Source organism: Ailuropoda melanoleuca, chromosome X, assembly GCF_002007445.2.
Source record: "Ailuropoda melanoleuca isolate Jingjing chromosome X, ASM200744v2, whole genome shotgun sequence".
Lineage (NCBI taxonomy): Eukaryota > Metazoa > Chordata > Mammalia > Carnivora > Ursidae > Ailuropoda > Ailuropoda melanoleuca.
Genome location: NC_048238.1, coordinates 1,979,864 through 2,124,042, shown reverse-complemented (window position 1 = coordinate 2,124,042; position 144,179 = coordinate 1,979,864). Strand labels below are relative to the sequence as shown.

The window sequence follows — 144,179 nt, the reverse complement described above, 5'->3', positions numbered from 1 at the left end:
TCAAGTTTGCTTTGCAGACCCCGTGGGCTTCACAGTCTTTCGTAGTAAAAGGGAAACGCTCTGTCGTGCTTTCCTATAAGTTATTGTGTTGTCATGCATTCTGTTGGGCTTCCCTCAGCTCTTCCCTGGTCGACGCCTCTGTTAATTTAAAGTAAAAGTCATTACGTGTGTGTGTTAGTAGATGGGATTTTAAGCCTTTTGACACTCAGGGCGTCTTGTCCTCTGAGATGGTCCTTCAGCTCTGCAGAACGGTCGTAGCTTCCTTCTTCCTTGCGCTGTGCTACGGGCAGCCTGGCGGGGTGGCCCCGGGACGGCCGTGGGATGCCGCAGACACGAGACGGAGTGCCTTTGCAGGTGCGGTGCGCCCCGGCGAGCCCGCACTGGGATCCCTGTGGGATTGTCCCAGCTTCTCATGTGGAAAAAAAAAATAGTCTGTTGCTAATTCTTTCAATTCTTGCACAATGAAAATCACTGTGATTTGTATATATACCCTAGGAAAATTTTACTGCTGCCTAATTTATGTAAAAATACTATTCATTCCAGGTTTGTTTAATAAAACTTTGTCTCTTTTAAGACGTCTGATGCTGGTCTCCTTCTTTGGTTATGGGGTAAGCTTGTCTGTGTTTATCTAGTTCCGGGGTCAGCAGTGTCTCTTAATTTAATCTTTAATTTTTTTATCGAGGCATAATTGACATATGGTGTTATATTAGTTTTGGATGAACAACATAATGGTTTGCTATCTGTGTATATTGCAAAATGATAACCACCATGAGTGTAGTTAGTAATTCCCATCACCACACATAATTGTGAACTTATTTTTCTCGTGATGAGGACTTTAAATTCTTTCTTCTAAGCAAGTTTCAAGTATATGATAGAAGATCATTGTATCTTTTCTGCAGAATGCCAGATGGTAGATACTTTAATGTTGCCAGGATACACAGTGTCTGTCGGGAGCACAAAAGCTTCCCTAGACGATATGTAAATGAGCAGGCTGTGTTCCAATAAAGTTTTATTAAAACAAAAACACAGTTCAGGGGCCGGATTTTGTTGCTTGGGCCACGCGTTGCCAGATTCTAATCCAGTGCCTGAGGGTGACTTTGCACATTGCAAAAAACGTGCCGTCATCAGCACTATCCATAAATAAGTTACTCGATTGCACATTCTCTTTACTCACATAGCTTGACACCCGGCTTTCCAGGTCACCTGCTGCTTGCTACAAATATCCCGCCTTTATCACTCAGGTCAGCCCGTGTAATCGATAACACTGACAGCACGTGCTACAGCCGGGTAGCAGGAGTGCCAGCAGACTGAGGGTCACACAGGAGCCTGTTTACCTGGTGACCAAGCTTGTCCAGCTCTCCTCATGGAAACCCCTTGCAAGAGGGAATCCTCAGGGACAGGCAGGGCAACGTAGGGTCTGGCTCCAACCCTTCCAGATAGGGACGGCTCCAGAATTTCTGTAGAGTACATGCTTAGGTGGTGACACTCTGGTCTGGGAGAAGGAGTGGTGTGTGTGTGTGCACGCGTGCATATACATTTTAGGGGAAAACCAGAGGGTTCTTTCTTTCTTTATTTTTTAAAGGCATTATTTTTTTTTAAAAGATTTTATTTATTTATTTGACAGAGACAGCCAGCGAGAGAGGGAACACAAGCAGGGGGAGTGGGAGAGGAAGAAGCAGGCTCATAGCGGAGGAGCCTGATGTGGGGCTCAATCCCATAACGCCGGGATCACGCCCTGAGCCGAAGGCAGACGCTTAACCGCGGTGCCACCCAGGTGCCCCAAAACCAGAGGGTTCTTGAAGGACTGATAGAGATGATCGAGGGAGTGTGTCCTTGACTTTTTTTGGATGCCCTCATAGCTCATAGGGTTTTTTCCTTTTTCTTTCTTCCTTTTGTTTTAAACCACACATTCTGTTCATGCACGTCTCACTTGCCCCGGAAGCCATGGTCATTTTGCATTTTTGTTAAAAGGATCTGATAACCTTGTCCCCAAAACAGTAAGGAAAAGATTTGTATGTACGTCAACTCTTTTTTATCCACTCACTCATCGTTTCCGTTTCGTGGCTGTTGTAAATAACGCTGCAGTGACCATGGGAGTGCAGGGATCTCTTTGAAAGACAAATGGAAACCATAGTGAGGTGTCACGTCACCCTCGTTAGACTGGCTGTCATCGAAAACGCGATAACAAGCGTTGGTGAGGATGTTGAGAAACTGGAACCCTCGTGCACTGTTGGTGGGAATGCAAACTGGTGCGGCCACTGTGGAAAACAGTGTGGAGTTTCCTCAAGAAGTTAAATACAGAGCTACCCTTCAATAGAGCAGTCACAGTACTGGGTACCCATTATCATCTAATACTTCAGAATACTGCCAAGTGTAGGGTATCTGTCCACTTTAAAGGCAGCTGAATGGAGCCTGAGAAAGACTCAGGTACTGATTTGACATCCCACAGTTCATCCATCTCAGAGCTCAGATTTAAGTACCTTCTGGTTCCTGCTCATTCTGATGACCCACGTGACATTTCCATAATAAACTAACAAGACTTAAAGAAACTAAGAACCAGATTCTCTGCGTTCTTCTGATGAAAACACAAGATGCTGGATAAAACTCAGGCTCTGAAGACCGTCAATGACTGTATTCTTGGGAGAATTTGGGATTTGATGCTTTGCTTTAGGTAGGAAACTGATCTACTTACCCTCTCCTTAGCCAGCCGATCCGAGGTCTATTTTCACAGGCGAGTCACCTTCCAAAAGTCCATGCAAGAAACCATCTTATAAATGCTGTGAAGCTACAAGGTGAGATAAACTCTTTTTTCGTTGCCGTAAAGAACACAGCGTATGAAATCTGCCCTCAACGAAACGTTCAGTGCACTTTACAGTGTAGCTGACGGTAGGCACGGTGTGGACGACACATCTCTGAGACGTAGTCGTCATGCGGGACCCAGACTTCATGCCCGTCGAACAACAGCCCCCCATTTCTCTGTCTCTCCCCCAGCCAACAATTGGCCAAGGCGGGGACCTGCCCGCCTGGGTCTTGAATTTCACCCGAAACGATCTTTGTTCTCAAGGACATGATGGAGAAAAGACTTGGGCTTCAGTATCTCGTTCTAAGCCTCTGGCTTCAAGCCCGGTGCAAAACCAGCACTTACAGTGCCCTTGGGAGCAATGTCTCGGAAAGCCGCCGGCCGAAAAACAGTTCTTCATAATGAATCAGAATCTGTGTGCAGGCAGCTTCAAACAAGTGCCTTGGAAAAAGGGCGGGGGGGGCCCCACAAGAGGCAAAGGCTCAAAAGCAAGGTCAGACCAAGTAAGTGGGAAATGTGCAAAGGTCACCCGCCCCTCAGAAATGTGAGTTCTCGCGGTCATTCTGCATCGTGCTGAGTTTTGCCGAGGAAAATAATGACCCAAATGTCTGAAACGCCAGGATGGGCAAATCTGGCGTGATGATAGATGCGTTTTCTTTGTCTTGCGTTCCTTTGTCTCTCCAACCCGGCTCTGTACCATCCCTTGTCTTAAGGCGAGTGGCCCTGGCAGATTGAATTTGGGAAATCTGTGCTGCTTTCAGGATAATTTTTTTTTTTAAAGCTTACCTGAGGGACTCCTGGGTGGCTCAGTTGGTGAAGCGTCCGTCTTCAGCTCGGGTCATGATTTCAGGGTCCTGGGATCGAGCCCCACATTGGGCTTTCCTCTCAGTGTTGAGTCTGCTGTTTCCTCTCCCTCTGTGATCTGTCTAGCTTTCACTCTCTCTCAAATCCATCTTAAAAATTTTTTTTTTTAAATTTATTTGCATATAGTTGGCACGGAGTGTAACAGTACATTCAGGTGCACCATATGGTGACTCAGCTTCTCTACATGTTACCGCCATTATGCTCAACACAAGTGTGCCGCCATCTTGTCCCCGTACAACGCTATTACAGTACCTTTGACTACATTCCCTATGCGTTGCCGTTCGTCCCCGTGACTTACTCACTCTGTAACTGGAAGCCTGAATCTCCCACTCCCCTTCTCCCATTTTACCCATCTCCCCTTCTCCCCTTTTACCCATCTCCCCTTCTCCCCTTTTACCCATCTCCCCTTCTCCCCTTTTACCCATCTCCCCTTCTCCCATTTTACCCATCTCCCCTTCTCCCCTTTTACCCATCTCCCCTTCTCCCATTTTACCCATCTCCCCTTCTCCCATTTTATCCATCTCCCCTTCTCCCCTTTTACCCATCTCCCCTTCTCCCCTTTTACCCATCTCCCCTTCTCCCATTTTATCCATCTCCCCTTCTCCCATTTTATCCATGTCCCCCCGCCTTCCTCTCTGGCAGCCACCAGTGCGTTCTCTGCATTTATGGGTCTCTTTCTGCCTTTTTTTTAAAAATTCATTTGTTTAAGATTCCATATACGAGTGAAATCATGGTATTTGTCTTTCTTTTATTTATTTCACTTAATGTACGTGAAATGGATTGCTAGGTCCATGCACGTTCTCAAATGACAAGCTCTCATCCTTTTTGATGGTATATACATACCATATCTTCTTTCATCCGTTCATATTGATGGACGCTTGGGTTGGCCCTTGTACATAATTCTCCTGAACACATAGGAGTGCGTATATCTTTTTGAACTAGCGTTTTTGTTTTCTTTGGATAAATAGTAGTGGAATTACTGGATTATATGGTGATTTTACTTTTAACTTTCTAAGGAACCTCCGTACTGGAGTGACTGCACCAGTTTGCATGCCCACCAACAGTGCATAAGATTCCTTTTTCTCCACATCCTCACCAACTCTTGTTATTTCTTGTCTTTTTTTTTTAAATTTTAGTCACAGAATATAATCTTAAACATCACTGGGGCTTAACATGAGCTCCTTAAAGCTGTGATTTTCAAACCCTCACTGTGGCGTATTTGGCAGAACTCTCCAGAAGCCACCCACACAAACACACCTGAAACCAACGGTGAGAACACACACCTAACTTAGGATACTACTAATGTATGGTGTTCTCAAATATGGCTTTATTAATGTCTAAATAGAGCACCATTTTATTTCAGGTTACTATTTTTAGTACTAGTGGGGACCCCCCAAGTTGAATGCATGACCCACTCTTGCATCTTGCTTCGTGTAACAAAAACAGTTTTCTACGCAAACCCTAGTTGCCTGCTCCGAATCTCTTTACTTTTCCACGTTCAATCGGAGCTCAGTATTGGTGATTTAAGGAGGGATTGAAAGCCCGCTGGGGTCAAGAAGAAACCCGTTGCCACCTTTCCCATGACATCTGTGAATCAAAACTAGAATCCTTTTTTTTTTTTTTAATTTCCATTATCCCATGTGGGACCCGCCAGCCTTCTGGGCAATAACATGAGCATTTTACAGGGCAGGTAGTAATGGCCCTTCATTATGTAATATTTTCTTTTGCACAGCTCTTATTCCCAATCTCTAAATTTGTATTTTGACAGAAAGTTGGTCCAGCTTTTTTTGTTTTTGTTTTTTTGTTTTTTACAACGTGGGGTCAAAATTGCCATGGTCATTGGATATTGCTAGTACGTTTTACAGTCTGCTTGGGGAATCCAGTAGGATGGATTTCCTTTCCTAACAGTAGTGCAATATCTTTGTCAGCTCTTGGTGGCTGGTGACTCGGCAGCCCCTGCACGAATCTTCCATGATCCTTGCTGAGAATCTGCATGGGCATCTGGAGTTCTTGATACACGGATGTGTTCTCGTTTCCAAGGAGAAAGAGGTATTGGCGGGTTTCCTTGTGCTCGTGTTCACTATTTCGAAGCACAGATTTAGCTTTTGTGGCTGAAGAATCCAGCCCATGCTTGTCAGGATGGAGGACCCTGAAATACTATCCATCTCCTTGTGTCTGAACCCCATACTTTTATTTTCCTTCTTTGATCTCATTTGTCGATTCCTGTTTTCTGTGCATTGGTCTTCCCTGAAAGTTGGCTTCTGCACTTTAAAAATCATTCTCTAAGGGGCCCCTGGGTGGCTCAGATTGTTGACCACCTGACTCTTAATTTCGGCTCAAGTCATGATCTCAGGGTTGTGAGACTGAGCCCTGCGTCCGGCTCTGTGCTGAGCAGGGGGTCTGCGTGAGATGCTCCCTCTTTCTTTGCCCCTCCCGTTTCTCTAAAATAAATAAATAAATCTTAAAATTCTTTAAATAATGACAAATAAACCTCATGGTAGGGTTCCAATATAGTCGTAGATTTCGTTTCTAGCCCTGCAAGATGCATATGGATAACCCCACTTTTAAAAATCTTTCTATATTTTTTTTTAAGAGGCACTCAGTTCACTCCTCAAGCTGGTAATATTGAATATTTAAAATTAAGTATTTAAAAACAGCTTTAAGTATTATATAGATAGAATTATATTTAATTAATATTGTAAATATTATACTATTAAGGCCTAATAGGATAATTTTAAACAGTGCACCTACGTCTTTTTTTTTTTAATTTAATTTAATTTTTATCTATTTGATAGAGACAGCGAGAGAGGGAACACAAGCAAGGGGAGTGTGAGAGGGAGAAGCAGGCTTCCCGCTGAGCAGGGAGCCCCATGCGGGGCTCGATCCCAGAACCCAGGGATCGTGACCTGAGCCAAAGGCAGACGCTTAACGGCTGAGCCACCCAGGCGCCCCACCTACGTCTTAAGCATAGCACAGAAACAACCTGCTTACCACATAGAGATTCACACTGCTATCAGTATTTAGGTTGAGCGTTTTTTCATGTATCTGTGAGCCATTGGTATGTCTTCTGGCCATTTCTTGACTGGGTTTCTTGGAAAACCATGGTCTTAAAGAATATTTTGACGTTGGGGAGCATTTGAGGGTTGCTCAGAAAGAAAGCAAAGCAAAGAGAGAAACAAGCTTCATTTCAGCGTTTACAACAAGATTGATCTTACTGTCAGAGCAAGAGCTTGGATCGTCACACTGTGAAAGCCAGGACATGTCACGCTGACGCAGCAAACCGAGTGTGTGAGCTCGGCTTGTGCAGCCTTGCAGCTGGATGGAACTAGAGACACCGGGTAGAAAAATTGCAAACCAGTTCGAACGAGAGCTCCCAATGCCGAGCTAGACAGAGAGTGCCCCCAGGCAAGGAACTCAATAGGGGCGAAAAGAGGTGTTGAAGATGCCCGTGTGGCGTCTGCATTTTTCCGTGGGCATGCAAAGGGCATTTTCTGATGGATTCTGTTTCCTACCTCTGATTCTGTCCTGGACTTTTCTTCTAAATATCGCCAACGTTAGGTCTCTTGCAAAGCCGAAAGTATTTACAAGAGCAATGTGGGGAATCGTGAGCAGGAATCAGGCTGGGTTGTTGGTAGAACCCTGGACTGTTAGAGACCTGGGTTTGAGTCTAGGGTCTGTGTCTGCCTGGAGCCAAGACGGCGGCAGAGTTAGCTACCCTGAGCTGCCATCGACTCACTGGTGATGGCTGCTATTCCTGTGCATGTCTTTCTCCTCAAAACCCTGGAGTGCCTACCCATTGCATTCCAAGCAAAAGAGAGTAGCCTCACAATCCGTGGAGAACCGTCTGTAATCTGCCCTCCAGCCTATCAGACTCCCTCTGGTCTCCCCAGTTCCAGAGACCCTGGCCTCTTTGCTCATTTAGAACATTGCATGGCGACTCCTGCCACAGGATCTTTGCTCTGCCTCTTGTCTCCCTTCTCCATGCTTTTTCCTGAGTCTGTCTTTTCGCTGATTATAGAAGACGCCCTGCGTTCCACATTCCGGCTTCCCACCGTACCCGAGTCTGACTCCAGACTCTCTGTGTGCTTCTGTGAGTCTGTCTGCCAGCCCGATACTTAGCTTCTCTTTTCTTGAAAGATGTGCTGTCAAGTCGAGTCACGTCGTGGAGCCAGCGTTATAAAGAAATCATTATAAATCACCCTTCACCATTCCTTCCACTTCTGAACTTGGCCACTGCTCCCCTCGCGAGGGGCTTGCTTGTTAGTTTAGGTTACGAATGCCAAATAAAACTTTTATTAATTTCATTTTTCACTGGCGGCCACTTTGTGTTTTGAGTACAGTCTGTGTGTAGTGTTGGGAAGTGCCTTCGCCCGCGTGGGCCCAGCATATTTCTGTAACATTTGAAAGTAAATGAGCACAGGGGCGCCTGGGTGCCTCAGTTGGTGAAGCATCTGCCTTGGGCTCGGGTCATGATCCGTGGGTCCTGGGATCGAGTCCTGCGTGGGGCTCCCTGCTCAGCGGGGAGCCTGCTTCTCCCTCTCCCTCTGGCTCATGCTCTCCTGCTCTTTCTGAAATAAATAAATAAAATCTTAAAAAAAAAAAAAAGACCAACTTAGCAGATCTTCTGAAAACCGTTGTTGCCCTTCTTGGCAGTTGTTCTAACCCACAGGGAGGTTGCAGTGGGCTGAATTTCTGCATTGCAAATGTTCCTGTTTTCAGGTTTACCCGTCTGCTTTGTGTCTAAGCAGAAGCTGACGGCGGAAGGCATACGTCTCCTCCATGTGTGTTTACGCTGTTGGGTCTAATACGTAACTTTCGGAACGTCCTGGTAGCTCAGAATGTTTCCTAGAGGCGTTCCAGATTTCCGCTGCGTATTCATTTTTGCGCCTGTCACCCGCACCACCAGCATCCCGTTTGCACCGTGAACACCAGTTTGTGCCTTGCAGACACACCACCCTGCCATATGCTTTGCCTGAAGCTCTGTTGCAGATCGGTTTAGGTCTCCCACAGTGGTGTGCTGGTAAGCCAGTTCTTCCCTGGGAAAATAGTGCCCACGCTTGGAGCCATTGCCCATTTCCTTGGTGTAAAGACTCATTCCCGCCATAACGGATTGCAAGCTGCCAACAGTTTGGCTCACGCAATCCTGCAAGGTGGCACCATCCCATTTTGGAGATCTCGAACAAGCCAGCGCTGGAAGTAAAAGGAATGGAGGGAGCATGGGTCCTGGATGGGTTTAGTGCCCCCCTGGAGGGACAGGGAAGCATGGACAGTGCCTCTGCTCTTCCTCACCTCCTGGTGCATCTTGTAGCTCACAGGGCTTCATTCAGGGTCTGTGTGCTTTCCCTGTGGTACAGACAGTCCCACGTGCAAGGAAGAGGAGGAACGGCGGGGTCAGCGTGCACCCTGCACCCCCACGTGGCTTCCCCACCGTGCCTTGTCTCCCTGAGTCCAGGATTTTAACTTTAAGCATTCACACACGCATACAAAATAGAGAAATGCCCACCCCTTCTCCACGTCGTCCTCCAGACGTCCTCCTTACAAGATAGCTGTCCAATTCTAGCCAGGATGAACCTCCAGAAAATATTCCTTTTGTCTCCACTCAGTGAATCGTTTAAAAAAAGTTTTCCCCGCACTGTGATAGAATATTATACTTAAAATTTTTTGTTGCCAATTGGGTAGGCAAACACTATTTCATCTTGATTTGTGGCTTTAAAAAAAAAAAAAAACGGTGGCATTTTTAAATGAACCAAGTTCACCCTCTCTGATATGTTACTTTCTGCATGTTGCTTTTAAGTGTGTGAAATGTTTGTGTGTGTCATCTGTCCCTCCTATGGGTTATCTTTTCTTACTGATTTTTGTTTGCAAGGCAAACGTGATAAAGAGACAATGTCCATACGTTTGAGTTTTCTGGCTGTGGGCATGCATCCGTTACTGAAACAAAAGGGCAACAGAAATTTCTCTGTGGCGGGATTATCGGATCCTTTGGTTAGTTTTACTGTTCTCTCTGAAAACCACTAAGAAAGTAACCAGAACAAGAATACAGCGGCTTCAGAAATAACCATCAAATTAGGGGAATATTTGAAAAGAAACCACAGGCATCCAGTGTACAGAGTAAGCTATAGTAGTTAAAAAAGGAGGAGGAGAGGAAGAAGACGGAGGAGAAGGAGGAGGAGGAGAAGAAGAAACAAGAACAAAATGGAAAGACCTCCTTTTTGGGTCAGGGGAAGATATTTCTACGACACACCGACATGTGAAAGAGTGGCTCGCCCAATTCCGAGTACAGCGTGCCTGCTTTTGGGGTAAAGAGGGCGCACGCGTAGGAACTCGCATTTTTCCGCGTGCGTCTGTGGGACCCACATCCATAGACAAGGTCTGGAAACACACACTGAGCAGGTGACAGTGGAGGGAAATTGAGGCAGGCTGTCGAGGAAAACTTCGAACGGAGTCTCGGTGACTGCTCTGTCCTTTGGGCTTTGACAGCAAAACGCCAGTTCAATACCGCCACCATCCGCTGATGTGCTCAGCCACCCGTGTCTGGGGCGTTTCTGGAGCGGCCTCTCACGCCCTGTGCATCCCTTGCCGTCATCAGTGTTGGCTCCCTCTGTAAATGTCATCACAGTTCACGTGTACTGTTCGCGCCTTCCACGAGCAAAGACTTAGATGGAATGCGCGACTTCTGGCAGCCATGCTGTCCCCTGAGGGGCAGGTGCAGGCGTATGGAAGGCATGAGAATCACGCGCAGCGAAGGAGACCATCAGGGAACACTCCTTAGAAACACGTACAGGAGTCTCCTTATAACAGAATAATTGCAGAATTACAGTTATGCAAACACTCCGTCCACGTAAGTATGCATCCCACGTGTGCATTATGCAACGTTTTTTTTTTTTTTTCTACCAACCAGGTAATGACAAGTTACGGGGATCCATGTACCTCTCCATTTTGGCTCATTAAAAGGAGAACAGCTATTACTTGTGTATGTTTTCGTGGTTTCTGTGTTTAAGAGGGCTTATCAGATCTGAAGTCTCCTTATTTCATAAACGCCTCAAGCCACATCATTTCAGACTCTATTTTGGGGTTATAGGGTGATGCCCGTGGCATCTCACAAACTCCCGTATTTTATTACAGAAAGGTGCCAGGAGTGGAAGGCACCTTTTATTTCTAAAATATATTTGAGGTCGGGACGTCCTGGCTGTCTCATTCAGGAGATCATGTGACTCTTGGTCTCAGGGTCATGAGTTCAATCCCCACGCTGGACGCGGAGCCTGTTACAATTAAAAAATAATATAGATTTTTTAAAAATCCATTTCAGATCCAAGGCAAGTCTCCACGCATATGCTTGAAAGATGTGTTCTTACTTTTGTAGTATTTGGGCCACGCCACAGAGCCTGGAGGGAAAACTCGACACCGGTCCGGGCTTCAGAGTATGCAGCGTTACATACGTCCTCCAACGAAGGGCAACAGCCGTGCTCAAGCGTGAAAACACCACCTTCGACCCTGAGCTAATGTTCCCTGCCATGCAGGAATATACGTACATCTTCCATGGGGCCAGTGCATCTAGCATTAGGGGAGCTGGTCCACGTTTTTCATTTTATTTGTGAGCCAAGTCCCGCCGAACCTCTTCCCAGCTGGGAGACCATTCGCACAACTTCAGATGAATAATTTTTAGCCGCACGACATGGGAATAGGCTGAGCCCCGCTTGGGACAGTCCATGACGCCATCTTTGGTTCATCATCTCCAATGAGGTCAAACACGTTCATCAGGGACATTCTCTCCTCTGTGCAACGATCACGAATGGATGGGAAATAGTACAGACCAAAGCATAGACCAGAGCTGTGATTTTAGGAGGAACACCCTGTGTGTGTGTCGTCCGCACACAGACCTGCTCGGAAGAGGTCTTGGTGGTTGATGATGCTTGTGTTGGCTGTCGCCAAGGGACCATGGGGAGAAAAGAGTTCCCCCACCCTAGCTGCTAGGACAACATGATGTAAGTCAGTAATTGCAACATCAACGGTAGAAACTATAATTATGTATAGTGTCCTAAGTTTAACGGTGGCTTACCAATGCTTTTAAGGTCCATAAAGGCAGAAACCATATTTCTTCCATTAATGATGATTTTAGCAACTCACATGCACACAGTTACATAAAGACTATAAAGACGCATAAGCCTTGTGTCTCCTGTGTTATTCAAGGATCTGCTATTTCTCATTGGTTACACAGTTCCAGAAAGCTGGCCCTTCTAATGCCAAAAGCAATTTTTCACCACTTCTGTTGAGAGCCTTTTAGAAGTATCTTATTGCATTTCCTTGACCTACCACAGAAATACCCTGAAAAGTAATTTAACTTCTGTTTGGACCCAAGAAGGACATTGGGAACCAACGGATATAAGTCTTATTTTCTCCTGGCTTGTGTCCAGCTAACCTCTGGCCACTTTTGTTCTTTGGATACGGCCCCTCCTTGAATGGGCAGCAGTGCTGACCAGGCTCACTGGGGACAAGGTGACCTCCAAATCCCTCTCTCTCACGTCATCCTGCAGGAACCACTCAGGAAGGGGCGTTGTTGGGCATGTTTTCCAGATTGCATTCCCCTTGAGCTCAGGTCTACCCAGCTAGCTAGAATCCAGAATTTCTCCCAGCGTCCAGAGCCTCTGCAATGCCCAGAGTCCCAACGGCACTCCTTGCCTGTTTACACCCTCCCCAGTAACTGGCTTCCACTCTGCAAAACGCATGAGCTTTGAATGCTCATTAGGAGCCCAGAATTTCCAGAACTTTGATTCAATGAGAAACAGCAGATTCCTGAATCATCTAGGAGACATGACGCTTCTGTACTCTGCTTTGTATTTTTTTTGGAACAATGCCTGTGTGCAGCTCCTACAGCATTACCCTCTCCATAAATGCCTCGAGCTCCCATCATGGTGCTGGGAACCGGTCGAGTCCCTTTATCCCGTCGTAGAGAATGAAAGGCCACTTTCCCGATTTGAATCGGCGGGGATGAGACCGTGTTCGTTTTTAAGCTCTACCCGGTGAGTCTTCCGTGAGTGTATCTTTCGGGTGATGGAACACAGCGGTGCTCTGGGCCCGCTCTTGTCTGGGACCAGCTCAGACAAGCTTGGGCAGAAGTTGCCAGGGAATCCAAAGCAGGGAGGAGTTAGGAAACGAGGTATCAGGATTGTAGGGCTTGACCTAAGTACAAACACGTGGGACAGCCATTTGCTGCCTTAAGGGATTTTTTTTTTTTCCGGTCCTTTTTCTCTCTGTGGGCTTTATCCTGGAGAATTGCAATGGCTGACTGTGGTCATAATGCACAATGAGATGGTCACACGTTTGGTGACTGGCTTCGGCTTCTAATGCTGCAGACACCTGTGGGGCAAATTGTCCCTGATGGGCAGTGGCATATAGTTAAGACAACATCATGTCTGACTTCCAAAAGTGATTCAGAACAACAATGTTTAAATTGTTTCTCAACACCGAGATGGTATCATCTGCTACTTAAAAAAAAAAGAAAAGAAAAGAAAAAGAAAAGCTGTAGTTTCTGCTCATAAAGGTAGGTTTGCCAGATAAAATAGAGGAGGTTCCGTTAAATTTGAATTTTGGATAGGTCATGAATAATTTTTTAAGTGGAAATATGTCCCAACGTAAATTTGAATTTTGGGTAAGTCATGAATAATTTTAAAGTAAAAGTATGTATGTCCCCACATTTGCATGGGGCATATTTCTACTTTCAGAGTTATTCATTTAAAAAAATTTATTTACTCTTACTAGAAAATAGTAATTTTTTACATATATTGCAAATTTACATGAAACATACTGTTACTGTCAAAATTACTCATTTTTTCAAACTTTTACTTATACTTAAAAATCATTCATCGTTCTCCCCAAATTCTAATTTAACTGGTTAAGGTATTAGTGGTGAGGGTAAGTATGTCCCACGTAATATTTGGGATATACTGGTACTTGGCGGGCGTCCCGTATTCTTGTGCGCTCAACCGGCGGCAGCCATGCGCAAAGGGCATTGTTGCAAATTGTTTGTGACAGATGGACAATCATGCTGTGATCTCCATATGCTTTTACTCAGAGAGAAGTCTAAATAAGATCGACTTCAAGAAAACAAATCTTCACAAATACTATAAAACAGCCCAAAGAATGACACCATAAGTTAATCCTAACCCGGGATGCCCTCATAGTTCTTTTGCTAACAGTGCAAAATTTTTCGGGTTGGCTTTTATCCCAGATTTGGCAGAGCTCTTAATGTTGGAGAGAAAAAAATACGTTGGACTTCTGTGAGGACCGGTCATTCTCCACAAACATGTCCTACTGCCCACGAGGAACGCTAAATCATGCCGGCATTCCGTAGAGTAACGACCAGGCAAGGTATTCTGTGCGATTTCATAAATGTTTCATTAGATCCCTATCCATGCAGGTTCTCACGCTCGTCCTCCCAGCGCCGTGGATTTACATATTAATAGGTGAACGGTTCTTTGCTGGCCTTCTCGTGTTTATACAGGTGGGCTTTGTTTCTGTGGGCAAAGGAAAGCATTTTGAATTAATAAATTCAGAAGCTTTCCATTTGCTGTGACGTTTTGTTTTGGTACAACAGTGACCTAGAAGGCAAAAGTCTGTATTTAATCCGAGCACGGCCAACATGAGAAAGGCGCACCTGCTTTCAACGTCGTGGTTTTTGCTTGGACAAGCACCCAGTGTAGTTGCTGGGGACTCTGTAGGCGTGCACCAGCAGTGGCAGAAATCGCACATTATGCAGAAAGGGTGTGTAAAATGTGCTTTGCAGATGGAGTGTTTGCGGCAAATAACACTGTGTGCATCCACAGAGCATTGAGGACAACTGAGCTTTTACTGAGATTCTAGAAGAGAGAACAGACGAGCCCAGAGTATGTCTCTTCTCATGGTCACCATGGAGACGTCTGGATTGGATGGCTCCAATCCACAGACATGGTTTCCTTTAATAAAAGGAGTTTGGACCAGTAATAATGGTACAGATCCTTCTTTTGGTTACCTTACATTTATGCTGTTTCTGGACCAGAGGACACGGGGTTTTGGAGTGTTCACTTATGGCAGGTGGGGCCCTGAGCTGTAAGACGGAAGTGAGTTATGAGAAGTCTCAGCAATGTGGGTCAAGGAGGAAGGGAGGAAGGAAAGGAGGAGGGAGATGACAGGAAGGCTAAGAGGTGACCAGATGGTTTAGGATGCTAGAGACACAGAGAGCCATGTGTTGGCAACAGCTGTATACAGAAGATAGGAGGCGGAATCAGAAAATCCTGTGGAGGATGACGTGTGAGCTGTAGGCGTGGGAGGGGTCACCCACCCTAATTCTGTGGACTTTACCCTCTGCTCTGGCTTTTTTTTTTTTTTTTTCTGGTCTTAGCTGATGCCGTTGCAGCCTAGACCATGATTGAAAAACAAGCTACCCTAGACCTCTCTTGTGGGGGGAAGGTAATAGTAAGATTACATCTTTGTGCTTTTTTGAAATAGTGTAGGGCAGAGAACATGTCCTAGGTTCGTACGTTGGAGGAAAGTGTGGTATGATTTCAGAGTGATTTAAAAAAACCAAAGTCATGTTTAATGTGTATCTTAGTAACAATGCGTAGTTTGTGTATTTTGTGTGTGTGGGGGGATGTGGTGCTACGAAAGTATGAAAGGCTCCTCTGTATGAGAATATAACAGTTGAAGTCCAGCAAAGCCTCATTTCCAGAACCTCGGTGTCCATACAGGCATGTGGGAAGAACAAGGAGTGAGAATGGGTTGGCCCATCTGTGCACTTGGGTGACTTTAGCCGAGTTGTGAAGTCCTTGCTTAGAGGAGGAAGGCACGTCTTGCTGGAGAAGAAAGCGATGCTCAGGGAACTCTCACAGAACACATGGTTGTTGTTTGCAGTGCTTGATGATGTGGGGAATTTGTAGGAAAAAAGACCTCCCCCAACTCCCTTCTTGTCAGTCGGATGGTCTGTGCTGCATCCAGACCATCACCTGAGGGACCAGATGGGGTGGGGTGAGATGCAAGGAAGCCTTTAAAAGGAGGTAATACCTGACCTTGGCAGAAAGTGTACAACCCATGGCCGAAACCATTACATTCTGCGTGATGTTCCACCCCAAAGGGACCCATCATGGTGATGGGCAAACCGGTAATGCATCCTGACACTGATGCGTCCTCCTCGGCTTTGCCCCTTCTGTTCCTTGTATGTGCTCTCTTGGACCACATCCCACGACAACGTGCCCGCACATGGCTTTCATCTCATGCTCTCCTTTTGGGGCTCCCCCAAGTTACCGTAAAGAACAACATTCTTTCTCAAATTAATGTTTAATCCAAATGTGCTACCAACAAAGACACTGATTTTTGAGTGATTGTTGAACTAGTTTAAAGGATATTAAAAAAAAAAAAAACAAAAAACAAGCGCATCTGAAACGAGCCAAGTCCGTCGTGAGGGAAAAAGTGAAGAGTGGGGATTTGTCCCAGAAGTATGATATCCATAAATGCCAGAGCAGCACGAATGCGTTGGCATTGGTGGTGAGGGCAGCGAAAGAAAGATGGGGAGAAGGGGACTTCCTCCAAATCAGCTCCTTCTTGAAATGTCCCTTTAATGCTTGAGAAGTAGGACCTTGTGCATGAGTCAGGAAAGGGGAGAATTGTTGGAAAGATGGTGTTGGAGAAGCTGGTTCACTATATAAAGGAAGACGAAACCGGATCCCCGCCTTCCCCGTGCCTGCAAAGATGACCTCTAGGGGGATTAAACACTTAGATACTGATGCTTAAACAGGTAAAAGGAAATAAAGGAGGATGTCCTTTGGCCTTAGAGTGGACAAAGATGTCTTAAACAGGATCCCGAAAACAAAAATCATAAGAGGAATTTTACTCCGTCGAGATGAAGGCGTTGTGTCAAGGGCATCATGGGGGAAGTTTAAAGTATGGTTGAAAGGATGGAAGAAATTATTTGTAATATCCAAATATAAAAAACGAAGGAAGTCTTATCTAGATTATAGGTAGGACTCCTGAAAATGAACCAGAAAAAAAAAAAAAAATTCGGGATTGCAAACTACGTAAAACAACAATACACCTCGTTGCCTCCAGAGGATGAGAAAATGGAACCTTTCCTGCCCTGACAGTGATGATTGGCGTCGGGGTTGACGTTCTGAAGAGCATTCCGGCCAGATTGTAGATTTTTGCTAAGTAAGTAAATATCTCATGACCCAGCAGCATCCCTTGTTGGGTATATATCCCGGAGACATTCCGACGGAAGCATGTGAGTGACACATCCAGCGTATTACACATGATTTACGAAATCAGGGGCGGCTTAGGTAACCGTCGGCACATAAAGTTCAGAAAACACGGTCAGCGCATGCCTCCTGGAGATGTACAGCACACTAGTCGGAAATTTGGCAACGTGACGAGGTCTTAAAAACATCTTGTTGAGTGTCTCAGAAACAGAATGAGATTTATAGCGCAGTGCTATTTATATAAATGAAAAACACATACTTTCAGGGCAATGCAATGCGGCATACTTTACAAGCCACAGGCATAGTTAAGGGCAGATGTCAGACAGATTGCACGGGGTGGGGGTCGGGGGATGTGGGATGCTGGGCTGGGAGCGGGGATGTGGGGGGAGGGGAAGACACATCAGTAAGGGGAGATCTTGCTGCGGGTGGTGGGGGCAGTAAGACCGATGATTAACTCACCTCTTGGTATGGAGGTCTGAGTAAGAGTATCAACAACAAAACTATGTAAATAACTAGAATGCAGGCAGGAAAACACACAGGAATGGGGGAAACGTGGAAGAACCAAAGAGATGTTGGCGGTTGAGACACCGTGATGGCTTTAGGTCAGGGTTTCCTCATCTTGGCACAACATTCGGGACTGGATCACTCTTCATGGGAGGACGTCCTGTGTGCCGTACGGTGTGGAGCAGTGTGCCTTGTGTCGACCCAACAGGTGCCAAGAGCATCCCCAGTTGTGCTGTTCAAAAATCATCTCGAGGCTTTGTCCCTTATCCTCTGCAAGAGGGGGTCACAGTCACTCCCGTTGAGGATGGCTTATGGAAGGGAAGGCAAGATGGTGTACGACAGGAGATGGCCCAAGAGGAGACTTGGGTCGTGAATGGCTTACAAAATACCTGGGATCATCTCGAAGCCATCTGCAGAGTCCAAGAAGGGAATCCATCAGATAGGTCTTGGAAAGTCTCATGGAGATGCTTCAAGCTCCCCAAATGTTGGATGTCACCCTTCCCTTGGAAGCCCAACTGAAAGAACTTTAGCAATCCCATTACAGCAAGCGTCCTTGCTGCTCTTCCCTGTTACTCTGAGGATATCTGGAGGCGCAGGGGGGGCGGCGATGGTGGTTACACACTCCAGGTTATGTCTTCTCGAGATTCCTCCACTTGGTGCCACCCCACTGTCCTTTCTGCTTCATATTAGCAGTGGACAGAGTCCCCCGTCACCATGTCTGTCCTTCCTCATCGTGCTTCCCGCGTCAGAGCTGTGTGTGCTCTAGGCATCGCGCTCGTGAGTGACACAGAGAGAGGAGGAGACAGCTCTCAACACTGGGCGTTGGACTCACGGTAAAAACCCTCAGCCCTGTGTACCAACCGGAACCTCTCCCTGGCGCATCGTCCCTGACACCGGGGATAGTGTGGGATTCCCCGTCTCCCTATTGTGGCTTCTTCCCCGTTGACCCTCCCCTTTCCAGGACCGCTACCATCTCACCTAGCCGGGCGCCAGTGCCCAAATTCTGCAGAGTGTCTTAGACCCTTCCCCGTGCATTTCCTAACATAAGCACCGGGGCACAAATCCTGGGTTTATCTTTGCTCCCTTCCCTACTTGCTCTCCTGGCCCTGGGCTTACCAGTTCAGGTGACAGAGGGAGATCCAAACAGAGGAAACCAAGGGGGAGAGAGAAGACATAGGTCACACAGACAACAGAAGAACAAAGGCAGGGTGAGGGGTCCAGTTGGGGGGGGAGGCTTAGCATCCGCCAAATTTGAGGAGACAGGTGGGTAGGTTGGGGGTTACGATCCAGTTGTGATGTGGGACAAACAGGACTTTCCAGGCTGTGTATGTGGTCTCCAGAGCATTTAACTTTGAATTGACTGACAGATTTTGGATTATAGAAATGACGATTATGCATTACAATTGTATATTACTATTTTATATTATATTATTAGTGTATTACAAGTTGTGATATAATATACATTGTAAATTATAAGATGGCGCCTGCAGCCAGCATCTGAGCACAAAGACTCTCATTTGCAACCTATTCAGTGTGATTTAGAGACAATAGCAGGTCTTAACATTCACACCCATGTCTCTGTACCGCCACCTGCCTCAGTCACCAACTTGCCCAACTGGACCCAACGGGCATTCTAGTGTGCAGACTCTCAGGGATTCCCATGCACCATCCAGGTTTTACTGATTCAGGCTTGTACGTTAGGGTGTACCTTACTATTTTGTACGTGTATTTTTTATTTTATTTATTTTTATTAGTTTATAATTTTAGCTATATTTTGCCTATGGCCTTTTCATTGTGGTTTCTTTTGTCATTTGGATTAAGGTTCGGGATTAATGGAGTGTCTGATTTCTTGAAATACAGTGAAATTCTTTCATCTGTTGACTCAGGTCTTTTGTGTCAACTCAGGAAAGTTGTTTTTCAACCTTCTGTGATTTCTTTTGGTTGGACAGGCTTGTGTTCTTGGACGCGATAAATCTTCTATGGCTTAGCTGGATCTCTCGTCTATATTAGAACAAAACAACCACCGCAGCCCATTTTCCCGGCCTTCAGCGTTTGCTCTGAGATTTGCCCTTGATGCTCCACTCCGAGAGTCAACCCCAAGGTGGCAGCCCGCGCCTGTGCCCGGTCCTTGCATCCGCCTTTCCCGCATCACCTCCATGTAACCTTTCTCTGCCAAATCCCCAGCACTCTAAATTCTTCAGCATTTTGGTAAAGTTCTTGCATTCCGTCCAGCGCTGTCGTTGGAGGACCTGTGGACTTAGCAACCCAATGTCATGGGTCCATTTTAACTAGATCTTGACCACCATTTCTTTACGAATGTCACCTTGTATATATTATAAATGGTGTCACCTTCCGTCCTTCCATGTATTCCACACCGTGTCCACACTATGGTAAGACTCAATAATTATCTGTCTCCAAATGCAACTTAGGAAAGGCAACTTTCTTCAATAATCATAAACCACAGAGAAAACAAATAGAGGCTACTCCCCTTTATCCTTGTACTAAAACACAACATGTTTTTGATGAGATCCTTCTGGGTGAAAGTCGCTGACGCTCATGAAAACAAGAAGTAAAATTACATCGGCAAAGACAGTTGGCTAAGGAAAGAGGAAAAGCAAAGACAGTGTTTTTCGAAAGGGTGTTCTGTGTTTTCCTCCAACTGGCTCCATCACATATGTGAATTTGGATGTCGAATTCGGGGACCTGTGTGGGCTGGGGTATTGAAATGAAGACTGGCCCCTCCCCTTGAGAAAATCCGCGGCAGGGCCAGAGCCCTCGGAAAAGGATCACGGACGTGTCCGTAACCGCACACAGCTGTCTCTTGCAAACCGCTGGACGGTGGTCGTTACTCTGCAATCTTAGGTGTGGCTCGTCCAGAAAAAGCCCTCATGCTGACTTCATTGTAAACTAGTCTCGGGAAAGGACAAAGGCCATCTGGAAAGAGAAAGACCCAGTCTCTGACGCCGATTTCAAGTATTTGCCCCACTTCGCTTGTGGGTTGCAGGGACGTGGTTCCTGAGGGCTCCTTGACTCACACCATCTGCTCCCCCATTGGCAGCAGCATGAGGGCGTGAAGCCCGCGGGGATGTTCGTCCGATGCCGCAGGAAACGTGAGTGGATTCGCGTCCCTGGGACGTGTGGGTGCTCCCCTGCAGAGAGGCGCGTGCACGGCTAGATGCGGCGTGCGTGCAAAGTAACATTCCCTAACACGTCCCAAGAGGCCGTTTGTAGTGGGGTGTGATGAGCTCGTTACCGAGAACGCGTGCTTCAGAGACGGGAAACCCTAGTGGCTTTTCAATGGCTCTGCATCGCTCAGTTCTTTCAAGGACGGAGCATTTGCCGAAGACTTTTGATTAGTCGATATTTTAACGATTAAAAATCTAGTTTTAAAAAGCAAATATGAATGGGGGTTTTGCCCATCTAATCTACAAGGCATGCCTTTGGGGCTGATGGTAACCTGATCGGTCTACCCAAACAAATCGGGAGGGCGTGTGTTTCCAAAGGGACGGTTGACCAGAACAGGGCTTTATATAGGTGGAAGGGGGAGATTTGTTTCGCATAGCATTGCTTTCCGTTAGCATTTCCACGATCGCCCAGTTCTGGTGTGTGGTGTGCTGAACCCTCTTGCTCTGGTGCTTGAGGTCCTAACAGACGAGAGTCATTACATTAAGGCCGGTAGAAATCAGAACCACAGCACAGCCGTGCCGAGAACGCACGTTCTCAGCTCACGGACAACACCCACTGCCGTTTCTGCACAACCCAAGGCAGGCAACACCCATCCGTCACAAGGTGAGCAGCCCGCGTTTCTAGCTCTGCATGCATTGACTCATAAACCCGCAAATCTGGAAGGCAGTTGTGCAGACACACGGGCTAGCCTCTTGCAAGGGTTATAGAGTAGCAACTTCCGCTTGACCTCGCCATGGGTTCCAGTTGTGACTTTGCAAGTGGGCCTGCCCTAAAACGATAGAATCGAATGCATTTGCGTAGCTTTAGAGAACCACCAATAGAACCAAGAAGAACCTCGGCAAAAGGAAACTTCTCCCTAAACCTGTCCAGGAATATAGGCATGGATCCTATAATGCTTGGAACTTCACAGTGTCCTAACGATCACGTTTACCTGCAGCTTTGCATGTGGACGTGGATGTGTCATCAGTCACGCCATGCCTCCTTCACACGGTGTTTCGTGCGTCCAGAATGATCGGCGCAAGACAAAGCAAGGGCCCATCTACTATATGTTAACATCCAGCATGGAATTAATAGTTAAAAACATGCGAAGTGCCAGAAACACTGGAAAGAGATGAACTTTTTGGATGTTCGCAAGGTCACATTAAGGTTTCAGTTGATAGCGCTTTGATGGCTTCTGTTTTCAACAGACCCGAGCACGTACCTCTTAGTCTTAGTGACAAAGACCTTACAAATGGGTCCCTTCTTACAGGAATTATACTTGTCATTACTGACTGATTGTTCCAGTAACCTACCCTCTGCAACACCCAAATTAAAAGGTTTGCTCTTCTGTGCACCTGCCGCATGCCTTGGTTGGTTCACAACATGAATTCATGCATACTGTGGGTTCTCCATGTCTTTGTGGACCAGTAAAACCCAATTTTCAGCACCAAGCCTCATTGGATGCCTCCCATAGGCATTTCTTGGGTTCTCTTTCCAGGAAACCCTCTCTTAGACACCGTTGTGTGTCCCGCGTCTTGCCTAGCAGCTTGGAGCAGCCCTTCTGCCTGCTTCCCCATAGACTGCGAACGCTGCGTACGTACGAGGAACAGGACAGCCCCTCAATGACACCAACTGAAACCGTTTACCACATAACCCCTATCTAAGAACATTCTTGTAGACTCTTGGTGTCCAGATGCGTCCGTCCCTTGCACTTCCATTTTTAAGATTTGCTTCCACTGCAAAAATTTACTCTCACACGGTGGAAGCTTATGGAGAGCCTGTTTATAGCCTACAACACGGGTCCAACTATGGACAGAGATGACCTAATTCAGCAAACATACACACATACCCCCAGCACATGAGCCCGGACAGGGAATGTCGTGTGTGGCAGCTGCTGGGTCCCACCCTGCCAGTGGAGGCTCTTTCCTGGACTGCCTCACCTTGAGCCTCCTGGAGGGAAATCCCTGTTTTATGTCTACAAAATACAAAATATCCCTTCTCTTTTCTCTTTCAAGAACCTGTGGGGTTTTTTGTTAGGTTTTATTATGGGATTTTTCTCCCTGTTTGTGGCATAATGCATGTAAGAGTCAAGAAAAAGATTTCCCGAAGAATACAGTAAAACCTAGACGAGAATGTGTGTGAGTGTGTGTGTCTTGAGCAAAATCTAATTCTTCGTGGCGAACCACCGTGCCTGCATACTCGTGACAATTGTAAATTTAAAAGAGTTGGTGTGATCAGAGCTGTCTAAATTTTCCACTGCAGGCTCAATTGTTACTTTAGTGCACCTTCCTCCGGAGAGCTTCCCAGGCAGGGCTAGAAGCCTCCTTTGGTTTTTTTTTTTTTCCAGAAACTCCTGCCTTTCTGATAAAACCTTTCCCCCACAACACTCTGTTGCTCTCCCTTTCTTCTCTCCCTGGTTATTCTGCCCCTTTGCTTTTTGTTGTAGGTAGAATGATGGGTCTCCCCAGCAAAGGTGCCCATGTCCTAATTCCCAGGACACGTGAATATTTTTGGTTACAGGGCAAAAGGGGGATTAAAATTGCGGATGGGATTAAGGTTTTTCATCCACTGACCCCTCACGTCGGGAGAGGATCCTGGGTTATCGAGGTGGGTCCAATGTGACCACAAGGATTTTTAAACATCGAAATCGGCAACGGAGGTCAGACTAACTCTGTCTGAGAAGGACCTCATGCACCGTTGCTGGTTTGAGGATGGACGGAGGGGCCATGAGCCAAGGGACGCAGGCACCGTCCAGGAGCAAGGGAGTGGATTTTATATCGGAGCCTCCGTGACGAACACACCCCTGGGCACACCATGATGTTAGCACGGAACGATCTTCCCCAGACTCCTAACCTCTGCAATTGAAAGAGAGTCATTGGTTTTGGCAGCCCTAAGAAATGACTACAGCTTGCTCTGTGGGTGACGGCAGGCCAGTTACTTAAATCTGCAGAGCACCAGCTTGCTCACGTAACGGTGGCACCTTCTACACTCATGGCCGCTGGACTGAGTCCCCTGGGCAGAAGCCAAGAATGCTGCTAAAAAATCGTCTAATGCACGTGGCAGCCTCTGATGACAGAGAATTTTCTGACGCCAGATGTCAAGAGGACTCAGGTCAAAAAGCCCTGCCTTCTCCAAAGCTGAGATTATTAGGCACATCTTCATCTTTTTCAAAGTTCCTGCAGGCTAATGTTGTGGTCTTTCTTTACCACGTACCACAGGTGATCATTTCTTTGTCTGGCTTCCAGGAGCCATTTCAGTAGTATTTTCCAAGCTCGATGCACCACTCGGTTTCAAAGCCAATACAGATGTTTTTTAGCTCTGGTTATAGGAGCAGCCTTCCCCTAGGTCACACTTTCTGGACCAGTTACAGCTACATGTAAAATCAACTTTTAAGTTTGATGCTTCACTAAAACAAACACTGTATTTGCTCATAATTCTTTTTTTTTTTAAAGATTTATTTATTTATTGAGAGAGAGCATGAGCAGGGGAAGAGTCAGAGGGACAGAGTCCTCAAGTAGACTCCGCCCTGAGCACGGAGCCCCATGTTGGGCTCGAACTAGGACCCTGAGATCATGACCTGAGCCGAAATCAAGGGTCAGACGCTTAACCGACTGAGCCACCCAGGCGCCCCTGCTAATAATTCTATGAATCAGCCACTTGTGCTGGTCTCCGTTGGGAAGTCCTTCTGTTGGTCTTGTCTGGGGTCACTCATGCAGATGCCATCATCAGAATGGTTTTGATGAGACTGGATGGTCTCAAGCCAATTGATTCCCATGCCTACTGGCCATTAACCTAGAGCCCTGAGACCCCCATGTGAGGAAGCCAAAGTTCATCTTTGAGATGAGCAACCGTGAGAGAGATACTGAGGAGACAGCAGCACCACGAGCCAGGCATGTGCGTGGGTCCCGGCTGGGCTCGTCCATCCACCCTCGGTGAAGCTACCAGCTGACTTCTGCCACATGACGAACTCTAGACTAGACCCGCAGAAGGACCACCCAGTGGAGCCCAGGCCAAATTGCTCACCCACAGAAACGTGAGCAAACAAGATGGCGGGTGTTTTTAGCAACTAAATATTGGAGTCGTTTGTTACCCAGCAATACATAACTGACGTGGGTCCTTAACAAGCAAACAGCTTACTTCCTGGAGACATAGAAGCTTTCGTGTCTATTTTATGATGAATTCTAACACGGCGGAGAAGTTGATCATTGGTTCCGTGGGGCTGGAAGGGACATGATGTAATGGGGAGCCTGTGGGCAGGTGGTGGCTGGTTTTAGCTGCAGTGTGCTCTTGGCGGGTGTATTCTTCCTACATGGCTTAACGTTGTGGTCGTGGGCCAAGGTCAGCTTGGGTTTCCAAGGGAAATTCCCTTAGAATAGGGGAAGTTGGACACAGTGGGCGCAGTTTATCTGCTTTAGACAGGATTTTGCTTGCTGGTCAGTTGACTTGGATATAGTGTAGTGTCTTCACTGCCTAATCCATAACCCGTTCCATTCAACCGTTGCCCCTTCTTTACAATTTCCAACAAAGCCCTGAAAACGTACGTGGTCAGGATTCCTCCTTGTATGCAGACATGATGTCATTATTTGCACGGAACGTTTTGACTTTAGTTGGGAGTATTAGTAGCGACTCTGACCTACAATGGAGATCTTTAAATGTTTCTGTTTGGGTAATTGATATTTTTTTCATTGATCGGTTTTTATCCCTCATCTTCTTAATGCTTCGGTGTTTGTGTAATCTAAGGGAGAATCGGCCTGTTTCTGATTTATTTTATATTAACTCAGTGAATATTTTTTATATGAACAAGAAGTCTTCTGAGAGTATTTAATATACTATTTTGATCTTTCTGTGCTGAAAGCATGAAGCCATATTTTTTTTTCCCCTGAGGGTAGAAATCTGGAAGAGATTTAAATTATGATCAAAACAGCAAACTCATGAAGTTTGAATGGTTTCTAAACTTGGAAAAAAGAATTTTTCGGACCTCTATCCTTTTAGAAGAAAATCAGTTTTCAACTCCCTGGCATTGCACAAAATGCCCTATTTTTTTTTTTTTTTGGTCAATGTAAGTAAGAATCAATTGTATGTGATGCATAGATTTTCATACCAATCCTATTATCATATCTTAATGTATATAAGAATCAATTGTATGTGATGCATTGATTTTCCTGCCAATCCTATCTATCATCATATTTCAAGTCATTGAAACATTGCAAAAACAGCTAAATAATCAATTGACCATGTTAACCTTCTTCTTGGCATTAGGAGGAGGTATTGGAAGACATACATGATTTAAACGTGGTGATGATTTTTCAGGAACATGTAGTCACGTTGCTTTGGGTAAGAAGGTAGGAAGCGAACAGATGAAGGAGAGCACAGGGTGGTTTACACACGGTTCTTTCTCCATACGTCAGTGTGGGGAGCTGCTGGACGAGAGACACAGCACGGTTCGCCCTGCCACCTGCAAATATCAGGAAACTCTCCCGGGGTGCCCGGCTGTCTGCAGATGTGCGCCATGCAGGATCCGACCGAAGTCCATTTAACTTCCCTTGCGCTGAAACAGAACCAGATGCATTGGGACCGCGGTGGGAGAAAGGCTGGCCGCACAACTCTCCAGGATATCAGTTTTATTGCACATGATTCGAAAGGAGATGTCAGGAATAAGTCGCCTCTCACCGTGTCCTTGCGGCTGCTTTCTGGAGCTGGACACAGACTCCTCTCCTATTGTTTATTGGATCTCTGGAGTTAAAAATCAGCACTCAGAGTTGTAGAATTCTTTCCATGGGCCATAAGAGAAACTGAGTCATCCATTCAGTTGCTGACCTATGTGTATCGCGTGGTCCTGATTCCAGCGCAGGTGAGGGATGGGGATAAATGGAGCGAGGAGGGCCTCTGGATGGCCGTGGTGTGTGCATGTGTGTGTGTGCATGGGATAGACAACCGACCAGCGATCGCAGGGGACATGATAACCCTTAGGAGCTGGCTAGGGCGCGGACAGGGGCTCTGTGCTGCTGGGGATGCAGAGCTGGGTGGAGGGCGCAAGGCAGGCTGTCCCCACAAATGACCCCTACGTGTGCTTCGATGTGAAGAGTCAGTACACAGGGAATCGGGCCCATCACTGAATACTAATTCCTGGAGAGACAGCAATTTCTGTATTTACCAAGGTACCCATTTTATCCCCTAAAAGTGTTTCGTTTTAAATGCTTGTGTATTTATAAATATCTGTCTACCTATTTGTCTATCATCTCTGTATCTATTGTATATATATAATAAGTAGATAAGAATAAATAGAATGGACTGTAATATAAAATATGAATGAGATTAGAATAGACAAATGGTAGCTGGGTAGACAGATACAGATACATAGGTAGGTGATACATATCAGCTAGCTAAATGATAGATAATAGATACATAGATATAGGTAGATAAAAATAGTTAGATGGATTTATAGATGATGGGTGGGTGGGTGGATGGTAGATAAAGAATAGATGATGGATAGATAAGGATGGATGGATGGATGGATAGGTAGGTAGATAGATGATAGATATAGATAGATAAAAAGATGGATGGATGTATAGATATGGATGATGGATAGATGATAGATGGTAGATAGATAGATGATAGATCAAGATAGATGGTGGATAGATAAGGATGATGGATGGATAGGTAGGTAGATAGGTGATAGATATAGATAGATAAAAAATGGATGGATGGATGTATAGATATGGATGATGGACAGATGATAGATAGATGATAGATAAAGATAGATGATGGATAGATAAGGATGATGGATGGATGGGCGGATGGATAGATGGGTGTGTGGATGGATGGATAGATAGATAAATGGTTTCAACAGGTTTCAAAGTTTTCAGCAAGTACTTGGTTGACCATTTTTACTGTTAAGTTTATGGCAATTCATATTACACTGGATGGTTTGAGCATCTTCTGAAGATTCCTTGGCTGGTTTTTACTATTTTCCTAACGGCTGTCTAAGGAATGTCCCATTTGTCTGGACCCCAGCTCGGAGCTGTTAACAGGGGAGCTGTTATAAGCACTTTCTGTCACAGGGAAGGCGAACAGACAGGTGAGTTAGCACGTGGCCCAGCCTACAACCCTGGCTTCCCTGGGGCCCCTAAGGACATGTTTTTGGTAAATCAGTAAAATGGACCATTTCTAGGATTTGATCCCCTGGTGAATTGGCTTTTGGAGAACCGACCTAAAGTCAGGTATGATGGGATGAGGACCTGAGGTTAGTCAAAGGCAGTGTAAAGTGGAGAGACAGTGCCAGATGGTCCCCTGGGCTGGGATCCATGGCAGACCCCAGGCTGTGGCTGATGAGACAGACAGAGGGGGTCTTGGCGAGAAGTTCCAAGTCTCTTCTGGAATGTGATGGGGGACCTCCCATGAGCCAACGTGCCTCATTATGATATTTTTCCAAGAACGGACCTGCTTCTTGGTGTGCACCATGACTGAACTTCCCTAAAATTCCAAGTGGGCCACCCAGCTGTGGTGACAAAGCTCTCATTATTCCCATGAAGTGGCCAACTCCCGCTTTTTAAAAAAAAAGATGCAATATAATTGACGGACAACGTTGTCCAGGTTTCAGGGGTGCAGTGTGTTGATGGGATACATGTCTATCACATGTGGCTGCCCTTCTCGCCCGAGCTAGCGTCTCCATCACGTCACAGAATTGCCATGTCCTGCCTATGGCGGGAATAATTGGGATCTAGTGTCTTAGCAGGTGTGCTGCTGAGAATCTAAAATTGTTGTCTGGAGTCACTGTCGTATGCATTGGATCTCCAGGACGGACTTACCTACCAGCTGCAAGTTTGTACCCTTCAACCAACATCTGTCCTACCCTCCTGCCCTCAGCCCGTGGTAACCACTCTGTTTTCACAAGTTCAGCTTTGTTTAGATGCCACGTATAAGTGAGATCATACGGTATTTGTGTTTCTCTGAGTTTTCCCACTAAGCCTAATGCCGTCGAGGTCCATCCACACTGGGGCAAATGGCAGGGCGGCTTTCTTTCTAATATCACCTTGTACGTATACACCGTACCTTCTTTGCTTTTTCCCCTGGTGAAGCCACTTTCTTTAATTTTCATGTGTTTATTTTTATTTTTAAATTCCAGTTAGTTAACATACAATACAATATTAGTTTCAGGTGTCCAATACAGTGATTCAGCACTTTCATGTGACACCCAGAGCTCATCACAGCAGGTGCCCTCCTTCACCCCCAGCACCTGGTTCCCCCATCCCCCCACCCACCTGCCTTCTGGTCACCATCAGTGTGTTCTCTGGAGTTAAGAGTCTGTTTTTTGTTTGTCTCTTTTTTTTTACTTTGTTCATTTGTTTTGTTAAATTCCTCGTATGAGTGAAATCATATGGTATTTGTCTTTGTCTGACTGACTTATTTCACTTAGCGTTACACCTTCTAGCTCCATCCACATTGTTGCAAATGCCAAGATTTCATTCTCTTTATGCCTGAATAATATATATGTCTTTGTGTATACATACGTCTTCCATATGTGTGTGTGTGTATATATATATACACATATATCTTCCTTCTATATATAAAGTCTTCTTTATATATGTATGTCTTCTTTATGTATGTATGTTCTTTATCCATTCATCAGTAGATGGACCCTTGGGCTGCTTCCATATCTTGCCTTTGTAGATAACGCGCCTGTAAACATAGGAATGCACCCACTCTTCAGGACCCTGTTCTTGTTACCTTTGGATACCGAACTCCCACTTTGAATTCTCCAGAGTTCAGATGCATTTGCAGGGAAATCTGAGCTCTCCTTCTGAGCATGACATGCACTTGAGAAAACAAGGAAGGTTTTAAAGCTGGTTCTGTTCACATCCTTTGCATGTAACACCAGTACTCCAGTTAGTTATTTGCCTGTATTCTTTAGTTGAGCATTCGTCCGTGATGGCGCAGCTGGCATTTTGGACCTGGTCAACTCTCTGAACGGGGGAGGTGTCCTGTGCACGGTAGGGTGTGGAGCTGCGTCTCTGGTCTCCAGCCACCACATGCCAAGAACACTCCCTACACCTCCATTTCAACAACCAGAAATGTCTCCAGACATTGCCGAGTGTCCCCTGGTGAGCAAAAGCACCCTTTGTGCAAACCGCTTCTCTGTACGATATGAGTAAGGGAGTATTGCGTTCTCTCCCTCCATATATATGTGAAGAATGTAGTTGTGACTAACACAATTAATACAGATGGGCGAGGGCTGCCATTGAGGATGCCCTCGGGGTTTTGGTTAGGTTTCTCACAGACACAGAAAGCGTGGTAGAGATGACCTAAAACTCAAGATCTTTGGTGGTCTTTTCATGAGATTTCCAAACCGCCAAGTTTTGAGACACTAGGAAGAAAAATGAGTTCTAGATTTGGTGCCCAGCATCGTGCCTAGAGTCAAGACTAAAACGTCACACAATTAAAAATGTGTGAGGAGGGTAGATTTCATGTTCAGTGTGCTCACCTGCATAAAATGTTTTTTTAAAGCGAGCCAAGACGTTCTCCTACACCGCGCAAGGAAGGGGGAGTCTGTGCTTGCCTGTCTGCTGGGGCGGCTCTAGCCGCGTTATCAACAGAGGGACATTATCTTATCTGTGTAGGAATCTGCTACAGCTTTCCTTAGGTTTTACAGGGAGAGAACACACACACGCAAGCCCGTCACCGGGGCCAGGGCCACCGCGGGTGACACACCTGGCGTTTGCTCCACGTCTGCTTTCCAGTAAGTGACAAACACCAATAAACCACAACGTAACTGGCTTTTTACCTCCACTCTGACAATCCAGAGATGGGCTGACGCTCTTTCCTGCATGAGGGACTCGTTCCCATAACACGCTCATCCACCCTCATCCCTAAAACCATTACTGTTCAGGTTAACGGAGTTACTGGTTTTCTTCGCATCTGGCTGGCATCTCATCCTAGATGCAGCCGTGAAGAGAAGTCCATGCCATTTGCTTGGTCGTGTTGGACATCTTTGTTTCACTGAAACTCGGTTCGTGTTCTTCTAAATAAGATAAATTTGCATGCAATCAAAATGAAAAGCATGTGAGAAGACCTGCGTTTGTGCGTCGCTACGCAAGATCGTATGGAAGAACGGGGATACGATGCCATGTCCAGGCACCTGCCGTGAAACCGTTCCAGTTTCCTCCTGTTCTGGAGCTTCTCTCTGTATGTTCTAATAAACCCTTTGGCAGTCAGATAATCACTAGGGAAGGTAAGACATGAATGTGTGTTTCTCTTGTTTTCCTTTTCCCCTAACTTCATCGGACCGCAAGCAGGTTTTAAGATGATCGCTTGGGAGGCGTTCCTTCCAACATTCCACATCCCGGCACGATGGAACACAAAGTTAGGTTTCGTGGAGACTTTTCTTAGATCTGCTTCCCTCCGTTTCATAAGTTTTCGAGAGTCGTATAATTTATGATGTGGCAGGTCAGGGGAAAATATGCAGAGAGCGGATGGGTGTGTTTAACTTAAACGTGTAGGGTGTATTGAAACCAACTCATGTCAATTGATGTCCACCTTCGATCAAGCCATATGGGGGAGCGCAGCCACAGATGGGCGTGTGTGTACTCCTCCACAAGGCTCCCCAGCAAAACAACCAGAACCTCTTTTTCAATAAAGTTCTCTTCTCTGTTTCCACATGCATGAACTTCAAAAACATTAAGCTCAGTGAGAGAACCAGACACAAAGGGGCACGTCGTGTGTGACTCCGTGGATCTGAAACATTCCGGAACAGGCGAATTGGCAGAGAGGGAAAGCAGCTTGGTGGATGCCAGGGGCTGGGGAGGGGACAGGGAATGCCCGCTCATGGGGCCACAGCTTGCCTCTTTGTGGGGCATGGGAGTGGGGCAGAGACAGTATTTGTGCAACCTTCTGAATGTACTAAGTGCCTCTGAATGGTTTGTTTTAAAATGGTTACTCTTATGTTAACATGGCTTTTGTCTCAATTAAAAAGAAAACAAACAAAATGAAAACACTCCGCTCAATTGTGTCCTCAGTCGGGGTTTTGCAGGAAAGCGAAAGAGAAAGCGTTTTTGAACCCGATGAACTCACCGGCAAACAGATAGCAACTTTACAAAGAATTAAATTGTAAATTAAATTCCCACGTTCTTTCCATTTTGATTTCATGAAAATGTATCATCTTTTGGAGAAAATTAGCCAAGTTTCAGTGAAACAAAGATTTCCGACACGACAAGCCAAGAAGATGCTGAGACTCCAAGTCAGGCTTACTTATCCAGGGAGGTGGGTTTGACGTGAAAATCTCAGCAAATATCCAGACTGAATGCCTCAGCATCACTGGGAATTCAGGCCCCGGGGGGCTTTGGACTCAGAGACCAGCAGGACACTGTAGGAAATGGGATTGGGACCCAACGAGATGATTCTGGGTGAAAGCATGGATTCTAGGATGAGGGAGAGGGACAGAGAGCTTCTCCGAGGGCTCCCTGCGCCCTCCCTGTGTGAGGGAGACAGAACCAGCAGGATGTGTGCATACAGGTAGCAATAGGCAGGTGATGTACCAACATCTATCCATAACCAGTATCTATATCCATAGCCATCTGTCTATGTACCTATTTATCTTTCAAGATTTATTGTCAAAACTTGGCTCAAATGATTGTGCAGGTTTGGAGAGTCTGAAATTTGGTGGGTGGGCTGGCAGGCTGGAAACTCAAGGAAGCTTTGCAGTTCAAGGCCAAAGGCTGTCTGTTCCAGAAGTCCCTCTTCTTCAGGGGGAGGTCAGGCTTTGATCTCTCCAGTACTTCAACTGATTAGACGAGGCCCACCCACATAACCCCCCCCCCATAGGGAGGCAATCTGCTTTATTCAAAGTGTGCTGATTTGAATGTTAATCTCCTCCAAAGTCCACTCTCACAGAAATATCTAGAATAATGTTGAAACACATATCTGGGCACCAGCCCAGCCGACATGTGCAGTTAACCATCACGTACTAGTACAGGATGAATCACAAGTGCTAAGAAAATGAGGTGACAGTTCTGCGTCAGTGGTTCTCAACTGGGGGTGATTCTGCTCCTAGGGGACCCTTGGCAATGGAGATATCCTTTGGTGGTCGTTGTGGGGGTGAGGGGGTGCTCCTGGCACCTGGTAGGTGTAGACCAGGGACACAGCTCAACACCCTGCAGTGCCCAGGATGCCCCACTCCAGAGAATTATTTGGTTTAAATGTCAAATAGTATGAATATTGAGAAGCCCTGATGTATGGTAAATGACAAAGGTTAGAAGACTGTTGGTTTGAACGCTAGTTTCATGATAGTCCATTTTCCTTTGAAAATTAAGTAAATATTTTTCATGTTATTTGATATTTACTAATGCATTTTGATACTTTTCCATGATAGGAAAAGACATTTGCCTCTAACTGTATTATCTCTCTACCCATCCAGCTATCATATCTATCTATCCATCTATCTGTTTATCTGTCATCCATCTATCCATCCATCATGAATCTATCTATCTATCTATCTATCTATCTATCTATCTATTATCCATCTATCCATCCATCGTATCTATCTATCTACCTATCAGCCAACTCTTCAGCCATCCATCCACCCATCTGTCATGTCTGTCTGTCATCTTTCTGTCCATCCATCTGTTCATATCCATGCATCCATCCAGCCATCCATCCATCCGTTAAATCTGAACAGCTCTCTCAGCTCCTTGCACAGAAAGTGATTACACCACTCCTCTGCAGAAGAATGACTCAGAGCCAAAGTATTAATCTTCCCACAAAGGTCTAACAAACATTTTCTGAACTCATCCCAATTTTAGATCACCCTGAGGATTTCTGGAGAACTGACTCAGGCGGGCTTGGAAGGACAGAGAGCTTGCATATTCCATCTCGCTTTCACGTATAACACAGTTGGCTTTAAAATATGTTTTCACAGGAATATAGAGCCATTTTTTAACTCAGCATTTTCTTACTTATTTTCCCCAAGTGAAAGATTTCATGCTTTGATGACCTTGTCTAAATGTAAAAGCTTTAATCAAAATTGATACGACAGTGTGGAGGAAGAGGAACCCTTTTAACTGAAGGTCGAAATGCACACTGGTACAGCCACTCTGGAAAACAGCATGGAGGGTCCTCAAAAATTCAAAATAGAACTACCGTATGATCCAGTAATTCCACTTCTGGGAATACATCTAAAGGAAATAACACTAACTTGAAGAGCTATCTGTACACCTATGTTCAAAGCAACATTACTTATAACAGCCAAGACATGGAAACAACTTAAGCGTCTATCGATGGACGAATGGATAAAGAAGGTGTGGCATATATAAATCAAACCACAACATATATAAATCAAACCATTAGGCTATACACCTTAAACTTGCACAATGATACATGTCAGTTATTTCTCAAACTGGACAAAAAACTGATACCACTAGAGAACTTTTTGTGAATAAGACATAGATCATTTTATCAAAAACAGCACTGAAGCTCATTTTGTTTTTAGTAGGAAGGTGTACTTTAATAACCTGAATTTATCCATGGCTTCAGAGTTTCAACAGTGAGAACAGGAAATATATTCACTTTTAGAAGACGGGATTGAATGCTTCCATCCGATTGGTACGCCTTTGTGGTCTGTGGAGAAGAGGGGGTTTGACTGGATGATCTCTAAAGTCCCGTCGAGGTACGTATTTTAATATTCTCATTACAAAGAGCAAACGTAATGTCCTGTAGACAGAACGGGCAAGTTGGACGATCCACGAAAGGTGGAAATGCAGCATGTGGGCAGACCCTCGGTCCAAGTGTCTACGCAAGATGTGGCTGTTCCATGGGCTGAGTCATGCATGTGACTGGATGTTGTTCATTTGCATCTCAAGGGCATCTCCCAGGTGATCTGATGCAGCCGTTATGGGGGTGGCATGGAGGGGTGCCATAGATTGTGTGTGTCCCCCCAAATTCATATGTTTTTGATGCCTAAACCCCAGGTTGATTCTGTTCCACAGTGGGGCCTTTGGGAGGACGTGAAGTCATGAAGGTGGGACCCCCGTGAATCAGAATCGTGCCCTTAAAACAAGAGGTTGAAAGAAGTCGTTTTTCTCTCCCCGCTCTGTGAAGACACAGCAGTAAGACAGCGTGATGAACCAGAAGACAGTCCTCGCCAGCCACCAATCTTGCCCACACCTGGATGTTGGACTTCCAGCTTCCCAAAATGTGAGGAGTGCATTTCTTTTGTTGATAAACCACCCAGTTCATGGTGACTGTAAGCACCACGTTGTACGATAGATGTCTAGAATTTATTCATTTTGCATAATTGAACATATTTACCATTGATACACAACTGCCTATTGCCCTCTTGCCTAGGACCAGCAGAACCCTCCATCCTCCCTGTATGTGTGAGTTTGACTATTTCAGACACTTCTGATAAGTAGAATCATTCACTATGTGTGTTTCTGCACCAGGCTTATTTCACTGAGCTCCGCGCTCTCCAGGTTCAACTGCGTTGCACCAAATGGCAGGATTGCCTTCCTTCTTTTTCTTTTTCTTTTTTTTCTTTTTCTTTCTTTCTTTCTTTCTTTCTTTTTCTTTCTTTCTTTCTCTTTCTTTTTTCTTTTTAAACACTATGTCCCCCTCCCCTCTCTTCCAGTAATCCTCAGTTTGTTTCCTAAGATTCAGAGTCTCTTATGGTTTGTCTCCTTCTCTGGTTTCATCGTGTTTCATTTTTTCCTCTCTTCCCCTATGATCCTCTCTGCCTTGTTTCTTAAATCCCACACATCAGTGAGATCATATGATGATTTTCTTTCTCTGACTGACTTATTTCACTCAGCATAATACCCTCTAGTTCCATCCACATCGTTGCAAATGGCAAGATTTCATTCGTTTTGATGGCTGCATAATATTCCATTGTATATATGAACCACATTTTCTTTATGCGGTCATCTGTCGATGAACATCTGGGCTCTTTCCACAGTTTGGCTGTTGTGGACATTGGGGTGCAGGTGTCCCTTCGGATCACTACCTGTGTATCTTTGGGGTAAATAGCCAGTAGTGCAATTGCTGGATTGCAGGGTAGCTCCTTTTTCAACTTTTTGAGGAACCTCCATACTGGTTTCCAGAGTGGCTGTAGGAGGGTTCCCCTTTCTCCTCATCCTCGCCAACACCTGTTGTTTCCTGACTAGTTAATTTTGGCCACTCTGACAGGTGTGAGGTGCTATCTCATTGTGGTTTTGGTTTGTGTCTCCCTGACGCCGAGTGATGTTGAGCACATTTTTATGTGCCTGTTGGCCGTTCGTCTTTGCGGAAACGCCTGTTCATGTCTTCTGCCCATTGCTTGATTGGATTATTTGTTCTTTGGGTGTTGACTTTGATAAGTTCTTTATAGATTTTGGATTCTAGCCCCTTTATCTGATTCATCATTTGCAAATATCTTCTCCCATTCCGTGGGCTGTCTCTTAGTTTTTTTGACTGTTTCCTTGGCTGTGCAAAAGCTTTTTATCTTGATGAAGTCCCAGTAGTTCGTTTTTGCTTTCGTTTTCCTTGCCTTTGGAGACGTGTCTAGCAAGAAGTTGCTGAGGCTGAGGTCACAGGGGTTGCTGACTGGGTTCTCCTGTAGGATTTTGATGGATTCCTGTCTCACATTGAGGTCTTTCATCCATTTTGAGTCTGTTTTTGTGTATAGTTTAAGGAAATGGTCCAGTTTCATTCTTCTGCATGTGGCTTCTTTCTTAAGGCTGATTAGTACCTGTTGTCTGTATATCCACATCGTTTTGTCTGTATCTGCTCGTCCGTGCATGAACATTTAGGTTGTTTCTACGTCTTGCTTATTGTGAATAGTGCTGCAGTGCGCCTGGGGTGTGTATAGCTCTCCGAGATCCCAATTTGAAATTTTTGTCTGTACCCCCAGGGAGTGGCATTGTTGGATTACTTCCTGTGTCACACTTGAAAGCAATCAAAATACTCATCTTTTACTGAGCGTCCTGGTGACCCCGACTGGAATGCTTTTGCTCTGATTTCTTTCCCCGTTCTTGCTTTACACTCTTTTTCTTCAGTTTGTTAATCTGTTCTTCTTTTCAGACCAGTTAGACACGGGGTCACGGGAGGTCCTTCAGGGAGTACATTTAGATCCCGGGGTGGAATTGTCGGGGGTAAATGTTTGTGAAGGGTAAGAGGGAGCAGACCTGACCCCAGTGAAAGGGGAGAGGGACAGCAAGAGCGGGGGAGGGGTTTGGGGGGTGAGGGAGGGAGGGAGGGAACCAGAGCCTGGAGCACAGTGCTGAGGATGTCCTGGCCAGGCCTGTGAGGAGCCCCAGAGCAAAGCGGGAGTTCTGAGTCAGGCAGAAATGGCCCACACTGCTTCCTGCCCCGCCCTAACCCGCCCACCGCTCTCCATCAGCGTTTTCCAAAACTGTCCAAGGGGCCCAGGCAGTGCATTCACACAGCTGTACATTTGTACAAATCTGCCAAGAGTAAGATATGTTTGAATTCCTTTTCTTAAAGACAACCCCTCCACATTCTCTGAGCTTCCCCAGCTGCAAAACCTTCCCCTACACGCACGCAAACCATTCATTCCTGGTGGGGACGGTGGTGGCGAAGGTGGTGGCCATTTTCGATGTCTCAGGCAGGGAGGCCCTGGGGTTACCTGAAACTTTGGTTACTGTGCTGAGTTCAGTGCTGAGTGATCGAGTGAGCTCACTCCCTGTGAAGGGATTCACCCCGTGTACTTACCATCCCCCACTGCCCATCTCCCCGTTCATATGCTTTATTTTGTTGGCTCAACGGAAAGAATTAGGTTGAAGTTCTTTGACTAGGCTCAATGCGAGGATTGCAAAACTCCATGGGTCTTGGAAATATGGTTTCAGTTGCAGACAGACACAAGGCAGGAAGCACACATGAGCGTCCCCACACTGGCAATTTTGAGCACATTTTCTTTATTCTTTGTCTTTGAAGCCTTAATAGCTACTGCGATTCAAGTTTGCAATGCCAGTAATGACCTCTTATTTCCTAAAATAATATAGAATGAAGTTTTATCCATATTTTCCATATGAAAAAGTCGCTTGCTTTCCAGTGCAGACCTCTGGAGCTGTCCTGAGGAATAACCGTGCCTATTTAAAGGAAACTTTCAACTTTGGGAAAAACATGAGAAACAAGTCAGTAGAATAAATGCCGTCTGGGCCCTTCTGAGAAATGCACATTCTCAGGTCCCATTGCAAACCTGCTAAAATTCAGAAAATCTGGGGCGGGACTTAACAACTCTGTTTATCAGACCCTCTGGGTGATTGAGACAAACGAGGTCAAGTTGAGAACCAACCAAGTAGTTTCTGCCCCCTGACCACACATCAGAACCACCAGATTTCCAAAACCCGCCATGGTGGGACTCAACCCCAGTGATTCTGACTTAGTTGGTTTGGCGTGGGGTTTGGGCTCAGAGGGCAGGACACTTCTTAAAACCATAGTTCTCAAACTCGAGTGCATTTTGGGAATCACTTAATGACCTTCTAAAAACCTCGTTGCCCAGACCCAGCTGTTCGGTCTCCCCAGGTGGATTTGATGGGCCATCCAGGCCGAGAGCTACACGTGCCTTGGCATTCGGCTGTGCAGAAGATGTTGTGAATGCACGGTCTGCTTGTTCCCAGACTTTGACGTGCATTGAAATCACTAGGGATCTTGGTAAAATGAGGATTCCCATTCTGGAAGTCTGACCTGGAGAATCACTAAGAACCTGGCTGGTGGAGGTGCTGCTAGTTACGGAACGAGCACTGAGTTAGAGGCTCTCTGTGCTTCCTAGGGCATCTCGTCAAGCCTTTCATCTTTTGTATGACGTCTCCCTTTGCTTTCGTTGTCTGTTGGAGCTTCCAGGTGTGGATAATGAATGGAGTCTCTCCTGGTTGCATCAGCCTTACTCAGCCGCACTCAAGTGTCAACCACATGGGGTTAGATGACCCTCTGTGATTGGGCTATTCATGTGTTGTGGTGTGCTGAGCAACACCCCTGGTCTCCACCTGCTGTGTCCCAGGGGTGCCCCAAGCTGTGACAACCAGAATGTTTCTGGACATTGCCAAGTGTCCTCTGGGGATAAAGTCACCCTGGTTACAATAACTGCCACAGATGGAGGGATGGAGGGATGGATGGGTAGATGGAAATAGGGATGGAGGGATGGATGGGTAGATGGAAATAGGGATGATGAATGGATAGATGGATGGATGGATAGGTAGATGATATAGGGATGGATAAATGATGGGTGGATGGATACGTAGGTAGGTAGATAGATAGATATAGGGATGGATGGATGGATGGATGGTAGAATGGATAGACAGATTATAGATAAGTGTGTGCATGGATAGATAGATGATATAGGGAGGAATGACAATGGGTGGATGGGTAGTTAGGTAGGTAGATAGATATAGGGATGGATGGATGAATGGTAGAATGGATAGATAGATAGATTATAGATAGATAAGTGGATGGATGGATGGATGGATGGATAGGCAGGTAAGTAGATGATAGATGGATAGATGGATAGATAGATGAAAGATATCAGGATGGATAGATAGATACATAGATAGATATCGGGGTGGATGGATGAGTAGATAGGCAGGTAGGTAGATAGACAGACTTGCTAAGGCAGCTGGAGTGACCTCAGCAATAATGACATCTGGGACTCGATGGTCTCTGGGGTGGGGAGTCCTGTGTACTCTAGGGCAATGAGCATCCCTGGCGTGCACCCAGCAGATGCCAGTCACACCTGTCTCCCATGTTGTGAGAACCAAAATTATCTTCACACCTTGACAGGGGTTCCCCGGAGGTACAATTGTCATCCCTGTTGAGTACCTTGAGGTCCGATGAGCCCCGTGAGGACAATTTAGAATGTAATACATTTGCCTCTTCCCTTGTCACACCCTGGTCTATGAAGGGACAACGCCCAGCAGGAGCATGGTTTCTCCATGTCGAGCCTTCTGCACGGGCTTCTTCCCAACACTTTGGAAAGTCCCTGGCTCTCTGAGCTCAGAGCCTTCTGGCTGCATGAATTCAACAATTAAGGATTGCCACATTCTTTTTCAGTTCTGAAATCTGCTAGTGGGACCAGGAATGAAAAAGTGTCATCATGCAGAATAACGCAAGGAAAAACCCTGTGTCTCCTGTCTGTGGCCTCAGGGGTCTGCGCTTGTTAAGATATTTTCAACGGTTGTTAAACTTTGTAGAAATATTAGGCGTTATTCTGTTCTTGCTGGTGGATTACGTTACATGGTGAACCTGGCAGATCTTGCAAAACTCTTTAACAATAAGCCCAGATAGATTCAAACTGACAGAACTGACCATTGAAAAAAATTTGTTTTCATGGCCGCTTAATCTTTGGAAAGAGGAAGAAACAGTTGACTTTATAGTCACTTGAACTGTAAACCTATCCGTCAGTCGCGTATAGAATATTTGCCGATATTGCTGATTGTGGTTTTGTGGATGATGGAACGAGTATATAAATGGACAAGGAACATTTGCAGATGTGTTTGCCTTCTCTCTTTATGCTGGAAACAGCTCGTCTATAATACCCAAAAAGGTATTTTTTGTAATAGGGCAAGGGGATGTTTTTGTTCACATAGTCTCCATGAGAGGGCACTGGATACCACTTAAAAAGTCTTGCCCGGGCACTTGGGAGGTATTTTAATTTTTCCAGTAGATTCCTCTCATTCAGCTTCAAAATGAACTTCTTTGGGAAGTGAGTCTTCCTATTTACATATTATTATGGATTGAGTAGGACCTGTTTTATGGAATAAGGATAATTCACCCATGTTTTGGGCAGAGCTCATCTTCTCTCTCTTAACTAACCAGCCTGACTTTCTTCATCCACCATGTTGAATTTCTGGCTCTGACGAAAACACCAGTCCACTCTTTAAAAAAAAATGAAATGGGATAGACTGGTGATGGGTAGTAAGGAGGGCACGTATTGCATGGAGCACTGGGTGTTATATGCAGCTAATGAATCATCGAACTTTACATCGGAAACCAGGGATGCACTGTATGGTGACTAACATAATATAATAAAAAAACATTAAAAAAAAAATGAAATGGCCTAGAGTTCCTCTTTCAGGGAGGATAACCACGCACGGGGAGCTTGAACACCGAGATAGGTAGCACACTTCATGACACTTGATCCGTACTCCCCAACTTACAAATGCAATATTTATACAAAGAGCCCGATTCAGATACACCCTGCCCCCAGCGCATCTGACGAAGTAAGAAATAAAATCTTCTTTGTCTAAATAAGTAACCGTGCCCTGCAATGTCTGCGACACTAATTTCCCCGGGTGGAGAATTTCCATCGGCTCGCACGCTTCTTTGGGGTTCAGTGATCTGAAACTCTCACGGAGGGTGAGTGACTTAGAACCAGCAGGACGGAGTCTCTGCAAACCCCACCTTCTTCATCTTCCAAAGGAAAAGGCTTCGCGCTGCGGTCCCACACTCTAATCTGATCAGCTGCACTAATCAACGCTTTCATGCCATGACGGCTGGCGTGTGGTGGGTGCTGTGCATTTTGAACCCCACTCGCCGCTGGAAAAATATCCGTCGTTTCTGGCTTTGTGTGCAGATGCTCGTTGCTTTGAGTTAATGAGAGGGTATGGATGTCTAGATACTGAATAGGATGATTGTGTCCATGCATGCACGGCTAATGTGATTCACCGGCCAGTTAGAACCAGTTAGTGTCTTATCTGGTGAAGGTTGGCTCCTTGAGGAATACTGACACGCCTCCCTTTAAAGTTTGGTTTGCTTTGGATTTGTCTATGGTTCTCCAAGCCAGGACGTTTGAGCACAGATGAATTAGCTCTGAAATAAAAAGTACTTTATGTGCCATTATGCTCAGGGCTAGATTGCTGGGACCCAGAAAATGGCAGTGGGATCTGTGGGAACGTGCCATTAGGGCAGCACGTGGCCAAGCGTCTGCAAATCCTTTGGAAGGATAAAGAACCATCTGATGTGGCTGCTTGAAACATCCAGCTCCTGGTTCTGCCTGGTCCATGCAGACCCCGTGGCTAGCTAGCATCTCCTTTCCTTTGAGTTTGGAGGGTAAGGACAGCAACAATATTCGGAAAAGAAGTAAGTCTTCAACTTATAAAATTTTTCTTAAATAGAAATCTGAGAACCTTCCAGAATCGATGAAGCTGAAAATCAAAACATAATGCAAATAGATACCTGGTAACTGAACAAGAGCCATACCCAGAATTTTAGTTGTCCTCCGATATGAGCTCTGCCAGTCAGTGGTTGTGCTAATGTCTTCAACCAATGCACATATTGCTTTTTATTATCATTACTATTTTTGAGGAGGAAAGGATTAGGAAGGATTTTTTAGACCCTGCTTAGTTGTTTTTTTTTTAATAAGGTGTACAAAAGTTTATTTCAGTAAAATTAACAAGAGTGTATCTCTATTGATATCTGTATATCTGCCATGTTTCTATCAATATCCATCTATCCATCCATCCATACATCATATCTATCGATCCATACATGTGTCCTTCATCCATTTATCCCTCCCTACTTCTATCCCTACATCTATCTATCTATCTATGTCTATCTATCTATCTATCATCCATCCATCCATCATATCTATCTATCCATCCATCCATCCATCAGTCCATCCATTCATCCATCATGTCTGTCTATCTATCTATCTATCTATCTATCTATCTATCTATCTATCATCTATCCATCCATCCATCCATCCATCCATCCATCCATCCATCCATCCAGTCCATCTGTCTATCTATCCATCCATCCATCTGTCCATCCATCCATCTACCTACGTATCTATCTGTTTGGTATAAGAACATGAAAATGGTTATATTTAAGTGGTGATCTCAAGGCTTGTGTTACTTTATCCAGGATCTAGCTGTGGTCAGCATGTTATATTTTATATAAATAAAAAATATATGCTGTTTTAAAAATAATTTATTGAGGCAAAATTTACATAACAAAATTAACCATTTTAGAGTAAACAATTCAGTGGCATTTAGCACAGCCACAATGTTGAACAACAACCACTTCTTTTTTTTCTCTCTCATCATGACAAGTGCACTCCTTAATCCCCATCACTTATTTCCCCCATCCCACCTCCCACCTCCCTTCTGGTAACCGTCAGTGTGTTCTCCAGAGTTAGGAGTCTGTTTCTGTTTGCCTCTCTCTCTTTTTTCCCCCTTTGCCTATTTTGTTTCTTAAATTCCACATATGATTGAAATCATATGGTATTTATCTTTCTCTGACTTATTTTGCTTAGAATTATATCTCTAGCTCCATCCATGTCATTGCAAATGGCAAAATTTCACTATTCTTATGGCTGCATAATATTCCATTGTCTATATGTACCACATCTTCTTATCGATTCATCAATAGATGGACACTTGGGCTGTTTCCATACCCTGACTATTGTAGGTAATGCTGCTATTAACTTAGGGGTGCATGTATCCCTTTGAATTAGTATTTTTGTATTTTGGGGGTAAATACCCAGTAGCGCGATTGCTGGATCACAGGGTATTTTTATTTTTGAATTTTTGAGGACCCTCCGTACTGTGTTGCAGAGTGGCTGCCCCAGCGTGCATTCCCACCACCAGTGCACGAGGGCTCCCCTTTCTCTCGTCCTCGCCAACACCTGTTCCCTGTGTTGTTGATTTTAGCCATTCTGACAGGTGCGAGGGGGTATCTCTTTGTGGTTTTGATTTACATTTCCACGATGATGAGTGATGATGACCATCTTTTCACGTGTCTGTTGCCATCTATATGTCTTCTTTGGAGAAATGTTCATGTCTTCTGCCATTTTTAAATTGAATTATTTGTTTTTTGGGCAAAGGCAACAACCGATTCTATCTAGTCCCAGGACATTCTCATCCCCCCAAAAGGAGACCCTGAACCCCTCCCTATTTCCCACCTGCCAGCCCCAGCCAACCACTGATCTGCTTTCTGTCTCTATGGATTTGCCTATTTTAGACATTTCATACAAATCGAATCATAAAGCACGTGGCCTTCTGTATCTGACGTCTTTCGCTGAGCAACATCTTCTCAAGGTTTGTCCATCTATTAGCAGGTGCCAATGTTTCCTTCCTTCTCATGGCCGAGTAACCTTCCGCTGTCTGGGTGGACCACACTGGGTTCATCCATTCGTCTGTTGATGATCATTTGGGCCTTTACCACCTTTTGCCTCTTTTGATAAGTGCTCTCATTTTTAAAAGTGTATCCTCGCGAAATGCGTGGTTTTTCCACCTCTAAAGTGACACTTTTTGCATTATGGAACAGGAGACTGATTTCCATCATTAAAGCTTAAAATATAGACCTGGGAACCATATGCATGGCAGGAAAAACTCTTGGGCAGTGTCTGTAGACCGGTTTCTCATCTGACACCTAACTATCCCCTAATGTGCCATGAACTTCTGAACTTGAAAGCAATCCTCTCCATGGGAGCGTGCCAGTAAAGCCTTATCTTCTTGCTTAAGAACAGACAAAGCAGAAAAACACACTGATGTAAAGAGGCTTCTCCAGTTTCCGTCCTAGCATCGGGCACAGGATCCCAGAGTCCCTGCGGCCACAGGGTGCCTTCTGCCCAAAGGGGAAGAAGGAAAGGGAACACCTGCCCTTTCTCTCATTATGGATTCTCCTTCGGGGGCTCAGATAAAGGAATAATGACCTAAGCAAAGATTGATGACAGAATCTTGTTCCCCACTGAAATTTGGGGATTAGACAATAGCTTGGACGTTTTCTGGATGTAACCGAACTAATTAAACAACTAATGAGCTTTGGTGGGATTGAAAGGCACTATCGATACAACTATATGAACACACAGCTCTGTTAATGGATTATATTAGTTTCCTAGGCTTGCCGTAGCAAAGTACCACAAACAGTGGGTTTCAGGACTGCGTCTGTCCCCGTTTTCTTTCTCAGAAGATGGACTTACCGTCTACGTCTTGATGCGAATTTAAGGCTCCCTGGACCAAGTGCTTCTCCCAGTCTAGTCCCATGTGCACTTGTGTCTTTTTATCTCCTTGTCTCATCTTCCTTGAGGTCTTATCCCATCTATTAATTGCGTCTGGGTCAATCCCTCTAGTGCTGCTTGGGTAATTATAAAACTGGAAATGGGACTGTATCCTTCTCTGGAATCAAATCCGATATAGTGACTCCCCATCATTTCGAGTACGGGTGGGCCCCTCCTTACCTCCCTCGTTTCTTGTAATTCGTCAGGTCGTAATGATCTTTGGCTGTGCAGGTGGTCTGGTTTCCATGGCACCTGCCCAACTCTGCCACTGGTATCGCAAAAGCAGCCATAGAAAATATATGAATGTGCATGGCTGTGTGCCAATAAAACTTTATTTACAAAAACAGATGCTGGGCCATATTCGAACTACGGGTTGTAGTTTGCCGCCCTCTGATTTAGAGGATAAAATCCCAACATTTAAGCTATCAGGTACAAAGTTCATCATGACCTGAGTTTGCCCCCCTAAGTGATTCTTATGTCATGTCCCCTAATGCCGGCTAGTGGTGCCTACATTCCCGTTCTGCATAAAAAATATGCTGATCAGAAGCCAGCCACATATGCAGACCATTTTGTGAGGAAGGGATGTTGTTATAGGTTGAATTGTGCTCCCTCCAAATCTGTAGGTTGAAGTCTTGACCCCCCAGTATGCCAGGAAGTAAGCTCATTTGGAGATGAGGTCTTTAAAGAGGCGATTAAGGTAAAATGATGTCTGTAGGATGGACCCTGGTCCCATAGGACCGGTGTTCCCATCAGAAGAGAGGAGGACACAGACACACAGAGGGACGGCCACGTGAGGACACAGGGAGAAGATGGGGTCTACATGCCACGGAGAGAGGCCTCAGGAGGCACCTGCCTCGGCCCCGCCTGGATCTCAGACTCGCAGCGTCCAGGAGCTGGAGACGGTAAATGTCTGTAGAAGCCGCTCTGTCTAGGGTTGTCATGGTTCCCCGAGCACGCTAATACAGGCACCTACCTTCTCAGTACCCCAGAAATCACATTGCTTTGTTGTCGTAACGTATTTGCTGTCCTTGAAATGTCTTTCTGGAATCTGGTGCTTTTGGGTTGGAAAGGGACAACGTGTCAGAGACTCAAGGTAGTAAGTCACTTCATTCTGTCTCAAATGAGGACCAGGGGCTGACTCCCCTTGGAAATGCCTCTCCCCGACCCCATTTCTTTGCATTTGGGGAGCTGGCCTAGGAGAATGGCTTGGTTCTGATTTTTCCATTCCGCCTTAGTTCATGAGATGCTACAATGGATGTATTTTTCTTGGTGCAATAATCTTTCCTTGCTTGCTTTTTTTTTTTTATTCCATGCTGTTTCTCGTCTGGCTGAGGGAAGTGGAAAATTTTAGGCAATGGTCCCAGCATCTCAGACCACTTCCAAACTCTTGCTATTGAATAAAAATATTGTATGTTCTCCTTCTCTGCGATTGGCCCAAATGGACTTTCTGTTTTCATCACATTCTCCAGACGACTGACAACCCTCCCATTTGTTGTTGTTGCTGTTGTTGTTGTTGTTTTATTTCATCTCTACTGCCTTCGCTGCTTTGAAAGCGCGCTCTCAGTGTTCTCATTTTAGGTGACGTTTTACAAGCCTTTCACGGAATCAGTGTGTCTACATGTGTGCCGAGCCAACAAACACATTCTCGGAAGGGAAGGGGCATTTGGCTGCACCTGGCTCTTCTCTCACCTGAGACGTGCATGCACTTGGCTGAGATGTGTATGCATTTGACCGAGATGTGTAGACCTTACCAGAACCTTATTTTATTTGGATTCTGGATACAGGTATTGTCACCCCCGTTTCTCTGATGATGAGTAACATTGAGTGTCTTTGCATGTGTCTGTTGGCCATCTGTAGGTCTTCTTCATGTCATGGTGTCTCCTTTTTTTTTTTTTTTTTAAGATTTTATTTATTTACGTGACAGAGATAGAGACAGCCAGCGAGAGAGGGAACACAAGCAGGGGGAGTGGGAGAGGAAGAAGCAGGCTCATAGCAGAGGAGCCTGATGTGGGGCTCGATCCCGGAACGCTGGGATCACGCCCTGAGCCGAAGGCAGACGCTTAACGACTGTGCCACCCAGGCGCCCCGTCATGGTGTCTTCTGACTGTCTCACCAGACGTAAGCGCAGAGCAGTTGGAATTCCGCTCACAATTTAAACACTGGCTAATGACAATAATAAGGAGGAACAGAGAGAAATAAGTTTTCATGACACTCTGTGGGGTTTCACTGGGGACCCAGTCCCTACAAGTAATGGCGTCTCCACTTACTGCATGTGGAAACTTGGCTACATTTTCTTATCTCCCCGCACTGTCGTTCCCTGATGCTGACGTGAGAGATGGTCACAGTGCCCGTCCCAGGAGGATGGTCAGGTCGTGCGTGGGATGTCATGAGTCTGACGGGCTTACAAACGTGCCTGGGAAATACTGAAGCGGTCTAATGCCTGTTCTCTCTCTTTCCCTCTCGACTTCTATTGCCATTCTCTTGTCTGCATATGAAAATGAGATTTTTCTCATTATCAGTAGTTGGAGAAGGTCTTTTTAGATGTTAGTTGGTGACCCCAGAGGACAGAGTCTTCAGGGCTGAGTGTTGACTTCACAAACGTTGTCTCTGTGTCGAATGCCATCAAAGAGATTCTCACTAGCAGATGAAGTTTAGACCCACAGGCTAACCTGCATCTAAGCCATGTGCTTTTGGGGGATGATACAATCTGCAGCTTTGTTAAGCTTATGCTAAACTGTCGTTCAGCTAGGTGTGGCCATGTGACTGCATTCAGGGGATTTTACTCACCGTGTTATGGGCATCTAGGAAAGCTGCTGACAAAGAGCTATTTCCTCATTGCTTCCTCATCGTTGCTTCCAGGGACGCAGGTGGAAGCGATGGCTGGAGCTTCAGCATCCACCTTGAGCCACGAGTCAACCTTGAGGATGGAAGTCATGTGTTGGGGTGTGAGAGCAGATAGATAACAGGAGGGTTCCTGGGCATCTTGAAGCCACCACACAGGCCCTGATCCTTCCAAATATCGGAAGCTTTCAGGTTTGTTTTTAGTTTTGTCTGAGTCTGACGCTCATCTGCTACTAATTCTCTTAAGGAAAACTACCTGGTGAGTCTTGCAGAAACGTCTGGCTGTCACCGAGCACTGCTGACTTTCTAAACATCAGGATTTCAGTTTCCTACCACGGGCCTCCGGTTTGTTTGCTCTCGACGTCAAGCTACTCGCACAGGACTGTAAATTCTTTGAGGAAACCAAACATTCCTATAGTTGAATCCAGGACAGAATTCGGTAATTCGTCTGTTGTTCCCTCTGGCCAAGCCGGGAGCAGATGAACGCGAGTGAGCCGTGTCGAGGTCACAAATCTGTGTGTGCGCGTTAGCGGTGAGGACGGGAGGGGAGTAAAATGACAAGCACCCTCCTCCTCTTCCCCACTCTCTGAGCGCAGAGAGTGTGAGAAAATTAGCGCCTCCCCAACGTGTTCAAGAAAGTAAACTTGGATTTCCTCACTGGCGGTCCTTCCTTAGCCCAGTTCCCAGCGCAGGAAGAGCACACGGCACCTGGTCCACCACGGCCCCAGATGTTCGCTTCGTGACATCTGCTTTATGACATTAATTACTTGATGACATAAAGTCATTACTTGATAACATAAAGCTCGTTGGTGGAGGTCACACAACGAGCTGTGAAAACTCCACAAGTGCGTAAAGAATCCCCTTAAGAGCACAGCAACGGACTGGCGGTCAACTTGAGCTGTGAGTTTTAGCAAGGAGCACCCCCATAGGTGTCTGCGTGCTGGATGCAAGCCTCCAGAGGGCACTCGTTCCGAATTTGCTTGGAACTCAGGGCAGCCCTTCCCCACCAGCAGAATGGCAGTGAGGCTCTCCCTGCGGTGGTGTTCTCCCTACGTTCTGAACAAGAAACTTGCAAATTTTAGATCTCAGACTTTTTTTTTTTAATTACTAAACTACTCTATGACCCAGAGACCTTTGTGTGGTTTGATGGGGCATGAGGCAGGGGTTAAGATGTCCAGATGGAACAGTGACTGGAATGACAGGCACAGCTCACCGCAAGAAGGGGGAGTGCGAGGGGTCCCCAGCAGAACCCAGGAAGCACATGCCACAGATGGTCCAGTGACAGGACCTTATCCAAGGACGAGTGAAAGGTGGGGGCAGAGTCTGCCCACAGCAGGTCTGCCGACATCACTCCCCGAGGCTGTTTCCATTGTGGGGCAGAACGCGGGGAGGATGACAGGGACGCAGGAGGCTTTTGAGATGTAAGCTGCGGAGACAGGTCGGGGGGAACAAGGTGGCGGGTGGGAGACAGTGACAGGTTAAAGGGACCTGGTGGGGCGGAAGTGTGAAGTTGGAAGGGCCTGAGGGGACAGTGTGAGGTTGGAGGGACCTGGGGGGGACAGTGTGAGGTTGGAGGGACCTGAAGTAGGGACAGTGTGAGCTTGGAGGGGAGGGATCTAGGAGGGTCAGTGTGAGATTGGAGGGACCTGGGTGGGTTGTGGGGCTGGAGAGATGCAGGAAGACATGGTGTGTTTGGAGGGACCTGGCGAGGACAGGTGTGTTTGGTGGTCCCTTGGGGGGAGTGTGAGGCTGGGGGTTTGCAGCCTGTGGTGGGTGAGGTCCAGGACCCCTCGTCCCACCCTCAGATGTGTGTCAGTCCCTGAGTCCCGGCCGTGCTGGAGTCTGCCTGCAAGGGCTTCCTGGAGAATGGTCTGAAGCTTCAGTGTTTCGGGCACCAAGCAGAGCAGAAAAGGGAAATGCAAGCAGACATAATTCTATGGAAAATAACCAGTAGACACCAGAATGAAAGATTGGATTCGGTTTACACACGCACACACATGCCTCCCGTGACAAAGGAAAAAGCAACCCTTCCCATTGCTGGCAAAGAAAACTGAGTCGGGCTCCCTGGAGCCGTCACTTACATTTATGGCAGAGTCTGAAAATGTCAGCGTGCCCTGGGCACCACTGTGACATGGAGAGATTTGTGTTCATTCTCTTTCTCCTTCTGGAGTAGCTTTTCTCTCCTGGACGTGTGTCCGCTGACAGACACCTTTTCTGATCCCCAGGACGTTCTGACCAACCCCTTCATCCTTCCTCGCCAAGCTCATGACCACTGTTCTTAATCACGCACCCTGGGCAGAAATCCCTGGATTTGCTGAAAATCTTAGCAATAGAATGCCTTCAAGTTGGGGGTTTCAGTTACCCCAATAGGACCAGAGGGACAGTGTTTTTTATTGTCTACAGGGAGTTGGCTGCCGGGGGCAATGGCCTTATTTGTCCTTTTGCAATTTGCAACCCTTTCCTTGTTTTGCACCCAAATGGTCCTGTCCTGGTCCCTCACCTATCGAATGCTTGGACCTTGATGGTTTATCTCATCTCCGAATGCACTCTCCTGGGGAGCATGGGTGTATAAATTTTCAGGGGTATTAGACTTCAGCTGAGTCACGCCAGCGCCTCGGTCACAGCCTGGGATCTCAGATGCCCCACGGGTTTTAAACCAGGCAAGATGAGTCCCGTCTACTGCACGCTTTTCCTGGGATTGTGGCCTTCCATGTTCATTCCATGGGAGACATCTCACCGTAATTTAACACCTGTGAATGACGCGTGTGCCTCCCTTTCATCCCCAAACCGTCTTCCCTTCTCACCCCCATAGGTCTCGATAGACAGGAAGGCTGAAGCATTTCCTGCAGGGCAGCCCTGTGTTTGCGCTCTTGGAAATCACCGCACGCGTCCCGTGGTACGGTCCTGTCAAGACGTCTCCTTCTGCAGGACCTCATGCCACCAAGGGACAAATCCACCCTGCTCATGAGTTCCTACTTCTTCCCCCTGTGATTTCGTGAGCCCACGAAGACCCCAGATGAACCGAAATTCTGATATCCTGAAATGGGTGTGACATTGACTTAATCTCTGAGGGCGGGAACAGGGGTGGAATGAGTGAGGACCCTCCCTGCCCATCTGGAACACCTTTTAGGGAAGGAAAGTCTTTGCGTCATTCCCAGTAGGGAGGGCTGCTGAGGGACGCGAGAGATTTTAAGACCTGGCATTTGTTTGCTGTTCTCACATTTTGTAACAAGTTTTCACTTATGGTGTACTCTACCCACACACCTGCATTTGGGTCTTGCATATAACCAGGGAATATATATATACATAATATATATGCATATATACACAAAATATATACATTATATACACACATAATATACACAATATATATATATATACATGTATTTGATATATACATAATATATGCATATATACATATATAACACATTATATACATTATATATACATATACAGACAAAATATATACATATACATACATAATATATACATCACATATACACGTATATATGACATAAACTATATATAATATATAAATATATACATCATATATACAAATAATATATACAATATATGCATATATACATTTTATACATACATATACATAATATATACATTATATATCATGTACATATATACATGACATATAAGCTATATACACATCATATATACATCATATATATATTATATACACATATATCGCATACATACACATCATATATATATATATATGCACACATGTATATATATATCTGTACGTATGACTGCATGTCTGTGCTATTTAGTGATGTAATGACAGAGTTCCGGTAGGATAGCCCAGGAAAGGGAGTGACATTAACCAGCTTGGGGAATTCTAACCTGGGGCATCGTCACACCTTTAGTGACAATCACCCCAGTCTAGACGGGTCCTGACCACCTCTGGTTTGCAACACGAAGCATGTACGTGCTTGAAATATTCATCCTTATAGTACACATGGAGGACGCGAAGACTTTGTTTCTGCCCAGCCTTCCAGAACTGACATTTTCTTAGATCCCAAACAGATATTGAGTAAATCAAACTATGCCAGACGTCACCGGGGGAAGCATCACTGAGGGAACACAGAGGACATAGTCACCACCCGAACGTGGAGTTCTTCCGGGTCAAACTTGCTAAGTCGAAAGATTTTAATTCTCAGGTGCATAACCCTGCACGTACCTTCTTCCTCTATACATTGAACTGTGTGGACCAGCGTGCCTAATAACACTGACGGAGAAAGTAAATGTTCTCATTATCCATAACCGGAATCAAGTATGCACAGTTCAGATCAGCTGTAATTATCTGGGTCTCTGAAGCGAAACTCTTTCTTTCTTTCTTTCTTTCTTTCTTTCTTTCTTTCTTTCTTTCTTTCTTTCTTTCTCTCTCTCTCTTTCTTTCTTTCTTTCTTTCTTTCTCTTTCTTTTTTCTTTTCCCAGAGGTAGAGATCAGTGATTCATCAGTTGCATATAACACCCAGTGCTCATTACATCATGTGCTCTCCTTAATGCCCATCACCCAGTTACCCCTTCCCTCAACCCCCCTCCCCAAACCCTCTTCTTCCTTTCAAAACTACCGAACATCATGAAAGCAAAACATGCCCTAGACTTGAAATATCTCTGAAAATTCCAGATTTCCCCCTTAATTGCCACTGTATCCAGTTGCCTAATAGTTGCATTTCTCATAAAATGCTGGGGCTGCTCTTTCTCTCTCCTAGGTGTAAATGTGTTTCTCATCTTCCTAAACGCGTTTGCATTTTTCGTTGTCGTTGCCCTCAGTGTACTGAGTGGAATATTGCATACTGCCCAGTCTGTGAAGAGGAAAGATTTAAACATAAACGGCTCATCTGACAGTGTGTGACCTGGTCTGAGGTCGTGCACTCAGTGGAAACCAGCCCTGCACTTGTGTGGAGGGAACCAGCGCGCCCAACGGAACTTCCCAAGTCAGAGACTCAAAGGCCAATACAAGGCTTAACCAGCTCTGCTTGGGAATTTCCAGAATCGCGGATGTCCAAGGCGGGCCATCTGACATTGTGATGATATCCCAACGCATTCCCTAGGACGGAACACAGCGCTCGCCGGATTCTAAGCATCACGTGAGAAAACATCGTTCCCTCATGTCGCCTGTGCTTACACCGGCGTTCTTGGCAACCTCAGTAAGTCTGGGAAGAATTTCAGCCCCACGGAGTGGCCTTTCTTGCCTCTGAACAGCAACCTACTTTGGGACAGGGAGTGAGATGATGCCAAGCTGACATGGGACAGCTTTGCCCGTGCTTGACTTGCGTTCTTCGGTTTTGGTTTTTCATGGTGGCTGTCACACACAGTTCCATTGGTCTCAGGTGCACGACAGAGCCATGCAACGACGCCATACGCTATGCTGTGCTCACCACACTGGTAGCCAGCGCCCATCACACACAGCACTGTTACAACACCGTGCACTGTATTCCCGGGGCGGTACCATTTATTCCTGGGACCGAGTCATTCCGGACCTGGCAGCTCTCCCCCGCCTCCCCTCCACCCATTTTGCCCTCCCTCCGTAACCCCACCCCTCTGGCAACCATCACTTTGCTCTCTGTACTTACGGGTCTGTTTCTGCTTTTTTTGTTCGTTCATTCCTTTTGTTTTTTAGATTCCACATATAAATGAAATCATATGGGATTTGTCTTTCTCCATCTGACTTTCTCCATCCATGTTGTCTCGAATGGCACAGTCTCAGCTGTTTTTATTGCTGAGTAATATTCCATAATACTCCACCGTGTGTCTCTGTGTGTGTGGGGGGGTACATATATCCCGCTTCTCCGTCCATTCCTCTGTCCACGGACACTTGGGCTGCCTCCATATCTTGGCTGTTGTAAATAACGCTGCAATAAACATAGTGATGCGTTTGTCTTTTCCAATTATTATTTTCATTTTCGTTGGGTAAATACCGAGTAGTGCAGTTGCTGGGTGGTAGGGTAGCTCTATTTTCAGCTTTTTTGAGGAACCTCCATACTGTTTTCCAGAGTGGTTACGCCGCCTTGCACTCCCAGCAACAGTGTAGGAGTGTTCCCCTGTCTCCACATCCTCGCCAACACCTGCTGTTTCTTGTCTTGTTGATTCGAGCCATTCTGACAGGTGTGAGGTGGGATCTCATGGTGGTTTTGACTGGCATTTCCCCGATGATGAGGGATGGGGCGCAGCTTTCCATGGGTGTACTTGACTTGGTTTCGATGCCCTGCCACCATGACTGCCAGCCTCTCTCCCAGATGTGGCTGCTCTACGCTGGCGTGGGGACGGAGTCTCCTCAGCCTTCCCTCAGCCCAGCCATCCACCCACTATCTGCGATTATTCATCCAGCACTCACCAGTGGCTCCTTCCCGCCTTCCTCTGGCCTCAGAGGAGAGCGAATCTTTGCATTTCTGTTTCCCATTTGTTTTCCCCCTTTGCTACCAAGGCCCATGCACTTAGCACTCCCTGGAGTTCTGTCCCTTCACTTGCCCAAATGCTCTCATATCCTGTCTTGCAAACCACAAACGAGCCAGTGTAATTTCCACCCAGTAGAGACCCAGCCGCCTGTATCGGGGGCGGAGGGGCGGGTGGTGAGGCAGCTGAACACACGCGGCTCCAGCTTCTGCAGAAATTGGCAGGAGGCAAGAGGAATTGTCCCGGTTTGCTAATGAGCATACAGAAGGAAATTATCTTCTTTGCTGGGCTGTTGCCTGCAAATGTGTCATGTTCTTATCCACATCATTATGGGACATGATCAACTGGGAAGTTTAACTATTTTGAAGGCACTGCTTTGCTCTATAGTGATGACTTTGGAAGGGGGGGTGCGTCAGAAATAACTGGAGATTCTTTTTTTTTTTTTCCCCAAAATAAGATGGTTAAGATTCTCTCCTTTTTGCCAGACCTGCTAAACCAGAATGCCAGGGGTGGGGCTGCGCCTGAATTTTGATAATATCCTCCCTGGGACTTCGATTTAGAGTCCTGGGTGTGAACCTTGTAGTAAAGAGCTGGGATATCTGTAGTTAGGGCTGAGCTGTATGATTCTATAAACTCTTAAATTTGGAATGTGGGGGTGTGGGTGGCAACAAGCCCAGATGTCCCTTAAAGCTCAGTGAATAGCTTGTTAGAAAACTGGATTCAACTGTGAGCTAAAAGACACTTGACCCATGAACAATGGGTGGGTTAGGGGCACGGACCCCCCCAAACAGTTGAAAATCCTTGTGTCGCTTTTCGGACCCCCCAAAAACTTAACCACTCATACCCTACCATTGACTGGGAGACCTCACAGTAACACAAATAGTCCCGTTAACCTAAATTTTATACGTTATATGTATTACATACTGTATTCTTGCAGCAAAGTAAGCTGGACAAAAGAAAATGTGAATCAGAAAATCATAAGGAGGAGAGAATGCACGAACGGGGCTGTGCTGTATTCACTGAGAACGATCCACATGTTGGCGGACCCATGCAGTTCACGGCTGTGTAGTTTAAGGGTCAACGGCAGATCTTAATTGTATTTGCTGGCATGGAAGCCTTGGCCTCAGAAAGCACTGTCACGTGGGAGCAGCCAGTGTATGGTCCCTGTTGTTTTCATGGCTTACCGCCTCTCCAAATATCTGTTGTGTTTTTCCTTTTCATGCCCAGAAGGCCCAGAGACTTCTTGTCTCTCTTAAATATCCAGAAGCAGTTCACATATGGGTGAGTGGAGGACCTCTGCACGCTTAATGCTCCCTGTCCCACATCTGGGCCACCATCACTACCATCGTGCAGTGGAATATAGTTTGCGTTCCATGGCATTTACGGTGACCCTTTGGAAAGTCTCATTTCTTCAGTTCACAAGAAAATCTATAAACGTCTTAAGACTGCCCATTGGGTGGAGAACGCATTCGGCCCTCAGGCACGGCGAATAGGGTAAGGATTAATTACATAAGTTTTTAACACAGGGACCAAACCACTTGGATTGGGTTTTTGGTAGAATAGAACAAGGAACATCAAAGAAGTGTAATTCATTAATGCCTCCCAGATTTGCAGCCCTCCTGCTCTGAGTCCTCCCACGGACTCAGAGGTTCAGTGTTGAGACACATTCCAAGATGTGGGCATTCAGTCGTAAGGTTGAGAAAGTCCATAGGATGCATCGCGTGCCATAGTTCTGCTTCTGGTGAAGGTGGGAGTACTGGACTTACCCTCCCACTTCAGCCACTCAAGAAATAGAGTCAAAGTGTATGAAAGAACAGTCCGGGACTGGACAGTAGGCACTTACGAACAGTAATCCCCAGGAGACAGAACAGAGCAGATGGAATCCCTGTCTCCTGGGTCACCACACGGCACCAGCGGGACCTGGCCTTCAAGAGAGTGGAAGGAGGCATTGGGGCGCCAGCACATTCCTTCCATAGCTCATGGCTGTCGCGTGCCCTCACACCACCGTAGCTGCAAGGGAGGTGGGGAAAGGCACCCTCCAGGGCAACCGTGAGCCCAACAGACCCTCAGGGGCTCTATGACCAAAAGGACAAAGGGAAGAATGGATGGAGTGGGGCGTGGGAGTGTCTCTGTCTGCCACTGTCCTCAGGGGGACGATGAGGACAAGGGAAATGGCAGTGGGTGCAGCAGAAGGAACAGATTAGAAAGGGATGTTGGAATCAGTGGGACTTTGGGAAGAGTCTGATATGAGCACAGGACGAAGGGCTGAGCAGCTCCCAGAAGATTCGCTCTTGACTGCGGTTTTTTCGGCTGGGAAGGAGGTGGTGCCATGTTTCCTGGGGCAGCATCAGAAGAACCTGAGGCCCGGCTGACCTGTGGACGGGTGCCGAGGGATGGCAGGAAAGGAGGGAGGTCGGTGTGTGAAGACACTCGCTGCTGAAGGGAACAAGACAGAATGGACAGCAGCCTCACGGAAGGACGAGGTCAAGAGAAACCGTGACGGTGAAGACAGGGCCGTCGGCAGCATCTGCTCCTTTCCGGCAAACAGTGCTGAGCAGCGTCTGCCATCTGGTATTTACGGAGAGTCAGAGAGGGAAAGGCCTAGAAGGAGCCAGAGCGAATGTCCGGGAGGTGCCTCTCCGGGAGGCCAGCGTGGGCGGTGAGAGAGTCGCGAGGGTCAGATGTCTGTGGTCAAGACGTGACTCACCAGTGGTGGCCGGGGACACGGGAGGGCCAAGGACAGTGGGCTTCAGAGGGGGACGGGACTCCCACCGGCGACACGTGCTTCCTCCCGGGTCCGCGATGCCAGCCTTGCACCTCCCAACAGCTGATGCCACCTGCCTTCTCCATCGATGACACCACCCCCAGAAGCCACCTCCATGCTTATGAGTCAGCGCCTCACGCCCCCGATACAACGACGGGATATTCTCACTGATGCACTTTGATCCTCCTCCAAGTGCTTTCCTTGGTGTCCCTGAGAGTGCTGAGTAAGCCCCACGGCTCCTTTCCTTTCCTTCTCTTTCTTTGTTTTTTTCTTAACAGCCCAGAAATCCCCAAGTCCCCTCATTCTCCAGGAATCAGACTGATGTCATCAGAACCTCAGCATGTGTTTTCCATTAATGATGGAAACTTTCCTTCTCATGACCGAAGGAGTTTATGAGAAACTCAAGGGTGTACCCTAACATCTTTATGATTGAAAAAAAAATGAGCATTGTCATTGGGAAGATCATCTGCAGATGTAAAAAAAATTCTACAAACGTTAATAAGAAGAGACTCTGTACTCTTTCTATCAAATGTCCCATCGTCTGTAATACGACCTGCTGTGTCAGGCTATGAAAGCCGGAGAGCATGTAGTGCTAACACCATCTTGATCTCATATGGAGAGGTTGAACATGTGTCAATTATTTTTAAAATATGCACCATTGACAGAATCTAGAAGCTCCAGATGTTAAAAGAAAAAAAAAAGTTTATCCCCTGGAGTTTGGTTGGAATCCTGTGGTGTTTATTCATGTCCTTTCCCTTAGTAAGACCGTTTATTCCCTTGTTGGAGAGAAGTCAGTGATGGTGAAGGCATCTCCTTCCCCATGTTTCAATGGCCATGAAACATTTTCTTCTTCCCCGGACGCTTGACATTTGCTCACCTTTTCTCACACATTAACACATTGGACTCATAAGCGTGTTAAAGGCTGCCTTGCCTCTTGAGTGGGGTCTGCTCCTGACACATAGGGTTGTTTTCGTTCAAGTGTTCAGGGACATGTGCTGGTCAGAAAGTCACCGATTCTTACCTTGTAAAGGCTCGTCGTGTCTTCCAGGAGAATGAAGAGCAGAATGGGAACAGGTGTAAGAGATCACTTAATTTTCTCTTGGAGAGACAGCATCAGTGGGGGAATGGCTGGCTGGGGTCTCGTCCCAGTTGGTCCATCTAACCTCTTGGGACCTCCCTGAGCTACCTATAAACTACAGGGAAGGGTCCCAAGCTCCATTTCTGTTCAAACACCGCTTGGCTTTCTTCAAGCAGAGAGACTGCATTGAACTACGGCGGCCATGCCTCCCTGCTCCTGCATTGTTCCAGATGATGCTGGGATTGGTCACAATTAAAAACAACAACAACTCAATTTGCCCTTCCAAACTGTGGCAACTTGTTCCTCTAAGAGCCTGAAAATACGTCCCCTAGGTCTCCATCTCTAGAACCTGGGAATGTGACCCTCTTTGGAGAAAGGGTCTTTGCAGGCTGTCCACATCTGAGCTCAGCCTTGCCTAAACATCTACCCATTCGGGGTTTGGAGGGGATGAAGGTCCTCAGCAGAATCCAAGGAGGGGAATCCTTTCCTGATGCATGCTGTGGGTAGAGGGGGTAAGGTTGCCTGACGTTTCCAGTCCTGCATCCCAAGGGCCCCGGGCAAATCTCATCCAGATTCCTCCCCAGCAAGGATCAGAACTGGCAGGCTCTGAAGACTGACAGGTTGAGGTGAGTCACCAGCAGAAGCTGGAAATAAGTCCTCAATCTTTGTATTTAGGTCAGTGCCTCCCAAAGCACGGAGCTCTTCATCCATTTGGCATATCTATGTGAGCAAAACTGGCATCTGACCACAGCCTCTGCCAACGACGGCAAAAGAGTGAGGTCAGCCTTGAAAATAATTTTCCAAATGCGTTGGAGCTCCAGATTGTCGTAGGATACAAAGCTTGAGTCCCATCTATTAACAGCCTAAATATGTTTCCCAAGAGCGTCCAGGAGCACACCAGGAGCACGTGAGCATCTGCCCTAGTAAATGAGAGACCAGAGGGGATGACGTAGGGAAGGCCCCTTCCTCAGCGTGGCTGCCGGTTCCTTTCGGAGGTGTCCTTACTGGATGGTTGCTGGTTCTTGTTAACTGAATATTCTAGTAACCTGAGAATTTTTTAAAAGAGTTTGGTTTTTAAAGTGAGATAGCACTGTCATATCCACATTGCAACGGTAACTGAATGGAAGTCACTACCATCTAATTGCGGGGGTTACCTTCATAGGAAGCTCAACGGCATGGGCATAAGTATAAATTCATATAATATGTAAAGCACTTTACATATATTAACTTTTTAAAGTCTATCGATCATCTATCTCTTATCAAATGTATCAATTCTCATCTATCTGTATCTATCTACCATCTATCAAATGTATCAATTCTCATCTATCTGTATCTATCTACCATCTATCAAATTTATAAATTTTCCATTTAACCATGTCTATCACCTATCTATCCATCCATCCACCTATTATTTATCTGATCTATATACTCATCCATCCATTGATCCATCCATCCATCCACCCATCATTTATCTACCTATCCATCCACCGTCTGTCTATCTATCTATCTATCATCTATCTATCTATCATCTATCTATCATCATCTATCAATCATCTATCTATCATGTATCCATTCATCCATTCATAGCTAATATCCTCAGTGACTCTGCTATTATTCTCATTCTTCAGATGAAAAACCACATGATAAGGTCATGAGTTACCTTAGGAAGGTGTCATTGTCCTAAGAGATGGAGCTGACACCTGGCCTCTCGTACCTCTTTCATTAAAGATGTGTGTGCGTGTGATTCACAAACCCCTGGAACATTTTATCTGCTTCAGAGCCATCATTACACCACATCGATTGTAGACATCAGTTATATTCAATTTTGTTGTTCTACAGAATAATTTAAGATAATTCAGTTGGCATTATATATATCCACCAGATACTTTGTTTTATTAAAACATAACTATTGCTGTGTAGAGTCCCTTGAAAATACCTTTTAACCAAGTTTTTTGAGAGTGTGAAATAGTTCTGATAGATGTTGGGAGGTAAATTCACATATGTGAGCCCTCCAAGCACGAGAGTTCCATGGGAGGGGGGATCCGCCATATAGTCGGCGTCTCCTCAAGCCCATATGAGCCTAGGTACGTGTCCTCACACTTACTTCGGAGAGGGACACCAGCGCTTATTCTCATGGCCAAATTTGGTTCGTTATTTTACTGCTGATGTTGTCATCACTTACTATCTGATGGATATTAACCTATTTTACCTGTTATGCATGTGTTTCTTAAACGTCTGTTGGTAATATTCCCACTCTTTCCGGCAGTCAGGACCTAACGGACGTGATTTCACCGTGGGAGACAGCCCAGCCATCAGAGCCCTGTGCCCATGGCAGGTGGAAGGAAGTAAAAAATGTTCTACCACCCCAACACCAAGGGTTAGAACAGCAAATGGTAATTATTTGTTGTTAGCATATTAATTCATTGTATTAATAGTATGTCAGCTTATTAGTTTATTACGAGTAATATAATTAGCGTATAATTTATTATATAGAGTATATTAATCCTGGTAGTATATGAAGTTGTTATAGTTCTACACTAGCTTACTGTAATCCTGATAGTGTATTAATTTACTATACATAGTATGCTAATCTTGATAGTATATTAATTTATTATAGTACTATATTCATTATAATACTGATAGTATACTAATTTATTATAACTGTGATGGTATATTAATTTATTGTATATAGTATATTAATCCTGATAGTGTGCTAATTTTATTATTGTAGTTTATTACTTTATTATAATCCTGATAGTATGTTATTATATATAATATATTAATCCTGATAGTATATTAATTATAATAGTGTTTAATTTATTATAATCCTGATAGTATATTTATTATAATCCTGATAATATATTAATTTATTATATATAGTATATTTAAACCTGATAGCTATTAATTCATTATAGTAGTATATTAATTTATTCTAAGTCTGATACTAAATTAATTTATTATAATCCTGATATTATATTATATTAGTTTATGATAATCAAGGGATGCCAATAGACACTTGTTCCTACAAGGAAGCGATAACCAAAAGTCACTCACGATACGTTGTCTAAACTGCATATAATTGTTTTTGGCAGGTGGTCACCGAGACCAGTGGGTTTGCATGCAGTAATCTCATACAGTGGTCCTGATGACCTAAAATGATCTTTTGCATGCAATGTCTCCTGAGACTTCACAAAGACACTGTATTGTTCAAATCCAGAAACTCTGCGGGTGAGCAATGGGGATCTTTCTGTGGCTGGGATCAGTCTGACCTTGAAACATTTCCTTGGCTAAAATGATATGAGGGACATGGAAGTTGCAGGAGACTGTGTGTACATGCACGTGCATATGAGAGAGAGAGAGAGAAAGGGACAGGAAGGATGCTCATTTATAGGGAACGTATTAGCTATATTGAGAAAGACTCCCCACCCATTCTGCCATGAGCCCCCTTGATAGGGTCAAAATCATACTGTTCTCCAGGCAGATTATTAGGGTTTATGCATATGTCCTTTCTTAGCCACAGAAAATGTGGGTTTTCCACGGCTTTGCCAATTGATATGACCTTAAAATGCCACTCATTTGGGTCAAACTACCATGTGAGAAAAACAATATTTGGGGATGAGGGTTGGAAAGACCACTGCTCCCAGATAGCAAGGGTTTTATTTTATTTGAATATGTTTGCAATTCTCCAGAAAAATTTAACCTAATGATGATGAAAAGTTTGGAAGGCAGACTATATAAAAATTTACTCTTCCCCCATCCCCTTGACCTGAAATTTGTTAGTATATCCCTGTCAACCACAATTTTCAACTCAGCCTGGACCATCCAAAAGGTGAATTCTGGACCCCTTCTGTTGTACTTCTGCACAGAATTGCTTCCTCTAAACAGCACTGTGTTATTATGCACAGGGGGTTAAGATGAAAATATTTATAGCAGAGTGTATTTACAAATTGTGTCACTCTCTTCACTGTAAGGGAGTTAATGAAGACATGTTCGGTATTAATGACTCAGATATGACTGGAACAGCTTTCCTTTGTGGGAAGGAAATGTTGAGAAATCGTTATTCGTATAACAGGCGAAGTCTCACTTTTTCCCTTGGCTGCCAGGAAGCTCGTAAGTCAATTATCTTTAAAAATCTTGTCATTGTGGTTGACAGGAATATATTTATATAAACAGATTTCAGGTCAAGGGGATGGGGGAAGAGTAAATTTTTAAATGTGTGCCTTCCAAAAGTTTCATTACGATTAAAGTTCTCTGGAAAATTGGAAACATATTCAAAAGTAGGGAGAGGGGCGCCAGGGTGGCTCAGCTGGTTCAGCGTCTGCCCTCAACTCAGGTCATGATCCCAGGGTCTTGGGATTGAGCCTGGTGTTGGGCTCCTTGCTTCACGGGGAGTCTGCTTTTCCCTCTCCCTCTGCCCCTACCCCCTGCTTGTGCTCTCTCTCTCTTTCTCAAATAAATAAAAACCTTTAAAAAAAAAAGTAGGGAGAATAGTCAATTGGATTGCCCCATGCACCCGTTATGTCGACTAATTACCAACCCATGGGCAACCCTGTTTAATCTATACCCATACCTGTCCCCTCCTACAACCCTCACACTTAACCTTGAAGCTAATCCCAAGCATGGGACAATTGCATCCAGTTATTTAATTACACCTTATTTTCTTGTGCATAGCGTTAAGCACTATACACGATACATTAGGAAAACATGCAAATTTCCAAAACTCATCTTCTTGCACAATTCCGTCAACTTCTGCCAATATGCTGGCTTTTGTGCTCAGTCCCAGCCTTGGAAACTAACCCAAGACCATCCCTTAGTGATAGGAGGGTGTCCAGTTGTCTGGTCTTGCTATGGCATTGATGGCCCTTACCTGAGTTTCTCCCTTTCTTGGACCCGATGACATTTTCCAGAGTGAAAAGATGCAATTTAAAAAAAAGTCTATCTCAAGGGGCGCCTGGGTGGCACAGCGGTTAAGCGTCTGCCTTCGGCTCAGGGCGTGATCCCGGCATTATGGGATCGAGCCCCACATCAGGCTTCTCTGCTATGAGCCTGCTTCTTCCTCTCCCACTCCCCCTGCTTGTGTTCCCTCTCGCTGACTGTCTCTATCTGTGTCAAATAAATAATAATAAATAAAAAATAAAATCTTTAAAAAAAAAAGTCTATCTCATGATTGGACTATTAGTAAGATACTCCAGGGGCCAGAAGAGACCAATAATTCTTTTTTGCCCCCTGTAATAGTTGGAACCATGACTCATGGCTCCATTCCCCAAGGAGGCATGCCATCATCTTCTGGGATTCTGGAAGGAGAGTCCGTTCTATGCTAGCATGAGATGAGTTTGTATGCCTGCAACCTGCTTGGATCAGGAGGTGAGATGGGCCTGATGCTTCCTGGTACTTTCCCCCTTGTCTATGAACCAAGAAGCCAAGACGCCATATTGACCAGTGTTGCTCCGCCATCTTTTCTTTTCTTCAAACGCCATTGCTGCTTCGATGATGATGCAGTTTCCGCTGAGCTCTCAAGCTTGCCTGTCCATGAGGCGCTGACACATAAATCATCATCCCCACGCTCTCCTAAATCAAACACAAACGAGGCTGTCATGTGGAATGTGTGTCGAGTTCAGAGCTGCTGCTGGGTCTATAGTCTTGAGAAATTGGTATTTATGGTTAGTCCACTTAAGCAATTATGATGTTCTCGGTTTTTGTGCACTTGGCAGGGGGGAAGACATGCCCTGGCTGCTTGTAGAAGTAAAAGTAATGGACTGTGTTTTCCGAAGGTACTGACTCAGAGCATTGGAAGCTGTTAAGTGCACGGCTGCTTGATGCCAGTTCGGAAAAATGGGAAGTCGGGAAGACCACACCCATGGCTGGGGCCTGTCCACGGGTGGCATGGGTGTTACAGAGGACGGATTCTCAAAGTGGAAAACCCTTGTTCACTAAGCAAAAAAGGGAGAGAGTCTGTGGAACCCCAGAAGAGGGATTTGCAGGAAAACGTGTCTGGTGTCAAAGACAGGGGGCAGTTTATAATAGATTGTTTCTTAAGCTTTTGGGTCTCCTCTTGACTTCTGCTCAGAACTGTAGGGCATGGCTCGGCAATCCTTTTTTGTAAAAAGGGTAAATATTTTAAAAAATGGCTTTTGTTTGCCCTGTGTATGGTCTCTGGTGCTGCGTCAACTCTGCCCTGTAAGCGAGTAAGTGGATATAGACAATATGTAACCCGCGGGCATGGCTGTGTTCCAATAAAACTTTATTTATGGACGCAGAACACCATAATTTTCAGGTGTTGCAGAAGAGTGTTCTTTTGACTTTTCTACAACCATTTAAAACAATGCATGATGGGCGCCTGGGTGGCACAGCGGTTAAGCGTCTGCCTTCGGCTCAGGGCGTGATCCCGGCGTTATGGGATCGAGCCCCACATCGGGCTCCTCTGCTATGAGCCTGCTTCTTCCTCTCCCACTCCCCCTGCTTGTGTTCCCTCTCTCGCTGGCTGTCTCTATCTCTGTCAAATAAATAAATAAAATCTTTAAAAAATAAAATAAAATAAAATAAAATAAAATAAAATAAAATAAAATAAAATAAAACAATGCATGAATTAATCTTAGCTGACATATAACAACAGGCGGCTGGCAAGGTTTGACTCACGGGTCGTTAGTTCCCGACTCCTGGTCTAGATGACTCGCTTTTGTCAGGGATCTTCAGACAAACAGAACCAACTGGATATATACGTAGGAAGAGATCTCTTCTGGGGAGTTGACTCACATGATTATGGAGGCTGCAAAGTCCCCCCATCTGCTGTCTGCAAGCTGGAGGACCTTCCAACTTGGCTGCCCAGACAAGAAGATGAGAAGTGAATGCTCCATGTCCCAGGATTCTTGGCATCTGGGATCCTCACCTGAGCCTTCCAGGTAGATCTGCTGTCATTGCCTGAGGCCCAGAGATGAGCTTTGACACTCAGTGGTCACAACAGAGGAGCTCATCTTCCTGTCTGCATCGTGGTGGGGGGAGATCTCGTTCTTCTGGGGATGGCAGAGGAAGAGTCCATGGTCCTGTCCTGACATCATGGGGGCAGAAGATGGCAGGGGGAGTTGTGTGGCTTCCACACAAAGGCCCCACGAGCTGTGGGTGTTTGCCTTTATTTTATGGACCCTGGTACCATCATTCCCATCTGTGAACCATGCACCCTGGTCCTCCGACCCTTCCAGGGCTCGTTCATTCCCTTTAATAAGGTTTGGGTTCACATCTCTGTTTTTATAGAAGTATAGTTGACACACAATGTTACATTAATTTCGGGTGCATGACGTAGTGATTTGACAAGTCTACCCACTATGCTCTGCTCTCCACCTGTCATAGACACTGCCTGCACCATACAACACTATTCCAGTACCACAGACTATATTCCCTGTGCGCCGGTTTTCACCCCCGTGACTTTTCATTCCATAACTGGGAGCCTGTATCACCCACTCCGCTTCTCCCATTTTGCCCATCCCCCCACCTCCTTCACTCTGTCAGCCACCTAGGTGTTCTCTGCATTTATGGGTCTCTTTCTGCTTTTTGTTTGTTTGTTTATTCCTGTGTTTTGTTTTTCAGATTCTACCTGTAGGCGAAATCGTGCGTTATTTGTCTTTCTCATTTCGCTTCACATAATACCTTCTAGCTCCCTCCATGTGGTCCCAAATGGCAAGATGTCATCCTTTTTTTATGCCTGAGTCATATTCTGGATGGTTCTCTTCTTAAAGGGCCCCAATCCTCCCAGCTATTTGTAGGAAAGAAATACCCCATTTCTTTCCCATGATGGTCGGGAATGACTCGGAAGTCACATTTTCTTCCTGCTCACATCAGCCAGACTGGTTCTGGTCCCTGAAAGTCAGAAATGTGTCCACAACAGCAGCTGGTATTCACTGGGTATCTCCTGTGTGTCAGGCGCAGTGTTCTAAAAGGATTGCGCTTAAAGTCCTCAATGCTCCTGGGTGTGGAGAGGCTCTTAGGGCCTTCACTTTTTGGATGAGAAGATTAACTTTTAGAGAGGATAAAAGGGTCCTAGAGACTTGCCAAACATGGTAGAGTTAAGAAGAAGCACGTGGCATATGTGGCCTACCTCCATACCTAACACTTCCAGCCCCTGAGCTCTGGGGCCTGGGGGACAAGAAAGGGAACAGGTGGAGAAAATGGGTGCTGGCTCTGTCCTCCTGATGTCCAAACAATGATTGCTTTTATCTGTCTGCAACTCAACTCCAAGGGAGGTACCATTGAGCTGGCATGACTCACCTTGGGGGTGTACCCGTGGGTTCGACCATCAGACGGGACTGTTCAAGTGGCTTTGTTTCAGTATGGCCTGTGACGGATAACAGGCTATGGTGCCCAGTGTGGGTCAAACATCGGTTTAGATGTCCCTGAGAAGATACTTTTCAGATGAGATGAACATTTACATCAGTAGGCTTGGCGTTAAGTGGATTGGCCACCACAGTGGGGGTGGGTCTCACCAAATCCGTTGGAGGACTTAAGGAAAAATAAACTCGAGGCTTCCCAACGAAGAAGGAATCCTGCCTCCAGAGCACAGTATAGAAATTCCACCTGAGTTTCCAGCTTGTGGACTTTGGACTGAAGCCTTCAACATCAACTCTTAGCTGAATTTCCAGCCTGCTGGCCTGCCCTGTGGATTTTGGACTTGCCGGCCCTCAAAATCACATGAGCCAGTTCCTTAAAGTAAATCTCTCTGTCTCTCTCTAGGTAGGTAGACAGATAGATGGATGGATACTTAGAGAAATATGATGGGTGGGTAAATGGGTGGATGGATGGATGGATAGAAAGAAAGAAAGAAAGAAAGAAAGAAAGAAAGAAAGAAGAAAGAAAAGAAAAAAGAATGGTTGGATATATGGACATAGGGATGGATGGATAGAGAAATGATAGGTAGAGAGAGACAGATGTAGGGATGGATGGATGGGTGGATGGATGGATGGATGGAAGGACTGAGAGGTACACAGATTGATAGGTGATAGATTGATAGACAGTTTAGCTAGCTTGCTAGCTAGATGGATAGATAGATAGATAGATAGATAGATAGATAGATAGATAGATAATAGATGGATGGATAGATACAGATAAAATGAAGAGCTAGCTACAGATAGGGATATAGGGTATTTTTATATCTCTCTATCTGTGTCTCTATCTGTGTCTCTGTCTCTGCCTCTCTCGATCTCTTGTTGCTGCTCTCTCTGGAGAACCCTAACTAGTACGCAGCCCGAAGAACACAAAGCAAACACAGCACCCCACAGCAGCTGGACCACATGTGGTTCCAGGGAAAGTTCATTCCCGTGATCTCCGTGAAAGGATTAAGCTATTTCGGGAATCGCCGACCTGCGGCAAAATCTGAGGATGCCCTGTCTAGACAGGTCTTTGGTTTTACTGCATCTGGGCAGAGCCCACTCCAAATGTGCGCGATATTCTAAATACCTGTGGTCTGTTAGCTGGGAGGTTGAGATAAGTGACTTTTATTAAGATGTCTAAACCTCAGACGCTGAGCGGGATTTTCAGGCTCTGACATCAGGTCTCAGATTGGCGAGAGCGGTGTGAGGTTTGCAGGGGGCTACGGAATCCATGCAGCCAAAATACATTTTTTAAAGTTGTATTTTTCCCCCCGAGGTGGTTTTGCATTCCCTGGTGGGTGAAACTATTCAGCAGGAGCCCTCTGGCCCGATTGGGGAAGCTGTCTCTTCTCCCCAGGCGAGTGTTCTCAGTGGGTAATGGAATCCCCTGGGATGTGGCATGTTTGAGAAGCCTGGCCGGTGGCTCTGGGCTCTTCTGGAAGAATCAGTGGCTCCGTCCTGCAGCTGTGTTTGCTCGGTGTTGCAGGCTGTCCACATTCTTCAACGACGACTGCGTGGGTTTTGTTTTTATTGCTTAGCAATTCGACAGGATAGCCACACACTTCATTAATCTGCTGACTCCCTCCATATGCCTCCCTCCTACACATTCATAATTCGGAAATGAAAGCAGCGTGACACCCTTTCCCCTGCTAATGGTTTTCGTCCAGCACCGTTGTCTTGCAGCCCTGCTATCTCCACGAATTTCTGCTTCTTGCCCCTGGGCTGTGTCCATCTGGGCTCGAGCCGTGGCTGTGCTTATGCAAACCGTACTCCCCGTCCTAAGTTCACCGTACTCGATGCAAACTCACCCTCCAGGCGACGCGGCTGCCCAGGGCCATCAGAGAAGCTCCCGTCGTCGTTTGCAGCCCTGCCTTCTGCTGGCTCGTCTTGCTCCTCTCCCGCTCCATCCAGAATTCTCAGGCAAACCTGAGTAGATGATGGTGTTTGCAAAGTGCTTTTGTTTCTCTGTTAATACTGACTTGGCCCTTTCCCATTTGGAAACCAAAAGCAAGCAGCTCCCCAGCCATTATCTTCCTTCGCCTTGGGCTTGTAGAGGGATTTTAGGTTCACGGTATAATTGAGTGGAAGGTATAGAGAGTTGAATTTGATCTTCAATGTCCCGTGCCAGCGTGGGACACTTGTAAAATTACAGCAGATGAACCCACATCGCGAGTCCGTAGTTTACCTTAGGGATGACTCTTGGGGGTGCACATCCTGTGGGTTTGGGCAAATGCTATTTATTAATTTTTAAAAATTTATAACATCGAGATTTTCACTATTCTTTTTTTAAATTTTTTTTATTATATTATGTTAGTCACCATTCAGTCACTAGTATTAGAAGTATTTTCCCACACTCTGAAGTAAATTAAGGGTATTTTACAAAAGTAACAAAATATAAAATCAGTTATAGTCTTGGATACAGCCAAATTTCATATAGAAGACTAAACCATCTTATATATATATATATTTTTAAGAGTTATTTATTTTATTTATTCGACAGAGATAGAGACAGCCGGCGAGAGAGGGAACACAAGCAGGGGGAGTGGGAGAGGAAGAAGCAGGCTCATAGCGGAGGAGCCTGATGTGGGGCTCGATCCCATAACGTCGGGATCATGCCCTGAGCCGAAGGCAGATGCTTAACTGCTGTGCCACCCAGGCGCCCCTGGGTTATGGGGATTTTATTTTCTTTTTATGGCTTTGCTCATTTCTCTAAATATTCTACAAAGCTGTAGTAATTGGATAATCTGTAAAAAAAAAAAAAAGCAATAAATGTGAAAGAAGAAAAAAATTTATAACATCAAACTTAACCTTTTTTCCTTTTTTGTTTAAATTTTGTTAGTTAACGTACAGCACACTATTGGTTTCTGGCGTACAATTCAGTGGTTCATCACTTGCATACAACACCCAGTACTCATCACGACAAATGCCCTCTTACAATAGCTCCCACGGAGTTTTGGGGTCCACAGTGAAGAGAGACTTATGCCTGTTTATTGTAATACCCATCAACATTTCAGGATCCTTGATGGGGATTTTCTTTCCCCCAAACTTCCCCACCCCCCAGCTACCATCAACCAACAATTGCTTCTCTCTTGTACTTGTATTTCTAAGCAATTGTATTCTTCCACCATGGCAACTGAGCAGAAATATGTATGTACAGACATTCGACTGCATTCACAGCCCAAACCACTGGCCTCCCTGCACAATTATTCCTTGAGGTCTAGCGTCATCGTAGAATGCATAGGAAGGAGGACTCACCCAATTTACTATTCTAGAAATATTCTCTAAATGTGAACAAGTATTTTCACACTCGGCTCACAAAATCATATCATCTTTCCCAGGGTCTTGCCACCGGCAGACATCCCTTCCCTGGGCTCCCCATGTACAGTGAGTGGAGAGTCCCCCCATAATGAAATGCAATGATATCTACTGGCAACGGCCCAACCTGGCGATGGATGAGGAAGCTTGGAACCATTTGGAGAGGAAATCCATGTGAGTCCTTCTAAATTGGCTTGGGATCTGCAGAAACGGAAGGTTGGCTAGAGGGTGGCAGGACCCTCCCGGTATCTTTTCACGGGGTACGCACATTGCATTGTCAACACCCAAGCCATTAGATGACATTTGCATTGTGCATCAACATGGCAGGTGGCCTGTTCCTTAGATGTCCTCCTAACAAAATCTCCTACCTGTGTCTGGGTTGGAGATGAATAAGGACAACCTGATGTTGAACTTAGTGGCCAATGCCTGGAGACATTACTATCTTTGTGAAAAGGGCTTCATTACCACTGGTGCTTGTGGCCTCCTTGACCACCTTGTTCCGGCCATCATGGCACCCAGCCTGTCCTCTGAGAGCAAATGGGCTCCATTGAGAACATGGGAACCACTACTGCTGATGATGGTGCTTTACGTGTTGATGGGAAGGTTCTAGAGATGTATTATCTGACATAGTAGCTACTAGACCCCCATGGCTAATGAAATTGAAATTGAAATTTTTTAAAATAAAAGACAGTTTTAAAGTCACTTCCTTGGTCCTACGAGCCACGTTTCCAGTGCCCAGTAACCACCATATTGGATCCCATTGCTTGGCACATTTTCCCATCATTGCACAAAATTCTGTAGGACTGACCATACCAGTCTAGACACTGATATTTCTGAGGAACATCCAATTACAAAGAGGTTTAAGTATTTTTAATTTCTGGAATTCTTCTGATTATAAGATTCTAAGGCACATGCATGATACCCACATAAAATACTGGCAACATTCTCTTTGTTTCCAGGACGCATATCTATCTACCTCGAAACTTGCGGCTCACTAGATAATGTAAAAAGTCCTGCTATGAACGAAAACCAAATTCTGAAGAATCCCTACGAGTGCCCTATATCTAAATAGGTATGCATAGTCATATCACCTGTCTAGTGTCACAGTTGTAAGTCTACAACTGTGTATAAGCATGTATCTGCATGTTCTTACGTTCTGTCGCTATCATGTTACCACCTCTAGATGAATGAAACACAAGACTTGGGCTTCTCAGAGGAACCAGCAAGAAACGCCGAGAAGCAAAAAACGTTGACCAGTCGTGTTTGAAAAATGAGCCATGAGAGCTGTGCCCAACACCGTCTGTCATTTGAGATACACAAGATTGCTCAAACTAAGTCAGCTGGCTGTTGGGCCCCTGGGGGGCTCAGTCGGTGAAGCATCTGCCTTTGGCCCAGGTTATGATCTCAGCATCCTGGGATCGAGTCCCGCGTCAGGCTCCTGGCTCAGCGGGGAGTCAGCTTCTCCCTCTGCCCCTTCCCTTGCTCATTCTCTCCCCGTGCTCGCTCTCTCAAATAAATAAATACATAAATAAATAAATAAATAAATAAATAAATAAATAAATAAATAAAATCTTTAAAAAAAAATAAGAAAGAAGGCTGGCTGTCCTAATTAGAGGAACACTCAGCTGGCTGGTAAAGATACCAGAGAATTTGTTGGACTTTACACAATCGCGGTTTATTTGTTTTAAATCACTCGTCTGTTGCGGGTATCCTTGCTCAAGTGGATTTCTCCCAAGTGCTGAGTGAGAGATGCGGGTTCCTCGCCAAATTAGCACCCTGCCGTCCTCCACACCTGCCTCCCGAGCTAGGCTTGTTACTGTTCTTGGCTTGTGGCTGGGGGTGTGTTTGCTGCTGTGGCTCCACCCCCATATAGCTGCGAGGGGAAACAGCACGTGCATGCCCAGCCCTGGGAGGTTTCCCTGGTGCACACCCTTCCACTCACATTCCTTGGAACAGAACTCAGCCACTCGGACACATTGCACCATGAGCCCAGCTGTGAAATGTCAAGCTGAGAAGGGGCAACGATTGCTTTTTTATCCATTAGTAGTCCCTACCCACTGGTACGACCATCTGTTGGTGTGCACGCAAAGGGATCAGAACACCCATCCCTCACTGCCAGGACTGCAAATTAGTGCCATCTCTTTGGAAATCCATTTGGCACCATCTTTTACAGCTGAACATGACCCAGCAGTTCCCTTGGTTGGTATAACTCTTGCGTACGTGAGCATGTCTACTCACGCCCTTAGCAATAATGTCTGTACCGGGGATAAACCTGCAAACACACCCCCCCATGTGCCGACGGGAGGACGGGTATATGAAGTGCGAAGTAATTGCACAATGTGATGTTGTGCAAAAGTGGAGATAACAAATTAAATCTGTATGGAACGATGTGGGTGAATCTCAGCTATGCGGTGTGCAGAGAAAAAAAATACACGAGAGCAGACAATGTGCTGCCAATGAATAAGACTCAAAAGTAAACATCCGTATATGACATATGTAAGTGTGTGCATATTATATGTATGTGTCTTACCTATAATAATATGCTATACATGATAATACAATATTATGCATGATAATTTGTATAATGTAGATAAGAATCTTAGAAAGTCAGTGTTGACAGAAGAAAAACATGGAAGACCAGTGTGCTGTCAATAAAACTCTAAAATAAACATACTCATATATATAAGATAGATATGAAATACATATATGAAATATGTGTATCACCAATAATATATAATATAATATGTATGATAATATATAATATATAATAATATATATGCTATATATAAGGCATGTATATGTAATTTATATATAATATTTATTAATATATAAAATATAACAACATAATATATAATGCAATATTCTGTATAATATATATGAGTAAGACATATGTAATTTATATATCATATATACTATATAAAATATGTATACTATATAAAATATAGTAATATATGATAACACAATATTATATATTATATATATGAATTCATATATATGAATAAGACATGTAATTTATATATTATATATTTTTATATAATAGTATATTACGTAATAATATATGATAATGCCATATAATAATATATTACTATGTAAATATAGTAATATAGTAACAGATGATAATGCAATGTTATGTATGATAATATATAATATGAAGGATGTATATATGTAATTTATATATAATAACATATGACACATTAATATATAAACTATAATAATATGTGATAATGTCATATTATGGATGATAATATATAACCTAAATAAGACATGTGAATGTAACTTAAGCAGACACATATCTATCACATATATGTTTCTTAGAAATTCCTAGAAATCTCGAAATCTTAGAAATTCGGTGTTGGCAGAAAAAAGTACAGAGGGCCAGACAGTGTGCTGTCAATGAATAAGACTCAAAAGTAGACATACTTGTGTCTTATCTATAATGTAATAATATATTATATACATTAATATATTATGTATGATAATGTATATAATTCAGATAAGACATGTTTATGTAATACATAGAGACACACACATATATGTCACATATAACTGTGTACATATACTATATAAAATATATTGTATATTATACATATGAACATATGTGTGTACTCCTATATGTAATATATAGGTGTGTATACACTCACACACAAACATATGTGTATATGTCTTAGTCATATATTAGCCAATAGGACCCAACAGTGCATTAAAAGGATTATTCACCATGACCAAGTGGGATTTATTCCTGGGCTGCATGGGGGGTTCAACGTCCAAACATCAATCAATGCTGTTACACATTGATTAACAAAAGAAAGGACAAGAACCATATGATCCTCTCAGTTGATGCACAAAAAGCATTTGACCAAATACAGCATCCTTTCTTGATCAAAGATGGTCAGACAGAGAAAAGTTCCTTCTTATTCATGGGAGGTCCAGTCGTTTGTGCTACTCAGGTCTTCAACTGATTGGACGAGGCCCACCCAACCTGGGGTAGGCTATTCTGCTTTAGTGAGCCGACCCGTTCAAATGCTGATGTCACCCAGAAACGCTGTCACAGAAACACCCAGAATTATGGTGTTAACAAATAACTGGGCACCCCGTAGCCCAGTCATGTAGACACACAAAATTCACCATCACAATGTCTACATATATGTGTGTGTGTGTATGTGCGTGTATGTGTGCATACATACACCTGCATCTTGCAATGCCGTAAGTGTCAAGCCGGCCTCGTTTGCTGGACGACGTGCACTGTAGTCATAGTCCACAGTCATCTCGCGATGGCATTTGTTCTGCCCAAACACAAATTCAGCGAAGGATCAGAAGCAATAGAGACAGACAGACATCAAGAACAGATAAGCACCGTGTCACCTAAAAATGCCGGTAACTGCGGAAAACTCATGAGTCCGCCATGCTCATCACTGGGGAAAGATGCCCGTCCAGCTGCCCTGTTGCAGCCACGGCATTTGGAGGGGCTCCGCCTTGCAGCCGTGAGCTCTGCGGGATGCTTCTTCCTCCCTTTACATCTGTCTCCTGACGATCTGTGTTCCTGGTACACGGGCAGAGTGCTATCCTTGTGAATAATCCTGCGGTGGTATACACCGTGGGAGGACCCAGCCCACCTCACTCCTCAGTGTTGAATTTCAGTAACGAGACTTCCCATGTAAAACCTGGCAAGAAGATTCCACAGAGGAATTGAATTTTTAACAAAAGGAGAAGAACACCGACCAGTTGGTCTTCTCCTTGAACCCTAGACCTAGTGAATGGGCTAGATTCTCGCAGCCTACGCGACCATTTCCGCCATGGGGAGGCCAGACAGACAGCAAGATCTCCGACTATCTCCCTCGGAAGATCTAGCCCATCCAGGTATCCCCAACACCCAACACGGCGGTAGATGGTTTGATTTCCACCTGCTGCAGGTAAGACAGTTCCTTGCGAACACTGTTGAGCCACTGCTTCTAAAACCAAGACTCTCAGCGACACAGGAACCGTTCCAGCAAAGACGAACCCTCAACGGGCAGAACGCATTTATATGGGGTGCCAACAAGACTTTCAATCCTAGAAGGCACTTTGCAAATGCACACGTATGACATTCAGTCTCTTGGAAGGGCCATCTATGAATATCAATGGACAATACCCACAGAGATTGAGAGCTATTATATTCTGGAACATAAATGTTGCTCAAAGAGGAGGCATCGTCCTCACCATATTTAGAAGCCACTCTGGTTTCTGAGCATTATTTGCAGAATTTAGGACCCATTCTGGTTTCTGAGTGTTATTTACATACACTTGGTTCTCACATATTTGTTCCTGAAGCCAACACCATGTACGAAATCTGTGATACCCCCTCACTCTCCATGCATGGACACATGGTCCCATCTTAAACATCTCATGTCTGAAGAGGAATTCGTGGTCATGCCTCGTTATACCCTCTCTGCCCTCGGTCCAGTATATGTGAGTAGTGCGCATGACCCTGACTCAGTTGCTCAAAACCTGAGACCCATTCTTGGCTGGCTTCTTTCCTGCCGTAGCCCACAAGACATCACCATTGACCCACTTTTTCAAGGACACAACCCATTCCCGACGTGTTCTTTCCTCCTTCTGTCCTAGAGAAACACCCAGTTCTGAGGATGACAGCTGTACCTCCCATAGCTCTTTGGAACCTGTCTGTGCTCTTCATCTCCAATAAAGCCACTTCTCAAATCCGTGTTTTTCTCTAACCCGCATCCCCGTGATAAGCCATGATTGCTCTCCCTAATCTGCTGTCTACACAGCAGCCAGAAGACGCTCGAAGAGGTCAACCAGCCCATTCCACACTCTTAGTTAACACCGTCCCATCACATTCAAGAGCCCTTCCTGGGCACTCCCTGGTTGTGTTCTTGGATCTGTCCATCTCTCGGATCTCTGTTCCTCTGTCTCTGTCCTCCACCCTGAGCTGTGTGGAATGAGACCCAGCTCTTCAGAGACTTGGGTCCTTCTTCAGACTCCTGGGTCCGACTGAGTGTCCCTTCTGCCCGCCGCCTCGTTTGAGGCCGCCCAGCGCAGCCCTCTTGAGCTCTTGTGGAACGCCCCCGGGCAAGCCGTAAGTCGCTAGCCAGAGCGGAAGCCACCAGTGTGCTAGGTGTCCCTTCACTCCTGAATGAGCTCCTCTCACGGTGTCCAGCTCTACGGCGGTCTGTCCCTTGTCACGTAACAGGGAGGCTCTCCACGCTCTCTGTGTACCTACCTCCTGACCTCATACCGTCCCGATAAAGTGTCCATAACTTACTGACGATTGACCAATGACATGTTATTGGCATTATGAATCAATTAACCGTCCGCGAAAATTTCGTGCACCCAGAGACCTCTTCACTGTGGCATTGAAGTGCTTACGTGAGTGGACACGTGGCTTGCCTTCGAGGCCCACTCTGCAGCCAGAGAGAGCCCAGCAAAACAGCTAGGAAGCCTGGATACATAAATTGTCCTTTGGGCATCCTTAAATTGTAGGATTCGTGAAAATCAGTGCCTTATGCATACAGATCACACAAAGATGGCCGTGCTTAAGACCGTCTTTACCAAGTGCAGGGGGAGACAACAGAAAAGGTTTCAGGTTTTCTTTGTGAGTGAATGTCTGTAAATACCGGCCAGGACCCATCAACACCACCGTCATGTTTCCACAAATCTCATTTGGAAATGCAATCGTGTATTTTGGGAGAGCTCTCCGTGACCCGCATCGTGAGAAGTCATGTGGCCCCCCTCCCATCCCTCGGGCTGGGACTTGGCACACGGGTCTTCCAATTCAAAAGAAACATTTATTTTTCTGTGTGAGGATGAGGACAGGGAGAAACACAAGGACCGCATCTTCTGTCCAAGTGAACGGAGGGAAGGAAGCCAGCGTGCTGGTTGGATAACGTCTCCCCCAATTTCATGTCCACTTAGGAACCTCAGAATGCGAGTGCCTTCGGAAATACGGTCTTTGCACATTGCATTAGTTTACAGGATCCAAGTCCTATTGCATTGGAATGGGGCGAACTCTAAAATTAAGGACGGGTGTCCGTAAAAATGTCAAGAAGACCCAGGTCGCATGACAGTGGATGCAGGCATGGGGGTGACCTGTTTACAACCTAAGGCATGTGAAGGATCGTCTGCAGCCCCAGATGCTGGAGAGGGGCACAGAGCAAACCCTCCCCTCCAGCCTCCACAAAGACCCAGCCCTCCGGAGCCGTGACAGGACGTTTGCGCCGTCTGCAACAACGCAGCGTATGGTTCCGTGACGGCAGCCAGAGGACACGCACACGCCCCGTTTGTGTTGATCAGCTGTGTTAGGGAGGGAGTGCAAGGTCGGGGAAGGTTACAGCCTTTCTGGAACACATTATGCTAGAGGCTCCTGAGGGGGCATGGGTCGTAAAAACTGTGAGAAGCACCTCCCTCCCTTCAAAAATCACAGGTGCTGCAGAGTTCCGGGCAGCAGAACACGTCTGCGATTGCTTTCTCTGCGTGACCCCTCAAGATTCCTCTTAGCCTTAAAATCTGATCTCTGTTGTGAAAATAGGCAGAGGGGAGAGCCAGAAGGTCTCCGTCCAGAGCCCCGCGATGCCGTGCTATCACACAAGCTCGAAAGCATGTAAACAAGAGACTCAAAGCTCCTAAAGTTTGCTGCCAAGCATAAGCGATAAATCATCCCTGACCTCAGCCCTGGACACAATCATCAGTACATTAAACGGTACCGTGCATGCCTCCCACGGCCAAATGTGTTTGGGTCGCAATTAGAGCTGAGAGCCTCCCCATTTGAGGGAGGAGCCGTCGAGAACGCTTGCCAGCCGCAGCTCCCGGGGCACTAGTCCGTGCTTTCACAGCTTGGATGTGGACGAGGACCGTCCGAGACACAGGGCATTCTTTGTGCCACGGCCGGGACGGATTCCCAAGCCCAGATGCGTGGGCATGCCCCCGGGGAGAGACCCCCCACCCCCCATGCGGTGTACCAGGTGCGTGGACTGGACTTGCTCACCTGGACCCTCTCCATCCCCTTCTGTCTGTTTCTGTTCATGCACTTTGTCACTCACCTTGACTAAGCTCATTCCCATCGCCACTGACCACCAGAATGGTGGCACTGAACCTTTCCCGTCCCCAGACATTTGCGGAGACCAGGAGCCTTTCTGCTCCTGTTCTTGCAGATCTCGCAGCGGCAGTGGAGAGCTTCTTGAAACGCTCCTGCTCCTTGAATTTTGTGATTGTTAGGCACTAAACTGTCTTCCCAAATTCCTATGTTGAAATCCCAATGCCTAGGACCTCAGAATGGGACTGTACTGGGATATGCGGTCTTTAAAGAGGGGATTAAGGTAAAATGAGCTCAGCAGGGTAAGTCCCGATCCCGTAGGACTGAGGTCCTTATAAGAAAAGGGGACGAGGACACAGACAAACACAGAGGGACGGCCATGTGAGGACACATGGAGAACACAGGGTCTACATACGCCAAGGAGAGAGGCCTCAGGAGGAACCAGCCTCTGCCCTGCCTGGATCTTGGACTCCCAGCCTCAGCCCCGCCTGGATCTTGGACTCCCAGCCTCAGCCCCGCCCGGATCTCAGACTCCCAGCCTCCAGGACCAGGAGCAAACAAATTGTGATACTCTACGATGTTTTTCCAATTCTTCTGCCAACCCTTTCTTTATCATTTGACAGAGCTCTCTTGGCCGTTAAATGTTGCAAACAGACTTTAGAGAGGCCACAAAGAAGATTTCCAACACTCCTGTGCCCACCATTCAGCTCGAGAGGTGGGAGCTTTTCACCGTTCTAGAGGATGACTGTGGAGCGTTCCGAGGCTTCGAAACTTCTTTGCAAGCTCTGGTTGGTTCTAACTCCTTATTTTCCGTCTACACCATGCTGTCAACACACACAAGTTCAACTAACTACCCCTGGGTCAACAGTAAATAAACATATATTCATAGATATTTTGCAGACATAAAACACATCTCTACATATATGTCCATGTTCATATGTGTATCCATACTCATGAGTATATATATGAATGTTTGAATATACACGCATATGAGACTTTCCCTCTGTGCTTTAAACCAAATACGAAACAACCTCTAACTTCCTAGCTTCCATGTCGAGAACCACAAATACCCAAAGTTTTTGGTCTCAGAAACTCTTTACATTATTAACGTTTATCAAGGACCCTCAAGAGCTTTTGTTGATGGGCATTATATCTGTCACTCTTTATCATATTAGCCATTAAAACTGAGAAATGAAAAACACATTACTTCATTTTAAAGTAATAAAAAAATCTATCATGTGTATTACAAAATAATACTATTTTAATGAAAAATAATGATGTTGTTCCAAAATGGGGAAAAAATTAGTGAGCGGAGTAGCAATGTTTTGGTTTTTTTAAAAAGATTTTATTTATTTATTTGGCAGAGAGAGAGACAGGCAGTGAGAGAGGGAACACAAGCAGGGGGAGTGGGAGAGGAAGAAGCAGGCTCATAGCGGAGGAGCCTGATGTGGGGCTCGATCCCAGAACTCAGGGATCACGCCCTGAGCCAAAGACAGACGCTTAACAACTGAGCCACTCAGGCGCCCCAGAGTAGCAACGTTTTACGTTGTTTGCAATTGTCTGGCTTAATTCAAGAGAACGGTGTTTGCGTATCTGCTTTGACATCGATCTGTGGTCAATATGCTGTTTGGGTTGAAGGACATGAAAGAAGATTCATCCTCAGACAGGATGTATCTTTCGGACTTTTTGGATATTCTCTGATGTGACGGATATTCTCTGATACAGCACCCAAACCTGGCATGTGGGGGACAGTTAGAGGCTGGTTGCCATGTGGAAGTGAGATGATATCAATCAGGTGCTCGTACTTTGTCAGATTACAGTCCACCATTCTCCCTGGCTCTTGGATGCCTCTTGTAGCCACGTGCAACTCTGCGGCATCATACATCGGCCATTTGCAACACGTCAGTGGCTATTTGCAGATATTCCAGATACCAATGTTTTGTTACAAGACATNTTGGATGCCTCTTGTAGCCACGTGCAACTCTGCGGCATCATACATCGGCCATTTGCAACACGTCAGTGGCCATTTGCAGATATTCCAGATACCAATGTTTTGTTACAAGACAAAAAATAAATCAGGCTGCTTACCATCACCTCCAACCTCATGCAGAGGCTTTAAGCATCGGGAGATTGTCACATCCTCAGGAGTTGTGCAGGAAAATCCCATGAATAGTGATCAGTGAACCAGATCCTGTCAAGTGTGCTTCCTTCCCACCCAAGCCTACACGCTCACACATCATCCAGTTAAGGGAAAGACGCACACGGACAATGAAACAAAAGAAATAGAGCACAGTGCTAGGAAGAACCCTTAAATGTCCCTCTGATCCCTGCTTCCGACGGGACAGGCACCTTCTCCCCATGATTCAGCCACTCTCCAATCGAGGCGCTGCCGTGAAGAACTTTGCAGATGTCATTATTGCCCCAAGTCAGTTGACCTTAACCTAGAGAATCTCTGACCACCAGCAAGGAAACAGACACCTCCAACCTACCATGCGTGGAGATGAATTCTTCCCACAACCCCGTGGACTTGGAGGAGGCCCCCGAGCTTCAGATGAGAAGCTTGATTTCAGCCTGGTGGGATTCTGAACAGAGGACCCAGTCCCACCGAGCCTGGGCTACTGACCTCCCCAACTTTCTGCTAATAAGTGTTGGGCTGAGTGAGGTGCCATGTTTGTGAAAGTAACACAAGCAGGCTTATAAACATTTTCTAGGGAAGAATTTTGTGTATTTGACTGCAGTACAGACCAACTACAGGTACATTGACCAGAAGCCCACCAAGTTTAAGGGAATCATGTTTTTAAAGACACAAGGAACCTGTAAGCATCTTTATGGTTCCAAAATTGTGTGAGCAGAAGTGGGCACAGAACCCGTGCAACTCCTAGGAAGACAAAAGGCCATGAGGTGCACCTTGAGGATCCCCATGATTTCTATAAACCAGACTGCTGGTCTCCCATTATTGCATTCGTGAAAGGGAGGTGTGTTTTGTGTTTGTATTTTTCCAGCTGCCATTATTGATCAGAATAAGGGAGGTAGATAACTCATCTTTTAGTTTTCAGACCGTTGGATTCAAGGAATCAGAACCTAGTCAGGGGAAGGAAATTAAGGCTCATCGGTCTTATCCGGCCCTTCACTTGTTTGTACAAATAAAGTTTTATTGACATGCAGCCTCACCCACTTATTTGCATATTACCTGTGACTGTGTTTATATTCCAGGAGAGTTGAGCTGTTGCAACAAACACCCAGTGACTCAAAAAGCTAAGAATATGTGCTTCTCAAAAAAAGTTTGCCAATCTCTGGTCTAGATCCACTTTACAACTACTGGTAAAAAAGATTTCCACTCATTGAAATTGTGTTTTCTTGCAGACATACTCAAATATCTACAGAAACCAAATCTCCCTTGAGGATAGAAATTGTCGCAGTGCCCAACAGCAGAACAGTCATCGTGCAGAAGTTTCAATTCTGTTCTTTTACGTGGTTTCTAAGATTCCAGTCAATGAACCACCAACAAAAGAAAAATAAAACTCTAATCACTTGGATATTTTTGATGATTGAGTTGCCTCTTTGTGTGTGCAAAGAACCAATGGTAAATGCCTTGCTACGGCTCACCTTTATTAAACTTGGGCCCTTTTTTTATGACTCAGTCTGAATCATATTCACCACTTTGGTTCGAAGTGGTAGCCAACGTCTTTCCCCCAAGCTGAGAGCCCCAAGATGGGTCCCAGGAAATGGGCTGAGCTCTAGAGGCACCCTGATCAAATTACGCTTACATAACAAGGGAAAAAATCAGTTGCACGCACATAATCGGTGGAGTTCCCCCTTCACCCTGACCCCTTAGCAGAGCAGAGTTGCTGAAAACATTCCAGTGGAAATGATAAGTCCAGTTCCGACGGTTCCTTGAGCAAAGGCATGGCAAATGAGTTATTGACTGTTTATACTCCTTTCTGGTTTGGCTGAAGACTTCGCAGTTTGTGGGGAAAGGCTGTTTGCGATCACGTCTTGATTCCGTAAGCCTCAGCACAGCAACAGACTTCGGTCAAAGCAGCGGTGAGCGTCAGATCCCAGGCGGCGTGGCTAGAGGACATTCTCCCCAGCATGGTGGCCCCATCTTCTCTTGGCTCCTCTCTCCTCCCACGTGAGCATTTGGTTGGCTGCTGAAACCATTTCCTTATTAAAAACCCTGGCTTTTTTGGTAAGCCAGTAATGTGCCCACTTGCTTGCCTTTGTGTTTCTTTTGTTTCCGTTCATTTTAAGAGAGGAGAGTCATGCTGGAAACGTCCCTCCACGTCTGCCTACGGAGAAGCCGCAGTCCCTCAGACAGTCCTGGACTAGAGGTGTTGGCTCGGGCTCCGTCCTCTCTGTGGTCCTCCCTATCTTAGAAGAACACCTGTGTCCTTTTGTGTGTTGATGGGCAGAGTTTCCTCAGCGGCCACATCCTTCTGGGCATCCGCAACACGCACACTACACACATGCATGCCCTCACACCCAGGTGCCCTTCCCGCCACGCAGCGTGGACAGCGGAAGATGCTTCGGGAAACATTTAGCCATTGTCATCTAAAAATTCACTTTTTTTTTTTCCTGGAGAAGTATTAGCAAAAGCTCCCCAAACATCTGAGATGGTTTCTGCATGGAAGACGTGTCATCACTCTGGAGTTGGAATCCTTCCCGTATTTTCTCGGTCAGCACCGCGTCTGCTGGCTCGGAGGGCTCCCTGTATCATGTGAAGTGTAAAGTCAGAAACGCAAAAGGAGCCTCGATCTTGAGTTTTGTGGTCCTGAGAGGAAGTAGCAAGACTATTGACACGACAGTATCTGTGAGAGTGTACTAAAAACACTCGAAGCCTTTCACAGCATCTGGCTGTGATTTAGCTGTTGCGACAATGAAAATTCTCTGGACGTCCGCAGCAGACGAACTCCAAGGCGGGTAGCGGACGCGTCCCTGTGGCTACATAGGCAGACCAGCTGCCGGGAACAGATCAGGAGTCTCCAGGGAGCCCACAACTGTTAGGAAAACCTTTTTCTCAAGAGTGTCATTTCTCATCTTGAAAACGCCCACTTGAAAGTTTCAGAGAAGAATTCGGTGCAGGGAAATGGAAATGCATGCTATATGCTCTAAGAATAATCCCTGAACTCAGGGGACGTGGACAAAAAATATTTGTGTCCTGCTCCCAGAAAGTCCAATGGGGCATTCGCCATTGAGTGGTTCTACTGGGTCATTCTTCGGGAGGGGGGGGTGGCCAGCCCCCAGAATGGTTCTTTATGGCCTTGCCCTGCTAATATTCATGCTCCCGTGTGGTCTTTTTCCAAGGTTGTGTGTATGTCCCAGCTGTCCCAGAGTCGCTGCCTGTGACCAATATGGCAGAACTGATAGCTGGCATTGCATGCCTACATTATAAGTAAGATACCTGATGACTTCCATCTTGCTCACCGTCTGTCCTGCACACTTCACTCTGGGGGAAACCAACAGCACAGTCACGGGCAACATTTGGGCGAGGTCCACATCACAAGCAACCGAGTTAATCTTTCTTCCCACAGGCACGCAAGTGCACCTGGAACGGGATGCAACCAGCCAGTCTTGCTTTCCGGTGACGGCAGCCTCCACCAGCGTCTTGAGCCGGGAGCACCCACGGAGAGCTCTGCAAGATTTCTGACCCTCAAAAACTGTGGACGTAATGAATGTTTGTTCTTTGGAGCTTCTAAACTTTGGGGTAATTTCTGATGCAGCAATGGGTGACTCACAGAGCCTTTCTGCCGTCGTCACTCAGCAAAGGACCTCGCTCCACGTAGAGATGGACTCCAGCACCTGTGGCCTCCACTGTCGCCAGAAGAGACACAAAACGGCAGAAAGCGTGCATATCCTGCATACGTCACACCGTGCGTGCATTATTTCACAGATGCCCTTCTGCAAGATGGCAACTTTGTTTTTAGCAGATGCCAGGTGAAAAGTGTAATAATCGTTCCTGGCAAAGAGTCTCATTTGTTCACGCTTACAATCATGTCAGCGAAAATAACAAAAACATGGATTGGTGCCAAACCTGTGTTGTTACTTTTTTTCTTTACAACCCACTTACCGTTAGTGATTTCCGCTCCTTCCACCTGGGAGGGTTTGGAGGGACGGGACGCGCGGACCCGCGGTGCCCACAGCGCGCTCTGCTGATTGTGAACGGCTGTGACTTTGCCCTCACGGTCAACACTTGCGGGCGAGCTTGTGTGTGTTGGGGTTTACCCTCAGTTTTCAGAATTAACTCCCATGCAGGCCACAACGTCTGTTAAAACGTAATTGATACAAGCACAGTGACTTGAAGCTCGTTGTACCGTGTATCATTACCACACGGTAGGAACTGCAGCAAATTGTTTTAGTACTTGCACCAACAAAATATACTTTCAGGCAGGACCTTTTTATCGTTGATAAAAATGTTAAGTACCTCCAGTGCAGGGAAGTAATTGAATAAAAGGCCTGCTTTTGGTTACTTGTACCACTATGTTTAAATGCCCTGCAGATACGTATCCCTTTCTTTCTTGTATATGGAATAGATTGTTCACTTTGTCTACTCTTGGGATGCCACATTTGGGGACAGATTTATTTTATTTCTAATTTTTTGCTTTTTAAATTAAAAAAATTTTAATTGCAGTACGGTAAACGTACAGTGTTGTACTCATCTCAGGTGTATAATGATTGAACGATTCTGTACGTGAGTCAGTGTTCGTCATGGTACGTGTGCTCTTTAACCCCTTCGCCTGCTTCCACCATCCCCACACCCCTCTGGCCACCATCTGTTAATTTGGAAGAGATTTATTCATTTTAAAAATTTTTTACAAAATATTTTTGAGCCACCTCGACACCCAGTGTGGGGCTCAAACCTGCAACCCCGAGGTCAAGAGTTGAATGCTCCATGGAAGGAGCCAGACAGGTGCCCCTGGGAGAGATTTATTTTTAGTAGGATGGGTCGTCAGCCCAAATTGCATTGCCCAGAATTAGTAACCATGGTCCCACATGCAAGAGAGAGACAGAGAGACAGAGACGGAGAGAGAGAGAGTGGGTCAGGGCAAGTGTGTGGTCCTGTGATCCCGGCAGCATAATGGATCATGTCTTTGAGCATCCCCTAAAATTCTCTACCCTCCTAGCCCTGCCAAGATTTCACGTTTCTATCAGCAAGCTCTATTTTCAAACAAGGTGCATAACCTTTTTCTCTTCTATTAGAAAATCAGAGGTCCTAAATGTTTTATTAGGTTGAGCCACAAACTCACCTTCTGCCCCCAAATATATAAGCCTGCTGTTCCTTGGGGTCTGTGTCTTGCTAGAATAGTCAGAATACATTTCCCACTTTTTGGAACAAAAATACCGCGATGCAGAATTCTGGAGAAGTCTTCCAGGTTGATGGGACATAGGAAGTTACTGCTTTGGGGAATTCTTATATATGAAAAAACAACGATGGTACCATTCAGATGAATGATTTTTTTTCCTTCTTTGTCCCCCTTCATTTCACTTAGAAATTTCCATCATAAAAACGTGCAGATCAACGATGACTCTGGAAAAATTCCGGTTATGGTTAGGACACCCCCATCACCTCCGACAGCTAGCTCTTGTGTTTGTATGATGACTTTTTGGTGGATGGGAACGAGGACACTTAAGTTCCGGCCAAGTGCAAAAAAGCAAACAGTGCATTCCTTATGACCATTTCTCCATAAAATAAGTCCCCACCCCCATGATGCTGCAGACAAGCATTTATACAGCAAATGATGTAACATCAATAAGGTAAGTGTTTGGGTCGGTGTGGTAGTAAATTTCCTCCTGGGAATAGAGACAACATCTTCAATCCCACGTTGCTTTATGGGCAAACACGTCTCAACATTCTCACAATCTCCCACTCGCATCTTGTTTATTACGCTTTTTCACGCATTGGCATTGGGATCACTCTTCCCAATATTAATGGGATGCCGGGAAGCATCTCAGCTCAGCTTCTGTGAGATCTCACTCAACGAATTGCGTCTGGATCGCTTCCAGCTCCCCCCGGATTCCGCAGCCAACGCTTCTGTGTATCCGCTAGGCATCATTGCAATAACAAAACGCTGAGCTCTATCTGTGGGGTACATTTTTAAGCAACATGCTTGCTAATTGATTTTTTGAGCAAGATGCATGATGCCTTATGTTATTGCTGTCCAGCTAAGGGAGGAGCTGACCTTTTCTCTCGACCCAAAGCAGCAACAAACTGTGGTAGACAAACCGCAAAGTGGAGAGTGACTTGTTGCCTGTAGGGACTTCAGTTTCCACCCTAATGTCGATGCTTCCTGTCGCCTGTGTCAGCCTCATCCACACAAGGCACCCTGGGTATTCAGTTATCACTCCTCCAGGAGAATTCTTGTTGGCTCGACTGTTACAGCCGCCAGGCTCGGCCGTCTGTCTCCATCTGGTTTACATGTCAAACTTATCCTGGACTGCGTTTAGTGAGGCAGGAGGAAGAGGGCATGACCCTTACAGGAACTGATTTTCCTCATTCCCAAGTCTGGCGACTTCTAAAGGGAAGAAGGGAGAAGGGGGATCCTGCGGGGTGGCTTTGTCTCCTTCACAGAGCTCCCTTATTGCCGTGACCCTAAGACCAATTATTATGGGTCCTTGGGATTTGTTGCTGCCTGCTCAACACAAAGGGCGTATTCTTGTTATTATCGTAACCTCAGGATTGTATATTTGGACCTCTTATATTTTGGGTAATAAAGCTTTACTCTTCCCTCACACAAGAGCCCCTCATATGGACATCCACGGTGACAAGCATATTGGGGTATTCGGCAAGACGTGGGATGGGGAGGACGGGGGGGGGTTCACCAAAATGGCCCTGGGCAATGGTATTCGAAAGTATATCACAAAAGTAAGTCAGTGGGCGATCGTATCTGTTCCATTCTCCTCCGTTTTGAAATATCTATCTTACCTATCCCCACCTGGTAATGAGAACACTGTTTCTAACTCTAATTTCCTATTTTACGCTATAATAAAAACAAGAGCACGGGGCAATAACTTTACAGCATATAATTCCTGGTAAACCATTATACGACAAAGATCCCAAACGTTGGGGCCACATATTTATTTTTCCTTCTTACCAGCAGCACAAAGTGTTCGAGTATCCCTATTCTAGGGAAAACGATGACTGTCAGAAACACGAATTTTTGCCACGCCGAGGAGAGAAAGCACAGATGATCGCCAAAAAACCCATTTTTTTTTCTTTAATGGGACATTTACTGTTTATGTGTACTTGATGGGAAAGTGACTTCTGGAATCCGCGAAAGGGAAAAGTCTGGAAAGCAAAGAGGACCTCAACATGAAAAGCAGCCTCTGGGACCTGAGCCAAGAGTATTCCCACCTTAAAAATGTCCACCAGTTGCCAGCTTTCCACTCACATGAGAAATGAGCTGTGATGTCTCAGTTTCCCTTTTATTGAGATGTAGTCACTTTGGGATGGGCTCTCCTGGTGGAATAGGGGATTCCAGATGCCCACGGCCCAGAACCCAGAGCTTTTGGCTAAAAGGAAAAGGAAAACACCAGAGCAGGCACCATCACTGCTGGGGAGTCCTGGAGTCTCCAACAGCTGGAGGTGGTGGGTCGTTTCTGAAGGGAGGCAGCCAAAAATTAAAGCTGTCGAAGGTGGCATGAGTGGAATGACTGAATCTCAAATAAAGTGTTTTCTTGCAAAGGCAGAGCAGAAAGACATCTGCCAGGCACAATGGCGGGAAGCGACAATGACAGCCACATCCCCTGACCTCATGATGCATGAGCAGCCGTTGTGCACAATGCAAGGGACTCAGATACGTTATACTCATGGGTGAGTTGGAGGGATGGGATGCAAGCAGCATCCCCCACAGCAGGACTGCAAGGCGGGGTTTGCATCAAGATGAGTGATGGCTGCTTTCCAGGGCAACCTTGGCAGTCCTCAGCCCGCTGGGAACAGCTGGGTGAGGGCAGGATCCCGGGGTCGTAGTGGGAGAGAACTGACATCCACCAGCTGCACAGAATCAACACTCAGCTCTTCCCACTGTGAGAATTCCCTCATCTTGCTGCTCTCATGGGGCAGAGGCAGGGGACCCCACGTTTTCAGAAACCCACAATGGTCAAACTTCCATAACTTTGCCAAGATGACAGCCATGAAGCAGGATGTCAGAATGACGTCCAGCCATGCTGGCGCCCTGGAATGACCACATTCCATTTGGGCGGTCCCATGAACCTCTCTCTTTTAGGAAGGGATGCCAACTCATTTTGAGCAACAGTAACTTCCTCCTTCATGACTCCTTGTGAGCTTTGAATGCCAACATTCAACGGGCGCCCAAGCCTTCTCCAGGTGGCTCCATGAGTGCCTTTTCTATCCATGTCCTTCTCTCCTGGCCACCCCATCTTACTCTTGTCACCAAAACTCTTATAAGCAAGATGAGATCTTCATATCTTACTGCTTGAGACAGAACAAAGGCTTCTTAACTGCCCCCCAGTCCATGCTCCCCTCACTGGACATCAGCATTCCAACCCCCCACCTAGACCCACCGTCCATCATGATATGACCCCAGCATGGAAGCTCAACTTATTCTTGAGACACAACCCCCCTTCTCTCCCATCCCATTCCCTGTAGTCTCTATGCATTTTCCACATTATCAGCTCCCGCAAATGACCAGCTATGCCCACTCACTTTCTCCTCGCTTGGCATGGAAATATTTTTCTGCCTTCTGTCCTACCCCACACATCAGGAGCAAGATGTTTCATGGGATTTTCCCTGTGGACACAACATCGCAAAGCTCAGGCTAAAAGGTGCCCATGACCCGCCATGATGGTTCGAACACCTGGCCACAATGGGGGTCAGCCACCTCCTTCAGGCAACAAGGTCACTATCCCAGACCTGGGATCCCTTCTTAACCCCAAACTCCCCAATTTTCCCAGCCTGAGTTCGACCTCCTAATGTCACTGTGTGTTTTACACTGAAGAGTGTCCCTCTATCCTTACGTTTGACTCACATTTTTTTAAAGATTTTATTTATTTATTTGACAGAGAGAGACAGCCAGCGAGAGAGGGAATACAAGCAGAGGGTGTAGGAGAGGGAGAAGCAGGCTTCCCACCGAGCAGGGAGCCCGATGTGGGGCTCAATCCCAGGACCCTGGGATCATGACCTGAGCCGAAGGCAGACGCTTAACGGCTGAGCCACCCAGGCGCCCCTCGACCCACATTTTAATGTCTGAACACGGCATTTTAGCAATCTGCTAATTGTTACGAAAAGCTTCACTTGTTGGAGATCCAGAATCTCAGGCCCCAGCTAGGACCTTCTCGATCAGAATCTGAATTTTAACGAGATCTCCCAGGTGACCGTGTGTACCCGAGCGCCATCTTAAAGCACAGCATTTTGTCTTCATTGTGGGAAGAACGCTTAGCATGAGATTTACTCCTTAAAATTTTGTGTGCATGGTGTGTGAACATTGCCCACAACAGATATCTGCAGCATTCTCATCTTGCTCCACTGAAACTTTATACCCATTGAATGACATCTCCCCATTTTACCCTCTCCCCTAGTCCCAAGCAGCTGCCATCTTACTCCCTGCTCCTAGGATCTAACCTTGGTAGACCCCTCCTTGAAGTGGAATCCTGCAGTTTTTGTCATTCTGTGGCTGGCTTATGTCAGTCAGCATAATGTCTCCAAAGCTCATTCATGCCATTGCCTCTGGCATGATTTCCTTTTTTACAGAGATGAGTGGTATTCCACTGTATGTCTGCACCACACTTCCTCCCTCCAGCCTTATTGATTATTCCCTGCCCAGCTTTACTGAGATACAATCAACGTAAAAGAAGGTGTGCAATCTGATGATTCAATGCACTGCTAATGTCTCGAATTTGTCCAAACAGATACCCTTTCCCCCTCAAGTTACAGATTTGCTTCCATTGGGGGGCTCCCTTGCTGTGTTAGCTGTGTGCTTGTATCAAGAGGTAATGCTCGGAGGCACGTCTGACGCTTCAGTCCCGATAGTTGTGGGGGCCGAGGGCAGCCTGCCCCCCGCAACGTGCCACTTTGGCATACTGATATTTTAAATACAAGTCGCTTGAAAAGCAGGACGCTCAGATCCTCCTGTGTCCCCTTGCACAGAAGAAATGAACGGCTCATGTGCAAGGTCCCCTCCCTGGCCCTGGAGGTAAAGAGACATCCCTATCAGCAGAGATGGGAAAGGCAGAGCCGGGGGCCCGTATAAACAGAGCTTCTGACTTTTTAGTAACTGACCACCCCATCCGAATTCTGTTTAGAATTGCTGACTCAACTGGAGCTCCCAACATGACATTCTGTGTTTTGTCCCTAACTGACGAGTGTTATTATCTCTTTGTCTGGAAAACATAAAAAATTCCCTCCTTCCTTATTTCTTTAGCTCTTCATTTCATTATCGGAGCTCCGTGCTCATGCGATAAAATTTTGGTTTTTGTTTCGTGCTGTCCTGTTAATCTGTCTCATTTGAATTTAATTCTTAGTCCAGCCGGAAGGCTTGAAGGGTAGAGGAAGAGTTTTTCCTTCCCTTCATAGACATGGTGCTTTGATTTCTTCCTGACTGCCCACACCCAACCCCACTTCTCGGGATTCCAGATTCCGTGCTTGGTGAGGACTCTCTCCCTGGCTTGCATATGGTGTCTTCTCACTATGTCTTCCCATGGTGGAGGGAAAGAGAGCTCTGGAGCCTCTTCCTTTTCTTATAAGGGCACTAATCCCATCATGGCGGCCCCAACTCCATGGCCTCATCCCAATCCAATCCCCTGTCAAAGGACTCCCGCCTCCAAACACCACCCCATTGATGGTTAGGGCTTCCATAGATGAATTCTGGGCGGGACACACATTCAGTCTCCAACTGGGTGCAATGTTTTTATGCCTTACGGCAGACGCGTGTGGGCAGATGGTCCAAAGGGAACAAACAAACCAAAGAAATGGAAAAACTTAATTAATTCCATGCACAAGTTGGATACGTAGTATCAACTAACAAAGGTCGAATATAAAATTCTATATTATGAGAAACACATCTTCTCAAACACGCCTCCCCCAAAATGGAACAGTGTGGAGCAAAATATTAGTCATGGTCATCACTTGGCTGTGAGCTTCTGAGACAGTTTTCTCTAAAAAATTGTTTGATTATGTAATGAGCACGGGCTGTTATATGCAACTGATGGATCACTAAACTGTACCCTGAAACTAATAATTCACTATATGTTAACTACCTTGAATTAAGTTAAAGGAAATTATTTTATCACAACTGTACACATCATAAAATTTAATCATTTAAAGTGTATAATTCAATGGCTTTTAGTATATTTCTATCAAAATATAAATATAGCAAATATAGCATTTATAGCAAAATCATTACCATAATTAATGTCAGAAAATTTTCATCACCCCCCCTCCCCAGAAAGGAACCCTGTTGTCATTAATATCCCCCCAACCCTCCCAGCTCCCTGGCCACCACCAATCTGTTTTCTGTCTCGATGGATTTGCCAAATCTATACTTTAATAAGTGTTTTCCAAGTTTGCTATGATGTGAGCATATTACTTTCACGATAATTAAAAGAATAGCATATTAAAATGTATTCTACAGGGGCGCCTGGGTGGCACAGCAGTTTGGGTGTCTGCCTTCAGCTCAGGGCGTGATCTCCGCGTTGTGGGATCGAGCCCCACATCGGGCTCTTCCGCTGTGAGCCTGCTTCTTCCTCTCCCACTCCCCCTGCTTGTGTTCCCTCTCTCGCTGGCTGTCTCTATCTCCGTCGAATAAATAAATAAAATCTTTAAAAAAAAATGTATTCTACAGGGCGCCTGGCTGGCTCAGCCCATGGAGCGTGTGACACCTGATCTGGGGGTTGTGAATTCGAGACCCACATTCGATGTGGAGCTTACCTAAAAATAAAATCTTAAAAAAAAGACTTAAAAAAAGTTTCTTCGGATAAAAGGAAGTACATATAAAGTCTGAAGTCACAGCTCCTAGGAAGGGGTGCGCTGAGCTTTGAACATCATAATTTTGAAAAAGGAGCCCCATCTCTGGTNCTGTGAGCCTGCTTCTTCCTCTCCCACTCCCCCTGCTTGTGTTCCCTCTCTCGCTGGCTGTCTCTATCTCTGTCGAATAAATAAATAAAATCTTTAAAAAAAAAATGTATTCTACAGGGCACCTGGCTGGCTCAGCCCATGGAGCGTGCGACACCTGATCTGGGGGTTGTGAATTCGAGACCCACGTTGGATGTGGAGCTTACCTAAAAATAAAATCTTAAAAAAAAGACTTAAAGTTTCTTCGGATAAAAGGAAGTACATATAAAGTCTGAAGTCACAGCTCCTAGGAAGGGGTGCGCTGAGCTTTGAACATCATAATTTTGAAAAAGGAGCCCCATCTCTGGTTGATCTGCCTTCCTTCTGACTCGCATTCCCCCCAACCCCGTCAGGTGTTCATTCTTATGCATTTTCTGGGTAAGGCCGACGATTTTGCCTTGAAATCAAGAGGCCGATTTTTGCAGAAGTTTGGTATTTTTCAAGCGTGTGTCTAATATCCTACCCGAACGGCTGCTTCTTACCACTGCTGAAGGCATTTGTTTGGACAAATTTGCCTAGATCAACAGACCTTTGAACAATTGTATCAACAACAGCAGTTAAAAGCAGAGACTCACAAACACTGTTGCCTGAGCTAAGGGCATAAATATTGGCTGGACTGATTGTGGTCACTCTAGCTGGGATCCAGAGACTCACATTGGGCCCCAGAGATAAGAACATGCTCATAATATGATATAATATAATATCTTTTTATTATGTTCAGTTAGCCAGCATATAGTACATCATTAGTTTTTTTTTTGTTTTTTTTTTTAAAGATTTTATTTATTTATTTGACAGAGATAGAGACAGCCAGCGAGAGAGGGAACACAAGCAGGGGGAGTGGGAGAGGAAGAAGCAGGCTCATAGCAGAGGAGCCTGATGTGGGGCTATCCCATAACGCCGGGATCACGCCCTGAGCCGAAGGCAGACGCTTAACCGCTGTGCCACCCAGGCGCCCCATTATTAGTTTTTGATGTAGTGTCCAACGGTTCTTTAGTTGCGTATGAACAAATAATATAACAATATTATAATATAAAGTTGTAATACAATTTGATATAATTAATATAATATATTATAATGCAATATGATACAATAGTATATAACATAATAGCAAATCTTGGTCATTGATTAAGGCAGATCAAAGTGATGTATAAGGTAAGGTTAACGGTTATAGGAATTTGAGCAATAGATGGATGCATAAGGGAATTGATGAAATTTGATTTGAATAATGTGCTAATTCAAATAACGTGCATATCGGCAAACGCTTCCCTGATAAAGATTAAAACATAAAGCACATACAAGAGACAGACCGCCCTATGCTATTTTTGCAACACCTCTTAAATGTATGATGACTTGAACTGTTAAACGTTCATAAATGTTTCAAAGGCGGAAAAGATAACGGGAAGACCGTGTGTCTGTTTTCTGTTTCTCTCATGTTTTAAGAGACAGAATTATTCTCAAGTATCTCTGGAGTTGGAAGGAGCTTTGGAGATTAGCAGATGCAGACCAGGATACTAAGAACCAGAAGTTTCTTCTTGTTTGTTTTTTTTTGTTTTGTTTTGTTTTTTGTTTTTTAAATTTTAGAGTCACATAACTGGTAGAACACGCAAAAAAAATCAGTTCTTTTCTTTTTATTTATTTATTTTAGTTTCAGGGGTAGAATTTAGTGATTCACCCATTGCAAAAAAAAAAAAAGAAAGAAGAAGAAGAAAAAAAAACCAGTTTCTGATTAATTTCTTAGCTTGGAGGCACCAGCCCATCACTGCCTAACCTCAGAGGACAACCAGGACAATGTTTATGCAATTTAGATTCTCAGAACGTGAATCATGTGTTCGTGTTCGGTTTCGACTCCTACGTTTTGCAGTCTTAGACTTCAGAATGTACGATGCACGGGGATGGGGAGGGATGGGGCAGACCCCATGATACGCATGGGGCACGTGGCAAGGACAACGTGGGCACAGAGATTGGGTAGAAAAAACCCAGAGTTTCCGGAAAGCATGCATATCCTTGCTCACCCACGAGTGTTCATCCTGAAAGACGCTAAGAAGCAGCTGATTCTGCACCATGCAGGCCGTGTGGCAACAACAACTCTCACAGGTGAGAGGGGATACCTGACAGGGAGAAAGCACAATGCTATCTTAAATCCTAAGGAGCACCACCTTGCATTATAGGGCTCCCCTTGCTGAAACCGTTGAAGGAACTTGTTTTTGACAAATGCATTGTTATGTAATTTTCCTCCCACGGGTAACAGTTTCCAGGTGGCAGGGAGTTAATGATCCTCAGCTTGCCTTTCTTCTTTTGCTCCCACTTCACCATGGGTAAGCACGTTGCACCCAGCTCTCCTTCAAATCGGCGGCCACAGAGTCACGGTTTGCCCGAGTGTTGTCTAAACATCCTGTTTGAGAGGAGAACCACGTGGCTTGTCCTGGCCAGCCTCCAGCCGATAAGGGGCGAGCGTGATGATCAATGTGACACGTGCATGGTGTTTTTTCTAGGGAAGATGGAAAACTCTGAAAATACTTACTATTTAACAGACCTGCACATGGGTTCTCTAAGGAATCTGCACTCTGTCGAACAGAACCGGACTGTCTGTACTCAAGTCCACAGCCAGCCTGGTGTCCCGGGACAAACGCAGGGGACGTGCTCCGTGCCGGAGGAAGCAATTTGCAAAGGCCGTCTGTCATTCTGGAGTTGACAAAACTGATGGGAAGGCTGTGCCGGCTACGACTTCTTAAGGCACTGAAGACGAGATCAGAGCCCTGGTGTGTTCATGTCCATCATCCCAAGGCAAAAGGATGCTCATCATAGATTAGCAATATGCCTCCCCCTTTGTTTTAACCACCTCATGCCCAAGTGAGATAATCTCTAAGAGGATCTCGTAGAATCTCCGGTATATAACTTGACCATTGTTCACGTCTCACCGGCTTGTGATTTCTGTCCTAATTAACCGCGTTCTCTATTCCATGAAGACTGAGGCGCAGGAGCGTTGCTTGACTCATGCTGGGGCTCTGAGTGAATTCATATTGAACTATGTTCACATAGCACCTCACATCCCATCAACGTGCTCACGCTGGGGGCTCACAACTGCACGGATGCAAGATGTCCAAAGCTCCAGGAGACGGGTAGACACCTGCTAGAATTCTAGCATCATTCCTCCACTTTGCCTCTTGAATTATTTTCTGTGTGCTCATATGAATCCCCTTCAACACATTCCTGCTGGAAAGCCAGCCTTTCTAGACAAAAAAATTTCCTAATATCAATTTGCATATTGAGAAAGAAGGACAGTTGGATGGAAACATACTTTTTCATTTAATTTTTTAATTTTAATTACATTTCTAAGTTTGAGATGATTTCAGATTCAGACGCAGCTGTAAGGAGCGATACCAAAGATCCCTGTATCCTTCTCCTAGTCCCCTCAATGGCAACATCTTGCAAAACCACCTCACAACGAGGACATTGACTTTGTTACTATCCAGACACAGAGTATTCCATCACCTGCATGCCCTACTCTGCTCTTTTCAAGCTAAGCCCACTTCCCTCCCACCTGCAGAGAGCTATTTTAAGACCTGGCAACCACCAGTCCGCTCTCTCACTCCATCATTTTGTCATTTCTGGGACGTTCTATTGCTGGATTCATGCAGTATGTAAGCTTTCAGGACTGGCTCCTTTCACTCCCTGTGACATCCAAATTGTTGAGTGCAGCAATACTTTGTTTCTTTTTGTTGCTATTTTTGTTGGGGGGCAGGGGGAGGCAAACCACGATCATCCTTTAGTAGACACACAGCACCGGCCAGCATTTCTTCTGACAGCATAACTTTGCAGAGACTACAGTTGGCAAGAGGAAAGCCTTTGTTGGCTGTCCAGTGTCTTCAGAATGGAGGATGGCAGTCTTGCTGGAGGGGAGGGCACAGGGCACCACGGGGTCCCCACAAATGCAGATCTGCTGGGCGAGCAGCTGTAGACATACAGCTCCTGTGTCTGGTGACCCGGGGACCCTTCCGCCTGTTCTTTGCAAAGTCACCAACACTGGGATTGCTCTTTGCCTTTGGAGAGTGTGCACAAGGGTGGATTTTGTCTCTAAGGGTTTGCATACCAAGTCCGTTTTCAGCTTCCATGGGCGCCCCTGAGCTGCCCCTGTGGAGTGACTGATGGATCTCACGGCTCAAGCCACGTGGCTGAAGGGTCAGCCCAGATTGAGGGGTGTCCTGAGAACATGCCACCCCTCACTGTCACTCCTGGGGAAGACAGCTGCATTGCAATGCAGTTTTCTTCAAAGGCCTCCAAGGTGTGCATGAATCCGGCACGAGAGTTCTCACGGATGGGTTGCCTCCTGGGGAAATCACCCAACACTTGGTTCATCAGTTACTTCTATGCCTTGCTCTTAGGACCCATCATTCTTGGAGACGCTGGAATTGGTCACAGCAGGGTTGGCAGCACGGAAGGAACCAGAAGGGTCAGATGCCGGGCGGCCGGGAGCCCGGGCAGCTCACTGTGGCCACGGCCACATGTGCACCTGCAGGAGGGGTAGGTTCTGGGATGCTGCCCACCTGCATCTCCCCCAATCTGCCGTGCAGGGCTTCAGGTCTGTGTCTCAGCTACGCAGGCATCCAAGCACTCCCAGCCCCAGGAGAGATCCACCTCTGTTCCACCGATCCCTGGGGTTGTGCAGTTTCTAAAGACAAAATTAAACAGGCTCCTTGAGATGCTTGACCCTCACGCCCGGTTGATAGTACTTCTTGCAGCTTTGCTGACCCCCACGACGAAATATTTTACAGTGATTCAGACGCCACAGCCTCCGCAAAATGCGGATGTGTCCCCCTCAAAAAACTCAGCCAATAACACGGCAATCCAAATGAGAATGTGAAGCCCTGATTTTTAAAGGGTTTGAGATGTAAAGAGATGCTAAAGTCATGTTGAACGTGAAGGCGGGGTCTTCTGAGAAAAAAAAAACAAAAAACCAAACCCAAGCAGATTTCAGAAAGAATAAAATATATTGTGCACACATGTATGTGCATCTATTTGTTGAGATAACCCAGAGGACTCATTAAAACAAAACAACAAAACAAAGCAATTGGGAAGCTGGTTGCGGGGGGGTCATTCTGAGCTCTGGGAAGTATAGACAAAATGGTAAATACAACAAGTTTCAAAGTTACAGAGGAAAGGACGACATGTTTCCAACAGCCGGGAAGGAAGGAATGTTTTTGGAAACATAGGGCTGAGTCATAGCTGAAGAAACAATGACGGCTCGGTTTTCCAAGGTTCATGAAAGACTTTCCTTGTCCGACTCAAAATGCATGGTATGAAACGTAAACACCCAACCGAAGGCATCTCAGGAACATGGCAGCGGACGTCCAAACACAGAGGAGACTCTTCCAACAGCCAGAGTGAGAAATGCAGGTCCCCTCCCAAGCGGCCGGGGAGACCTGGAGAGGCTGTGTCTGCGAGACGAGGAGGAGGTGGAAATGGGGACAGCGTGTGTGCAGGGCCCGGAAGGGGCATCGCAGGCTACCTGACATTCTGCACAGAGCACAGCCTCTCGAGTCCGGAGGAAATACACGGAGAGTGTTTGCTCTCATGGACCCCCGTCTCGTTGCGATTGCCCAAGGCAAGTCTCCACATCAGAGGAAGGGAGATGGAGGGAGAGAGGTGTCCGTGAGCAGCGGCCGGGAATAGCCAGAGCATCAGTCCACATGAACGTTGACCTCATCCCCTCATCCAGCAGCAATAAAATATCATGATTCATCGGAGTGCGACGAGCACGGTGGAGATCGCAACCAGGCTGGGAATGATTCGGATACACACGTGCAAGTCTCCATGAACACAGGTCTTTTCTTCCACGAGAGGGGAATCACGTGGCTTCGTTCGTGGTCTGCTCGGGTCACGATCTGTGTACCATCGACACCTCATCGCGGAAATAATGCACACGAAAACACAGCTTCCCCTGCAAAAAAAGGGGGGATTGTTAAAAATATAAACCTCTTTAGGGTCAACAGAAGCTAAGGAAACAGGCGGTTAATAGAAAGTAGGAAATAAATACACATGACGGAATTGGGAACCACTGTCAAGTCTAATCAATCGCAATAGACCGAAAGATCTCTCCTCTTCGTCAATTTGAACTCTTAGGGTCGGGCTGAAAATCACTGAGGCCCTTGCTCCTTGCAAGGGTCTGAAAGTAATCACAGAGAGAGCCTTTCACGGGGAAGAAGCTCGGAGCAAAGACGTGGAAACAATAAAACAAATGAGAACATTTGAACAGAAACTTTCCGTAGCCATATTCACATCAAGGAAGAAAACCCCTAAGGAATTAAAAAAAAAAAAAAAAAAAGATAAAGGTCAGCACAAAGTGACTTAAAAAAAAAAGTCACCAAAAAGTTATAAAAAATGCGAAACGTCTTTGCAGCTAGCAGCCTGGCTCATAAATACAGGAAGCAGGATTTGGAAGCATAGAAGAAAGTGTGCAATAAAGTTGCTTAGGGTGAATCCTGCCTTCAAAGGAAGGACAGATAATCCCTCCTATTTCTGTGCTTTTTTTTTTTCCCTTTTTTTTTTTTTTTTCCGGCTGAACTCGACTTGCTTCCTCCAAAGTCCCTGAACCTGCAGGGACATCCCCACCAACAGCACCACTGTCTCCCTTCACACCAGTGCCTTGTGTGTCTTCCTGGCCTGGGAAGACCAAGACAATCAAGTCTCACTCCTGCAAAAAAGTCATGATTCCGGATACAACGTGAACTGAAAACGAAAAATCTCTGCTTTGTTCTTTCTCCTTCACTGACCTTTTGACAAGCCCGTACAACGCACGGACCCAACTTACTGAATAGCGCCAGAGGTGAGGGTGTGGGGAGCGATCCTGGCGTTCTTCCAAGCTCCATCCTGCCCCACCGAGAGCCTGATCCCTTAGCCACTCCAAACACATGTGCACCACAACAAAGGATTTGTGCAAGGCTCCGCAAACACCAGGCGACGGGACTTTGCTGTCGTGCATGTGTTTTCATAAAAGCATGGGCCACGGTCTCAGGGATGGCAGCCAGCACGCTGCCCGTGGGGAACGAGGTTGTAACCCCGACATGGCTTCACCCGCCAGCCCCTCGCAAAACGAAAGCTGCACGGTGAACATAAAAACACGGCCCCAATGAAAACCAGATGCGTGCGGCTCTGACAACTTCTCCCCGCTTCCCTTACCCTCCGTCTCATTTTACGCGTCTTCTAAAATAGATGCGAGACTTCCACAAGTCCCTTTGGTCCACGGCGTCTCTCCATCGCTTAGGACAACGTGGCCAGGTAGGTGGATCAAGAGATTCCCCAGTTCCTGACTCAGCGAAGGCGGGCTGAACTTCATCGTTTGGGCGATGGAACGTCTGGAACAAATGAGACACGTTGACTTGTTTCTAAATACCGACGCGGGCCGTAGCTTACGAGCCATTTCTGTATTTTCCCCAACCCTTCTCGGTTTAGGATGTCCACAGCCAGGGCAAACGTCCAACCCAGTCAACCAGACCCATGGTGCATCCGCATCGGACACCTCTGCGAAATACGAGGGAACATCTTGTCTTTCCGCTTTTCCAGAAGATGGCTTGCCAGAGAAAGACGAAGCCATTCATTGTATGAAAGGTGCTTCCAGAACTGGAGATGGGTTCGGGATTCCTTGTGTTCACTGGGTCACATTTATGTTTCTGGGCACGGCTGCGTGCATACCTTTTTTTTTTTTTCACGTTACATAAAGTGTTGCTTCAGTTTCCAGAGGCAGCAGGCAAACCCCTGTGTTGCCATTAGACATGTCCAGGTCAACTCTTGAGTTTATCGCTTACCTGAATTTGGGCTTGCTCACCTGTCCGAGCAAGAAAGCACTGAAGACGACAATGCGAGCTTTCTCCGAGAAAGTGTAACCTGATAAATCACCAGCCCCTCCCCAGTCCTGGCCCTTCCCTTGGAGCCAAATGGAACACAGGTGGCCTCCTTCTCCAATCATCTCCATATTAACATTTGTTTTGCACTCTTACCATTTCTTAGTACCCCCCAAAAAAGGTGACATGTGTTTTCTAAAGAAGTTTTCCTTTCAAAACAAAGGAAGTCGATCCAACAATGCATTTTCCCAGCTACCATTTTTCTTTTTCTTTTTTTTTTAAAGTTTGCTTTGCTGACAAGCCAGCTGTCATGGGGAATGAAACTTTGCATGGCACGTCTCGGATTATTTTTTTCCCTTTTTATGAGTAGTCTTTTGACTGGGGTGGTCTTCTTCTCAAGACAATACAAAAATATTTTTAACTGTACTATATATAAAGTGACAAACAAAAGTGGATGTATTTGGGCGTGCAGTTTGCCTCTCGTCCACAGAGAGATCTGGTTTAACCACACCCACGTAAATAAGAAACACCTCTTGCTTGGTTACGCTGGAAACTTAGGACCGCCATATTTATTTTACCTCATCTGAACTTTCAAGTCGTGCTTTAATTTATAAAGAACTTAAAAAAAATCACATTGAAAGAAAAGAATGATGAAACACAGACATGGCAAGTTTGCCGCCAAAAAATTTGTCTCAACAGCTTGACCAGACTTCACCAGAAGAAATTCCATTGACCTAATTTAGAAGGGGATCGGTTCATATTCCCAAATTATGGATTCCTCTGGGGTTGTGAGGAAGTTTTCAAACACTGGGGCCGTTTTCCAGTGATATTCATTAACTCATTGATGACATGGCACTGGGTTTGTGAAATGGAATTTAATTGTACGGGGTGCCATCCAAAACTTTTTTTAAAAAAATCCTGGCACTGGTTAAAGCAAATCATAAAAAGGACCATCTATGGGGATCATTGTGTGGTTTCTCTTCTAATGAGTAGAATTCAGTGTGGCAAGAAATTGTTCCTTAAAGAGATCTAAGATGCTTTTCTTTTCTTCCTTTTCTTCTATTGTATTTTTAAACATTCGACGTATTGTTTTATTCTGTTTTGGTTACAGGAACTTACAAGTTCGCTTGATGTGGGTGTCCTTATTGTAATGCCCTTCCAATGATTCTGAGCACGGTGGAGCTTCCCCAGCCCTCGTAGACAAAGGGTTGGTACAGTCTTGATGATGATACTTCCATCTTATTTAATAATGCTGTTCCTTAACCTTCCCTGTGCCGGGTACCTGGTAATTGTTCCATAAATGCAATTTCCATCACCACACTGTTAAATCTACCAAATCCTCAACGGAACTCTGTGATAGCCTATTAAAACACATTCATGCTTCAGTGCTCATCTGACTTCATCATCAAACCCAACACCGAGCTCAAGGCAAGAGAAAACACCGGTATTCTTGCAGTGAAGCCCGGCAACGAGGCACAAGAGCGTGGTAGAAATACAAAACAATCCCTTTGCAACTTCCCTGTTTTGATTTGGTGGTCAAGGAAATCTGAGTCTCGTCTTTGTTGCCTAGATGTTCACGGAGCAGAACATAAGGCAAACCCTCAGCTTCCGATGAAATGTGTTGGAGCCTAAAGATTTTTGGAAGCAGCCAGGCTTGTCTATGCCATGGCGTTGCCTTGAGTCTGTTCGCTCATTCAGCACAAATAGGTCAGATCCTGCTAGGGCTCCAGACGCAGGCGGGATGGAGACGGGATCCTTCTCCTTGCCACCCCACCATCAGACCAGAAGAAGACAGGGCAGATACTTAGAGATGATAATCGTCCACTTTTAGCTTGGAGGACATTCCTTATATGCACAAGACACTCAAGACCATCCCTGACTTTAACCAAGCCATCACTCTTATCTTTTCAGCTCCCTCAAAACAAAACCCTGACCCCGTCACCCCCAGGCTTCCCATTCGTCTTACCTTATTATGCCTACAACTCATCCCCTTGATCACGTATGTTCATCTCCTCCTCATCAAGGGAATGGACTGGCTTTTTTTCAGCTGGTTTTAATCAGGCGAGCTCGAAGCGCCTGCCCTGTCATGTGGTCAGATGATTGGTCAAAATACTAAACCGCCCCAGAATGAGGTCGTCTAAGCTCCCGTGTGCCCTTTATGCAGACAGAAGCCGAGAGACGGTGCCGCTCCAAACCTGGTAAGACATCGGCACCATCTCGGCGGGCTCAGGCATTCCTTCGGAAGTGTCTTCGCCTACAAGGATTTATGAACGCCCACGGTAGCCAGCTGTTAAATGTAAAGCCAGAAAACAGGCCACCGTTTGCCAGGGGCTTCAGGGAGGAGAGAATGGAGAAAAAGAACCTAATGGGGATAGGGTCTCCGCTTGGGAGGACAAGAAGGTCTTGCAGCTAGAGGTGGTGGTTGCACGACATGGTGGATGCATGAAATGCCACGGGATGGTGCCCTCCAATGTGGTTACAATGGTTTTATCAGTTGTGTTGTGTCCTCTTCAAATTCCTATGTTGAAATCCTAACACCCACACCTTAGAACACAACCTTATTTGGAATTAGGGCCATCCTAGAGATAATTAAGTCATACTTAGAGAGGATGGGAGTCTAATCCAATAGGACTGGTATCCTTATTAAAGCGGAGAATCTGGGGCTACTGGGCTGGCTCAGTCAGTGGAGCAGGCAACTCTTGGTCTTTGACTTAGGAGTTTGAGCCCCATGTTGGGTGTAGAAATTACGTAAAAAAAAAAATTAAAATGAACAAAAGTGGAGAATCTGAGCTCACATTNCTCAGTCAGTGGAGCAGGCAACTCTTGGTCTTTGACTTAGGAGTTTGAGCCCCATGTTGGGTGTAGAAATTAAGTAAAAAAAAATTAAAATGAACAAAAGTGGAGAATCTGAGCTCACATATGCACACACAGGCAGAATGCCATATAAAGACAGAAGCGGAGATTGGATGATGCAGGCACGGAGCAGGGAACACGGAAGGATGGCCAGCCGCCACCAGGACTGGGAGAAGGGAATGGAACACATTCTCCCCTGGAGCCTCCAGAAGGAACCAGCCCTGCCCACATTCTTGATTTCTGACTTTCGGTCTCCAGAACTAGGAGAGAACACATTTCTGTGGTGCTTTGTTACGGCATCCCACCAGTCAGTGCAAACGGTGTGATTTCTGTTATTTGTATTTAACCACAAAACTATGAATCGGTTCCCAGGATGTACATAGACGTCAGGGNGTTACGGCATCCCACCAGTCAGTGCAAACGGTGTGATTTCTGTTATTTGTATTTAACCACAAAACTATGAATTGGTTCCCAGGATGTACATAGACGTCAGGGCATGCTTTTTTTTTTTTTAAGATTTTATTTATTTATTCGACAGAGATAGAGACAGCCAGCGAGAGAGGGAACACAAGCAGGGGGAGTGGGAGAGGAAGAAGCAGGCTCATAGCGGAGGAGCCTGATGTGGGGCTCGATCCCATAACGCCGGGATCACGCCCTGAGCCGAACAGGCGCTTAACCGCTGTGCCACCCAGGCGCCCCCAGGGCATGCTTTAATAGTAGACATAAAATGGAATGGACAACGTGGCCACGGCATGCAGGTGAACTTCCAAAGAATCAGGCGTTCACAGGGAGTGATTCACAGACCTGTCCCAAACTCGCTAGTAGGTGCGGCACGAGGGTCCCCTTGCTCAACCTGTTCACGGACTTTGCTCAGATACAGTCTCCGTCTCTCTGCTTCTAGATTCAGGAAACATTCTCTCTTTCCCAGATGAACAGGGTGGGAGGGTCTGTCCACACCCATGAAGGACTCAAGGCGAGTACCATGGGGACGTCCCTTCCAGCTGGATGACTTTGCACCTGCCCCAGGATGGAGAGGCCAGCTCTCAGTATCTGCAGCACAGAGATGAGGTCTTCTCTCTGCAAGGACAGCCCTGCCAGGCAGAGCCAGACCGCTGACCTCTCACTAGAGGGTTTTGGGGAAGCATGCAGCTGAGGGATGGGCACATGCTCGGAGCTGACACCAGGTTGGCCCCATCAGCAGCAGCCCCAGGTGGCACCATTGTAAGTTACTTGGCACTGGGACGCGGGTGCCTTGCAGGGCCTCCACTCCCAGCTGGCCGGCTTTCAGAGATTGGTTGGTTTGTGGTCCGTGATGGATTGAACAGGTTTGAAAGACGTTGTGATGGCTCCTTGTTGCCATGACTGCGGAACAAACAGTCTCGTCCTAAGATTGTGGGAGCTTTTTCTTCTCACTCCAAAGGGTGATTCGAAGAGAATGAATGTAGGGCAGGCTGGCATGGTAGGGACCAGGTGCCCCTATTTGCGGACTTGGCTTCATATGGGTAGATGTCAATCGTCCACCCAAAAAAATGGGGTCAATAGTGTATGTCCTTTAGAAGATACTGCAGGAAAAGCAGTATACATGTGTATATATATATAATGCATTTATATATAATAATATACTTATATATTATATTACACACATATTGAATATATATTAAATGCACATCACACAATGTGTATCTGTGTATTTGTTGGTGCTGTTTATATGTGCATATATGTGTATAATTTATTGGATATTTGTGTATTTTATTACTGCCTTTTAATATATGTTTATGTATATGCTCATATTACATGCATATATAAAAAGGCAATAATATATATGCATTTACATGCATATAAATGCTACATATATATGTGCATTTGTTGTACATGATGTGTACATGTACAACACGCCGGAGTGGCAGGAAACCAGTGACATTATCTGCTGATTGGGCCTCCTATAAGCAGATTTCAAATAGCTAAAAAAAAATGGTGTCAATGTTTATTCTTTAGAAATCCTCCCAAATCTTTATTTGTAAACACATAAATACACAATAACAGGGGCGTCCGTCCACCTGGCTCGGTTGGTAGAGTGTGTAACTCTGCATCTTGGGATTGTGAGTTCGAGCCCCAAGTTGGGTGTAGAGATGACTTGAAAATAAAATCTTCAAGGGACACCTGGGTGGCTCAGTCGGTTGGAGCATCTGCCTTCGGCTCAAGTCATGATCCCGGGGTCCTGGGATTGAGCCCCGTGTCAGGCTCCCTGCTCAGCGGGGAGCGTGCTTCTCCCTCTGCTCTGTCTCTCGCTCGCTCTTGCTCTCTCTCAGATAAATAAATTAAAAAATCTTAGGAAAAAAGGATTAAAATCTTCCCCCCAAATTAGTATACTTTAACAAATATATATAAACCTATATGTATATATATATTAACATGACACAGTAACGTGTGTAAATCATGTATATAATATGTAACATATGCACATATACATAATTTATAGTGAATTGAACCCTATATTATGTTTCAATATAAATATACATTGTGTATTATAGATACAGACACACAGACACAAAATAATAATAGCAAATATGGACATATCAATATGGACATATATACATATATGCATATATAAACAACAGATATTTTGTGTCTGTGTGTCTGTATGTTATTGCTATGTATCTGTATATTCATGTGCTGGTTAAAAGCAAGTGACAGGTCTCACCCACACTCCAAAGGAGCAGATCACACAGGGACATGAACCTCCAGAGGTGGGCATTACTGGGACCGGCTTAAATCCGTGTTTCTGTCACCTGTAGGAGGCACCGTATGTGATTCTTGAAAGAAAAGTAGCAACCACTGCAAAGGGCGGAGCTCACACAGAAGCCCACTTCCTGAGCTGCCCCTCGGGGCCTGTCGCCAGCGTCCACCCTCAGGATAAGCGCTTCTGCGGCAGGGGGACGAACCCCAGGACACCAGGCAGCACTGTGGGGCGTGGAGGGAGGATGGTCACATTATTGCAAAGATGGGTGCACGCAACCTTAAGCCTTGGCAGCCCTCTATGGTTCTGAGAACCCGTCTGGCTCGCCTTCTAATTCAATCTGGCTCACGATTTCACAATTTCTCATAAACTAACAATGGAAATGAGCAAATGTGTTCAATTTTGGACTTGGCTTAAAAAAAAAAAAAAGACCAGGTCTTCTGGGATTGCTGTTTCAAATAGCATCAGAAACACGGAGTCGGGGGTGGGGGGACTTGTGTCCCAACCTTTGTTCTATTTGAAACAACAATGACAAAGACATCCAGTAAGACTCCGCTGCCCCCTTCCCCAGTGTGGCTCGCAACAAAGAAACAAACTCGAAATGTGGGATCCGCTTTCCACGCTGTTTATTCAGCTGCTGAACAAACACTGTTCCGCTTCCCAACCCGTGGCATCACTGGTTGAGCCTGTTTTTCAAACCCGGGAAGGACACAAAGTCAACACGAGGGAACTCAAAAGACTTCACGTTCCTTAGAAGCTCTTGTGTGTGCCCCCCATGCACACTGTCGTTTTCGTTATCACCTGGATTAAAGCACACCTGCCTTAGGCTGACATTTGCTACAGCACTACGCACTTGTAGGACCAGATCGTTCTGTTGTTAGGAGGGAATTGGACAGTTAGGGAGTCAGGGTCAGGGTCCCCAACAAGGGAACATGCAGTCAGGGCAGCTAAGATCCAACAGGGCTGACATCCGTTTTGCACCTTAGACAGGACCCCACTGACATTCTGCTTTGCAGCCTTTGCAGAAATGACTTCTGCAAAATGTCCTAAAACAAGGCAATGCACCACCAAAAGCATTTGTCACTATCATGGGCAAGGGGCAGTGAAGACCTAAGCCCCCCACCATGTGAGCAAAAAATAAGACCATCAGCACATGGATGTGAACCTAATAGGTAGACAGATACGTGACCAGAGCCCTGATTGGCACAACTCAGCACACCCTGATTGCTTAAGAAAGTTCTGCAGGGGCGCCTGGGTGGCACAGCGGTTAAGCGTCTGCCTTCGGCTCAGGGCGTGATCCCGGCGTTATGGGATCGAGCCCCACATCAGGCTCCTCCACTATGAGCCTGCTTCTTCCTCTCCCACTCCCCCTGCTTGTGTTCCCTCTCTCGCTGGCTGTCTCTATCTCTGTCGAATACATAAATTAAAAAATCTTAAAAAAAAAAATTAAAAAAAAAAAAAGAAAGTTCTGCAAAAGAGCTCATAAAAATCCCTAAACTTAGAAACTACAGGGGCAACCCACTCGTGTCCCCTCCCTCTCCGGGACCTTTGTTCTCTTGCTCAATAAACATTGCTTTGCTGCCCACCGCTGTTCATCTGGTCTACCTCTTCATTCTTCCCAAAGCGGCATGACCAGAACCACGGGCACTCAGGGGACACAAATCCTGTAACACTATGGGCTGGGGGCTGTCCTGTGCACCCTAAGATGCTTAGCAGGACCCCAGGCATCTACCCACTGGCTTCCAGTAGAACCATGCACATTTTGTGAAAACCAAGTATGACCCCAGATATTGTGTCATGCCCCTTGGGAGACAAAATCATCCCCAGTTGAAAATCACTGCCTGTGATGATGGAGAGAAGAGTATCTGTAAGAAAAATCATTCCAGATTTGTCCTGTTCAACTACTAAGAAGCATATACCATGCCCCAACATCATTCTTTCCAGGTCATACCATCCCTGGCCCCTGGCGCTGACATTTGCTAATAATGTGGGTTTTGGTTTCACCTCAGAAAAGCAACACGGATATTTCTTTGCAGAAATTCTATGGGAGCTGTTGTTCTTCCAGTGTCCCCAGTGCATGGCTGTTCGGGGCAGGTGATTGTCCTGAATGTGACAAACAGAACTTCCTTGCTGGCATCCTCCGGTCCTTCTGGGGGGAGGCTGAGCCTGCCTCCTTCACCCGGCTCCCAGTCTGATCTTAGATCCACCTCCAGTGGAGGTGATGGAGTACCCTGTCTGACCCCATGCTGGCCTTTCTACCTCTGAGCCCAGTTCTGCCTGTACCTTCTGACCAGCACCACCTCCAGCTGGCCTCCCGGATTCATAGCTATGCATACACTGCAACTCCACTCATGCAAAACTGTTCCAGAGCCTGCAGCATCCGTAGCTCAGTTCTCACCAGTGATGACCCGATTTTGCTGCCCCAGTCATAGGAGAAGAACCACGGTGCTTTCTGACTACACACTCTGAGCCCGCTCTCACCTCAGCAGAAAGCTCTGCTGGACAATTGGCTCATCACCACTTCCCAGGTGCCATATTGGAGAAAATTTCCAGCACGTGCCCTGCACTACCATTTAAAGCTCCTCTTGCTGCATGCACAGCCCAGCTTGCACAGGTGTGCATGAGGGATCTATCCCGAGCACCACACCATGCTGAAGAGCTCACAGATTTCCTCCCTGTATCCCTGAAAGGTTCACAATGCCTTCGACTCCAGCAGGATTCAGGATACAGTGTCTTATCTCCCCTGTGATAATTCGTCACCAATCATACTTTTCTTGGCAGACCATTGATCTGGAGTTTCCCCTGAAGTCTTCAGATGCTTGGGGTCTGTCTGAGGTCTTGACCTCAAAGTTTTCAAGGATGAAGTCTTCTGAGATTTTTCTTTTCTTTCTTTCTTTCTTTCTTTCTTTCTTTCTTTCTTTCTTTCTTTCTTCTTCTTTCTTTCTTTCTTTCTTTCTTTCTTTCTTTCTTTCTTCTTTCTTTTTTAAGATTTTATTTATTTCTTAGATAGAGAGAGTAGCAGAGGGAGAGGGAGAGGGAGAAGCAGGTTCCCCGCTGAGCAAGAAGCCTGATCCGGGACTTGATCCCAGGACCCTGGGATCATGACTGGAGCTGAAGACAGATGCTTAACCAACCGAGCCACCCAGGCACCCCTTGTGCACCGTTTTTAGTCTCGTATCATGCGAAGGGTATTTTTCGACCATATCAACATGGGAAATCCCAGCCAGACTAACACAATCAAAACTTCCCCCACCAATGAAAGGCCTTTATGTATATACCCCGTTGTGCCCACCAAACACATAGCTTCAACTCCCATGAGATCGTTTCAAGCAAAGATACAATTTTCCTGTTTGTTTCTTCTCTGCTTTTATGCAGCAAAGGCATCAAATGAAAACGTGCATCTGACCACACAAGAAGGAGGTGTTTTCGTAATTCCAGAAGGGTTGGAGACCCAGCCATTTACAGTAAAGAGCCACAGAACTTGGGCCACCAAGAGGAAGACAACACCCAACAGAAAACCAACTGTCTTTGCCGCGTTTGCTGGGGGCCCTGGAGTGAAGGTCATCACGTCATTCCAGGAGGGAGTACCGGATGCTGAGTCACTTTTACAGCAGATGTCACGCCCATTCTTCAGCTCAGGGGGACGGGTGTAAGAGTGACCAGAACAACAGGGGTGAGATGTTCCAACGACTCAGAGAAGCAACACTGTGACATGGTGTGAGCTGCCACCGGATAGCGCTTACAGCCTAAGTGAACGATGAGGTCCTCCCTCAGCATGAAACCTCTCCCTCTTTCTAGATGCAAAGGCATCTGAATCCGCCAAATAGCTCCCCTCCACTCCGTCCACCGCGGCCCGGAGATTGGCACATGAAACGGAAATGAAACCCTTGTTTCATCCCTCCAGGGACCCCAGAATTACACGGTGCCTACAAATGCAGGCCCAAATGGTACATCTTTGCACGTCCTGTGTTTTCATAAGACTGTCACGGAGCTCTCCAGGCAGCTGGAAACACAATTAAGGTGTTTACGGTGCATAAAGGAATGCTTCCAAATCCCTCCTGGCGTCTGTCCACACGGCGGGCTGCTCCTGTTCCCCTTGCCCCCCTCTAGGCCCGGTGCTCCACGGTCCCTTCCACGCTCCTGTAAATTAGCATGAACGTCATGCCTGTTGTGGGAGGTCTTGAGGTCTTCTTGGCTTACAACGGTCAGAGCTGTCGGCAACAAAACAAAGAACAAAATACTCCTGGTTTTGTGAGTTTGTACAGACCTATTCCTAGAACCGGAGGTGACCGCTCAGTTCGTCATCCAAACTGAGATGGAAAGGCAGAACTTTGCATAAGTTCGAGGGCATGAGTGTAAATTGGGACTGGCCCAGGCAAGCGAGGATACGGGGTCAGCCCACCAAGAGTGGAGAAGGAAATGAAATAAATTAATTGTGGCATATGTATGTTCAGACACACTGGAATATTATTCAGCCATAAAGTGGAAAGAAACTCCGACACTTGCTACACCACCAATGAACTTCAAAAACATTATGTGAAGGGAAACAAGCCAGACACAAAGAACGCCACATTATAGGATTCCACTGGCAAGATCTGTCCAGAATAGTTAAATCCAAAAACACAGAAAGACTAGGCGTTGCTTATGGTGCAGAGAATGGGGAGTGTCTGGTAATGGGGTGGGGCTTTTTCTCGGGGGAATGAGAAATTTCTGGGACGAGGTCAGGATAGTAGTTTCACAACATTCTGAAGGCACTAAATGCCCGTGAATTGTGTCCTTTGGTTCATTTTATGCTTTGTGAATTTTGCTTCTATGGAAAGCAAAGGAAATGAAACTCCATCTATCCTGATAATCCTTATTCTGTTGGGTTTTCAGCTGATAACCACTGCCCCAATGTTTCAGCACGGCTCTATTCACAGGTCTCCCGAGAGTACCTGTGAGCACCCAGAAGTGGGTTTCACCTCATTCTGCCTCATTGGACAACATCCTGCCCATCGCCCCCTCTGTAAAGGCTGCAACTCAAGGAGACCCCCCAAGAACCCAAGATAGTCCCTTTCTGCTCTACGTCACCTGAATTGCATGGAAATGAGGAAATCCTGACACTGAGCAAAACCCACAAAACTTGAACAGAATTACTGTGGGAGACATAGCATCATAATTGATTGTTGGAATGTTGTAATGTTGGCTGGTGGAAGTTGGATGGTCCATCCTCATCACGTTCGTGGGCCAAGTGCGTCAGCTGCATGATCTTAGTAAGAGAAAGATGCAACTGGACCTTTTTGTAGTAAGATGACGCCTGTGTCATATTCTCAGGGGTGGCGATCCATCATATGTGACAATCACAGCATGGCAGATACTGGCTAAAGGACACCAGAGAGATCACTCATTCACTTCTACTAAACTGGCCATTACAGTTAAACTAACGGAAAGGCTGAACGAAGAGAGTCTGATGGGGACGACTGGCATTTTCTGGGATTTATGCACTGCACACCTTAGACAGCAGGCATATCTTCAATACCCTTTGGAAAAGGGAGACACCCATTTCCCTTCGATTAGCTATGATTCTGGATTTCCACAGAAACACACAGATGTTTGTACAAAAGGCAGAAATGATCCCATGAAATTCAGGCGATATTTCCTCCCCAAATATTTCATTCTGGTAACCAAATCTTTAATAAACCTTTTTTTCCATCGAGGCATTCCATATCCAAATAGGATGAGCATTCTGGTCTACAGAATATTGGAGAGAAGGGAATCCTTGTTCACATTGCAGCTGCAATGAGGGCCGTGCCACGGCTTTGCTGAAACACTTCCCAGATGCCGTGATGTCATATGATACAGGAAACACCCACAGGGTCCTTCTTTTGTTTAGTCTTAAACCATATTCGTGGACGTAGGTCAGAAGTATGCGTGGAGACGTGTTAGTTCATACGTGTTAGAATAATTCTGGCAATTGTGCTCATATTCATAGCAAGACTTGCTAAAATTCATTAGTGCACCGACAGACAGTCTCAAGTAGCCAACAAAATCAGGGTAGTCCATAGTGGGCCATGGTTATGATCATGCCTCGATACTTAACCAATGGCAAAATGTGTGCAACATTATTTGCATGGAAGACATCTTTGAATGCTAATTGGAAAAGATTTTTCTTGCAAGGCACTAGAAATCCTTAAATTGCTTCCCTGGGAAGGGGCAGAATTATGGAGAGGAAAGGACAAACAGTGTAGAGAAGTGTGGAAGAAGCAAATGCATTTGATTTACAAGGTTTTAAGGTAAAAAAACAAACCACATTGGGAAGTCATATTATGCACGAGGGACAATGGGTCTTGCCAGTGGCGGGTTAGACGTCACCTTTGCATGAACCGCCTGGTCTTCAGTCAAAGTTAAAGATGAAACATTTCAGTGAGCAAGCAGTTCTGTCTGAGCGCTCTAGGATTATTTTTCCAAAGAGCAGACTGCACACGGCTGCAGAGTGTGCCCTTGGGAGCGCATGAGCTAGATTTCAGAAAAAGCCCGAGAAGATTCAATATTTCCCTCAGGATATCCCCAGGAGAAAGTCCACAGGCCTGGAAACACTTAACCATCACTTGCTTATTTGAGAAAATTCAGAAAGGATTATTGAAACAGATTGGAATGTTGAACCAAATTTACAAATGTTCTTAAACTGTTTTCATTAACCAAAAAAGATGCTGAAACAGGAAAAACAATGAAGCTGGGAATGTAGCTGGGACTGACCCCCGACCCCCAAAGGGAAAGACGTTGTGGGTATTTAGGAAAGGAGAAAATGTTAGGTCTTAACAACCGAGAAAATAAGGAAAAGGACTGTCAAAGGAATGTATTCTATCTATGTATCTATCTATCTATCCATTTGTTCATTCCAAGAGTATTTTATTTTATTATATCTTATTTTATTTTATTTTATTATTTGAATATAGTTGACACACAGTTATATTATTTTCAGGTGCACAGCATAGAGATTCCAAAAGCTTATACATTATGCTGCACTCACCACGTGTGTAACTACCATCTGTCCCCATGCAGCACTATTACAAAACCATTGACTATATATTCCCTGTGCTGTGCCTTTTATTCCCATAAAGGAAAGTATTTTAAAATGAATGTCCTTGAAGTGTTGGAAAATAAATCAGATGGCAAAGGGAGAAAAAAAAAGCACCATCAAGAACTCTTACTAGTTATGACATCAGGGCCTTGGGTGAATTTGAAATCATTCATCAAAGGAAGACAGGGCTTGAGAATTCACGTGTCTATCGCACAAGTATTCCTGGACCCTAGTGCATATTTGCCAATATGTCACTTGTGGGCAGAGTCTAGTCACGAAGGAAACAGGCCATGTGGGTCAGGGTGAGATCCCCTAGCTTCTTGAGTAGTATTGGGAACATGATGACTGTCTACTTGGTGAAAGAAGATACATTTCAGGTGGGATATGAATTCGTTCTTGTGGACAAAACTCTGCAGAGAGCAATAGATTGTGGCGGGAAAGTAGATGCCCCAGTTGAATCGACCCATGGAGAAATTGCAAAATATGATTGTTGAGTATGGGCAGCTCCTTACCTGTTATCAACACCATCAAGGAATGAGAAAGGATAAAGAATCGGTGAAGCTACAGAGAAAACTCTAGAGTTGGCAGCTCTGAGTTCCAACTGGAGCCAAATGCATTGAAACTCTTTGGATGCAATCGGATAGTGAGACATTGGCAAATAAGATACTGTAATTAGCGCACATTTAGAGGTTACTCAAGTTGCCCAAAGTGACATAATACGGAGAAAATTGGGATACACCCAGAGTTAAGGTTTTCTCACGAAAGCCCAGAGGATTTATGCATTGGGAGTCCAGTGTCTCTGGCCAACCCCAGTACTCTATGTGGACTCACAGATTCCCAAATGTCAGATTAGGGACTTCCAAGCAAAGTTTCCAGTGGAGAAAAAAAATGCACATGGAGCAGAGGATTTCCCTAAAAGCGTAAAGTCGAACTAGCTCCTTTTGTCTTCCCAGCCCCTCTGTCTCACCCCTGCAGCAGCGAGCTTGGTGACTGACACTCTTCCTGAGTCAGCGCCACGCCCCCACGATTGTCCTAGAGCATGAAAAGCATGCTTTTTACTCCCCCACCCTGCCCCAGTCAAAGAAGTCTAAAGCAGTTTTATTCAAAAGGCACGCCTGTGACCCGGGTGCCGGAGAATTCTAAAGATGAATTTCCTTCCCGCAATTGTCAGAGAAATTATATTTGGTGGGCAAACACTAGAACTCACAACAATTAAGGCATTGTTCTTTGCAACTCTGAAAGTATATCTAAACATGTATTTTTCCTAAATGCACTGTTTTAAATATAGTTGTTTGCAGTCAAGATGGTGGTGACCTGAAGCCAAATCACAGACTTGCTGCTTCCCCAAAGGGAAGCTACCCTTTTGTGCACACACAGACAAGCTCTTCCTCCCCCCAGGCACTCGCTCCTGAATGGCGTTCCAGGTGTGTGTTGTCCACAAAATCCATTCAGTAGAGAAAGAAAACAGCAGAGAATTCATGGAGACATCTGCTCATCAGAAATGCTGGGTTATAATCAGCTTGACTCATACAAATGATCACATGATAAAAGGTAACGTTAGCCTACATGGCTGCCATTGGCATTCATAGCACTCATAGGACACCCCGTGGTGTACATAGGTGTTCAGTGTCCACCCTAGAGCAGTAGGGTGAGCTTGAGTTTCTGGGTCTTTCCTGCATACATCGGATATTCCCTAAGGCTGAGTCCCCATTGTTGGGAATCATCCACCATGAACCCCACAGAATGTTTAACCAGAATGAAACCTCTGCATTTGGAAACCCTGACTGACTAAATGGTAAAGCACATTTCCATAGTAGGTATGAATAGATATATGGTTGATAGAGAGATAGATAGATGATAGATAGATAGATATAGATAGATAGATAAGAGATGGATAGATGGATGCAAGCATGGATGGATGGGTGGATAGATAAATAGATACATAGATGATAGATTGATAGCTGATAGATCGATGGATATGTAGATAGATGAAGGATGGATAGATGGATAGATTGATAATGATAGATGTATTAATGGATAGGTAGATGATGGATGGATGAATGGATAGATAAATGGATCGATGGAAAGGTATATGATGGGTGGATGGATGGATAGATGGATAAATAGATGATAGATTGATAGAGATAAATGATGATAGATAGATGATAGATGGATAGACGGATGGATAGATATGATGGATGAATGGATAGATGGATAGATAAAGAGATACATAGATGATAGATCAATGGATAATTAGATGATGGATGGATAGATGGATTGATACATGATGGATGGATCAATGGATAGGTAGATAGTTAGATGATGGATGAATGGATGGATGGATAGATGGATGTGTAGATAGATGGATTGATAGATGATAGACCGATTGATGAAAAGGTTTATGATGGGTGGGTGGTTGAATGGATGAGTGGATGGATAGATGGATGGATAGATAGATAGATAAAAAAAATAAGAGATAATAGATATTTTTTGGGTCTTTCTTGTGCTTTTGTCCTAATCCCTCTGGAATAACATGTACACTTATATTCCAATCATGCTTATTGAAACGTGAGGTGTGAGAACAGGAAAGGGTCATGCATACCCCAAGAAGGTACATTCCATGTGATGCTGGCATTCAGCCAGAACTAAATACCCACCTTGAAATGGCAGCACCCAAGAGCCCCAAGCCCCTCTCTCTAAGATGCTGTCCTCCAGCCCAGTTAATCTGAAAGATGTCAATTCCAGGAGCATTTTAGTAGGGAATCAATCACCAGCCATTGTCAGGAAAGCAAGGCTTTCCAACCCATGAGGTCAGACACAGCACAAGTGGCAGGCTGGCTGGGTCCATGCAGGTGTAAATAATTAGGGAGAGTTATTAACCCCAGTGCCCACACAGAGGAAACCAGTGAGAAATAAATAATTTCCCATGTCTCTACTGTCACCTTGGCCAAAACCAACGCTGAAGAGTAGAAAGCAGAGCCTACACGTGTGTGCGTATGTTCTCCCCCACTCCTGGGGAGGTGCAGAAACATACCCCAAACACCATAGTCTGGCACTGTCGGACCCTCTGCATGGCCTCTCTGCTTGCCAATGCTCCCTTTGATCCTTTGGGGGCCTAACAAGCATACAGTGGGTTACAAAATCCATGTGGCCCAATGATGGAAAATCAAGTGCTAAACAGCCAAAGATGGTGTATTATCACAGGCTGTCCTAGTGAAACACAGACGATGGGTGCCTTACACAGTAGACACTGATTTCTCTCAGATCTGAGGACTGGGAGCCCAAGATCAAGGTACTGCCATGTTGGTTTCTGTCTAGAGCCTTCTTCTTGGCTTGCAGATGGCCACCTTGTTGCTTGTCATGAAGTGGACAGAAAGAGAGAGAGATAAGGTGTCTTTTCCTAAAAGGACACTGATTCTGTTGGATCAGGGCCTCATCCTTATGATCCTATTTCACTTAATTACTTCCTTCCTGCAAAAACATCCATGCTGGGAGTTAGGGCACCATCATATGACCCTGCAGGGAGGTGGGGGCACGAACATTCAGTCCTTAAGAGATGGAAATAAATATCCAGCAGCAAACATTTTGTGCAGTGAAAGTGAGGTTCCCCCTGCCCATTAATTAGCCTAATGAAACGTTTGGTAAAGCATTTGTCAGAAGCACAAAAAGAAAAATCCTTCATATCAGGTGGCCCATCTCAAATTTCTCTTCCAAAAAATTGTTTTCGGTTTCCTTTTGTGCATGGGCTTGATGCAGAATGCAGTGTTTTAAGTAAGTTTATCCTCAGTCAGGCTTTTGGGATCTTTCCAGGCGGGGCATGTGGGTTAGTTTTGTATATTGGACCCAGGAGAAGCTCAATGACGAAGACCAAAAATGATGCTGGTTTGATTGGGTTTTAACGTGAGTGTTCACAGGGCTGCCTGTGCACGATGACGGCATAGAGGTTAAGTTTGTAAATGCATTGGGCAGAGGCACTGATGGTCATGATAAGTCATCAGTAAGTAGTGGACATGAGCCCACCTTCCTGCACCATGGTGGAAATTTTCTTCTTGTGGTAGGGTTGGGTGCCAAAGCTTACAAGACTCTCTTGCAGATGTGCACAGTGGAACAGGTGCCATTTAAAAAATCTGCCAGCTAATCTGGAGGATTCCCTGAGCCCCCACCAAGCGGGGAGAGTGGCGGGCAGCTAAAGTTTGTGCAAATGTGTAATTGCCTTGTGGTGTCCATAGGACATGGTGCCTTTTGGATAAATGCATCGTGGGGCCTTCATAGCTACCCCTTGACCACCATCTCTAAGAGTTTCTCCAAGCTGATTTGTGAGTGCAGGATGGGGGGACCAAACTTGTCCTTCTGACCACAGAAGTTAGGCTTCATATCCAGGAGGTGTCAGCAGGGGAGTGGCTGGTCTGGGCTGCTCTTGGAGCTGAGGCCAGCCTTGTCCGTGTACACGTGGGCAGCACCAGGGACCATAGCTTGCAGCCTGCATGGCTCTTGGTCATTGGTCCTGGCCAGGGCCCTATTGCTGTCCATAGGGGCCCTTTTGAGTGTTGGATAGGTCCTCCATTTGGTCCTGGCCTGGGATAGCTACCTTTGGCTTTTACATGTGTGGGTGTATGTGTGTGTGTGTTTCTGCATGAGCTTCTGTATGTGTGTCTGTCGTGTGCATGATTTGTGTATGGATGTGTTGGTGTGTATGCATGTGTGTGTTTCTGTATGAGTTTACTGTGCATGTGTATTTGTACTTGCATATGTGTTGGTGTCCGTATGTGTTGGTGTGTATGCATGTGTGTGTTTCTGTATGAGTTTACTGTGCATGTGTATTTGTACTTGCATATGTGTTGGTGTCCGTATGTGTTGGCGTGTATGCATGTGTGTGTTTCTGTATGAGTTTACTGTGCATGTGTGTTTGTACTTGCATATGTGTTGGTGTCCGGATGTGTTGGTGTGTATGCATGTGTGTGTTTCTGTATGAGTTTACTGTGCATGTGTATTTGTACTTGCATATGTGTTGGTGTCCGTATGTGTTGGCGTGTATGCATGTGTGTGTTTCTGTATGAGTTTACTGTGCATGTGTGTTTGTACTTGCATATGTGTTGGTGTCCGGATGTGTTGGTGTGTATGCATGTGTGTGTTTCTGTATGAGTTTACTGTGCATGTGTATTTGTACTTGCATATGTGTTGGTGTCCGTATGTGTTGGCGTGTATGCATGTGTGTGTTTCTGTATGAGTTTACTGTGCATGTGTGTTTGTACTTGCATATGTGTTGGTGTCCGTATGTGTTGGTGTGTATGCATGTGTGTGTTTCTGTATGAGTTTACTGTGCATGTGTATTTGTACTTGCATATGTGTTGGTGTCCGTATGTGTTGGTGTGTATGCATTGTGTGTTTCTGTATGAGTTTACTGTGCATGTGTATTTGTACTTGCATATGTGTTGGTGTCCATGTGTTGGTGTGTATGCATGTGCATTTCTGTATGAGCTTCTTATGCACCCATGTGTGCACGTGTTTGTGTGCATGTCTATGCATGCCTCTGCTTGTGCATGAGTATCTCTGTATGTGCATGCATGTGTGTGTCTGTGTATTGACGTGTTTCTGTGTGCATCATTGAAAGTCTCTCCTTTGACCGAGTATCATCTTTTTTTCATTTATTCCTCACTCCCTAAACTGAAGTTTCTAATAACAATGAAGAGATCCAGCTCACTAAAATGCCTCGAGTGTGTAGTTAACCACACATATCAATGGCATTTGTTTTTAGGTTGGGAACAGAGACTTTTGAATCGGTCCCATACGACAGTTTGAAGTTTGTGTGAGAATAAATCCTGAGTAACACCACACCTTCAAACATGTTTCCAAGAGGGGAAAAAAAAGTGTTTGCTGGTCTAAAATTCCAACAGATAAATGTGAAGTTGCTTAAATGCCCAGAGACCTTGTCTCAAAATGCACACAACAAACATTTCCAAATAATATGTTTCATCTATAAATATTACATGATGGGTGTTGGCAAAGGCTTTCTCCCCAGAGCATTAACATTCTGTTGGATATCTTCATGTGTATCCCAATGAATGTGGTCTAAAAGTGTATACTGTCTTGTAAACACACACACACACACACACACACACACACCGTGTCTTGGACCCCATTATTTATCACCTGCATGCATGACCTTTGCAAACTTCACTGTGACCTCTGAGAAAGATAAGAAGCAGATTCTGAGCACTTCCAAGTTTTACATATGGTTAAACTCAGCGCCAGGGGTTAATGGATGTTTTGCTCCCACAGAATAGGATAACTTTAAACCACGGTCTTCTTGTAAAGACAGATTTCAGGGTAATGCACGTCAGCGCTGGAGGAGGAAGAGAGGAAAAGCATCATGGTCACCGATTTAGTGAGGCCACTCACAAGGATGGCTGCCTGAGATGCTCCTGTCTCAATAGGGAAAGGATCCCTAAAAAAAATCACCTACAGAATTAAGCCCTTGCCTGGAATGGTGGGGCCCGATGGCTCAGGTATCAGGCGCTATCGCTGCGAGATTTATCATCTTGGAGTCGCGTGGTGCTCTGCTCCATGCCTCTGGGCAGACAGCTGTGCCTCAGTCCTTCCAGGGGGGTGACGTAACTGGTCTGGAAAGTGCCGGCAAACTGAGCGCCATCAGGATGAAAACCTGCCCTGTCTGCGCAAACTTGGCAGGAGGTATGAGATCCTTCACCGGCATTATCTATCACCTTCCTTTCCAAAAGTCCTCCCCAGGGGCATTCCCATCGTTCATGCAAAATCTCCAAATGTCACCGCCCACAGGGGTGGGGAAAAATGTGGCCCCTTGAAAACCTAAGCTTTGCAAACACATGCTTGTCTAAGAGACAAAGAGAGGGTCTCACCGGGAGTGCAGATTTATACACTTCGCCAGGAAAAAAAAAAAAAATAAGAACACTGGGAAAACGTAAGACAAAAATGTGGGGAACTTTCCAGTGACCCTTGGAGAATTTGGTGTGGCTGACCAATGGTGCTGCAGGCAGCGGCTGTGGTTAGGACATCTGTAGTTGACTCACTTCTGGAGGTGAAGGGAGAGCCAGTGGTGACCAGCGCTTTTGTGCCTTTGACAAAACTGGCTGGCCTTGCTGTCTCACGGGGAATGCTGTCCTCTGGGCAGAGATAAGCAGCAGACTGAACACGTGGCAAAAAGTGCCATTAGACTCAGATGCCAGGGCCTCTGACTGCACCTGGGAATTCCTGGGGACAGAGAGACCCACTGACTCTGGTATTTTCCACCCTGAATGCATATCAGCTTGACTTCAAAAAAAAGGTCTTGAAAAGCTACAGTAATGTCTTGGCTATGACATCAAACCGCAGGCAACCAAAGAAAAAATAAATAAATCGTACTTCATCAAAACTAAAAACTTTGGTGCATCAAAGGGCCCTATCAAGAGCACGAATGGCGACCCACCGAATGGGAGAAAGTATTTGTCAATCAGACATCTGAGAAGGGATTAGCATTGAGATTATATAACCAGTCCTCTCACTCAACAACAACCAACCAAACTAACAGCACAATTAAAAAATGGGCAGAGGACGTGAATAGACATTTCTCCAAAGGAGACCTACCAGTGACTGACAAGCACATGAAAAGAGGCCCCACATCCTTCTTCATTACGGAAATGACAATCTAAACCAGCAAGTCCTGGATACTCTGGGAACTTCAATGACAACGTGCACTGGAAAATGGGGAGGGGACAGGAAAGAAACATCAGGGCCTGGAGAGTCTTGGCAAGGTTAGAACCATGGGAACTGGTTCCACCCAGAGTGAGGAGACCCAAATGGTATCAGGGTTCAGCAAATATGCGTGGGCTGAGAGAAGACTATGGAACCCAGGCATCCTCAACAACCCTTTCCACTAGGTGTGTGTGTGTGCTGCTGTGTGCTGGGCTGATGTGAACATGAGCCAGAAGTGCAGAATCTCACTATTTATCAGGGGGATGTATGAGTCCGCTACGGCTGCTGTAACAACCACTGCATTCTGGCCAGTGTCAAAACACACATGTATTCTCTCCTGGTCCTGGAGGCTGGGAGTCTGAGATCCAGGCGGGGCCGAGGCTGAGAGTCTGAGATCCAAGTGGGGCTGAGGCTGAGAGTCTGAGATCCAGGCAGGGCTGAGGCTGGTTCCTCCTGAGTCCTGTCTCCTCTCTCCTGTGCGCTCCCTGTGTCCTCACGTGGTGTGCCTCTGTGTGTGTCTGTGTCCCCAGCCCCTCTTCTTATAGGATCCCACTCTTACGGGGTCATAACCCCATTTTCATTCAATTACCTCTTTATAAAGACCCCACCTCCAAATACAGTCCTGTCCAGAGCTAACAAGGGTGAAGACTTTAACATATGGATTTGGGGGGGCTGCCAGTCAGTCCCTGCTCGGAGATGAGGGTATAGGACATATTTCTCCTTCAGCAAAGCTACCATCTGCATCCGGAATTCCAGTTTGCGCAGACACGCTGAAATAAGCACTCCTTATTTTTGTCTTCGTCAAAGAATGCAACCCTTCCCTCTCTTGTAATCATTACGCGGGAGTAGAAAAATTATTTGATGCATGCCAAAGGAAACCAAAAACATGCTTGCATTTTTCTTTGGTAGCTCTTCCAAGACTGTCATTCAATCGGGCAATACCAGTAAGGGAGGAACAGAGGAAAAATTCAGGAGGGAGACCAGAGATAAATCTCCCTACGTTGTTATTGTCCGCTGAGTGACTTTGCTCAGCAGGGGAGGGACTCGGGGACATACCTTACCTCACACTGGTAAGGAGTTAGCAACACAAAGTGTAGGCAAATGCAGTCTGCCCTGGAATCCTTAAGACAAAAACATCAAAAACACCTCCTCTGGCGTGGGGCAGGGAGACTTGGAGCTACACTTGCACATTCCAGGAGGACTTGGTCATTCCTTCCGCTGAGGGAGGCAGGCCTGGTAGGAAAATGGCAATCCGCAGAGCTGGGGGCGGAAATCCGGCAGAGCTGGGTTTGCATCCCTGACCTGCTCCTACGTCTGGGACACTCCTCATCTCGTTTATGGTGAACTTTTTTTTTTTTAAGATTTTATTTTTAAGTAAGTTCTATACCCAACGTGGGGCTCAAACTTAAAACCTCAAGATCAAGAATGGCGTGCTGTACTGACTGAGCCAGCCAGGTGCCCCATGGTGAACTTTTATCAATGGCAAGATGGAAACTCAATACCCACCTTGTCCAAGGCAGTGAGAATCAGCATTCTGTGCTGTGAAACAGTGAGCCCCCACGTGCTACCCTCCCGGGGCTCACCTGGAGTTCTTACTGCCCTTCTGGCCAGGCGCAGAGGAGAACGTGGACCTCTGCCACACGTCTTGTCTGGGTGCCTCTGCCTTCTCCTAGGAAGATGCCCACAGGTGAGTCTGTTGACCTCGAAGTGTTCTCAGATGTCCCAGGACCCCCTCATCGTCTTTATGTGGCTCACATCTTAATGTTCTTTGCATGCACTATGAGTCATTTTCCTGCTAACTGAACTCCTCACATAAAACTTTAAAAAAAGACATTTAAATCTTGGCCTCCCGTGCCCTCATCAATGTGCCTTTCTAGATGTATAATTGATGAATAAAGTGGCGAGATATTTAAAGTGAACAGACTTTGTGGAAACATGGAATAAATTATTTTACTGGCTTAGTCATCAGAATTAAGTATGTGAAAAGCTTTGGTTCTTTAAAAAAATTTTTTTGGAAGGATTTCATTTTGGGGTCAGTCTCACAAAGAATGAAATAAATAATGCAGAATTAATTTTTTTACAGCAAATGTGGTCATATGTCTATGGCTCGGTGACATTTTTTAAAGTGATTTGAATTGGGAACAACTGTTGAATTGCATTTTTTAGTGAGTGTATACTTTTCAGTCGGATCTGAAAACTCTGTTTATAAATGTACCAGTTTCGAGATGAATACACAAATATCAACTCTCTTTCCATCTCTCGTCAAGTCATTTTCATTACAAATATTTTTTAAAAATATTTTGATCAGGATAGAGTCTGAATTCTTTCAAGTACTATTGCTTTCTGGATTATGAAAGCTTTTCAAGAGCAATGTATTTATCACCTGTTGACAAAATCATTTTAATTTTGATCAAAAGCATTTACTCAATGGTTATGGGGAAATAAAAAATATATATGTACATACACTAGGGTCTTCCTTTGTCTTGTTTTGTTTTACTTCATGTATTAACGTTCACAGTGCTGAAAACTTTCCGGTTGTGGAATTCCTAAAGTGGTGTTTCTTCTCTGGCTTTATTCTTCTCCATGTCCCTGGAGTGTAGACATTCCGGCACTGACTGGAATAAAGCTCAGAACATTTCCCACGCTGTGCTTGGGACCTCCACAGCCACCAAAAATGGATTATTCCAGAACAACCCGATTTCTCTCCTGCAGTGACTCATGATGCCCTGTGCTCAGCCTTCTCCGTTGTCTGTAAGGTATCACCCACCCAGGACCTCTGTGGTTTAATGTCACCTCTTTCAAATAGCTTAGACAAATGTGCTAGTCACAATCCCTCTGTTTTTAGAATTCCTTCCAGGAACCCCAAGTAGGGTTGAAACTAACATGGCAAAGCAAGTCAAGTTGGTTATGGAGTTACTTTGACATCCTTTTCCTCCCTGCAGGAACTCCTGTCGACATAACTAGAATCCTCAGAACATCATCCTTGTCGGCTTAGGGTAGCCACCTTCAAATGACCCTTCCTTGACAAAGAACTTTCTCAACCATTTGCTATGGTCACAACATAATAACTGTTGAAAAATCCCAAAAAGCACTCATAAAAGTCAAACGGATTCTGATACACAGATTCCAGATTCTTCTGGTGACCCAACTTATACTGAGGACCCATAATGGGTCAGACAGGTGAGAAGCAGTGTGTGTATATTATCCCGAGTAATCCTAAGAACGATGGATCTTGCTGGCCACCATTGACAGACTCCCTCTGGATTCCCCAAAAGCAGAGCCTGGGGCAAGGGTTATGTGCTAACTCTTTGGAATTACATGTTTCCTTACATGTGTGGACCCAGGCATTCCAATTGACTTGATTTCTCTCTCCTGTTGTTAAGTTCTTAACATACTGAACAGGGTCCTTCTAACTCCCTCCATATCTGCATCCCCTTTTCCCTTCAGGACCCCACAGCACCCACTTTTCATTCTCTAAAGCCACCCCCCAGTTAAACTGGTCTTCCCTTTGCCTGCAGCACCCTGTGAGGTGCCCAATTCCTGTCCTGTGATGCAGAGGGGAGCCCCTTGCCCTTTCATCCTCTGCGTCAAGCAACCAATCCCAGAGGCACTACGGCTGATCTGATAAACTCATGTTGTTGTACATAGTCTTGCTACCGAGTCTCATCTCTTCCTCCATTCCTACCACAGATGCACATTTCAGTGGTTCTATAAGAAAAGAGTGAGAGCTAGCTTTCATTTAGGACCCGCCATACACTGGGATTTTAGGAGTTGCCTTTTGCATCACCTCAAACAAGGCTGTCAACAAAGCTCTGTGAAGCGAATTTAATATTTGTTTCACACACACACACACACACACACACACACAGGCTCACACATCCTCAGTGAAGATCCAGGAACTTGGCAAAAATCAGTAAGAGAAGGGCAGAGATGGGAATTCATATGGTGGTAAGCCTATTGTAGGGACACTACAGTGACCTTAATTCAGGCCATATAAAGTGACTTGAGAACAAAATACACTACAAAAATATCACCCACTTTAACTCCGCGGCACTCGGCACGACAATCTTAGTGATGTTTCCCAATCCTGAGCTTATCAATTGCCCATGGTCTTTACGGCAACCAGACATACTCTTTTTGGAGCCAGGGTGTCTTGAGTTGAGCTGACTTTTCTTCCTGCGCCCTTCCTTTGACTTCAGCCAATTTGGGTAGATAAAGAAAACTCACTCAGATGGGAAGAAAATGACCCACGCAGCCAGCTTTTCTCCCCAAGGAGCTGCTGCTATGAGCTCTAGCTTTCTTCTGCATTCATGTGGAAACACAAGAGCCACCTGGGTTGAGGGTTTTTCCTTTCCCCTGAAAATTCTTGGCCTTGTCCCATCTCCCACTCTGTCCTGGAGAGAGATTTTGGCATCCTCGTTATGCCCATGTGTGTAACCTTTGCAGAACTCTGGAGAGGCCATCGTCCTTCCAGTCAATATAGTCCTTACAGGTGGTCACCCTGAATGCTGGAAGCCCATTTTCTCTCCTGGAGACCTCAGCAAGTGCCCAGCCGCCTTGTCAGTTGGGGAGAACGCGTGGCCTCCAGAAATCACAGGTCTCCCGTCCATCACTAGCCCAGGAGGGTGGAAACAATTCCACGGTCGGGCTTTCACACTCGAAGCACAGAAGCTCATGAATGAAGATTTAAAGCACACTGTGCCACAAAACAGCACTAACTCCGTTCAACCTGCACTCTGGGCTTCGCCCTTCCTCTCCCTGCACAGAGTCTGGAGTTACTTTGTGGTTTTCAGAACCACGGGATAGCGTGTTTAGAATATAATATCCCATTACACAAATTATATCAGCGATGAGCACTGACATTTTGGTGGAAATATACAACGAAAACGATGATGCTGGCAGTGTTGCTTCCAGGCTATGTCTTTTATAAAATCCAATGTTGGTGCCAAGGTAAGAGAAAAAAGGCATCTGAACACTCATTTTATGTTGCTCCTGGCTTCTGCTAAGAGTAGGGTTTTTTTTTTTTCTTCAAGGTTCTGCTCACTTTACCCTTTACATTTCAATGCTTTATTTAAAACCCAAATTTAAAATATAAGCATAGATTAACTATGGGAGTATATTCGTATATTAAACTATAGATGATCAGCCTGGCTGGCTCAGTTGGTGGACCATGCCACTCTTGATCTCAGGGTCCTGAGTTCCAGCCCCACATTGGGGGTAGAGTTTATTTAAAAAAAAATCATGGGGCACTTGGGTGGCTCAGTCAGTTAAGCATCTGCGTCTGGGGTCCTGGATTGAGCCCCACATCGGGCTCCTTGCTCAGCAGGGAATCTGCTTCTCCCTTTCCCTCTGTCCCTCCCCCTTTGTGCTCTCTCTCTCTCAATTGAATAAATAAAATCTTAAAAAAAAAAGATCATGAACAAAGAAATATAAGCACACTTTAAGCTATGAATCCATTTGGTGGACCCTTATGTTAAGATACAGATATCTGGCATTCTCTGTCAGGCTCATTTGCTTATGAATATATTTCTCTAGCCACCCAGGGAAATGCCGCGACTCCCTCTCTCCTCAAGCGGCAATGAGCAGGTGTTATTCTCAGATAAGTGTCCGTGTAAGATTCCCACTGAGCGTCAGTAAACGGGTGCATCACAACTTTGGGTTTGCGATACACCAAGATGAAAGAGAGTATTAGACATTCCCATTCCACTTTGGAAGGAATTTCAAACAATGTGATGTGTCGATAGCATGCAAAACTGCTTTTCTTCTGTTTTCAGTACAAAAATGGAAAAATACTATTGGCCGTGCTATAAGTATGTACTTGGAAAAGGAGGGAGTCCCTGTCATAAAAGTCTGCTAGATGCTTTGTCCTAAACAAAGAAAACCAACCGAAAATACAGTGGTGGCTAAGACTTTATCTTTCACTTGGTTCATTGCTGTGCTCATGGTCTCCTAACCTCATGGAACATTGAACGTCCAAGTTCTCCACTTTGCAATCCCATCCGATATATTTTACCCAGAGTACAATATGCTGAGAAACACAATTCAAATACCCGCCAGAACAGGGACGACATAAACAGGAAAATATGGGGCTGCTATAGTCACGGGTCACCTACACTATCAGCCAAGGGAAGAGAATGCGTTTTCATTGGTAATCCTGAAGAGCAAGTTTTCATTCCTGATTGCAGCCCCAGACTTCCACCGTTTATAAAATCCATGACATTCCACACGTATGTCTTATTTTTTTCCCTCCAAGAAATGACTAATTTTATTACCATAATCCATATACACATTGATTTTGATTCTTTGTTCTCATTCTGATATTTTTTGCCTAGGAGATGGGTTCTTATTTCTGTTTCTACCCAAAGACATTTTTTAGAAAAAACCAGGGGTGGATTGGCTAGAGAATATTTTATCCATTTATATTCTCTGGAAAATATTTCAATTGAAGTTACAAAGTAGGATTTCATTCTAAGCAGGGTAGTTTTGCTTGTGGCACGACAGCCTCTGCTGTTAGATGTGCTTTAAGGACTGAGAGGTAAAACTCATAAACACGGGTGCCATCTATTTTAGTGCACTTTAAAAATCTCCAAAAACCTCTCAACTTGAAAAGCTGCTATTTTTAGGGTCATTCTACAGCATAGTTAAGGCAATAAGAGCTAATGACAGTAAAGCTTACTTGAGATTTTGTCCCACTGGAGTCTGACCGTGGGATTAGAACACACTAATCAGAAGGGGGAATGAAGCATGGGAGACTATGGACTCTGAGAAACAAACTGAGGGCTTCAGAGGGGAGGGGGTGGGGGAATGGGATAGACTGGTGATGGGTAGTAAGGAGGGCACGTATTGCATGGTGCACTGGGTGTTATACGCCTAATGAATCATCGAACTTTACATCGGAATCCGGGGATGTACTGTATGGTGACTAACATAATATAATAAAAAAAAACATAAAAAAAAAAGAACAGAATATCCACTGTTTCAGGCAAACAAACTCTTCCCCACATCACATCATTACATTCTATTCTATTTAAATTTCACAACTTCTTGAACCCTTTTCTTTTTAACCAGAAGAGTTGACATAAAGGTGGCAGGAAAATACAGACGTGGAGGCAAACGTCTTGGTAGATAAATTCTTACTCCCTCTGGGGTTAAGTGCGCCGTAACTCATGCATTCAGTTATCATCGGTCACAGTATCCGTCCTTTAAAAACAAATCCGCAAGTTGCCCGATCATCTGTAAACGGTATCAGACACGGAGGGTGACGGGCACGAATGGGATAATGACGTTGAGCTTGGTTTCCACTGACCTCCTCCTGAAAATTGTGTCACGGTGGTTTTCAAGGGATCTTGGCCTATTTTTGCAAAGTGAGAAGATAGCCATTTCACATATACGAAGTAGGCAGAAGGAATATGGACCATATTTGGATCATACATGGTATTTCAGCCACGAGGGATTTTTTTGCAGACTGGCTGCTCATAAAGTGGGATTGATGGCAGACCTCTAATGGGCAGATGACGTACACAAGAATGGATAGAAGTCTGTGGAAATAAAGGCAGGAGAAAAGGAACACAGGAGTGATTAGTGGAAGAATTACAATTGCCTCTACAGTAAACTATATCCCTCTGTAAACACTGGTTTCTCTCACGTCTGTGTGGCCACCTGTTTAGTAACCCTCATACCACCCTTAATAAAACCTGACTCTGACCTTGGGTCCATAAAGTTTGAAAAACAATAAATTCCCTATATAAAGAAAAGGGAGGATTACCATGTTCTTTTGCTCAGCTGCGAGTGAAGGAACAGAATTCTGGGGTCCCTGATATAAATATTCAGAATGATGTAATCCTAGACTCTGAGCTATTTAAACATATTTTATAAAGAAGCATAATGGTGCAAGTTTATTTAGAATACTTTGTGCCGTACGAGGACCATATGATCCAACAATTCCACGACTGGGCGTTGATCCAAAAGAATTGAAAGCAGGGACTGACAGATACTTGCACACCTGTGTTCATAGCAGCATGATTCACAATAGCCAAGGAGTGGAAGCAATCCAAGTGTCCATGGATGGATGGATGGATGGTGGATGGATGGATCGTGGATGGGTGGATGGATGGATGGTGGATGGATCGATAGACGGATGGTGAGTGGATGGATAAATGACATGTGGTTCATGCATAGAATGGACTATGATGCAGCCTTGAAAAGGAAGGATGTTTTGCACCTGCTACGATGGGGGTGGACCTTGAGGACATGATGCTGAGTGACATAAGCCAGACACAGAAGGACACATCCTGTGTGATTCCACATATATGGGCTCCCTAGAGGAGTCCCATCCATAGAGACAGAGAGTAGATGGTGGGGCTGGGGCTGAGGACAGGGATGGGGAGTTAGTGTTTCATGGGGACAGAGCTTCAGCTTGGGGAGATAGAAAGTTCCAGAGATGCTGGTGGGGATGGTTGTGCAATGGGGTAAAGGTGCTTAGCTACTGAGTTGTGCCCTTAAAAGTGGGTAAAATCATCAGCTTTGCGTTATGTATTTTTCCCACAATAAGAAAAAAGTTGTACAAAATAAAAATGAAATGAGGTAAGATTAAAAAAATTAAAAAGTATAGTGAATTTCTTTCTCACCAAAGAACTATTATCATTGTAGCTTCATCTAGGTGTCTGTGGGGCTCTGAAAGACAATTGTCAAAACCAAAGGAAAATCCCAATTCCATTCAGATTCTCCACAAGCCATGTCCCCGCAAGCCCCTGACAAACAGAGGTTAACATGTGATATTTTCAGATATTTGTCCTCATTAGCACAGATCCCTGCTGGCACGTTGTGCAACTAATTGGCAACCCCGTATCTCATAACCTCCCCACATGGGACTTGCCACAGAGCCCCTTAAGACTCGCTGTCAGTTTGCTATCTCTGCATGATGCTATCCTCCTCTCTTGTCACTCAGTGAAAAATACCCTTAAAATGCCCCAAACACAAGGACTCTTTTTGCTTCTTACCAGACACTCCTGAGCCGGCTCCGGGTCACATCACCCACAGGCAACGGCAAAGCTTACCAATTAAGAAAACTTCAGACCGAACTGCTTAGTTTTTAAGATCCCTTCTCCCAGGTTTAATGGAGCAATCTGATCGGGACATTTTGGGGGTTACAGAGAGAAAACAATATTCCCCCATTCTACCAAGGGACATCAAACTTTTACTGAACACGTGTCATGTTCCGAAAGCTCCAGGCGTCCCCTGCCATAAGCAACCCCCCAGGAAATCATTTTCTTACCATCACCCCATTCGAAGGCGGCAGCTCTGCTGCTGCAGCTCTACCAACGAAGACGCCATCTCCCGTCCAGCGCGGATTTGTGCCTTTGCTTTGTGTAGAGCAAGACCGAGTGGGGGCCGTGTGCACACGGAACAGGACCAGACGCCTTCAAGCTCCTACTGGACTCGCTTTGTAGTCCCAAAGGTGAGGACAGATCTCCAGAGATAGTGTCTGATTCGGGCAATGGCCAGGGCTGGTTCTGCATTGGCGTCTCCCCGTGCATTGCTGGCTGGAAGGTGGGAAGGAGAAAACAGGATGCCTCTTGTGGGGTCTACTGGCACCTTGCATGGGCGGGGCTCCCCGTTAAGAGCCCCTGAGCACCTCAAGAGGCATTTATGCCTACGCTAGCAGACTTTCTGGTCCTGTTGAAATGCAAGTACCGTGTAGCAGGAAGAAATATTTACTGCGATTACATTTTTAATAACGCCTTACGTGGACTATATCACGTGAAGCCATTGGGTTCCCAAAGCACGGAGCTGGTACGTCAACCGTAGAGTGAACACGAGTGGCCCTGTGATTCACACATTCCTGCCTTTTGCTCTTCCTCTTTAAAAACACTCTGAGAGAGAAAGTATTTCTCAAGAATTGGATTTGTCTAAAGGCCTGCATGTTCGTTTATTACCAATGGAGTCCAAATGCTAAATTTTCATCATTCCCTTCTCCTATTTTATTTTATTATTTTTTTTAGCTTTTGGCTTGAGTTGACCTCCCTGCCTCCACCTTTAGTTCCAAAAGCACATCCAAAAAGTACACACAGAAAATAATTTAACGAGTTTTCTCTTTCTAAAGTATTTTTGAGATCTCAGATGTCAGTGCCGTCGTCCTAAATTTATGTATTTTCACAAAGAAAAATATATCATCTTACAGGCACAGGAAGATAGACTTAGAGTCAAATAAAAAAGGAGACCCACCCCAAAAGCCGGAGGAATGAAGAAAACAGACTCTCCTCTCTCTGGTCACTTAGAAATGCATTCAGTTATTTTTATGGCTTCTTTGAGCCAACTTACAATGATGGAATGCAAGTGATATTCGAGTTGAATAATTACAATTCTAAGACTTGTGAAGTCTGTGAAAGTCACGTGTGTCTTCGATCTAGCGTGTCCCAAGTCATGTTCTCCTTAAGCTCTCTCAACTGTCCTTGTTTGCAGTCACGTGACATTGCTCATCCCCAATCACGTCTGAAATATTGGCTTCCAGAGCAAAGGTCTTCAAGCTCGGGTCTGGCTCATTCCTTCTAGGCTCCTCTTTGCGTGCCATCTGGGTGTCCATACATCGACTGATCTGCTTTGGTTTTCCCCCTTATGTTCAGTTGCATGCTTGGCAGCTGTGATTACCACCTTGCAAACACTCTTAGCTCAGAGATTCTCACTGTGACGGTGGAACTCCACAGTAACCCTGCCTAAACCCAATCTGGAAATGCAGCTGAGCTGGGTGTGACTGGAGGGAAACCACACCTTCATGCCCATTTCTGTGTAGTACCTGTCTCCTCACACCCTTGCCTCAGGACACTTCTCATCCCACTTTCTAAAATCATTCTTTTCCATCTTGTCCCCTTTTCCCTAAAACCCCAATATGCCTGCTGCAGTCTGAGCCAATGATCTCACCTTAAACCTTAACAGAAAACATTGATTCCATCAGCGGGCATCAACCAGTCCGTCCCTTTATAAATGCACCATTCCCCTTGCAATGGCATCTACCTTCTCTCTGTTGCCTCCGATTCAAATGGAAGAAGCGTCTGAGATGACTAATGTTGCCGTTTCTGTCTTCATCTCCTGCCCCTGGAAACTCCTGCAGGGCTGGTACACACTGTTTGTGGCACATCTCCTTGGTGGCACCCAACTCCAGGGTCAGCTGGTGTCCCTTTTCCTGTGCATGCAGGCAACGTTCCACCGACAGTGCTTGCTGCCACACATGTTCATGTCAGGGTTTGTGCAAAGCTCAGATTTTGCAGGGAGGTGATGGCGACTGCCCTCTGGCTTACCCACAACTAACAGGAATGGGTTTGGGGCATGGATGTCCCATGCCTGGGGGACCAGTCCTGATATCCGCTCTATAAGAATGCTGACAGAGTCCCCAGTGGCACTGAAGCCCAGCTGTCCCTTTGTCACTTTTCTTCCCTTCCTGTCTCCCTCATCCAGTTTCTTGGGACAACCTCCAAAATAAACTAACTCATCCAGGTCTCTGGCTGGGGCTCTGTTTTTGATGGAAGCAAGACTTAAGACAGCCTCCTCAATGGAAAGCACCTCCTTTTCCACCACAGAGAACAAAAACCTCATCATTCCTCTGAGAGTGAGAAAAGGCTTGCCTCCAACAGAAAGCCTGGGAAAATCTTTCCTTGAGGTTTAGAACTAGGAGCTGGGCACCATCCAATCTTCCTCCACCCCCTACCTCCAATCCCTGGTAACCACCTTTCTACTCTGTGTCTATGAGTCTCACTTGTATTTAGATCCCACATGTAAGTAAGATCATACAGAATGTGTCTTTCTCTCTGATTCACAAAATGTCTTCCAGATCCATCCATGTTGTCACAAGTGGCAGGATTTCCTTCTTTATCGTGCCCAAATAATATTCTATTGTGTACATGGACCACATTTTCTTCATCCATTCCTCCACTGATGGGCACTCAGATTGCTTCTATGTATTAGGTCTTGTCAATAATGCAGCAGTGAACATGAGGGTACAGATATCTCTTTGACATAGTGATTCTGTTTCCTTTGGATAAAACTCTGGGATGAAACACCCAAGACTGGAATCACTGGGTTGTACGATATTTCCATTTTAAACTTTTTGAGGCACTTCCATGCTGGTTTCCAGAGTGGCTGCAGGAGTTTGCATTCCCACCAACAGTGCACAAGGGCTCCCTTTTCTCCACGTCCTCACCAATACCTGTTGTTTCTTGTGTCGTTGATTTGAGCCATTCTGACCAGGGTGAGGTGGAATCTCCTTGTAGTTTTGATTGGCACTTTCTTTTCTTTTAAAGATTTTATTTATTTATTTGACAGAGATAGAGACAGCCAGTGAGAGAGGGAACACAAGCAGGGGGAGTGGGAGAGAAAGAAGCAGGCTCCCAGCGGAGGAGCCCGATGCGGGGCTTGATCCCACAACGTCGGGATCATGCCCTGAGCCGAAGGCAGACGCTTAACCGCTGTGCCACCCAGGCGTCCCTGATTGGCACTTTCTTGATGCTGAGTGGCGTGGAACATCTTTCCATGCGTCTGTTGCCCATCCGGATGTGTTCTTGGAGAAATGCCTGTTCATGTCTTCTGCCCATTTTTTAATTGAGTTATTTACTTTCTTGCTACTTAGTTGTATGAGTTCAGCTCATCTTTCTTGATGCTATTAGTTTTGAAACCCAAAAGTGCAATAGTGTGCAAATGACCTCTTAGCAGGTCACCGACAGGACGGCATGGATGTGAAATAAGGGGTGTCCTGGACGCAAGTGCTCACAGCTAACCATTTCAGCCCAGGCCATCTGGGAGTTCCAATGGGGAACTCAGAACAACCTTGGGGAGAGTGCCCTGATAGAGTAACCGATCTTAAATTAAAGACGTAGCTGGATCCTGAGAAACTGTTTAAAACTGGCAAGCCACTTAGGTGTTATATCTTTGTTAACATACTGAAAATCAAATTGGTTAGCAATGGTCTGTAAAAAACAGACTTAGAGTCGTAATCATTAGTTGAACAGCCAGAGAATTGGTTTTCCAGATTTCTTAACCTCTGGACAGGGACTCCAAGATTCAGAGCGAGTCCATATGCATTTCCAATATTATGGAATGTTTCTCCTTCTGCTAAGTATTACCTAAGGGTAGTGGAAAGCAGAATACGAATTCTTCTGGGAAACAGGTGTATGTGCTATTATAATTTGTTTCATCAACATCTCTCCCCCGTGATTGTTCTTACTTTCCATGGAATTCATGGAAAGCTGAAATGACTTTCACCTCAAGATCATAAAATATGTGTCAAAAAGAGGACTGGCTTTTACCGGTTGACGAGGATTTCCACACAAGAGCAATCGGTAAAGAAGGTCTCTTTTTGCAACTGGTAATCGTTTGTTGACCGTCTTAAATCGAGATATTCTTGGGGGCTTAGTGTCTCCCAGTGGTGAATCCAGGTGGGATATCCAGACCTAAAACCAAAATCACTAACTTGAGAGGTGATGGATAATTCCATCTGTGTGTGTGTGTGTCGTTGGGTGTGCGTGTGTGCAGGTGGGTGTGTACATCTGAGATCTAGGCTAAGGAAGTAAATGGAGCAGGGACAGTAATATATATGGTGAAAATGTTTGTTATGGACCCAATTGTGTCATTTCCCAAATTCGTATGTTGAAACCCTCGCCGCCCAGGACCTCAGAATGGGGCTGTATTTGACAATGGGACCTTTAAAGAGGGGATTAAGGAAAAATGAGGTCTCCAGGATGCATTCTAAACCCATGCGATTGGGGTCTTTATAAGAAGAGGGGTTGAGGACACAGACAGCACAGAGGGATGACCCGGTGAGGACACAGGGGGAACACGGGGTCTACACGCCAGGGAGGGAGGCCTCGGGAGGAGGCAGGCTTGGCCCTGCCTGGATCTCAGACGCCTGGCCTCCAGGACCCTGAGAAATAAACGGGTGTTTTCTAACCACCCGGTTTGTGGTATTTTGTTACGGAAGCCTTAGCTGTTGGATACCAACCACCATGTCAACGAGGGTCAGGACCCTGCCATTAATGAAGGAATCCAGAGGAGGAACACTGTCCATGTTTACTGTTTCGGCTTCCCGACATCACAGGCACGCAGGGTCAGGAAAAGCAAGTTTTCCTTAGCATTTCAACTCTACCCTCCACAGGAAACATACTTTCAAAAGGAAAAGGGATGTAGGAGGACAGGATAAATGTACCGTTCCATTGCATTGTTAACGTTGGTCGATTTCGTTATGCTCCTGTTGCTGCATCATTTACATGGAATGCAGGGACGCAAACAACCTATTTTTTTCAAGTGAAATGCCGATTACTCATTGAGCATTTAACAGCATGACTCAGAGGTCCCTTTGTACCGCCCTCCATTTATGCTTTGGGACGTTCTCTTTATGAGGACTGACAGCTTGAAAATCAGTTTAATGCTCAGAATCTAGTCTGTCTTACCTGGGATAACTTTTCACTGAAGAAAAAAAAGAGACACAGAGAGAGAAATGTGAATTGTGTAGGCAGGAAATAACTGGCGAGGTTATTTACAAACTCAAGGAACTGATGCATACATTGCAACACTGTCCCCTTTATGTGCATTGACTCCTTACTTTTAAAGTTGGGATTCCAACTTATATGCCATGCAAGTAACATAAATCAGAAGATATAAACCATCAACGTTGTGCATGGGAAATTCAATATTTAGGGGAATGATATAAGGTGGTTACAAAAGACTATTTTCCATATTTAGTCTCCTATTAGAAAAAGGCTCACTCGACTTTCGTGACGTATATTTGAAATTCCATTCGCTGCTCTCCAGGGTGCAAATTTTTACACGTACAGGTTTGCACGCCAAATTTCTATGAAAAGAGAAATAAGCATTAAAGATACTCCACCAGAGCACAGAATTAAAGGCGGGCCTTGGAAGGCTGGTGATTTACAGACTCACAGCAGCTCGGAAGATGGAAATACACAAACACGATTGCACACGCATGCACACAGACTTAAAGTGAATATGGATCATGTTCGCTTCGGGGCAAGAGAATTCCACCTTTAAGAGTATATTTGTTCAGTCCGTGGCTCAGACAGCTCACCATTGGGCAATACTGCCTTATACACGCAGGTCTGACAGGTGTGCGGGCCTGTACTCTTGCTATGGGAACGAACAGCTTCTCTGCAAATCCTTATGAAGTTAGAAGGAAATCACAATCAGCTAAAAAAAAAAAAATCCATGGTGTCCATCATAGAAAATAAAACTCACCTGGTACTGGCGGAAATTCTTTCCCATGGGTCTTGGTTGATTTAGTAGAAATGTCCTGGAGAACGCCCTGATGTAAGCACGCGATGTGTTTCAGAAGCTCCTTGTTTTCGCGGTCCCAGCACAAGTCACCGTCACGGAGCAAAAGTGGTACTGGCGAGACGTTCCTCGAAGATGCCAGCACGTTGACCTCTACAAGCTCATTTCCCTCAAAGTCCAAATCTTTCCATCGATATGAGTTGACGGGAGGGTATAATTTAATCTGTATAGAAAAGCCAATTGAGTACATGACCTTCAGGCAATCCTTCCAGGGCACGTAAGACACAGAATAGTGGCAAACACTGATTTTCCTGCCTGAATTCATTTATTTCCTTACATTTATTTAACTCCTGTATTAATTCACATAGTTCATTTATTGGCATCATCTACCAGTGTTCCGCTTTGCCCGCAGGGGCTGTCAAGAGAAGGTCACTACTTTCAACACGGAAAATCGAAAACAAACAATCAGAACTCGTCTTGCCTTAAAAGCAAGCTCCACATTCTAACATGGTTGATTTTACCGGGTCAATGTCTGGGTGGAAAAAAAAAAAGAAAAAATCTCTCTTCGACGGAGATAAAATGACTTGGCTGCGTTCCATCCTCCCCGCGGGATTAGAATAGATATTCCTGCAAGAAGCGTCTTGCAGCTTTCATGTGAACTGTGGGCGGACCTTTTTTGTTTAAAAATAGTGGGATAAAGTGAAACAGGCTGCTTGTTTTTTTACATGCACTCACTGCGACGTCTTCTTGTAACATGGAAGACCTGGGAAGCATATCCACACACAGACGCGTGCACACAATGCAGAAAACGGACGTGCATCGTATGTACACGCACACATAGACACGCTGAATCTCTCGCTGGCTCTGGGTTTTGTCTAGAACCAATGAGAACCAATGAGGCCCATGGAGGTGTAGCAGCAAACTTCGGTCATTTCTCTTTTTAGGGTAAAAATCAAGAAAAGAGTGTAGCATCCTGACAACACTCTGCACCTTCTTTTTTTTTTTTTAATTTTATTTATTTATTTGAGAGAGACAGAGAGCGCGTGCACACAGATGAGTGGGGGAAGGGCAGAGAAAGGGGGAGAAGCAGACTCCCCGTTGAGCAGGGAGCCCAACGTAGGGCTCCATCCCTTGACCCCGAGATTAGGACCTGAGCCAAAGGCAGATGCTTGACCGACTGAGCCCCCCAGGAGCCCCTGGTCCGCATTCGTCTAAGAAAGTGACTTTTATCGCTTTTGGATCCACAGAGAGCAGAAGATTAGAGATGAGCTCTGGGTGAGTGGGGTGTTGGTGTCAGCTTCAGGTCACCAGGACAGCCCCTTGTCCTTTGACCTCTGCCCTAGGCTTCCCAACCAGCCTGAGTCTCTCACATGTCCTCCCACAGTGACCCCTTGGCCTTCTTTGCTCCGACTGCTTCCTAAGATCGAGGGACTCGTGCTCCTGATTGCCTGAGGGACCCAGTCCAGGAAGGACGCCAAATTCTATACGTGAGGCATTTGCCGATGTCTGTGGTGTTGCTACTCTCACTTACCCCGCGGGAGCTCCAACTTGCTAGCACCTCACGCACACACGACGTCTGTGGCTCTGTCTGCTCTGTCCTCGTACAGAACAGAGGGCCCCAAACTTGGGTGCACATCGGCATCCAAGGGGAGCTCTCAGAGGTCCCAACGCCCAGTAATCATCCCCGGACAATGAAGTGGACTATCTACTGTAGGTCCTGGGCGTCAGTATCTTTAAAGATCTCTGCAGGATTCCAATGCGTGATGAAGTTTGCAAACATTTGCTGCAGGTATGAAGCCGTTCATGAATCAGCTCGTTGATTCATTACAACATTTTAAAAAAATGTCGGCTTCTTGCCGACTCTGATAGGTCTCAATGCTCCTGGTTATGTTAAAGGCCTTTGTAAAAATGTATCCGCCAGGCCTCTGGAAGCATCCTTAGGAAAGCAACGCGGCACACTATTACAAACACGAAAGATCCGCCTAGAGGTCAACATTAAATCTGGGACTTCACATCAATTCATCTACTAGCTGCGTGCAAATTTGTGTAAACTCCATGTTTTTAAAACAAAAAACTAACTGATGGTGACTCCTTGTCATTGCACATTGGTCCAAGACCGTAGACCGCACAAAACCAACGGTCCATGCAATGTACACTGTGCCCGTTCAGACATACCACAGTCCACACCCGTAGACCTCACAATACGAAGAGTGAATCCTCGTGGACACTGTGGACTTTGGATGATTACAATGGCCATGTGGGGTCATCCCTTGCAAGTCATGTTCCACCTTGGGAGGGGGACGCGGGGCGGTTGTACGTGTGTTGGGGACTTGAAGCTGTAGGGGAATTTTCTGTACTTTCCTCTCAATTTGCTGTGAACCTAAAACTACTCTGGAAACATAAAACTAAAGGAGCTCCTGGGTGGCTCCGTCGGTGAAGCGTCTGCCTTCGGCTCAGGTCATGATCCCAGGGTCCTGGGATCGAGCCCCACATCAGGCTCCTTGCTCAGCAACAAGCCTGCTTCTCCCTCTCCCTCTGCTGCTCCCCCCACTCGTGCTCTCTCTCTTCTGTGTCAAATAAATAAAATCTTAAAAAAAAAGACTTTAAAAAAAAGCCAGTTTGCCTCATGCCAATTAAATATTTTCCTCCATTTGTCATGACCTTAGAAATAGTAGTTGTAGAAAGAGTTGACCTTTTCTTTTCATTTTTTTTTAAGAGTTGACCTTTTCTATTATTATTATTTTTTTAAAGCTCGAATCTTTTAAATGAGCTGAGTTGCATCCCAGGCACTGGGCTCTCAACTTGGCCTCTATATACCGGGGGAGTTTTCTTCCCAGCCCTGCTCCCCAAAAGGGAGAACAGTGTGGGGTTGCAGACTGTCATTAATACCCACCCAATAAAGTAAGGCCTGGCCTGCTGGTTGACCTCAATTCTTGAGAAGTTGTCTCTAATCAACCATCTTTGCACCTTGTTGGGCTTTGGACAGGATTCACTCAGATGCCATATGCCAGGGACTCTGCCCAAGGTAGGCATACAAATTTTCCTCATTTGTGTGTTTGCTCGGGTTTGAGATGCTGCCCATGGCTGCATGAAGAGAGTTTATCCTTCTGTCACAGAGCACTACCCAAACCAAATGTAGACATCGCCCTTTCTCCTAATGCTGCTGGGATTCCAAATGTTAGCATACACAAACCACCCCTTTCTCATGTCCTATGGCCTCCGTGGGGTCCCTGAAATACTGTCATGGCAGCAATTGGAAAAATAGAATACCGCTGACTGTTGAATAACACGAATTTGAACTATATGCGTCCACGTATATAAGAATTTTTTTCAACAAATATAACACAGTCTTGTAAATGCAATTTCTTTTCCTTATGATTTTCTCCTTTTTAAAAAAGATTTTATTTATTTATTTGAGAAAGAGAGAGAGAGAGAGCACGCACAGAAGGAGAGCGAGAGGGAGAAACAGACTCCCCGCTGAGCAGGGAGCCCGACACAGGACTTGATCCCAGGACCCTGGGATCATGACCTGAGCTGAAGGCAGACACTTAACTGACTGAGCCACCCAGGTGCCCTTTCCTTATGATTTTCTTAATGACCTTTTCCTTCCTCTAGCTTACTTTATTGTGAGAACACAGTATATAGTACATAAAACATACAAAATACGTGTGAATCGACTATGTAAGTTCTCGGTAAGACTTCTAGTCAACAGTAAGCTACTGGTGATTACATTTTGGGGGGAATCAAAAGTTGCATGTGGGTTTTCAACAGTGCAGGAGTTGGCACCCCAACCCTGGTGTTGTTCAAGGGTCACCTGTACCAAGGACACGTAAACTAGGGATAGAACCAGAAGTCAACAGTTGATGAAAGTTAGTTTCCTTTTCAAATTAATGAGCCCATCTGCTCTGGAGAAGGAATGCCACGTGCTGTTTGCTCATTAAATGCCTCACTCCCTACTAGGTGTTTTGACCCTGAGTCCTGGCAGCTGGAGAAAACAGATCACAACATGCTTCCCTGCCTGGGGTCATTGCCCGAATCCAGGAGTTACGAGGATTCATATGATTTGAGGCAAAAAATGCATCGTGGAGCGTCCTCACCCTTAGAATTCCAAAGTTTAGACATGAAACAAAGCTAAGTAGGCAAACCGCATTAAAATGAATTTGTTGCCATGGACTAAACAAGGAACATCTTTGAACACACGAACTCTGCTGTGTGAGCGACCCAAGTACATTCTTTGCTTTTCAGTATCATCAGGAGCCAGAAGGAAAACTCCTGGGGGACAGAGTTTCCTGTTTAACTTTCCTGGCCAAGACAGGCTTTCTGGTAGCTCACTCTTTAAATAGCTCTGTAGTGCGGGACCCATATCCGTCTCCATCTGTTCACGGGTAGTTGCCTCTTCCAGGCCAGGCATGGAGCTCGGTGATGGGGATTAGGGTGTGAACACAACCAGATGCATGTGGTCATGGAGCCTGCAGCGTGGTGGACGCAGACAGTAATAAAATAGGCTAGGGGATGCATCATGACAAACCGCGGTAGGTGCCATGATGGACACATAGAGCATTCTGCAGAACGTGTAACAGAAGGAGTGGGTTGGTCGAGGAGGTCAGACATGGATCCTTTCTGCTCCAGGGTCTACGTGGAAGACGTGGTCCCTCCAAACACGTCCAGCAGTGCAAGGGGGGAGAGCCAGGGTGGCTGGAGGGCACGTGGAAAGGGGACACAGGGGAGACATGCAAGCAGGGACAGGGGGAGGGCCAGGGCTTACAGTCTTGTGCAGCATGTCAAGGATAACGTCCATTGTGGGAGCAATGGCCTGCAGCTGGAAGGGGTAAAGAAGCAGGGCTGTCCCTACTGGTGGGGCATTTTGGCAATGTCCCTCTGACTGCAGGGTAAGCAATAGGGATGGGAACTGTGGCCACTCAAGGAGCAGATAAAGTGTCTGGATGAGAGTCGATGGTAGTTTGCACCAGACTGACCGTGACAGCCATGCAGAGATGCAGACAAAGGATGGCCACCCATGAAGGCCGCCGATGGGTCAGACCAGGCGGCATGGAGACCTCCAGGTCCCCAGAGCATGGAACTGGACCCACCAGGCTGGAGCAGGAGCTTGCTTTTTGGTCTTGATGAGTTTAATGAGATAAGAGAGGACATGCTGAGGACAAGCTGGAGGGTTTCTAAACCTCAAACTAAAATCATTAATATGCAGAAATATTAATATGGTCAGTCGCCGAAAGGCAGCCTTTTTCCCCCTGCCTTTTCTCCTTCTTTTTTCTTCCTTTTTTTTTTTTTTTTTTTTTTAATGTTGCAAAAGTCACCAAGTCAAGGGAAAGCAGAACACCGTTCCTGAAAACATGTGTTCATGATTCCGGTAACGAAGATCCACAAGGAGTCAGAAGGCAGATTGCTGCTGCCCTCCTCCCCAAAATCTGTTCAGTGGGAAGAAGCTCTGTATTCCTGGTCAGAAATGCATGTTCAGCAAATGTGATTTCCATGCCTCGCCTGCTGACCAGGCTGGACGGCTTTGAAGGCCCTCTCGTCCAGATCAGAGCCCCCGTCCTCGGTGGGGGGGGTGCAGTGTGTGGCCAGCAGCCGGTCCCACTGGGGGGGGAGGTGGGGGACAGGAGACAGCTGACATCGTCCAGGAATCCCGACGGGGAGGTGATGCACTCTTCCCAGAAAAAAAATCGGGATGGGATTTAATACCCTGGTCTCCTGGTCTCCCGGAGACCACAGGCAAGGTTGTCAGAGAGAGCCAGGCTGCTGCCTGGGGGAGCGCGTTTCTGGACAGGAAGCTGGAAGCTGGCCTCCCACGCAGTGGACAGAGCCTGGAGCAGGAGAAATAGCAGCTACGGGAGGAACTGAGGCCGCGTGAGGACTGGCGGCCAGAAGGAGAGCAGAGCCACTAGTCAGGGTGGCCGGGGTCCCTTCCCGCTTTCCTCTCTCTGCCTGTTCACCTTGCTTTGCCTCCTCTGCCCCACAGCCTCCCCTTCCTGGGCCCACCATTCCCCCCTCCCTGCTCCTTCCTCCCACACCATTTCCCCGAAGACCTGCCTCCCCTGTCCTCCCGTCCCCCACTCCCAGAGAAGGACTTTGCCTTCAGCGGACTGACACTTCGTTCCCTTTTCTCCCACGGTCTCTTCCGGGGCACATTGCCTCGACATCCAAGACCCCTCGGCCCTGCAAACAGAGGTGCCCCCCTGCAACCTTCCAGAAGGGGACAGCCGAGCACAGTTCGATCTGAAGAAATGTTCTGGGGGACTTGACGGAGCCATGAAGGCGGCCCCCCACCTCTCCCAGACGCAGGGGACCCAGGGTGGGCCTCCCTGTGACGGCGATCTATGCCAGGCAGATTTTTACATTGAGATGCATAGAGCTGCTTCTGCGGGTCAATACAAGGTTAAGAGGATGAAATGATGAATCCCTTCAGAGCGAAAGCCAGAGCTCAGAGAGCTTGACTCAGTGAGCAATCAATCTCAGGGCTTTAGGACACAGCTCGGAACACCCACGTCCATCTGCGTGTTAGTGTCTTAGGGTCACCACAACAAAGCAACAACATTTTCATCTTCTAGCAACCACAGACTGGGGGGGATTATACACCAAACGCTAATTTCCCACCACCCTGGAGCCCGGGAGTCTAAGATCAAGGCGGGGCCAAGGTTGGGAGTCTGAGATCCAAGTGGGGCAGAGGCTGGTTTCTCCTGAGGCCTCTCTCCTTGGCGATTAGATGGTGGTCTCTCCATCACACCACTCATACCTGTCCACATTGGCTACACGCTTGAACTGGATAGCGCCCGTCTTTCAAGGTCTTTCAATGTCAATGAGAACCAAGATAGCTTACTTGAATGTATTTGTTTCATGCTTCCCCATTTCCCAATTTTCAGCTTGGATTCATGATCTTTATTTTTTAAGTTTTTATTTTAATTCTGCTATAGCTAACAAAAATAAACTCATAACAGATGAAGGGCCTAAATGTGAGACCTGAAAATTCCATAAAAATTCTACAAAAGCGCATGGGCCATAATTTCTCTGACATTGTCATTGCAACACGTCTTCAGATATGTCTCCTGAGGCAAGGGAAAGAAAAGCAAAAATAAACTATTGGGACCACATCAAGATAAAATGCTTCTGCACAGCAAAGGAAACAATAGACCCAACTAAAAACACAACCTACCTAGTGGGAGAAGATGTTTGCAAATGACATACCTGATAAAGGATTAGTATCCAAAATATATAGAGAACGTATAACAACTGAACACCACCAACAAAAAACCCCCCAAAACCTCAAATAATCCAATCAAAATGGGCGGAAGACATGATCTTTAAATCATATAAAGCTTTCTTTTAAAACAATGGCTTAAAGGGTTTTGAAGCCATGGCACAGAGGGCTCATGCAAGGAGTTTCAATTTTTACAGATTAGTAGATTTTGTGTATCTCACTTCCCATTAGCAATAAAAGTGCCATTTGTTAGTACCTTGTTACAAATACTCATTGGATCAAGTCTTAGTAACAGCAACTGTCCAGTCACTTAAAGGATTCCAGAGTAAAGCAGAAAGGTGATCAAGAATTATGACTCCCTTGAATGGGTTCATGGAAACTCATGAGTCATGAGCCCTTTTGATACACAAAGAACATAAACGTGAACAGGGTACCCTTTTTAGAGCATCCTAATAAAGTACAAAATCAATTGAGTTCAAACCCCACATATATTTACATTTTTGTCAAATTTGCCTAGCCACCAATATAGGGTGAAGTGTTTATTAAGTCCAGAGCAATAAGCCAGGCAGATAGGACAACACACACACACACACACACACACACAGAGGACTCATTGCTCCAGGCGACATGCCATTTTAGGTTGCAAAGAAAATATCCCGGTTGTGGAATAATGTTTCCTGCTTCAAAAGAAGCCATTGTGAGTTGGGTCACGGTGTCTACTGGAGGTGAGATACGGCGGGCGTCTTCTGGCACCTTACGTTTGCAGCTGGCATCCCTACAAAGATTCCATGCTTGGGTCTAATCAGCAGATTATCTCCGTGTCTAGACAGTGAGTTAGGCCTGGCAAAGGGTTGGCTTTGATCATGCAGATAGAGGGGGCTGACGAAGTCTACCAAAGGTCTTTGAGTTCAGAGCCCGGGCGCTGCTCCGTTGCACAGAGGATATGACTTACCGCACATGAAATGCCTTTTGGAATTCCAATGGGTGCATCGGCTATCTCCAACTAAAAACCTCCCACGTGTTATTTACCTAAAACCCTGCTTGCTGAGATCATTTTTGGCAAGAGCGATGGATTATGATAAATCATTATTTCCTAGTCTCCATATTGCTGGTCATTTTTGTTTCCATGTGTTATTCTACCATTCCCTGGGGGACACTTTCATAACCTAATGGTCTACCACCTTCTGCACACAAATCTTAAATTATCTCATGGCTTCAGCGTCTCGTTCCTAGGTCTTGTTCGCATGTCTGGAATAGTAGAGACATAAAAGAAAGGACTAATTGTCCGGTTGGTAAAAAAAAAAAAAAAAGGAAAAAAAATAAGGAGAAAGGGGAAACACGTGAACCGAGTCCTCCGTTGTAAAGAAGCAAAATGCAATAAAAGCATCTGCTAATTGCTTCGCAGACATTATCTTCCTGAAACCAGTGAGTCAGGATAACTGTGATTACCCAAGTGGGAGCTGGAGTCTGAATTCAGCGTTTGGCTTCAGCCCTTGAGTTCTTAACCGCTAGTCTACACAACAGAGCATTTCAGGGCTCCGCATAATCATTATACGTCGGTTTTATTCTTCTTTTCACATCAGGATCTTGGAGTTCTTTCAAAGTATAAATAAATGGGGATTTTTTGTGTGTGAAACAGAAACTTTTTGCTAGAAAAAAAAAATTTTTTTTTTTTTGCTTTTTCTATTTAATCATTGTCCAAGCAGAAGATTATAACTGAGGAAAAATGGTGAACCCATTGAAGCAGGAATAGCTTATTATGCGTAAGAAGATACTCAACACCCTTGTGACTTTGTTCCAACACAAACCGGGAGTGTGGCTGTAGGAGAAGCCAGTTCTCAGCCACCCCCATCCTCTGAATTTGGAATTGATGATTTCTGTCGAGGTACGTTTCACTGGCGGTTTCTGTAAGGTGCCAACGGATATTTCTCAATGTGACACTTCTCGACAAGAGAATCTGGGCAAATGTGTTTCTCATGTGCTCCCGAAGCCCTCGTTGCTGTCAAGATGCATTTCTAGAAGTACTACATGTACAGAATTTGGGGCAGTCCTGTGTTTTCTCCGCGTTGCTCAGTTGCAAAAGCGGCAACATGGTTTGAAGCTCT

The 144,179-nt window shown here is 45.6% G+C and overlaps 1 protein-coding gene and 1 long non-coding RNA gene across 5 annotated transcripts in view; both read left to right on the top strand.

Annotated features, from left to right (window-relative positions):
* PRKX (protein kinase X-linked) overlaps positions 1-575 on the top strand; it is a 108,251-nt gene extending 107,676 nt beyond the window's left edge. The window contains exon 9 of the mRNA XM_011226978.3: positions 1-575. This exon is cut by the window's left edge and continues 4,063 nt beyond it. The gene's annotated coding sequence lies outside the window, so the exon portion shown is untranslated.
* Positions 576-33,096: 32,521 nt separating this feature from the next.
* On the top strand, positions 33,097-70,771 carry LOC109489877. Of its 4 annotated transcripts, none has more exons than XR_004622318.1 (10): positions 33,097-34,740; positions 46,112-46,317; positions 47,393-47,566; positions 50,187-50,420; positions 52,166-52,542; positions 59,897-60,023; positions 60,723-60,858; positions 69,326-69,476; positions 70,262-70,374; positions 70,486-70,771. It is a non-coding gene; the product is annotated as an uncharacterized LOC109489877 (long non-coding RNA). The 4 variants fall into 4 exon arrangements; XR_004622319.1 differs by adding an exon at positions 62,866-62,994 and having other exon boundaries at positions 47,393-50,420; XR_004622317.1 differs by having other exon boundaries at positions 47,393-50,420.
* Positions 70,772-144,179: the final 73,408 nt, after the last annotated feature.